Genomic DNA, 143859 nt, shown 5'->3' with positions numbered 1-143859 from the left:
ATGCCTGTGTGAAAGCGATCAATTTTATTCTATCATGTGTGGATGCTCCACATGAGGAGGCTCCACGTGACCTGATGGCCTTCAAACGTTCACATGTGGCTCAAAGATGCTTATTGCTCCTGACAGGTGATAGGGTTTTGTGGGATGAGGTGATCCGAGCAGGTTCTGCTGGCTGACGGGGGTAGTTGTAGTTGACTGATTTTAAGGCGTGTGTGTGTGTGTGTGTGTGCGCGCGCGCGCATGCATGCGTGGGAGCGGCCCGGGACTACAGAAGAGTTTTCCAAAATACTCCGTAGAGACACTTTGATGTGGGCGACCGGAGGCTTGACGGGTAATGTTACAAGTCATCAGCCCTAATTAGAAATGTTGCTGTGTGTAGTTCTTTTAAGTCCAAGGCATGGGCGGTAGCTGCCTCGTACGTCACGCTAATGACAGCATTTTCAAATTCATTCAGTCTTCAGCGCTCGTTCTCAAAATTTTTAAATCAAGTAACACCGTCTTGACTAATATTAAAATGCTGTAGCGTAGTAGTGTTCCAAAAAAAAAAAACCAAAAAACCACCACCAACAATAATGTTTGTTTACATAAATAAATGTTAAATTGATTCATAAAAAGGAGATTATGCTAACATTATTGTAACCTGCTCTAAAAGGAATCAATTGAAATATACTGGAGATGGACGTTACCAAAATAGTTAAATAGCATGATTATAGTTCAACTGTTCTTAAACTCTAAATTTAGTTTCAAATTCCAGTACAATCTAAATTCAAAGCTACTGAACATAAATTCTGAATCCAAACTACATCCATAATAAACACATTAGAACCTGTCAATGTTGTTATCATTGTAACAACGTTCACTGTTTAGATAAACATGATATCAAGAATTTTAAAAATGGAAACACACAAACATAAATAATACAATATAGTGAGGAAAAGTGGCTTGGGAAATGGAATGAATGGAATTGAATGGAATAAATACTATACTTAACAAAACTAAAGATAAGTGTTGTATGATTTTAAATTGAGTTTCTGGAAAAGCCCACAAAGGGATGACTGTCAATTTGTCAACAATCTTCAAATTGGCCACCAGACGAGTACATTTATCTTGATAAGATCATGACTGGCATTGTGAGAATAAAATCTGAACTTTTGATTTGTATAAACAGTTCACATTCAGCTACTCACTGACCTTGCTGGGCTACCATGACAGAGACATCAAAACTGGGAGGAAAATGAACCCCAGAAGCGGGATTCACCTGGCTAATTGCGGCTAATTATTTGTTCTTATTTTGACCCAAGGCGTCGACAAGATGGGCTTTTGAAGGGAGATGTGGGAGTGGTAACAGGGTGGAACCATAAGGGCCGAATAAGGTGATGCAAACGGAGGCCCGAGGGGTGTCAGTCAGAGTAAAACTGGCAGGGTCGCTAAAATCGTTATGCAAGACATAACTCACACCTTTTAAACAGCATCGTGTTTTGTAGGTAATCACATACATGAATCACCACCTACCGTCTGGGTGTCGTGCGGCGTCAGGCTGACAGTTTGCAAAAGCACGACAGAGGTCATCCCTGTGTGTGTTTGCGTGGGTGTGCATGTGTGTGTGTGAGTGAAGGCAGGATGATGAGAGGCCTACGAACAAGCTGTCCTTTTTTTTGTTGAAGACCACCTTTCAGATTCAATTTTCACTGTTTGGAACCAGAGCAAGTAGTGATGGAGAATTTTCAGTGTCCCTTCGAAAACACTCTCACACACACACACACACACACACACACACAACACACACACACACACACACACACACACACGATGTCCCTTTGAAAACACGCGCACAAACACGCACAGTAAATGAGGGTGCAATTTATAAAATGCGATTACTGCATGTACTGCAGTATTTTTGTGTTGGTTGTGGCCTGGCGAGTAATTTCACAAGCTGGAGTCAGGTTGACCTTGTTAGTTCAGTGTGAGCATGGGGGTGTGAGTAGTGGCCTTTTTGCAACTGTTGTCATTTTGTATTTGTGTCTGTAATTGTTTGTCCCATTCAATAACCGAGGGAAGCCTTCCTTGCTCCCGTGTGAGGGCATTGCACCTTAATTGTGACTCCAAAAAAAAAAATCAACTGATGGCTCACAACTCAAAGAAACGCGTAGGTTAGGGACCCTTGGTATATAGTATAGTATAGTATAGTATAGTATAGTATAGTATAGTATAGTATAGTATAGTATATAGTATAGTATAGTATAGTATACTAGTATACTATGGTATTCAAAGCCATGTGAAGCTCATCCACAGAAATACATTCTGGAACTTAAAGCACCTGTATAAATGTTCTAAAAACTAAACAGGACCTCCGAACATGTGAGTGTGTGCACGTGTGTGTGTGTGTGTGTGTGTGTGTGTGTGTGTGTGTGTGTGTGTGTGTGTGTGTGTGCATAAAGATTGAACCCATTTATCTGACCTTATCGAGCTATTAAGTGAGGTTTTATTTGAAGCCAATGTAAACCTCTGACAGCCAGAGAGCCCTAAAATAAGAGTGGAAACGGAAAAAGCTTTATTGGCAGTGTTAGATGAGTCCACTGGCAGTGTGTAAACAGTAGAGGCCATCTCTATAGAGACAACGAAATACACCGGAATATTGTTAGAGAGAGAGAGAGGGACAGTGAGAAAAATATCGTGCTGTACTAACTAGACGGAGCAGCAACTGAAGTGAAGTTTGGAATGAATTGCCAGTGGACATTTTTGGGGTTAGAATCGTCAATATGATGAAACGATTGCCGTGATCCGTTTAAATATTTCTAGTGGTGATTAAAGACCTCTGATTTCAATTGAATTCAATTCAATTCAATTCAATTCAATTCAATTTAATTCACTTCTAAACTACCAAGACTGTCAAGGTAGAAGTACTGACTGATATTTGTCTTTGCAGTTTGTCAAATCCACCTTGTGTTGGCACTGGTGGCTGCCATGGTCGCCCCTGTGGTTTGGTCCCACCGCTTGGCCAGTGAGAGGAGCTCCATAGAGAGCACGTACGAGCTTACCAAATATCTGGAGTACCAGCTCAAGGAAATCAAAGATGTCTATGTGAGTTTTACGTGCTTGGTGTCATCAATGTGGCTGTTTAATCCTGTGCTGTCTACTTCTTATCTATAGCTTCTTTTTTTTTTTTTAACCTATAAAGATTTGGTAACTCAATGATGAATAAGTCCACCCTCTTTTATATTCCTTTTAATTTCAAATATTTTGAAATGTGCAGCATTTTTGCTGTGAAATCTCTAAATCTCTAAATGATTGGAATAGCTGAACACATCAGTCCAATTTTTCAAATACTATTCATGATATCCATCCATTTTCTCAGCCGCTTATCCACATAAAGGTTTCTGGGGTACTGGAGCCTATCCCAGCCATCTGTGGGCAGGAGGCAGGGTACACCCTGAATTGGTCGCCAGCCAATTGCAGGGCACACGTTATATGTGTTATTAATACATTTTAGTGTATCTGTCAGTGTTCTGAGGAATACATTGGGATAATACATATTCAGTTTTTTTTTTCCGGCGGGGTGGGGGTGGGGTGGTTGTTTTTTAAGCCCCCGCTTTATAATGGGCACAATGTGTGGAAAATGTATATTGCTGTCAATTCTAATTTGAACAAAATTTGCAATATGTAATATTTAGAAGCGATAACATCAAACTGTGCTTCCTCTGGATTGGATCCAGATTGCACTTTTAACGTAGAATGGCCCATTTGAGTTGTTTGGAGTTAAGTCACATCTAATAAACTGGTAATTTGTTTTTATGTTGGATTCTTTTGCCGCCACGGATTCGTAAGAAATTCTGGATTTAAATGAAAAGTCCAGAATCGCATTTTAACTTTAATCATTTTACCACATGAGTGCTACAGACCAATGTTACTTCTGGGGAATTACTCGTGGGAATTATATGAGTTCAAAAGAGATTTATTGACATCAAGTACTTTTTGTGCCATTTGTGAGTCAGTTTATATTATTTCTAATAGTTTAAGCAGATATGTCAAGGTTGTGTTGGTGTTATTCAAAACATTTACTGCGCATATTTGAAACGGCGTGTGTTTCCTAGACAATGGAAGCATTTTGTTTCTGGCGACCCTCCTGTGAGTCTTGATCATAACTTGTCCGAACATCTGTTTGGTTCAGCTTAATGTGTATGACGAGAATTGAAATTCTCAACACTCTGACCGACCTGAACTTTCTTACGTGTTTGTGTATCTGCCCCACTTAGTTGACGTACCTCGGCCCGCCATTCAACGATAAAGACTTTTCACCGCCGAGGCCCAACAGCACAGCTCTCTCCCTGCCCAGCGCCGCCACCCGCCTGGAGCTATGGCACGGCCTGGAGAACCAAGCCCGTCTGGCCCAGAATCAGAGGGCCTACTCCATCCTGTTGGCGGCTGTGAGGGAGCTGGCGCGCTCCACCCTCTGCCCCTCCCTCAAGACCTCCCTGCTGCACTTCTGCACAGGCCTAGATGGCCTTTTGGGCTCCATATCAGCATTGATGCACACCCTGGGTTACGCCCTTCCTGAAAAGAAAGCAGGCGAGCTTCAGAAGCGGGTGGGGGGAGACCGCCCGGCGCTGCTGATCAGCGGCAGCTCCTACAGGTCCAGAACCAGGAAAAGGACAGATAGATGGGGCCGAGGGGAGGGGGAGGGTGGTTCCAACGTGGATGTGAAGCGAGGGAAAGCGAGGAGGCGACTCGAGGCGGCCGCAGCTGGAGGGAGGAGTGGCAGATCGAGGGAGAAGGCCAGAAGAGAGAGGAGACGAGGGAGGCGGGAAGAGCCCAACACCTGGAAGTGGGAATGGAGCCCGGAAGAGGAGGAGCTTTTGGTAAGGACCAGGAGATGGGGGAGGAGCTTGTTGAGCATTGGTGAGGGTGAAGAGAAGGAACCGAGCATCCCTGTTGTCGAGGGCTACAGCTACAACCTCAACTTCTTTCACATGGACCCCCCCGGGAAGGATGAAGATGTCACCGTGGACAGCGGGAGGAGCTTCTTTGTGGACTTCCCTTTGTCGCATCTTCAACGTCGGCCTCCCCGTTCCCTCTTTAACCCCACGGTGCACCCGCCTCCATCCACTCTCCCCATTCTCTACCAGCTTGGGCCAGGCGAGGACCGCAGCCTCCTCCCCTCACCCCCCACGCTGTCTCTGCAAGCCGGCCCCTCGCTCATCTCCTCCTCCTCTTCCTCCTCGTCTTCGTCTTCCGTGCTCCTGTCTGTGGGGCCGGCCATGAACGACTTTGCCAGGAAGGTGGAAAGCTTTTGGATATTGCGTGAGCTACAGAGCTGGCTCTGGCGGTCGGCGAAGGACTTTAACCGCCTCAAGAGGAGAGCGAGAGGCTGAGAAGATGCAACGCAACACAACAAACACACAATGTGCAGTGAGAACCTTGATGGTATTTGCACTAGGGATGGGCATTAGACAAGATTTCCTCAACTGACCACGGAGGAAATTAACAATTTATTAATTGTTATTTGAACATTTATTTTTAGGGAGGTGGCACAGTGGACGAGTGACAGACAAACTCACAGTTTTGACCTTGGGGGTTTTGAGGCATTTTCTGTTCTCTTCCTTTAACATCCCAAAATACGCATATTAGGTTCATCGAAGACTAAATTGTCTTTAGACGTGAATGTTGTTTGTCACTATGATCCATGCGATTGGCTGACAACTAGCCTGGGGTGTACCACAAAGTCAGCTGGGATTGGTTCCAGCTCACCTATGAAGCCAGTGAAGATAAACGCCATAGAAAATTAATGGATGGGAGTCACTACGCCTCTGTTTTATTGCGCAGATTAATGCTTCCTAAAGTACCTCAGTCTCAACATGGATGAAGCTGATGCTTGTGTTTCTGCTTCTTCAGACTGCAAATTAGTTGACACTTCTTCAACAGTGTTGCTCAAGACTTAAATCATTCAAATTCTTAACAATTAAGTGCCCATGAATAATCATCGAATACATATTTCCGACCATCCCTGAATTTCCACAAACCATTAAAAAAATCCTTCACACTGAACAATTATGGAAAGCCACTTGAGCTTTTATTCAATATCCAGCTTTAGTTTCATTAACTCGTAAACACTTTGGGTTGTTCCACTACTTTATACAAGATGCAAACTATCGTGCATGGACCTTAAGATGGAGATACCGGATATTGAATAAATAAATGCTCAAATGGCTTTGTATAAACGCATCAGTCCGTTTCTTACGGGAATGGGAGAATGAAGGTCATTCAGGTCACACCACAGAGACTAACACACACACTGACACACACAGACACATGCATGACGGTCAGCTGAGTGACAGTGCAGCCACTGAGCAAAAGCAGATTCAGGGACACAACTCGTGTGAATCAGTAAACATTCATCAGAAATGTTATGAATGGAGAGTAGACAAAAGCAGTGTGGCGGAAGAGAAGGGGCAGGAAACCACCAAAGGGGTGAACAAGTCGCAGACAAGGAGGCAGAAGAGGAGGGGAGAATGGGATGAGTCAGTCAATGAGTACAGGAAAGAACGGGCAGACTGGGGGCGCAATGCTGAGTAAGCACTAGTCAGCTGCTCAGTTACAGTAACCGTACAAGGGGGCTGGCTACACATAATACCCAGACAGTGGGGATACCACACACACACACACACACACACACACACACACACACACACACACAAACAGGGGAACCTCGGAGGTCCAACAGAATCCAATCTGTAATGGTTTGTGTATTAAGAATCCAATTTTGCATTAAAAAAAGAGAAAATAGAAACTGAAGCGATCCATTCCAGCACTAAACTGCCATCCTTATAGAAACTTTATGAACATGTCATTGTGAAGCTTAACCCTCTTAAGTTTATGTGTACAAGTAATTAAAAAAAAAACGTTGTGAAGTTGAGCTTTTTTGACAAGTGCTAGACAGTAAAAATAAGGCAGAGGGAGATTGATAGTTTGTACATTCCATTCTTCTTCTTTTATATCATCCTTGACTCAGCCACATTGTACTGAGCAGCCAAAAGAGAGACGTTCGTACAATTGTTGGACACTACATTTTTATCGTGCTTTTCTGATTTGCCACTCCTGTGACGGTTACAAAGAAATTACAAAAAGCAGTGTTTAACGTTGGAGATTCCACTGCACTTTTCTCTTTCTTAACATAGACAGTGCCATCCTCTGCATCTCTCAACATTTTTCACAGTGAATTTAGTGAAAAATGACATTGTTCAGTCAATTCTTTTCATTTCGCAGTGTTGAGAGGACCAATTTTGCAGAATGAAAAATAGAAGACCATCACAAATATGAAACCATCCATCAAAAGTGACCTTGTGTGAATTTAGAGAGGGATCACATAAAAGTGTTGAAATTACCTCTCCCCCTGGACCATTTTTGCCGAAACCCCTGCAGTGATGCACTTACAAAAAAAAAAAAAAAAGGTTCCTGAGTTTAAAGTTCCCAAAAAGTACAACAGGCAATTACAAGAAAAAGTATCTACTTACTTTTTTCTCTTTTTACGATTGAATCAAAGCGGCACAGGGAGGGAGGGGGTCTGGTTGGAGCATTGTCCTCACAGTTTGGAGAATCGGGGTTCAAATCTTGGCCCCACCTGTGTGTAGTTTTCATGTTCTCGCCGTGCCAGCGTGAGTTTTCTCCAGGAACTCTGGTTAACACCCACATCCCAAAAACCATGCAACATTAATTGGACACTCTAAATTGCCCCTAGGTGTGATTGTGTGTGTGACTGCCGCCTGTCTCCATGTGCCCTCCGATTGGCTAGCAACCTGTTGTTGGGATAGGCTCCATCACTTCCGTGACCCCTGTAAGGATAAGTGGCTCTGAAAATGGATGAATGGGTGGACAGTTGAATCAAATAAACGACACAGAGAGGAATATCATAAACTCTAGAAAAATGAATTTAATTGCATTTACAAACAAAATACTAGAAAAACAAATGAAAAATATGCCTGGAGAACATAAACATAAAGTTAAAATGATGTTTTTGGTCATTTTTGTTTTTTTAATCACAGTATTGCTTTTAAATTGTTTCTGCAAGACAGTTGAAAAGTTGGATAACATTGGATAACAAGGGTTGAAGTGCTTCAGTGGTCTGTTTTGCACAATTTGCACAAAACCGTCTTCTACAAGGCTTCCATCTGGCACATTTTTTGTGTGTATGTTTATTTTTTAAATAATTAAATTTGTGTCTCATCAGTCCCAAGAATGCTGTTCCATCCGATTCTTCCATTTTGGTAGCCGAGCTCTGTTGTGTGTGACAGTGTAATTAGTGTATCAGGAAATTGTGCACTGAAAAAGGTCTGTTTTTGGAGTACTAACCAAAATCAGAGAAAAATGTCATTTTGCAGGAGTGTTTGGAATTATTTTTTGAGATTATTTTGATACATTCCGTAACGTTCAAATAAGTTTTCAGATAACCAAAAAAAAAAACCATTTGTTTTTCTAACAATTTCACTGTGTAAAATCATTTCGAGAACAGGTTTTAGCAGGGAATAAAAACATAGGACTTGAGTTATTTCTTGGATCATTTTACAGTTATCAAACGAGAAGCTTTTATTGCATTATAATGTTTAGGGCTCAGAGAACACATGTGACCCAGAAGAACTAAAGCGCGATGCAGCGTGATGGAGGTTATATTTCACACATGAGGAAGAGAAACTTGATGCTCCGCTACAAATCTTTGCCACAGTTATCTTTAATGAGGATATTGTTAACCTCGTTTCTCAGCCATAAATCCACTTGTGACTTACTTCATCTCCACAACTGCGTGTTACACATATATGTGTGTTTGGGCTTCGCCAAGTGCTGTTTTGGGCCTCCTCAACGTATTATCCTTGTGTAGACGATGGTTTGCAGCAACAGCAGGACGCACTCACATCTCCTGGGGAAAAAAAAAAAGAACAGGAGTTTGGTTTTGGAGACACCAGCGTTTATTTGCCCGCAGAAGCCGGCATGTGTATATCTGCAACTCACATGTGAAAATGATTATTTTTGGCTTTTTCAAAACTCGCAAATGTCTCAAATTCTTTGTTGCTTTTTTTCCCCAGAAAGATTCTATTATTTTTTTGGAATGTGCTGTATTGATGTGGTCAAAGGTTTTGAGACAAAGGTCTGAGGAAATCATTAGAGTTGTTGTTTTAGCAACGTTATCATGACCATATACACTTATTTTTCAGTCTTGTTATTACAATATGATCAGAAAATACGGGCCAAAATTGCATGGCAGAAAGTGACAATTTATTTTTACAACTAAGATACATAAAAAATAGCAAATTGCAAATTAATGTGAGCTTAGTTTTTAAGAACCTGTTATTAATGAAGCTTTTCCATTGTAATATGTCATAATTTACTGCCAAAAACTACAAAAAAAGAGCAAAGCTAGAGGTGGCCCAAGACCTTTGCACAGTACTTTATTGTATTTATTGAAAGAGATGTTTATTTATTTTTATCCAACGCAAAAATACTGTATCAAACACTCAACGGAGAATAAAGAAAAAAAAATTATACAAAAGGCTGTTATTTGTGATTGAGGGCTAATTCATTAATTTAATTTTATGTTTGTATGTATCTAAAACCACCTTCAACAATGCTTTCATCTCAGACTCCTGCATTTGGGTCCAGCCCCGTGCCGCTGGCCCCTGACAGAATGGACCTTTCCGACTAGCGATCTTCAGCTCCGCCCCCCTTGGCAACAGTTGCCATCTCCCACAATCTTCCAAAATAGAGGCTGAACAGAACAGGTTTGAAGTGTATTCTCTATCGCTTATTCCCGGTAACATTGCGGTACGTTTTTTGCCAAATGCGCCAAACTTGTCCAGGAGGGTTCTACAGAGAGGTCTCAATTATTTCAAGCAAGGATACAGTATGTACACGGAATTAAGATTTTGGATGTAGCAGGACGCAATGTCAGAGTTACAGTGAAACGTTGGCGATCAATGCAAAAAAGTTTGACGCCTCACAAACTTCGTATTGAAATCCAACAGGATAAAATAGTGGAATCGCACTGCGGGTGTCAAGCAGGGTGAGTACTTTTTACTTGGAAAGATCACAAGTAATATCATTGTAGTCTTTATAAGTGAGTGAATGTATTCGTTTGACTTGGCTTGTAATGGAACCCAGTACTCTGTCTTAAAAGTCCGATGTGATACAAATGGGCAAATAGTGATTTCTCTTGCATGACATCGCGCATTTACGTATCCCTACCCTGACTCTTCGGCATAAATCATTACACACTTCAATCTGCAGGTCAGTGATACACTAACAAAGTGAAAGTTGTTCTCCTGCATTCTATAAATCACTGATAATAATTCAATCAAACTCAAAGAAGTTACTTCTCCCTTACATTCGAAACATACAGCCATGTGTTTGTTGATATTATCCACACTTAGTTGTACGTGTGCTCTTCCGCGAGACTTAATCCATCGTAGACAGTTCGTCAACTGTGTTTTAGGCTTTGGAGAATGAATCAATCGAGCCCCTTGTAACCTAGCAGGATATCTTTCATCAGAATTGCACGTTCTACAAGCGCATCTGAGGACCATATTCATCGTAACATAAACTTTTCAAAGTGCATGCGACAGATAACCAGCATTGCTTATGGGGCATGACGACAAGAGGGCCTAAGACAATGCGGCTATCTGATTTGCTATTATTGTATGAGTGATTGTCCCACCGGAAAGAGACCCCGAGGACGACCCAGGACATGCTGGAAAGACTGTGTCTCTCGGCTGGCTTGGGAACACCTCGGGATCCCTCCGGAAGAGCTGGAAGAAGTGGCTGGGGAAAGGGAAGTCTGGGTATCCCTGATGAAGCTACTTCCCCTGCGACCCGACCCGGAAAAGATAACGGATGGATGGATGGATAAATGAATGATTGACAGGTCGGAAAGATCGATTGTGCTCTCTGGTGCAGCTTTTTCACCACACAGTAACACTTTCCATTTGTCACTTTGAATTAGTACTGTGGGAAAACTGGGAAAAGCACATAGCATTAAACGCATCAGTATGAACAAGACACGCTTAGAAACAACGCCAAAGGAGGCTCCTAAATTTATTTGTTGTCATGATGTCGGCAATGTTAAAATTATCATACTACAAGGTCTAAACCAAGAGTCTCGAACTCAATTTGCCTACATTATAAAAGTGCCATGCAAAAAAAAAAAAAAAAAAAAACTCAAGGACACTACTCACAAAAAGCTTTCATACTATGGTGGGGACCACAAAATATTATCTCACGGGTCGTGAATGGCCCATGGGCTGGCAGTTTGCCCTGGTCTAAACTATATCAGAAGCAGTGACCTCCATTGACAAGCTAAATTCTGTTTGTCTGCTGACATTGTATTCACATATTCCCAAGAGTCAATTCTCTTCCTTTGTGATGGTTTCTCTTGGTTGCAGTGCATTTAATCACGGGTGAGATGATTGTGACGTGTTGGTGGCCGTTTTAGGAGGTGAAGTAAGTCCTGTACTTCCTCACTGAAGCTCAAGTTGCCAAATGGACAGCCTGCCCATGCTTCACCATCCGTAGCTAAAGTTAGATGCATGTTGCTTTTGCGTCGTTTTGAGCCGTATATCATCAAATGTTACAATGACATAAAGATGTGAATGACGGGCAGTGGTTTACATTGCCCACATTGCATGAAATGACCAGAAATGGGAGCTTTTAGCACCAGGCTTTACTCATGGAAAAAGATTGGAAGCAAGTAGGTAGTAGAACCGTGTGATCCAGAGTGAGTGCTGTAAAGTGGAAAAAGGGCATTAGAACCAATTTACAGTTTTCCACGCAAAACTAGAACTTTGCAAATTGTCATTTTTATTGATTCTTTTGATTACATTTCTCAGAATAATCCTTTTTAATTTTTTTTTTTTTGTGGCTCCTACAGTTTGAAATAAAATGCGGCCCAACCAACGTGCTCTGCTTCCACTTACAACATTCTGGCTGAAAATTAAGAAATTAAATTATAAAATTGTTCCAAATTTAGACATTTGGTAACTATATTTAGAGACTCGACACTGTGAGAAATCTTTTTTCAACAAAGCGGATACTGAATTCAATTCATGCTGAGCAGACATGAACGGAATGATTTTCACATTGTTTTCGGTATTATGATATTGTTATCTATTAGAAGGTTTAAATAAGAATTATTACGACATATGTTTCGAAAAGAAATTGTTATGTGAACATTGTTGGAAGTTAATTACCGAGAAAAAGAAACATTTCAAAGCTTATTTCATATTAGGAGAATTAAAGACCATCTGAAAAAGGAGGAAAACAAAAAGCAAAACCTGGAATTTGATTTTTGCAACTTTTATTCAAGGCACACAGTGCTCACAACTCAAAACAAGAAAACATTTATATTAAAGGTCATACATTTACTGTGCTAAATTCAGTTCATCCAAGTGCAAGTAGACCACGTTTGTGACACCGCTGTTGGAAGCAGTTCATTTTTCTTTTAAAAATCATACTATAAACTCCCACAATGGATACCCAGAAGACAATGCCGGGAAACTTTTCCAAATCATCAACAGCATAAAGTTGATCACTTGCTTGTCGATGGGTAAGAGCGCCCTGAAAAGTATTATCCACACAGGAAGTGACTTCCACATATAAAGTCACGGCTGACACATGATCACGCATTAGTCAAGAGTTAAAGTTGGGGGAAGTGGAGAACAGCGCAGACTGGGACATGACACATGTACATGTAAACACACTGCGGACATGTTTTTTACATTTAGTTAGCAATGACTGAGCGGCTGCCACTGGTCGACAAAGACAGCTTTGTACGCTCTTGTGTGGAAGTGTGTGAGCACGTGTGAATCACAATCTGTATGTCGAAGCTCCTGCGTACAAAGTTCACCGGCTTTCAATTGTCTCACCAAATTCCCAGTGTCGCAGCAAATCGGGTGTGAGAGGATGAGGTGCCGTCTGTGTAGGCCAACCGTGGCGTTTATGTACCGCTTACAGTAAACCTCAAAAACTCTCTCGCACCTGAAAAAAGTATACAGGTCTCACATTCACACCCCCAAAAAATGTGCATGCACACAACACACACACACCCATTAATCCTCACACATACTGAAAAAAAAAAATCCTCTCACACAATTCATAAAGAATCAAATCAAAATCAAATTTGAACAAAAACCAAGTGAGGGTTAAAAAAAATTGCAAGAAAGGAAGATCAGACTAAAATGTAAGAGGATGATTTTTTGAAGCGTGAGAGGTTTTTGGTGAGTGTTTTTGGTTGAATGTGAGTTTTTGGGGTGCAAGTCAAACATTTTTGGTGCAAATGAGTGTTTTTTTGGGTGAGTGAGAGAATATTTAAGAGACATCAAGGTTTTTTTGCTGTATGTGAGTTTTTTTTGTTTTGTTCTGGTGAGGTGAGAGTTTTAGTGACTGTTCCAGGTTATTTGAGTGAGATTTTCTGTTGTTATTTCTGTTGTTATGATTAAGCATTTTTTATTTTCATGGTTAGTTATTTTTTTGTACCATTTGTAGGGATTTTTAGGGTGACTTTAACAACATTATTTGGCTGAATTGAAAACTTTTTGTTGTACATGAGAGGTTTTTGGATTATTCTTTGGGTGGAGTGAGTTTGTGAGTTTTTTTTTCTTTTATGAGAGAGGTAAATGTTATTTTTGGCCTCCTTGAAATGTGAGACTCTGCCGTGTACCAAGACAAGCTTCTGAGTGAGGAGTCATCGCCGTACAGTAACTGCCTCATTAGGCTGACGAGTTTAGCTGCTGACAGATGAACTCCACCCGCCGTGCTGCACACGGGCTGCTGATCCGTTCAAGATCTTGCCGGGGAGCTGATGCAAGGGCCACATTGTTGAAGGAGTTTTTATTTTCTCTCCGAGCCCTGCAGGACAACACAAGATTGTTCAGTCTGTCCCGAGACAGACCAGTTTGTTAGTTGCAGTGTTTCTGTGTGGACGAGAGTTCAACCTCAGAGGTGATGAATCGAAACAAATAGCACTTTAATAAGCTGCTAATGAAGTGCAGGCTTTATGTGACCACTGAAAAATATGCACTAATTTGTCAATACTTTGGAAAGCAGGCTTGGGCATAGTAGTTGTATTATTGGATAATTTGCTGATTGATATATTGTAAGTGAGAAATGTGAACTAATCATTATTATGTCTAAATTATACATGAGTGTTAATGTATGAACTATTTTATTATCAAAATAAACTATCCAACCATCTTCGGAGTCGGTTATCCTCACAGGGGTCGCAGGAGTGCCAGAGCCAATCCCAATCATCGTGCAGGAGGCAGGGTAGACCCTGAACTGGTTGCCAGCCAATTGACCCCTCCGTACAGGGCACTTAACCACGCCTCCTGAAGTGACGTCACGCCACGTGCGCTGACGTAAGAAAAACAGTAAAAATGGCAAATACAATACAATACATTCTGAACTGAGATAGACTCCATGCTTCTGATTCCCTTCAAATCAACGATATATTATAGATTCTAAATACAATACATTCTTAACTGAGAGAGACGCCATTCTTCTGATTTCATTCAATCATTCACACGGAGCAATGTTATGCTAGCGGAGAACGTCTCAATCATTTATACGAGACGTGTATTAAAAATCAAATTTAGGGCATATCTTCGTGCAAACACAGTCTGGTTAACTTTCAGCCGCGAGCCAGCAAGAAATCAATACGTTTGTGCAATCCGATCATCGCTAAATATCGCTCAACAAAGAATTAAGTGTGGCAATCGTTCACACGGAGCAATGTTATGCTAGCGGAGAACGTCTCATTCATTTATACGAGACGTGTATTAAAAATCAATTTTAGGGCATATCTTCGTGCAAACACAGTCTGGTTAACTTTCGGCCGCGAGCCAGCAAGAAATCAATACGTTTGTGCAGTCCGATCATCGCTAAATATCGCTGAACAAAGAATTAAGTGTGGCAATCGTTCACACGGAGCAATGTTATGCTAGCGGAGAACGTCTCATTCATTTATACAAGACGTGTATTAAAAATCAAATTTAGGGCATATCTTCGTGCAAACACAGTCTGGTTAAGCTCCGGCCACGAGCCGGCAAGAAATCAAAATGTTTGTGCAGTCCGATCATCGCTCAACAAAGAATAAGTGTGTCAATCGTTCACACGCAGCAGTGTTATGCTAGGGAAGAACTTCGAATTCCTTTATACGAGACATGTATTGAAAATCAAATATAGGGCATACCTTCGTGCAAACATATCTGTTCCGGTTGATATTAGATGGATTTAGTTGATGATGCGGTCTTCCACAAAGTTCCATCGAAGGCATTTTTCGTACTGGGTCTTCGGTTTTGGAAAGGGTACGAATCGAACTCCACCAACTAGCCTTTCAGGATACCTGTCGTCACTATTACAAAGTCCGTGATTACACCTCTTAACCATATTTTTTGTTAAATAACCCAAATATGCGATGAAACGCTAACTAAACCTATACTGGACCATGCAATGTTGACTGAGAAAATGGCGGGAGCAAAAACGGGCTTTGGTTTATGCAGATCTCTGGCCTCTGATTGGTCAGTGACGCGGATTGCGCAATATCCACGGAGGGGTCAATTGTGGGGAACATAGCAAAGCAAAACAAACCAAAGCAAATGTATTTGTATAGCGCATTTTATACACGAGGTAACTCAATGTGCTTTATATGATTAAAGGAATTTGAAAGCAAAGAAATAAAACATCTAAAACAGCATAAAAATACAATACAATTGACGAACAAATTATTTTTAAAAAGACAATTAAAACCGCATACAGTACAAGTAATATGATTAAAAAGTGGATATATTCTAAAAAGCATGAGAAAAAAGAAGAGTTTGGGGCTGACCTCACCTCTGTTGGCAACTTATTCCATTTCTGTGAAGCATCATAGCTAAATGCTGTTTCACCATGTTTGCTTTGGACTGTGGGGTTCACTATTTGACCTGAGTCAGTCGATCTCAGAGCTCTACTGGGTTTGTATTCTGTAAGCATTTCTTTCATGTATTCAGGACCTAATTCATTTAGTGATTTATAGACCAGTAGCAGAACTTTTAAATCTATTCTAAAGCTGACTGGAAGCCAGTGCAAGGACTTTAGGATTGGCGTTATTTGCTCTGACCCTTTCGTTTTGATTAGAACGCAAGCTGCAGCATTCTGAATGAGCTGCAGCTGTTTAATACTCTTTTGGGGGTGTCCAGTCAGAAGACCATTACAGTAGTCAAGTCTACTTGAGATAAAAGCATGGAGGAGCTTTTCTTGGTCTGTTTGACACGTACAAGTCTTCACTCTAGATATGTTCTTCAGATGGTAGAAGACAGTTTTTGTGATTGATTTGATATGATTGCTGAAAGTTAGTTCGGAATCAATCAGAACGCCAAAGTTTCGGACTTGGCCTTTGGTTTTTAACGATAGAAAGTCCAGGTGTTTAATAACAGCAATTCTCTATTCTTTATTGCCAAAAACAATAGTCTCAGTTTTGTTGTGATTTAGTTGAAGAAAATTTTGGCTCATCCATTTATTTATCTGATTTAGACAGTGGCACAATACCTCAATTGAACAGTAGTCATCTGGAGACACTGCTAAATATAACTGTGTGTCATCTCCATAGCTATGGTAGTCAAAATTGACGTTTTGAAGAGATTGACCCAAGGGTAGCATATATAGGCTGAACAGGAGAGGTCCAAGAACTGACCCTTGAGGGACCCCATAGGTCATTGCTATTCGTTGAGACCAAGCACCTCCAAAGGTCACAATGTAACTCCTTTCCTCCAGGTAGGACCTAAACCATTTGAGAACCACTCCATTTAGTCCTACCCACGTTTCCAACCTGTTTAGCAGTATATTGTGATCTACCGTATCAAAAGCCACGCTGAGATTGAACAAGACCAAAATTGACACCTTTCCTGAGTCAGTATTCAACCTTATGTCATTTAGCACTTTGATAAGGGCAGATTCTGTACTGTGATGAGTTCGGAAACCTGATTGAATTTTGTCAAAAAGTCCATTTAAATTCAAAAAGTTGCCGAGTTGATTAAAAATAACTTTTTCAGATCAATCTTTGCTATGAACGGGAGATTTGAGATGGGTCTGAAGCTTACTAACATGGAATTGTCCAATCTTCTGTTTTTTACAAGAGGCTAAACAGTAGCTACTTTAATAGCTTTTAGAAACTCGCCAGACTTAAGTGTGCAATTGATTATTTGCTGCAAATCAGGTAGCACTGACTTCACAATAGTTTTGAAAAAGTCAGATGGTTTGAGTCGAGACAGCTCGTTGATGGTTTAAATTGCTGAACAGTTTTCGCTACAGTTTGTTGGTCAACTGTACCAAATTCTGACAAGTTAATAGAGTTTTCTCTGGGTGGCTTCAGATGTGTGATCATTCTATCTTTTTGGTGATTTGTGCTGACATTTGTCCTGTTGGATTGTATTTTTTCACTAAAATAACAGGTAAACTCATTGTCTGCTGTTACAAGTTTTGGATCTCTCTGATTCGGGGGGTTGTAAGCTTGTCAACCACAGCAAATAGAGCACGAGTATTGTTGAGGTTCTTACTGATGATTTCAGAAAAGTGTTGCTGTCTACCTCTAACTAACTCTTGGTTAAAATTACAAAGACAGTGTCTGTAGAGGTCATGGTCAATTTGGAGTTAAGTTTTTCTCCACTTGCGTTCCGCTTTCCTACACTCCGATTTAGATATATATATATATACATACATAGATAAGAGTTGCATTCTGAAGCACACCTATGGGCAATTTAGAGTGTCCAATTAATGTTGCATGTCTTTGGGATGTGGGGGGAAACCGGAGTGCCAGGAGAAAACCCACGCAGGGCACGGGGAGAACATACAAAGTCTACACAGGGGGAGCTCGGGATTTGAACCCCGGTCCTCAGAAGTGTGAGGCCAACACTTTAAAGCTGCACCCCTTTGCTTCCCAACATAAACTATTTGATTAGTATTTATTTATATCCACATTTGAACTACCCCATATATGAATGATCAGGGACATCTTTTTGATTTAAAAACAAAAGTCTGCCCACCCTTGCTGTAAAGAGTGAAATGCTATCCTTAAGATTTGAAAAATTTTACTGCTTCTTGTACTGTGCTGGTGAAAACCACCTTGTTTTGTTTTTTAGAATCATGGTTGTCATGTTTGGGTTGACTTCCACAGTTTACAGTGGATGTCAAATGTCTACAAGTCCCTGTTCAAATGTCAGGCTTTTTGTAATATAATAAATGAGACCAAAACAAATCAATTAAAATGTTTTCCAAAGTTAATGTGCACAAAAACCCCATGGAACGAAAATGTATTTTTTTTTAAATTGAAGAATTACAAATAACATAAATAATGATCACAGTAGTAACACGCTCCTATAGTTAGATGTGGTTGTATTCAGAATTAACCAATCCCATTCAAATTCATGTTAAATAGCGCATCAAAAAGGTTTCAGCTGTTCTAGGTGGCTTTTCCCAATATTGTTCAACTTCAAGCAGAAGCTTGGAGGTTTTGTGCCAGCGCTGACTCGTATTTGGGACTGCTCAAAATTTCTTTCCAATTTGACTCCAGTTCCATCTGTAGAAACACATTTTTGTATACCTGCACACAGTGCGTCATGTCATCTGTGTAATCAATGATGTCAGGCTAAAATTAGCCTACAGGTCTATCTGTTATGTTCATTAGCTCTGCATTGTCTTCACGATCACATCTGATTTTGGCTTTGATTCCTATTTGAGAATACCTGATTTTATGTCGGAAACGGAGCAACAAGTCCAAATTGTGTCATTTTTACCATGTAGTGTAAACTAATCTTTCGATTCTGGTACCATTCATGTGTATGCATGTGCCTGTGGTCCTTTGCATGACAGAACCCTCAGTACACGGTGTCTCCAAGTAATGTGAATTCTTCCTTCTCCACACTTTTGAAGATCTGCTCACACTAACTCTCAAATGGTTTTCCATGTGTGTGTCTTCCTTCCGCCGTGTCCTGTAGCATCCCAGCTAACTGAATAATCCCCCATTTAGTCTCATTTGGTGTGATTTTTTTTTCTTTCCCTCCATTTTCACCCCACGTGTCCCCGTATGGCCTGCTACCATCAAAAAGCTTTTCACGCTTGCTTTCAATTCCCTGCGCCACCCCCGTGTTCTCTCGCTCTTTTTCCATCTGTCCAACTGCTTCTCTCTTTCTTGTCCTCTCCCTCCCTATCTGTTCTGCTCACCTGCAGCACATAAAAATTCCTGTTTTCTTTCTCCAGAGGATTGTTGGGTCGCTTGGGGATTTACTGCATTCCTCTCTGCTGTCTCTGTGTGTCAGTCTCCCCCTTTTTCTGGGGCTTTGGCAGTACTACACAGCTCGTGATCCAGCCAATCTTCTTCTTTGTCTTTTTAGCACATTTATATCCCCCATCTGGGGCCCCCCCAACTCACCGCCCTCCCTCCATCCGTCTCGGTTTTTCTTCAAGCACACTAATCCTGTGAGCTGTCAGTTTCATGACCTCACCCGAGCCACCGTACCTGCCCCACCTGGCCTCTCCCTCCAGCTGCCACGAGCTGGAACATCCCGCCTACGCGCTCTTCGCTGGAGGGCGCAGGGTTGGGCTACAGCTTCTCAATGAGGTTTAGGGGGTGCACTTAGAGGGAAGGGTGTCGCTCCAGGGCTCGGTGGCCCTGGGACCGAGTTGATCTACGAGGTTATCTATTGTTTGTCGGGTATTTTAGGGAGCTAAAGGTGTCATGTCACGATCAGGGACCTCCAAGGGGTAAAACACAGACACCTGTTGTTACCTCTCGTTGCTCTTTCCGCATGTTTTCAGAAGCAATTAGGGGGGAGAATTGCTACATCTGACAGATGAATAGTGCTGTGTGTGAAACTGAAAGACAGCGGACTCTCAAGCCATGACAGGAGTAGACTTATCTGATGTCGAGAAACAACAACAATACCTTCAACTTTTAACCTACTGTACGAACAAACTACTTGATAGAGTCAGGAACCATATTTTGGTCACTTCAACTTGCATCATTTTGGGAGGTGCCTCTCTCACTTCCAGACAACAGAACCACATGATTTCCCTTAGCCGATCAGCAAAGAAAGGTAAATATACACACGTGACATTAAAAAGGTTGTAAGCACATATGACTAAAAAGACAAGTATCTTGTTTTTGTGTATTATAAATACAATGACACCCCCCCTCCTCCCCCCGCAATTCAAGGCTGCCCCCAATAGAGAAAATCCTCATGTAATTGACACCCCCTGCTCCCAAAAAAAGGTTTAGAATCGCCAATACAGGTATATCTTGCTCAACTAGAATTTTAAAACGCTTAATTTAGTTTAGTCGTTCAATTCAAAAAGTGAAACTGATAATATAAAGATGCATTACATACACTGAAAGTGAACTATATTCTTTCTTTTCCCTTCGCCTTGTCCCGTTAGAGGTCGCGACAGCGTTTCATCTTTTTCCATCTAAGCCTATCTCCTGCATTTACTTGTCTAAAACCAACTGCCCTCATGTCTTCTCTCACAACATCCGTCAACCTTCTCTTTGGTCTTTCTCTTGCTCTTTTGCCTGGCAGCTCCATCCTCAGCACCCTTCCACCGATATACTCACTCTCTCGCCTCTGGACATATATACTGTATGTAGATCAACCTTTGTTCCATATTCTAATTTATTGAGCAGTACCTGTAGCTGCTACAAGGTGGCAAAGTCCAACTTTGGTCTAAATTTAAATTAGGCTCACTTCAACGTAGTTGCTTGGCACCAAGATCCCACAAAATGATGTTAAAACATAACAGATATATTCGGAGCAATAAGCTTTGAGATATTAGTTTATTTATTGTGCAAGATGTCCCTTTTCCAGTGTAAACTTGGGCATGATCTATACCTGACAGGTAAAGTCAAAACAGCAGGCAAATACCTGTGACCAGGATGTTTCTATTGGGGTTCCTTATATGAGCTTTAAAGGAGAGTCAGTCCACAAACTGCGATGCTTTTAAGTCATGCTGTGGCAGTGGTTAATAAACTAAGTAGCTTTCTTAGAATGAGTGCTTGGAATGGGATTTACCTTTGGTTAGGGTTTGGGGTATGGCTAGGGTTAAGTGCTTGGGGTTTGGGTTATGGTTAGTTCAGGAAATTGGAATTTGACATTTTGACACGTTCCATAGCTGCAAAATGGATCTCAGGGAGACTGATGGAGCAAAATAACCTCCAGTCACTTGCAAATGTAGCGTGAGTTTTGCACTTTCCAAAGATATTTGATGTGTTTAACGCACTTTTGTGTGGCTCAGTGTCGCCTTCCTCTTGCTGAAGTGTCTCAGTGTGAGCTTATGTGGCAGACATGATGAAAAGAGACAAGCGAGAACTGTTTTGAAGACAGGAAACACCAAGCAAGCCGAGCCAGATGATACTCAGAAGATGACCATACGCGTTTGATTGAATGTGATTGCAGAAATTAATGACACGCAAACATTAAACCAGAGAAGCCATCTTGAGGAAAAGAAACATTTTGATGTGCATCCAAATTTGGGGCACGTCACTTTCAAGACGCACGAATAGGCCAAGATCATACGAGTAGTCATGTACTAAACTATTCTTCACATTTGTTTTGATCATTTTAGAGCAATTATACATATTGGTCCACCGCACTTATTTGTGTTTGATTAATGGTGTCTTCCCCCAATTGTTTAACTGTGTCTATGGCATTTATTACGCGTAAATAAAATAATTGAAAAAATTAAAAATTGTTTTGAGGCAGCTGTCGAGCCGTTCCAAGATGACATACATTGCAGTCTCTCCTGCGTGCAGCATACACAGAGGAAGGATGGTGCTGAAGGTAAATAAAAAGCTTTTAAACTGTCTATGTGACACACAAAGACTGGAGAGGATCGTCGAAGCAGACAGATATTGGTGGTGGCCACACACACTTGTTTAGTTGGCCTTTTTACACACCAAATTGAATTACATTTTGAATTTGGACTTACACTCTTTGGAATAAACTTCTTCAACCCTGAATTGAAAGACCTTACTTTTTCAGATTAAGTCAGATATTACTCCATTCTTGGAAAACTGATTTTTTTTCTTGAAATTGTTTTCATGGATCATATTGAAATAATATCGAATATTACAGTGAAGAAAATAAGTATTTGAACACCTGTCCATCAGCTAGAATTCTGACGTACAAAGACCTGTTAGTCCGCCTTCAAAACTCCACCTCCACTCCATGTATTATCCTGAATCAGATGCATCTGTGTGAGGTTATTAGCTGCATAAAGACACCTGTCCACCCCATGCAACCAATAAGACTCAAACTTGTAACATGGCCAAGACCAAAGAGCTGTCCATAGACACTAGATACAAAAATTGTACAACTCCACACGGCTGGAAATAGCTACAGAGAAATTGCCAAGCAGGTTGGTGAAAAAAGGTCCACTGTTGGAGCAATCATTAGAAAATGGAAGAAGCTAAACATGACGGTCAATCTCAATCGGAGTGGAGCCCCATGCAAGATATTACCTCATGGGGTCTCAATGATCCTTAGAAAGGTGAAGAATCAGCCCAGGACTTTACGACAAGACTCGATCAATAATCTAAAAAGAGCTGGGAGCACTGTTTCCAAGGTGATTGTTGGTAATACAGTAATACGTCATGGTTTGAAATCATGCATGGCACGGAAGGTTCCCCTGCTTAAACCAGCTCATGTCAAGGCCCGTCTTAAATTTGCCAATGACCATTTGGATGATACAGAGGAGTCATGGGAGAAGGTTTTGTGGTCAGATGAGACCAAAATGGAACTTTTTGGTCATAATTCCACTCACCGTGTTTGGAGGAAGATGAATGATGAGTTCCATCCCAAGAACAACCATCCTTACTGTGAAACCTGGGGGTGGTAGCATCATGCTTCGGGGGTGTTTATCTGCACATGGGACAGGGCGACTGTGCTGTATTAAGGAGAGTATGACAGCGGCCATGTTTTGTGAGATTTTGGTTAACAACCTCTTTCCCTCAGTCAGAGCATTGAAGGTGGGTTGTGGCTCAGACTTTCAACATGACAATGACCTGAAGCACACAGCCAGGAAACCTAAGGAGTGGCTCCGTAAGAAGCATATCAAGGTTCTGACATGGCCTCGCCAGTCTCCAGACCTAAATCCAATAGAAAAACTTTGGAGGGCACTGAATCTCTGTGTTTCTCAGTGACAGCCCAGAAAAGTTGTCTGATCTGGAGAAGATCTGTGTGGAGGAGTAGGCCAAAATCCCTCTTGCAAACCTCGTGAAACGTTTGACCGCTGTAACTGCAAACAAAGGCTACTGTACCAAATATTAGCATTGTTTTTCTGAGGTGTTGAAATACTTATTTGCAGCTATATCACACAAATAAATCGATAAAAAAATCATACATTGTGATTTCTAGATTTTTCTTTTTCGATTACATCCCTCACAGTAGACATGCCCCTTCAATGAAAATTTCAGACCCCTCCATGATTTCTAAGTGGGAGAACTTGCAATATAGTAGGGTGTTCAAATACTTGTTTTCTTCATTGTACATTGTTTGAAGCATTATAACACTGCCGTTCAGATGGTATTTGTTAGCCTGTCTATGATGTTTAGCACTGTTTGTTCGCATTTTGCCAAGTGGACTTTTTAAAGGTGTAACGCGGTTAAAAGTTGGTACAGGTAAAATTTCAGTATAATAGAGTAGCAATTAGGTTATAGGTTTTCTTTATGCAATGTGGTGGAATATCTGTTAAACTGTGTGTGCTGACATTATTTTCTTTTGGAGGGATTTGTATTTAAATGTGTTTGATTCATTTGTGAAAAAAGAAATACTTTTGTTTGTCATTTTATTGTTGTAACCATTGTTTAAGAAGGACAGGAAGTGACGTGTTGAGGAGACATGGGAAAAAGAGAGAGAAAAGGTGAGACGGAGTGCACGGGACGAGTGGTTGTTGGAGGGCAATGAAAGGACAAAGAAAGTGAATGGTGGACATTTATCAAAAGTTGATCGACATGTTCGTCAAGGACTGTTGAAAGTTCAACTGGGATAGTGTGTCATTTGAGTGGACTACTGCATGGGACTTGGCTTGGGCGCTAGCAACCAGCTAACGCTAGCTAGAAAGGCCTGTGTGTTGGACAGCGAAGGAAAGGACAAGGGGGTTAGTGTCGAGCTAACGCGGCTAGCGAGGCTCTGTTTGGACTTCAAGGAAGAAAAAGGGACGAGGACCGTGAGGACGCCGGACGGAGGAAAAACCACCTTCACCTTTCTTCGCTCCTGCCTTGGGAAGCACCGCAGTGACATTGGGGTTTGAATTTTGTTTGCTTGCCGGCTATATTCATATTTGTTTGGGCCCTTAGCATCTGTACATTGTGTACCTGTTAAATGGACTTTGTTTATTTGACTGTTGTGTATACATGTTTGATTTTTCTGTCCTTTATTTTTTTTTATTAAATGTTCACTCTTTTTGTTACATAACCAGGTATATTATTTGACTATCTGCAAGACACTTAAAATAGTGGTGATTTTATTTGGTAGCTTGATTATTTAAATTAGGATAATATTAACTCATAAGGGGAAATGTTATTTCAGAGACTTTTGACAGAGAATTAAATGCACAAGTAAAGAGTAAAATTGTAATAGACATTTAGAGTAATTAACATTGAGTTAATTTATTAGTTTCGTACTTTGGAGTAAGAAAAGAACTCGGGTGGCTACCTCGTCTAAGTATTTTATACTAGAGAGGCGCTACAAAGGCAAAGCTTGTAGTTGTTTAATATACACAACGCATGTATCTCTGTTTTATGTTCAGTGTGACATTGGACTTTTGGAAGAATTCCTTTATCTGCCAAAGTTCTTGTTGGGAAGTGAGGTGAGTTGAATTCACTGCCATATGTATCTCAGATTTTTTTGCTCACAGCTACAAAAAAAAAATCAGCTGAATGACAGCTCTTATCTCAAAAAACACATAAGTCGGGGCAATCATATTTCAAGTAAACACTAATGGTGCTTTTGTCAAAATGAAGTTCCTCAGTTCACGTCAACTGAATTCTTTGGCAACACATGGAGGCAAAGTTATATTTTTATTACTTTGGTGCGCCTACAACAACAACAAAAAATGGAATAGGCAAATTTGCAAATGTAGAACCGTCAATATTTGGGTTGATGAATGCAGAACATTCTTTAGGGAAGTGTGAGAGATTTCCATTGGATTTTGGTGGCAAAACTGTTGTTGTTGGGAGGTTAGCGCATGTCTATAGACCTCCCAAGTGCAACTCCAGGATTACTCCTTTTGCTGGAAAGGCCAATTCAAGCATTCTTGTACTGCTGGCATTTGTATACACTTTCCTATTAAGTTATCATGGGAACATGTTTCTGGAGCCTGGTTCACGCGAGCACAGAAAACAAAAATCTGTCGACAAAATTCTCTGCAGTCGACCTAATCCAAACAATAAAAGTAGCTGCCAAAAAAAAATTAAAAAAAGGTATATTCTACTTGGAGTTACAAACAAACAGAGGACGAATAAGTTACAGTATAGTTAGTGGTAGAAGAGCAAGCATTAATGTTCAAGTGGTCCCAGCACAAGTTGTTTTTAATAAATGTCACCAAGTTCCATGTAGTTTGGTTGACGGAGCAAAGATGACATTTGCAGGTCACTTTGCCGTCCTGCTTGAGTGTGCGTGACAGTCAACATGGATTTCCATCAAAGAGTCAGTTGGGTGATCTAATAAAAAGTGACGAGAATGTGATTTGCTCTTACGTGCCCCGACTTGATTGACACATTCTAGAATCAAATCAAAGCAAAGACAGCTGCGAGTGATTTCCCACAACTATTGTGGTTCAGGCACACAGACGGAAGGAATGGGGAAGTTCCAGGGAGATGGAGGCTCTTTCTTCAGTGTCACCGCAGGACCTCATTTGAAGCTTATTTGTTTCATTTGTTGATTGCTCAGGAACACTGTGAACTGGAACACATGGGCATTGCAAACAGCAAAACAGACGCTACGGGTTAGTAGCCAGATAGGTTTCAGTGAGTGCATGTAGAAAATCTTGGGAGTTCAATAACCCGAGAGCAATATCTTTAAATATACTGTGTATATATATGTATTAAGATGTACTCTATATATATATATATATATATATACACACACACATATATATATATATATATATATATATATATATATATATGTTCGTCACATCTTCTGTTTCTCAGGTCTCTGATAGCCTATTCCTGTGTTCAGAGCTTTCAATGGTTTTCTACTGTCAGTTTATATGGACAGCTTTAACATATATATATATATAATATATATATATATATATTATATATATATATATATATATGTTCGTCACATCTTCTGTTTCTCAGGTCTCTGATAGCCTATTCCTGTGTTCAGAGCTTTCAATGGTTTTCTACTGTCAGTTTATATGGACAGCTTTAACATATATATATATATATATATATATATATATATATATATATATATATATATATATATATATATATATATAATATATATATATATAAATAATCAAAAGATGTTGTTTTTAATCTGAAATGAATGACACAAACATCAAAATTATTTATTTTCAGTAAAACAGGATGGGTACATGTGATTACTGTGGAAAAGTCAACGGATCGAGCTGCCCAGGTTTTGGATCAGAAGCTACTCAAGTTGCGTTATACATATACTGGATATATTTAGTTTTTAATATATTTTTATTATCCCATAAATAGTATATCTTCTAATGCAACTTCTGCATTCTTTTGCCATGTTGTTGCATCATTTCTAGCCAGAGGACAGTCATCCAACCATTAATAATTTTTTTTCATGCAAATTTTGGCAAGGGAATTAAATGTTTTGTCATGAACCGTAACTAGTGAATCACATTTTTCTTGCATCATTCTTTGAAATGATCTGTCAGTGCACTACTAAAAGGTCAAACATTTGTATATGCTAGCTATGGCTTGTATAATTTATCCATCAGTTTTTTGTACTGTTGTACTTAGTTTCTTGGTTGTGCTGGAGTCTACTTCAGCTGACGTTCAGCAAAAGGTCTGATGCGCTGGGGACTGGTCACCATATAGATTAAAAAAAAAAAAAGATTCACTTTCCCACTTACACCTAGAGGAAATTAAGAGTGTTCAATTTCCCCAACGTGTATGTTATAGGAATATTTGGATGAAGCCATAGTACCCAGAGAGAACAAACAAGCGCCACACAGCTGAGATTTTAACTTCTCGAATGTGAGCCAGATGTGTTCACCACTACCCAACCGTGCAGCGGTTTTCACCAGACGTGAAATGCAGCTGGCAAAAGCAAAAGAAGTGCATTCATTCTGTCAAAATTGACAAGGTTGAATTGAAGTTATTTCCTAAAAAGATCAGTGATGATTCCAGCCAACCCGTCCTTTCGTGAGTACGCTGGGAGAAAATGAGCTGTTCTGAGAATTAAATTGAAATATAAGGTAATGGTTGCTCCTACCTTCTTTTCTTCTGAGCAAGGAGGGCTGCAGGCCCACTCGTGGGGATGTTGTGCTGGGATGTACTCTAGCAAACGAACCTTCAGCAATATTGAAAGAAGATGTGAAAGTGAACTTGAATGAGGCCCAAGTTCTGCTTTCAGGGTCCATTTGGACCTTCAGGGCGTCGAGTGATCAGCATCTTTACTCCGACAGACTCAGATTGAAATTGCATATTTGCATTGGGGGACAAAGAGAGCAAAGTTGCACCATGGAAGCAAGTTGATGCATAAAGATTAATCGTTACATGAATTATTCAATACTGTTGTCAAACAGAGACACCCACCACTAAGTTAGGCGTGAAATCAAAGTGATCCCACCAAGCTGATGGCCCCGCTGGCTTCAGTTATGACATTGCGGCTCAGGAGTTGCCTGAGTGTCTGTTATGAATAGAAAAAGCATATTTGGATAAATATGAGATAATTACAAGACCGGGTGACAACTGGAGGCGACAGGACATGATGGATGAGGGAGGGAAAGACAAAGGAACCAAGCTAGTGCTGTAACACAAACTGTGGATGGAGGGATGGGAGTGGAGGGGCACTCAAAAGACAAATGAAAGGAGGAGGGAGCGCTACAGAGGTCTTCATGTCATAGGCTTCCAGTGTCGGCCCTCTCCCAAAGTGTGGCCCTTTGCAAAAGTGGACTTTGTGGTGCGACATTTCTGCAAGTGTGTTGGTGAATTAATCAAATCTAGACAAAATGAAGCACCTGAAACGAGCTGATTAAAATGTTTTACAGAAAAAATAAACTTGAAAAAATTAGGTCTGGTAAAAATATGTAAAACCTTTATGTAACATAATAACTCAGACAAACAACACTTTTTCTCAATATTAATGCCCCCCCCCCACAAAAAAAAAGTAAAAATACTACTCCTGCTTCTGTTGACTGTTCTTGACAGAGGGCCCACTTAAGGCTGCGAGGCACTGAGCAGGTGCTTAGTTGGCTTTGTCTCGCCTGTGTCCTTTCCCCTCGCTCCTTCTTCGATTTCTGCCTTTTAAGGCGTCGCATCACATGGTGGAGTGAGGCGTCGAGAAAAAAGGTGAACGTGGAAGGCTGTGGGATACACTGGAAGGAAGATTAGGAGGGAAACAAAAAGAAGACAAGAGAGAGCAGTGGAGGGAGAGGGGATGCCCGATAAGATCATGCATTAAGTTAAAAGCATACTTTAATGAAACTCTGACCAAAGATGGCTTCGTGCACGTTATGAAAATAGATGATCATGGTAAATATTCCTCCCCCCCCCCCCCCCCCCCCCCCCGTTTATCCTCTGCAGCTGCTTTCTCAACATTCGCTACGTCGCCTGTTGTTGGAGTTCCTCTGTTTGTGTACTCCACGCCCAACAATGTGGTGACTCTAAGTAAACTTTAGCGGTCAGAATAAAATGTCGGATTCAAGGAGAGTGTGACCTCTTAACCGGGAGTTAAACTCTGTGGTTTTCGGTCCTTATTGGAATCATATGTGACAGAGTAAAAAGCACGTTTCAAACAAATGGCCATAACATTAGGTAAACTTGCACAATCTGGGGACATTCAGCGAGAGCGTGCTCATATTTAGTCATTGGGTGTCCAAAGCCAACAAAGTCAATCATTCGTTGACCATTTTGATTGCTTGAATCCATCTCACTGACACTGACAGTAGTGCTTCCGCAATTGGTGAGCGTGTCTGGCGCTTGCTGTTTCTATATTTTTGACTAAAACAGGTTCCTTTTTGGCTTCACCTCTCCACTGTAATCACAACGAGCCAACAAATTTGTTTTTCTACCCACTTCCTGACTCAAGTATGCACATGCACAGTTACAAGATGGAATTATCCAGTGCATGAGAATAGACCAGGGAACAGTCGAAACAATTATGACAAAGCATTTTGATGTGTTTTTAAGTGGTTGAATAAGACAGAAAGCAGAATAAATGCTTTTAATCAAAGAAAAGTGAATTAATCTGTTTTTATGAGATGTTTTGAGCCAGCTGGAAATAACAATTGCCTGTGTTTTCCTGAAGGTGAGTCTACCTCCGATCACAACTATCACTGATTCATTTAACAATGATTGTAAACACCAATGAAAACTGCAAACCCATTAATAAAAAAATTATTAAATGACCATACGCATTTTGTGTACTCCACATGAGTTGCACAGTGAGTCAGCTGGAAAACGTTGGCTTCACAGTTCTGAGGTCCCGGGTTCAATCCCGGACCCACCTGTGTTGAGTTTGCATGTTCTCCCCGTGCCTGCATGGGTTTTCTCCAGGCACTCCGGTTTCCTCCCACATTCCAAAAACATGCAACATTAATTGGACACTGTAAATTTCCCCTAGGTGTGGTTGTGAGTGCGGCTATTGCCTGTCACTATGTGCCCTGCGATTGGCTGGCAACCAGTTCAGGGTGTACCCCGCCTCCTGCCTGTTGACACCTGGGATAGGCTCCAGCACTCCCCGTGACCCTTGTGAGGATAAGCGGTTAAGAAAATAAATGGATGGACGTATTTTTTGTTGCATCCCTTTGGATTGTGCCTGCGTGCCCAATGAAAGTGTCTACTGCATCCTTATTCTCGTGTTGCTACTGAAGACATCCATAATAACATTTACACATGATGTCAAAAGTCTTCAGTTTGCAGACTGATTTATATTAGACAACTGCACGAGACATAAATGATGGATATTGTACACACATCATCTTTCGTAGCCTTTGCATGTGCGCTGCATTTGATTAAAAGTCAATATTGAAGTTGAGCTCAAAAGGAGGCCAGCTGCAAACGAGAATCCACACACAATTGCTTATGATGGATGAAGCAAACTAAGGCTGCATTTCCAGGAACGGGATGCTTCTTACAAATCTCACAAGTCTCACAGAGGCCTGGAAGGTTTGTCAACACATTGTTGCAGGACAATTAGAACAATACAGGGGGAAAAAATGGCGACCACATGTGACAGTACTCGCTGTGTAAAAGATAGATCGCATGCTTGAGAATGTGCACACATAACAGGAGTATTGACAGTTACTGCAGGAGATGGAAAAAAATATCCCTTTAAATGAGTATTGTGAAAAAAATTTGCTGTGCTCCTATTTGTTTGCGCGTGTAAATAAATGTAACCTGGTTTGCTTCTTTTGCTCCTCATTACACATTATCACCTTGCCATACAAAAACTTAAAAAACCTCCAAAACAAAAAAAAAAATTCATGTAGTCCTCCATTACATGTTTGAGTAAATAAATCTGTATATTTGCTTGTTTGTTTTTATACAATTTGTCTCAACACAGTAAGTTTTTATCTTATTAGTGTTGTTTCAGCTCTTGTAAGTATTCTTGAGTACGTAAAAAAGACGGGATGCATATTATTAGGTCACAACGCGTGTAGTTCTCAATGTATTATTGTAATTTTATGAAGTGTCCCACTTCGTTAATTGCAATTCTATTGATGAAAACATAGCTGACCTAAAGAAAAAGAATCAATTAAAAAAAATAATGACTGACATTACACGAGAGTTATTTAGTTAATAAGATTTCAGTATTTTTTTTAAATAGTATTTTGCCTATGTTGTGAACTTAATACATTACTGAGTATCTTTGAGTCATCTTTCAGTGTGATGCACTACGGGGCTACATATGCGAAAGTGTAATTTAAATTAGTACATCGTTGCTCATTAATAACTTTGTAACAGTGTCAATAAAAAGAAGTGAACATCATTACCTTTGTTAAAAAAATAGATAAAAGAAATTAAAAATTGTGGATACACATTTTCTCTTTTCCTGAAGACTTTGTTGGAGGTGATGTTCCAAGTTGGACATAAAACTTACACGATAGTAGCCGAATTTAATAACAAACTTATTTTTCATCAAGGACATGAAGTTTCTGCTACAAATCTTGAAGTCTGATTCATCCCCACGGATGCTGTTGTGGTTCGACTCACACGATGGAATCACTAGTCACGCACCTCGGCACAAAGGTTCTTAGGAACTGTGGAAGTTTTTATACGGCTCTACTGCCCTGCTGTGGTCACAGGGAGGAATTATTTTGTGTCTAACGCTGACCCACTTGATTCAAGTTCTCACAATGGAAAAAAAAATGTGCGTTTATCTTCTGTTCATGTGAATAGATGGAGCGTGTTTGTATGATTCAGGTAGCCTGACACTCGCCCACTCCCCTGCCAAGCATCTTCACATCAGTGGAAATTAAGACCACATTGACTTTGTGTGTGTGTCGGTGTGCGTGTGGGGTGGGTGTGCTCACTGATTGGATCTCATTTAAGTAGAAACAGATTCAAGAATGATAATTGCGTCTTGTTGGATGGAATTACTCGAACTGTGTCAAACAGCAGCATAACAGGGCGGCTGCTTAAGGGGCTCGAAGTCAATTGAAAGAACGCACACACTTGCGAGCGAAGCTGGAAAACTAATTAAGAGGTTTGTAGTGACTCTTTCTAATGCAGCCCTATGGGGGCACAAACCAGTGCAATCTGTAGGCCGGTCCCAAGCCCGGATAAATGCAGAGGGTTGCGTCAGGAAGGGCATCCGGCGTAAAAACTGTGCCAAACAAATATGAGCGTTCATCTAAAGAATCCCATACCGGATCGGTCGTGGCCCGGGTTAACAACGCCCGCCCCCGGCACTGCTAACCTGCAGGATGTCGGTGGAAATTCAGCTACTGTGCGTCGAAGACAAAGAAGAGGAGGAAACCGGATCCAGCGTCAGAAGAAAAAGAGGAATGCACAGAGCCTACAACTGAGTGTAGGGACTTTGAATGTTGGGACTATGACAGGAAAAGCACAGGAGTTGGTTGACATGATGATTAGGAGAAAGGTTGATATTCTGTGCATCCAAGAGAGCAGGTGGAAAGGTAGTAAGGCTAGAAGTTTGGGAGCAGGGTTTAAATTATTCTACCACGGAGTAGATGGGAAGAGAAATGGAGTAGGGGTTATTTTAAAGGAAGAGCTGGCTAAGAATGTCTTGGAGGTGAAAAGAGTATCAGATTGAGTGATGAGACTAAAATTTGAAATTGAGGATGTTATGTATAATGTGGTTAGCGGCTATGCACCACAGGTAGGATGTGACCTAGAGTTGAAAGAGAAATTCTGGAAGGAACTAGATGAAGTAGTTCTGAGCATCCCAGACAGCGAGAGAGTTGTGATTGGTGCAGATTGTAATGGACATATTGGTAAAGGAAACAGGGGTGATGAAGAAGTGATGGGTAAGTACGGCATCCAGGAAAGGAACTTTGAAGGGCAGATGGTGGTGGACTTTGCAAAAAGAATGGAGATGGCTGTAGTGAACACTTATTTCCAGAAGAGGGAGGAACATATAGTGACCTACAAGAGCGGAGGTAGAACCACGCAGGTAGATTATATTTTGGGCAGACGATGTAATCTGAAGGAGGTTACTGACTGTAAAGTAGTGGTAGGGGAGAGTGTAGCTCGACAGCATAGGATGGTAGTATGTAGGAAGATTCTGGTGGTGGGTAGGAAGGTTAAGAAGACAAAGGTAGAGCAGAGAACCATGTGGTGGAAGCTGAGAAAGGAAGAATGTTGTGCGGCCTTCCGGAAAGAGGTGAGACAGGCTCTCGATGGACAACCGAAGCTCCCGGAAGACTGGACGACGACAGCCAAGGTGATCAGAGAGACAGGCAGGAGAGTACTTGGTGTGTCATCTGGTAGGAAAGGGGAGAAGGAGACTTGGTGGTGGAACCCCAAAATACAGGGAGTCATACAAGGAAAGAGATTAGCGAAGAAGAAGTGGGATACTGAGAGGACTGAGGAGAGGCGAAAGGAGTACATCGAGATGCGACGTAGGGCAAAGGTAGAGGTGGCAAAGGCTAAACAAGAGGCATATGAAGACATGTACACCAGGTTGGACACAAAAGAAGGAGAAAAGGATCTCTACAGGTTGGCCAGACAGAGGGATAGAGATGGGAAGGATGTGCAGAAGGTTAGGGTGATTAAGGATAGAGATGGAAATGTGTTGACTGGTGCCGGTAGTGTGCTAAATAGATGGAAAGAATACTTTGAGAAGTTGATGAATGAAGTAAATGAGAGAGAAGGAAGAGTTGAAGAGGCAAGAGTGAAGGACCAGGAAGTGGAAATGATTACTAAGGGGGAAGTCAGAAAGGCACTACAAAGGATGAAAAATGGAAAGGCAGTTGGTCCTGATGACATACCGGTAGAGGTATGGAAGCAATTTGGAGAGATGGCTGTGGAGTTTTTGACCAACTTATTGAACAGAATACTAGCGGGCGAAAAGATGCCTGAAGAATGGAGGAAAAGTGTTCTAGTTCCCATTTTTAAGAACAAAGGGGATGTTCAGAGCTGTGGGAACTATAGAGGAATAAAGTTGATGAGCCACACAATGAAGTTATGGGAAAGAGTAGTGGAGGCTAGACTCAGGACAGAAGTAAGTATCTGCGAGCAACAGTATGGTTTCATGCCTAGAAAGAGTACCACAGATGCATTACTTGCCTTGAGGATGCTCGTGGAAAAGTACAGAGAAGGTCAGAAGGAGCTACATTGTGTCTTTGTGGATCTAGAGAAAGCCTATGACAGAGTACCAAGAGAGGAACTGTGGTACTGCATGCGTAAGTCTGGTGTGGCAGAGAAGTATGTTAAAATAGTACAGGACATGTATGATGGCAGCAGAACAATGGTGAGGTGTGCCTTAGGTGTGACAGAGGAATTTAAGGTGGAGGTGGGACTGCATCAGGGATCAGCTCTGAGCCCCTTCCTGTTTGCAGTGGTAATGGATAGGCTGACAGATGAGGTTAGACTGGAATCCCCTTGGACCATGATGTTCGCAGATGATATTGTCATATGCAGTGAAAGCAGGGAGCATGCAGAGGAACAATTAGAAAGATGGAGACATGCACTGGAAAGGAGAGGAATGAAGATTAGCCGAAGTAAAACAGAATATATGTGCGTGAATGAGAAAAGTGGAGGGGGAAGAGTGAGGCTACAGGGAGAAGAGATAGCGAGGGTGGACGACTTCAAATATTTAGGGTCAACAATCCAGAGCAATGGTGAGTGTTGGTAAGGAAGTGAAGAAACAGGTCCAAGCAGGTTGGAACAGCTGGCGGAAGGTGTCTGGTGGTCTATGTGACAGAAGAGTCTTCGTTAGAATAAGGGCAAAGTTTATAAAACTGTGGTGAGGCCGGCCATGATATCCAGATTAGAGACGGTGGCACTGAAGAAACAACAGGAAGCAGAACTGGAGGTAGCAGAAATGAAGATGTTGAGGTTCTCGCTTGGAATGAGCACGTTGGATAGGATTAGAAATGAGCTCATTCGAGGGATAGCCAAAGCTGGATGTTTTGGAGACAAGATTCGAGAGAGCAGACTTCGATGGTTTGGACATGTTCAGAGGCGAGAGAGTGAGTATATTGGTAGAAGGATGCTGAGGATGGCGCTGCCAGGCAAAAGAGCGAGAGGAAGACCAAAGAGAAGGTTTATGGATGTGGTGAGGGAAGACATGAGGGCAGTTGGGGTTAGAGAGGAAGATGCAGGAGATAGGCTAAGATGGCAAAAGATGACACGCTGTGGCGACCCCTAACGGGACAAGCCGAAAGGAAAAGAAGAAGAAGTAGTGACTCTTTCTACATTTTAACAAAAGACTCTGAAATTTGCTTTTTCTCGTCTGTTGTGTTTTTCCATTTGTTGATAATAATAGTAAAACATTGAACCCTAAAAGCCTCAGCAAAGTAAACAAAAAGAAGTACAGTATATTCTGAGATCCTGGGTTCAATCCCAGACCCGCCTGTGTGGAGTTTGCATGTTCTCCCGTGCCTGCGTGGGTTTTCTCTGGGCAGTCCAGTTTCCTCCCACATCCTAATAACATGCGACATTAATTCTTCTTTTCCTTTCGGCTTGTCTCGTTATGGGTCTCCACGGCGTGTCACCTTTTTCCATCTTAGCCTATTTCCTGCATCTTCTTCTCTCACACCAACTGTCCTCATGTCCTCCCTCACCACATCCATCAACCGTTTCTTTGGTCTTCCTCTCGCTCTTTTGCCTTACAGCCTCATTCCCAGCACCCTTCTATCAGTGTAGCCACTCTCTCGCCTCTGGACATGTCCAAACCATCGACGTCTACTCTCTCGAAGCTTGTCTCCAAAACATCCAAGTTTGGCTGTCCCTCTAATGAGCTCATTTCTAATCTGATCCAACCTGCTCACTCCTAGCGACATCTTCATTTCTGCCACCTCCAGCTCTGCTTCCTGTTGTCTTTTCAGTGGCACCATCTGTAACCTCATCATCCATCAAATCATGAAGTTAGCTGGGATAGACTTTGGCACTCCCATCAACCTTGTGAGGATAAGCAGCTCATAAAATGGATGGATGGAATAAACGTGAAAATCTGCAAAATATTAAGTTAGTCTCCAACTGGAAATGATTCATCCATCCATTCATTTTCTTAGCTGCTTATCCTCACAAGGGTCGTGGGAGTTCTGGAGGCCATCCCAAGCTGTCAACGGACAGGAGGGTGGGGTACACCCTGAACTGGTTGCCAGCCAATCGCAGGGCGCATTCAGGCAAACAGTCGCACTCACAATCACACCTAGGGGCAATTTCGAGTGTCTAATCAATGTTGCATGTTTTTGGGATGTGGGAGGAAACTGCAGTGCCTGGCGGTAACCCACGTCGGCACAGGGAGAACATGCAAACTCCACACAGGCGGGTCTGGAATTGAACCCGGGACCTCAGAACTGTGAGGCCAACGCTTTCCGGCTGAGTTTACATGTCGCCCCTGGAAATTATTCTTTCACTACAATCACGGTTAAAGGACCCACAAACATAAATGAAAAACATACAACACTATACATTGCAATAATTGGACACTCTAAATTGTCCCTACGTGTGATTGTGAGTGCGACTATTGTCTGTCTCAATGCTCAGCTTTGGCCAACAGTTGTGTGCAGTCCAACATTGTGGTAAAAAAGACAAGACAAGGAAAAGGTGATGGTCACATATTTTCTTCTATTGTGGGGGGTTCTGAACCCATCATCCCCAACAATTGATGGACTAGACTCAAACATAAACAGTAAAAAAATAATGAGAGAAGCTTGTGGATACAGTACACACATCTTAAACACACATTACTCTTTGTGACTTTTGGCTTGTCCCATCTGGAAGCATCATTTGTTTTTACACCGGATGCCTTACCTAACGCAACCTGGCCATGTTTTTTTTGTCTCATCAATCTGTACGAAATATGTATGAATTATCCCCCCAAAAAGCAAGTCATAATTGTTTTTTCGTCACATTTGTGGATCTCCGAGGGTGTGGGTTCAATATGCCCCAAATGCAAAATCACCCATGGATTTATAAGACAATTTGTTGAAATAATGAGCGGTGAGAACATTAGTGCTCATATGTGTCTTCCACTGAGAGTTGCTGCAGGCCATTTCGAAACACAATGTGACGTGGTGCATTAGGAAGTTGGGAGTCCTGCGGTGTGATTGGGAACAGACCTCACACATCTGACAGAGATGAACACTACGTCATGTCACGATCAATCCCCGCTTATCCTCCAGAGGGACAGCGTTGCCGCCCGGCAGTCTGGACACGCAGCCAAAGTCGGGCAGGAGGCACAGAGACTCCGCTCAAGCCTGTCCGTACACGTGAAAGAAGTGAATCGCGACCACGCTGAATCGCCCAACTCAGCTTGTCCCGTGCCAAAAAAGCTTCACAAGCAAAGTCCAGAAATCCCAACAATCATTTCATGATCCAGTGATGTGCAGGCTTCAATCAAGATCATGAAAAAAAGAAGACTGTCAGTCACAACGCCCAAAAGCAAATAAGGCCTTCAAGGTTCTGTATCTTGGATATTTTGACCTCCATAGAGTGACACTCTTACATGTACTCAATTTAAAAGTGTCAATTTCAGTAAAAAAAAAACAACAACACCTTGGTATTGTCGTATGAGAGGAGAAGATAGACGACAAGTAATTGTCATATTGGTGTCGCAGTCTCTGGAGCGAAGAGGTAGGCAGGGCTCTGCGCTAGTGACGTAAATAAACTACAGGAATTTGAATGGTCTGATTTCAGGCCTTTTGGCAGAAAATCCTCTGCCACTCGGGAATACGTGGACGATTTGTCATTGATAGATCATGTGTTTACATAGGCACCTTGGATAAAATATTACATCCCAAATACTACAAAAAGTTGTTTTGGCAAAAATGTGTACCCCTTTAATGTACAGTATGACATACATCTTTAATGGGTCCCACATTAACATCACATACTCTACAGAGACAAAATGGATTTCTGAATTCATTGTGGGGTGGGAAGTACTCACATTACCAAGGGGTTGCCGTTTCACACACTCAGACCTGATTTTTTTAATCTTATTGATTTTCTTCCACAGTAAAGACAGCAAATGCCAACCTTATCTCTCAATATATTTTATTGCCATATCAGAAATTTCATCTCATTATGTTTAAGAATTTAATTTAATTAATTTAATTCAAGAATTAAAACTTGAACTTAAAACAATTAAAACTTTTATGGAACAAATACAGATGTGCCTGGAAATATAAGTTAGTTCTGTGACCATGTGGTAACTCTTAAAGTTCATCTCAAATGAAATTAATAGAAATGTGATTAATTGTTGTCCTATCTTCAATAAATCCTGAGGATAGTATTTGCAATCTGGTTTTAACAAGTAAAATAGCTCTTAAAAAAAAAAAAAGATTTCCAAAGCTTTTTTTTGTGTGTGTGCCTGAATTCAGTTGCCATTGTGCAGCTCTGTTTGGTGCGCATTTATTACCTTGGCCACGTGGAGGCAGTACAATAGAGACTTACCATACCATACAGTACATGGAGCTGGTGTGGGCGCCTTAGTAAATTACAATAATATTTGTTGGTGGAGGTTTTTTTTCAGATGATAAAGAATATATCCCTGTGACTATTCTAATATTATCTGTCTATATGTGCTGCTCCACCATTGTCTGAAGCGTAATCACACCATGACACTGATGCTATTCAATAAGACATCTACGGGATTATCGGTTTACATCAAACTCGCAGATTTGAAGACAAATTCATGTCTTCATTTTGAATCTATAAAGTTTAATTATCTTTTTTATCTGAGCATCTCAGTAAGTTATAATATGTGTTGGTGGCATTTTTTTCAGATGATAAAGAATATATCCCTGTGACTATTCTTATATTATCTGTCTATATGTTCTGCTCCACCATTGTCTGAAGCGTAATCACACCATGACACAATTGCTATTCAATAAGCCATCTATGGGATTATCGGTTTACATCAAACTCGCAGCTTTGAAGACAAATTCATGTCTTCGCTTTGAATCTATAAAGTTTAATTATCTTTTTTTCATCATAGTATGATGCATTGCCTTTGTGTTAATGTAACATTAATACTCGTCTTGAGCATAGGTAGGAACGTGGTTGTACTGTATATTAATAAAACAACGCTCCAAATAACAAACAACAAAAATCATAATATATGATCTAGTCTACTGTATTTGCTGAAAACGTTTGTGATGAATGATAGGTACCGACCAAAAAAAGGAAACAACCCTACACAATAAAATACAACACAAGTGTTTATAATCAAGCTGTTGTTACAGGACAAGCACACCCACTGAGATCACTCAGTGCATGTTCTCTGAAAAGAGTGAACACTCACGCTGCGAGTAAATGAACACCATAAGTCGGCAAATGTTATTTGTAAATGTGATAACTGCCGTTGGGGGAAATGTTAGGGTAATGTTAGGGCATTTTTGTCTTCCAGCATGGCTGTGGCCTAATGCACAAAGGTAGGTTTGGATGAGTGTGGTGTCAAGGAGCTCGCACCCACTAAACGAACGAAGATTGTGAGGGTGGTCGATCATCGCTGACCGACAATAAATTCTTTTTACAAGTCTTCACAAAAGACTAGAAGGGTCCATATTGTTTCCCATCCTGTGTGTGTATTTGCCAGCTATCCCAATGTTGTGCCTTTGTCCATATAGTGTTCACAATTCTTTTTTTTCCATTTGTTTCCCCCAAGGGTAGACAAACGAACTGTTACGTAGGCTGGAAAAGTAATACTGTATATCATTTTGATTAACAGTTTGTAGTCGTATTTTAGCCACCCAAGTCCCTGTTGATGCACAGATGTTTTCTTTGCACTAGATGGCGCCACTGCAACGTAGTTTTCGACTTAAACTGCTACAAAACCATCCATCCATTTTCCTAGCCGCTTATCCTCATGTGAGTCGCAGGGCACATCGACACAAACAGCCATACTCACAATCACACCTAGGGGCAATTTAGAGAGTCCAATTAATGTATCATGTATTCAGTATGTGGGAGGAAAACGGAGTGCTAGGAGAAAACCCACGCAGGCATAGGGAGAACATGCAAACTCCACACAGGGAGTGCCGGGATTGCACCCTGGATCTCAGAACGGTGGAGCCAAAGCTTTACAGCACCGGCAGTTCTACATAATATAGTTCAGTAACATAGTTTGCTTATTTTGCATTGCCTTTTTTTCAAGGAAAGGAAGCGGGGAGGTTATAGTGAAATAAGTCATAATCCAGATGTCAGGGGGGTGGTTGCACCCAATGTAAGAGTGTAACAAAACGTCTTATGTCGATATTTTAATATTTCTACGAAGATATCAGCTCTAATTACCTCTAAATACGTAATTCCAGAGTACTGAAGCGTGAATAGAAAATTTACTAAAACAGGAGAGGTCGATCTGCAAGTCGCATGGGCCTCTTTAGCGCCCCCCTAGTGGCTACCCTGAGCTTTTTATTTAAAAAAAAATATGACTATGGAAATAAATTCCTTTTTGGTTGGGGGGGCAACATGGCTCTTTCGACATTTTGGGTTGCCAACCCCTGCACTAGAACCAGCTGACTGGAAGCCAGGTAGCCCCCAAGGACCAGGTGGGTAGCCGGGGATCTGTTCTAAAAATAGGTGGCCGGTCATGGCACATTGTCATTTCCTAGGAATGCTGAAAAGGCAGAGATTTATAGAACCAAAGTGTTGCATAATGATATTGATCTCTTTCCCAGCTTGTTAAATCCTTGTCGATCATTGTTATGAGAAATTGCTAACATGATCAATGTCTTCTACATATGCATGATTTAAGCAAATATGCCATTTGAGAGGTGTTGATGAAACTGCTTCCCATGAATCAGTACCCATGAAGTAGCATTGTTCTTCTTCTTTTCCTTTCGGCTTGTCCCGTTAGGGGTTGCCACAGCGTGTCATATTTTTCCACCTAAGCCTATCTCGTGCATCCTCCTCTCTAACACCCACTGTCCTCATGTCCTCCCTCACAACATCCATCAAACTTTTCTTTAGTCTTCCTCTCGCTCTTTTGCCTGGCACCCTTCTGCGAATATGCTCAATCTCTCGCCTCTTGACATGTCCAAACCATCGAAGTCTGCTTTCTCGAACCTTGTCTCCAAAACATCCAACTTTGGCTCTCCCTCCAATGAGCTCAATTCTAATCCTATCCAACCTGTTCACTCCGAGCAAGAACCTCAGCATCTTCATTTCTGCTACCTCCAGTTCTGCTTCCTGTTGTCTCTTCAGTGCCACCGTCTCTAACCCGTATATCATGGCCAGCCTCACCACTGTTTTTGCCTTTGTCCTTCATCCTAGCAGAGACTCTTCTGTCACATAGAACACCAGACACCTTCCGCCAACTGTTTCATCGCACTTGGACCCGTTTCTTCACTGACTTACCACAGTCACCATTGTTTCGTATTGTTGACCACAAGTATTTGAAGTCATCCACCCTCGCTATCTCTTCTCCCTGGAGCCTCACTGGTCCCCCGCCACCCCTCTCATTCATGCACATATATTCTGTTTTACTTCGGCTAATCTTCATTCCTCTCCTTTCCCGTGCATGTCTCCATCTTTCTAATTGTTCCTCCGCCTACTCCCTGCTTTCACTGCAGATCACAATATCATCTGCAAACATCATGGTCCAAGGGGATTCCAGTCCAACCTCATCTGTCAGCCTATCAATTAACTACTGCAAACAGGAAGGTGCTCAATGCGGAACACTGATGCAGTCCCACCTCCACCTAAAATTCTTCTGACACACCTACAGCACATCTCGCCACTGTTCTGCTGCCCTCATACATGTCCTGTACTATTCTAACATATTTCTTCGCCACACCAGACTTGCAGTACCACAGTTCCTATCTTGCTACTCTGTCATAGGCTTTCTCTAGGTCTACAAAGACACAATGTAGCTCCTTCTGACCTTCTCTTTACTTTTCCACGAGCATCCTCAAGGCAAATAATGCATCTGTGGTACTCTTTCTAGGCATGAAACCATACTGTTGCACACAGATACTTACTTCTGTCATGAGTCTAGCCTCCACTACTCTTTCCCATATCTTCATTGTGTGGCTCATCATCTTTATTCCTCTGTAGTTTCCACAGTTCTGAACATCGCCTTTGTTCTTAAAATAGGGACTAGCACAGTTTTCCTCCATTCTTCAGGCATCTTTTCACCCGCTAGTATTCTGTTGAATAAATTGGTCAAAAACTCCACAGCCATCTCTCCAAATTGCTTCCACACCTCCACCAGTATGTCATCAGGACCAATTGCCTTTCCATTTTTCATCCTTTGTAGTGCCTTTCTAACGTCCCCCTTACTAATCATTGCCACGTCCTGGTCATTCACGCTTGCCTCTCCTACTCTACCTTCTCTCCCATTTTCTTCATTCATTAATTTCTCAAAGTACTCTTCCATCTACTTAGCACACTACTGGCACCAGTCAACATCGCTATCCTTAATCACCTTTACTTGCCGCAAATCCTTCCCATCTCTATCCCTCTGTCTGGCCAACCTGTAGAGTTCCTTTTCTCCTTCTTTCGTATCTAACCTGGTGTCCATGTCCTCATATGCCACTTGTTTAGCCTTCGCCACCTCTATCTTTGCCCTACGACGCATCTCAATATATTTCTTACGTCTCTCCTCAGTCGAAGCACTCTCCTGCCTGCCTCTCTGAATTCCTTGGCAGTAGTATTCCAGTCTTCTGTGAGCTCTTCCTGACCATCTAGAGCCAGTCTCTCCTCTTTCCGCAAGGCCACACAACATTCTTCCCTTCTCAACTTCCACCACCTGATTCTCTGCTCTACCTCTGTCTTCTTAATCTTCCCATCTGCTACCAGGTTCATCCTACACACCACCATCCTATGCTGTCGAGCCACACTCTCACCCACCGCTACCTTACAGTTGGTAGCCTCCTTCAGATTACATCGTCTGCACAAAATATAATCCACCTGCGTGCTTCTACCTCCGCTCTTGCAGGTCAATCTATGTTCCTGTCTCTCCTTGAAAACAAGTGTTCACCACTGCCAATTCCATCCTTTTTGCAAGGTCCACCACCATCTGCCCCTCAAAGTTCCTTTGCTGAGTGCTATACTTACCCATCACTTCTTCGTCGCCCCTGTTTCCTTCGCCAACATGTCCACTGAAATCTGCACCAATCACAACTCTCTCTCTCTCTCTCTCTCTCTCTCTGGGATGCTCAGGACTACTTTGTCTAGTTCCTTCCAGAATTTCTCTTTCAACTCGAGGTCACATCCTTCCTGTGGGAAATAGCCGCTAACCACAGTATACATAATACCCTCAATTTCAATTGTCATCATCATCACTCGAACTGACACTCTTTTCACCTCCAATACATTCTTCCTTTTAAATAACCTCTACTCAATTTCCCTTCACATCTACTCCATGGTAAAATAATTTAAAACCTGCTCCTAAGCTTCTAGCCGTACTCCCTTTCCACTTGCTCTCTTGGATGCACAATATACGTATCAACCTTTCTCCTAATCATCATGTCAACTAACTTCTAACCGCTTTTCCTGTCATAGTCCCAACATTCAAAGTCCCTACACACAGTTGTAGGGTCTGTCCATGCCTCTTCTTCTTCTGCCGGCTCAGCCGCTTTCCTCCTCTTTTTTGTCTTTGACCTATATTATCTGAATTTCTACCTACGCCTTGCAGATTAACAGTGGTGGGAGCAGGTGTAGTTGGCCTGGGCCAAGACGTTATGGAATTCGTCTGGTGAATGCTCATATATGTTTGGCACAGTTTTACACCGGATGCCCTTCCTGCCTCAACGCTCTGCATTTATCCGGTCTTGGGACCAGCCTACAGGTCGCACAGGGATAGTTCCCATTGGGCTGCAGATAGTCAAAACAAGCAATACAAATTAACAAAGTAAGCACATAAGATACACAATTCACATACTACCTAATCTATGTTAAAGTTAAGGTCAAATGAAAGCAATCACATAAACACAATCACCACATAATGTACACAAATCACATACTACCTGTGTGAAAATATAAAGGATATGGCAATTTAAAGGATACGTGGATGGAAGGGATTCAAACCATACTGGCCCTCACTCTAGTAGTTGAAGGTTGAGTCCACGTTTGCTGTTTTTTCAACATCAATGAATTGATCAAGTATGAAGTAGCGTTGTGTTTCAAAAATGTTGGTGACCACGGAATGCCAGGATTATTCAAAATGAATAATTGTTTTACAAGTAAGCACCAAACTTTGGTATGCAGCACGTGTTTTACTGGCCCACTTCATTTTGCAGGGTAAAGAAAGGAGAGTTGAATAGCGAGCTTGAGTGTAAATGGAGCTGATTTGTCCTTGCTCAGTTGGTGGTGGCAGCATGCATCCAGGTGGGGTCAAATAGGACCTTTCCAGGTGTCCACAGCTAGAGAAGGCTCACAAAAATTCCGAGGGGATTATTCTATTAAGAATTTGGGGCCCTTGAGTTCCTCCAACTCACTTGGGCAAATTGCTATAGGTCGAAAAAACTGCAAAGTGGACACTTCCCAGCGGGCTGCAGATTTCCAAGGCAGAACTTGGTCAGAGCCTTCCATGGGAATTAGGCTTCCATCTCAGCAGTCAGTCCAGGGAAGTACAGTAATAACATGTGATTAGAGGAACGGCGAGCTGATGGTGCGCACTTTTCAAATCCGTGACCTCTGTGACACCAGGGGTGTTGTCACGTGAATCAGAAGGCTTCAAATATCAGCGGTACTGCAGAAACATGATGGATTTATGACATCACAATTCTGCATAAATGTTGGCTCGTGTTAATTTACCTCTGCTGATGATGACCATGCAATTGGACCGAAAGTCTGCAAGCATTACACATGAGCAAAATGGAAATAAAACAGGATGAGGAGTGAAAGTAGCGTCGGTTCAGTGAAAGTATTTGCGCAACAGGCCTTCTGCAGAACGGCCCACTATGGTGGGCTGCAGCCTGTCATATGTTTTCCCAACATTACTCCACCAAAAGAAAACAAAATCGAAACAATATAATGTGCTCAAATACAAAGTAAAACTTCTCACTGACAATGTGAATGCATCGTTGCTTTGTATTATTACTTGTGAGTTTAGTTTTCAGAAGGTCAAAACATTAGAGACACCCCGTCAGTTGAATTATTTCAAATACAAGCCTCATAAAAGTGGCTGGGTTATTTGTAAGAAAATAAGTTAAAGCTGGAACTATATCTACACCACAACCTAGGACAGTGTCTAATAGATGAGAATGTTTCTTTATTGAACACGGACAAAAACACATCAACACAAGAAGAAGGATAAAGACCCTCACATCTAGCCAGCTTTGTTATTTCTGGTAAGATTTACTATTTGCTTTTGCAGTGTAATGTAGCAAGTGAGCTGGAGCCTATCCCAGATGATTTTGATCCTGGACTGGTCGCCAGCCAAGCACATTTCCCTATATAAACGAACAACCAGTCACACCTATAGACAATTCAGAGTTTCCAAAGAATTTAACACAGATTTGGGGGGTAGCAGTTCAGGGTTTACCCCACCTCTTGCATAGAGTCTTCTGGGATTCCCTCAAATGGGTTGGAAGACTTGGACCTACCAGGCGAAGAAACTCGGGAGCTGGAAACACAGGCCGGTGAAACAAACTGACTGGGCTTAAAGATAGGGAGAGGAAATTCATAGTCACAACCCGAATCGTAGTCGGGCAGCCGGTCATATAAATCAAGATCCTTCTCATGGTCCGATTAGTCCAAAAGAATATGAGGTGCTGAGCGGGTCGTGGTCGGGACGTATTCATGGCACGCATCCGGTGTGTGTGACACGGAAGAAGGGGACAACATTGTGGAGCCTAACCGGATAGGACAGTCGGCAACGCCGGGTCTTTCCTCCTGGGTCCTGTGTTGGTCAGATCATTCTGTCACGAACCATCGAGATGGAGGAGGACCCAAAAGCAGGACTCCGGAGACGCAGAGGCATTTTGGAAAAAGTGTTTATTCGTTCCAAGATCAGGGATCAGGTAGACAGTCAAGTGCGGCAGCGGTAGTCAGGACGTCGGGCGTAGAGAGCAGGTCCGCGGGCAGGCAGGAGTCGGTACACGGGAGCTCAATCAAAGAAGGCAGGAATGTCAAAGGAGTCAAGCTTACGGGGTCGGTCGGAGAAGAGGCGAAGGTCGGTACACGTGGGTTCACGATCAGAGATATGGGAGTGCAGAAACGGGGCATGAGTTGTGACGATTTCTCGAAGACCAGTTGTCCCCTGGGTCCTATATATACCGGAGTCAATCAGTCAGCATGACCTGCAGGTGTGCGCTTCCTAATCAGTGCGTTTGTGCGGGAACCTGCACAGCCCGGGCTGGACAGGCAAAACCATGACAGGATGTTTTGAGGGGTGCGGGAGAAAGTGCAGGGGAAACTTTCAAACTTCATCTAGGCCTGGAAATTCCAACATGGAAACCCTCAATGCATTTGAATTGCTCTCAAAAGAAGATAATAGAGTATAAATATGAAAATACAGTTGTACATAGTAAGCCTTCCTTACACTTTAAATTGCAATCAGTTTCTGTAGTGAATCATATGATTAAGAGCTATTAGCTATTTTAAATATGACAGTACTACAGTTACTGTACAGTTTGTGCATGTTTTTGCATTCTGGCATGGATTATTTGAATTTTCATCCTCAGGGACAGAAAAATTCCTCCAATTGTGCACTGACGCTCATGTACTGTAGTACATTGCAGTAAAAGTATTGATTAAAATTGGCAGAAAGTAAATACCGAACAGAGTGCTTCATAGTCGGCCTGGCTGCTCTTCAGCTTTTTTTTTTTTTTTTTGCTGACATTCACCTGGAGGAGTGTTGGGGAAAAAAAGGAAATGCAAAAAAGTGGTAGTTGGTGGCGGGCGGCGACTTTTCTTTTCTCCACCCCTCAAACGGCGACGAGAGAGGGGAGGGCTTTCCAAGTCAAATGAGGGAAAAGAGGGGGGCGCTTCAAATGAATGCTAGGACACAAAAGAAGCGTGGACTCCCTGGAATTAAACCGGAAAGCAAGCGAGCAGAGGAGGAGCAAACTTTGCTTGGAAGTCACTTTTGGAGACACTTCTGTGACAATCTGACATCTTTTTTTTTTATATGTATATACATACATATAAATATATACATGCAGTGTATATTATTGTAAACAACTGAGCTAGAAAAGGCTTAAAACGTCCCAAGTTCACTAACATTTTCCTCAGGGACAAGCAGCACAAGTACAGTAAGTGTTTTTTTTTTCTTTCTTCTCCCCCTCCCCTCTCTTTCCCTCCCCTAGTTCGTTGTGCGTTCAGGCGCCGCATACGCAACTGGACCAACCGGCTGCATAGCACCACACGTGGCGCTTACACTACTAACTTTACTCACAGTGTGGGAATAAATCACACACTATAGTGGCGCTCGGCGAGGGATTAAATTGAGGTCACTTGGGAAGATGGATGGGGGGGATGCTTGTTTAGGACGTGACCACGGGTTGGGCAATTAGAACACTCGGCAGACTGTACATATTTTCCAATTTCACATTCGCCCCACAAGGTACGGGTTTTGAAGACAAAACGGAGCTTTTCCTTGGTAACTAAAACTAAAAATGTTGCATTCACAGACTCCGCGTAGACTGTGTAAATTTGAAAGTCGGGTAATGACTGCCGTGAAACTGTTTCAACCTAAAATGTAGATGATATTGCTTCACAAACCCTGATAATGTCAAATGTTCTGACGGTGTTCTAGGCATCCAGGTTCCCTCTAAAGGTCAAGCACCGCTATGATCAGTACTTATATTCGCAGAGTTTGACATTTCTGCTTTCTTCTTGAGGTGACCTACGACGAGGGGTTCTCCCTTGTTATATGTATTTTGGGTAAAGTAAGTGAAGGCCTCGTCTTCCTTATATAGAGTCAGTGTTGCTTCCCGTGTCCCGTACATTACGAGCCAGCACGTGAACGTGGCAGCAAACTGGTCCCGAGTCCAGAGCTTATTAGGCCGCTTCCCCGCCCCGTGGTGCCGGTAACCGGACCCGGGAAGAGGCCGGCCCGGCGGACGAACAGCTGCTCGTTTAGCATCGGGGATGCGTCCTGTCCCACACGGAGAACCCCCGTAGAGCCGCGTTTATTTGTTCAGAGAAAAGCTCGTCTCAGCCGTTTTGGGTGTCCCGCAGTGTCTACAAACATAAAAAAACAGAAAAAAAAAACCCAAAAAAACAAAAAAACCACCAACCCCAAAATCCCCATGGAGGAATGTAAATAGGAGCACCAACAAAAGGATTTAATTACAATGCGCAAAAATAATCACAAAAGTACACTATCATGACCGGTGGTCCGAAAACTTTTTACACCTTAAAAAAGTATCGTCTCTTTTCAAGTGCCACAATCATGACCAATTTTGAAAATGCGTCATTGTTTTTATTGCTAAAAAAAAGCACATTTAATACAAGACACTGTAACATTAAGCCCAGTTTGACGACGCTTACTCTACATACGGAAAATGGAAAAAAAAAAGTATGTAGAGTACTCCATGATTCCACATAAATGTTAAACCAAAATTTTTCCTAGATAATTATTAAAAAAAAACTTCTCACAAATCAAATAAGAATATATTGATCTTAAAAGTTAAATGTAACTGAACTTGGGCAATTCTTTTCTTATTTTTGTGTTCCCCTAAAGTGAGGTAGTACCATACATTGAGAATCGCTACTGTACACAGTATACACAGCAGAAAGGAAGTTGTTACATAACTTCAAGTCAGAGGTAGGCAAATACAGCCCACAGGCAGTGGGGGCTTCTATACTTAAGTTCTTTTCATCATGTCGATACTTTACTTGAATATTTATGTTTCTGATTAATTTTGATTTTTAATTCTGTACATTTGAAAACATACATACATTAATGGGTTCCTCGAGGCTATCCTTTTTTTTTTTTTTTAGTTTGGCGCTAAGCCCAAAGCGATACAAGTGTTATCCTGGGCAATCTTGGTGCCAAGAAACAATGTTGATGTGAGTTGAGGAGCTTCTTTTACACAGAAGGATTGCTTTCCCACCATATGTGGTGGGATCTTGGTGACAAGCAACAGTATTGTATTGCTCTCGTTGTCTGTCCATGTAACATTGCATCATTCTGTTGGATGTGGGATAGTGCGAGTATTTCAGAAGGCAGCTTCCTTATATGGCGTTGCCTTGCACGCACACTTCACAGTGCTTTGACAACTGACAGTCAGGCCCAAACCAAGCCGCTTTTTGCTGTTTGCTGATAAACGTGTCCCATGAGGGCCTTGTGATATACCGCCCTCCACCCCCTTACCCGCTCCCACTCCCAACCACCCCCACACACACCATTCACAGGAGGCTGCAACTAGTGTGAAAGGCTCCAATAGACTGACGTCACACACCTTCTGATTTAGAACGTGGGCGCCATCTTGGTTTGGTGAATTCGCGTAAACATGTAACTAACCAGAATAATTTCAGAAAGCCGTATGAATGGGAGCGCAGTTCTATGTTATTGGTTGCTCAAACGGGCCTTGTAAAGCGTCTTTCTTTCGACTGCCAGCTGTGATCACAAACCAGTGGGAGAAAACGGAGCAGTTATCAACCAAACGGCGACAACTATGTCTCATATTAGCGGAGCCGATTGAGCAGCCTAGCACAATAGTGGTGTGTGGATGCAATGGATGTCTCCAAAATCTGTATTTTCTGTTTTATTATAATAAGTTTGCAAAAACGTGTTACCGCACTGCTAGCTGTTTCGTGAGTTGAGTTAAAAATGTAGCCATGGAAGTGGAGGAAAAGGTGTGGGCTCCACTTGGGACTAGTCCCGGTCGGACCGCTCTCTCTCTCTCCCTCTTGGTAACAAAAACGAAAATAATAATCTACAACTCTTTTGTTGGTATAATTAATATAATTTAACACAACACTGACTATAATCACGTGGTACACTAACCTTAGCAGTATGGAGACACAGGTTGCTTACAATGGATACCGCCGCATGATGAACCCAGCCATTGATGAATTGGTCGTAGGCCTCCAGACCTTTGTAATTCTTTAATCACTCGTACAATAATAGCCAATCCGATAGTCGCATTGTCTTAACCCCTGGCTTAACCCGCCCCTCTTGTCGTCATGTTACACAAGCAATGGTGGTTATTTGTCGCGTGCGCTTGGAAAAGTTAATGTTACGAAGAAAATGGTCCTCAGATGCGCTTGGGGAATGTGCAATTCTGATGAAAGATAGGCCCGGTTGATTCATTTTCTAAAGCTTAAAACGCACAGTTAACAAAGTGTCTACGATGGATTAAGGCTTGCGGAAAACCGCATGTACAACTAAATGTGAACAATGTCAACAAACACAAGGGTGTATGTTCGAAGGTAAGTGAGGGAGAAGTAACTTCTCTTGAGTTTGATTGAATTATTATCAGTGCTTTATAGATTGCAAGAGAACAACTTTCACTTTGTTAGTGTATCACTGACCTGCTGAATGAAGAGCGTAATGTTTTATTCCAAAGAGTTGGGTTAGTGATATGTAAATGGTTATGTCATGCAAGAGAAATGTCTATTTGCCTATTTGTATCACATCAGACTTTTAAGCCAGAGCACTGGATTCCATTACGAGCCAAGTCAAATGAATACACCCACTCACTTATAAAGACTACAATGATATTACTCGTGATCTTTCCAAGTAAAAAGTATACACCCTGCTTTACATGTGAAGTACGATTCCACTATTTTATCCTGTTAGATTTCAAGATGAAGTTTGTGAGGCAAATATTTTTGCATCAATTGCCAACGTTTCGCTGTAACTCTGACATTGCGTCCTGCTCCGTCCAAAATCTTAATTCCGGCTACATATCCGTGCATGAAAAAGTTGAAACCTCTTTGTAGAACCCTCCTGGACAAGTCTGGGACATTTGGCAAAAAAACATACTGCAATGTTACCGGGAATACGTGATAAAGAATCCACTTCAAACCTGTTCTGTTCAGTCGCCATTTTAGAAGATTGTGGGGGATGGCAATTGTCGCTAAAGGAGGCGGAGCTCAAGATCGCCAGTCGCAATGGTCCATTCGCTGTCTGAAATTGAACTGGCTATAATTCGCTGTCTAAAATTCACCCTGTTCCACCAGCCAGGGTTACTTCAGGTCAGAACCGAACACCCAGCCAATCGCGGTTATGCTTTCTTAGTCACGTGATGTCGCATAGTAAGAAAGTGTAACTATGATTGGCTGGGTGTTCGGTTCTGACCTGAAGTAACCCTGGTTGGAGGTAGAGATGGTGGATTTTAGACAGCGAATTGTAGCAACTATTGAAAATGTGATCACTTTACATTTCAAATTAAAATCCTGTTTTCCTGGTGGCACTAGTTTACTTCAATAGATGAGCAAATTAAATCAATCTATCTATCTATCTATCTATCTATCTATCTATCTATCTATCTATCTATCTATCTATCTATCTATCTATCTATCTATCTATCTATATCTATCTATCTATCTATCTATCTATCTATCTATCTATCTATCTATCTATCTATCTATCTATCTATCTATCTATCTATCTATCTATCTATCTATCTATCTATCTATCTATCTATCTATCTATCTATCTACGTACTGGGAATAGTCTACTGTTTTGTCATGTCAATTCTGCACTAAATTGTTGATTTAACAGAAATACAATATCTAAGTTATTGCTTCATGTTGATGTAACTAATTTGTGTGGTGTACATATATACAAAGTAATGGGTACAACTAAGCAAATGCTTTTTTAATGGAGGGAATAAGTAAAATTCCTGCCTCTTTCTGAACAATATGTGAGACAAATGGGCCGTTTGTGTAGATATACAAAGTCTTCTATACAATGGGAGGAAAAACAAGAGTTGTGTTGCAATTTTTTGGGGGTCTAAATACACAAAACTTTGTGCAACACCTCACTGACACACACTATGCTGATGTAACTGATGATGATAACAGGACACCTCAACTCACACTTGACTGTCTACTTTTGATTTTCCTCATTCATGCCTACTAACTTGATGATTTCACTCACTTGGCTCAGAAACACATTTTCTTTTGGGTTTCCTGCCTCTAAAAAAGGAAAAAAAAATTATCAGCTGTCAGCAAGCCCAAGGACACGTTTCATCATGTTACTAAATGACACAAATGATGTGGAGAGTAATAGAAGTTAGGCTGCTCTGTTGGTGCTTTTATTCTGTTACTACGTTACATGGGCATATACAGTAACAGTCACTGTGATTTGACGGGCGCGATGGCGCCCGTGCGCCATCGCACTCGCAAATCTGCACAGTCGAGCACGAAAAATCACACGCGTAAAATTTGTTACGAGTAGAAATACATAGACATTCTCAGCTCACATGAAAATCAGACCTTTCTGACTGGCGATCTTCAGGTCCGCCAATCTGAGCTACATTTGCCATGCCCCACAATCTCCCAAAATGGCGACTGAACATAACAGGTTTGAACTAGATCCTCTATCGCATATTCCAGATAATATTGTGGTATATTTTTTGCCAAATGCGTCGGCCTTGTCCAAGAGCGGTCTCAATTATTTCACACAAGGATATGTACTTTGAATTAAGATTTTGGATGGAGCAGGATGCAATGTCACAGTTACAGCCAAACGTTGGCGAGCGGTGCAAAAAAGTTTGACGCCTCGCAAACTTCATATTGAAATCCAACAGGATAAAATTGTGGAATCGTACTGAACATGTAAAGCATGGTGAGTACTTTTTACATGGAAAGATCAAGAGTAATGTCATTGTAGTCTTTATAAGTGAGTGGGTCTATTCATTTGACTTGGCTCGTAATGGAATCCAGTGCTCTGTCTTAAAAGTCCGATGTGATACAAATAGGCAAATAGAGATTTCTCTTGCATGACATCGCGCATTTACATATCACAAACCTGACTCGTCGGAATAAAACATTGCACACTTCATTCAGCAGGTCAGTGATACACCAACAAAGTGAAAGTTATTCTCCTGCAATGTATAAAGCACTGATAATGAAATCAAACTCAAAGAATTTACTTCTCCCTCACTTACCTTCGAACATACAGCCATGTGTTTCTTAATGTCCACACTAAGTTGTACGCGTGCTCTTTCGTGAGCCTTAATCCATTGTAGACACTTTGTCAACTGTGTTTTAGGCTAGTTACATTTCAGAAATGTAATTAAATGACCATACATCATTTAAATAATGCTTTTAAAATAGGACGTGACAGCGGATTAGTTTTTCACACGACCATCAATAAAGGTGATTATTAACTATTATAACCGTCTGGAGTGACACTAGATAGATTAATCGTTCATGGTCTTGTGATTAGAGGGCGGCTTGAATAAAGAATGCGTGTGACCAAGTGAACGAGGCACAGTAATGACAAGGCGACAATTTTAAAATAAATCTGCTCTGAAACGTCACACATTTGTCTCATTGACTAAATATTCGTACATATAATACTTTTTGATTAGCTCGTAATGTCTGTAAATTCACAATTTATATGTGGCTTAAGAAACTGATGTGAGAGTGTAAGCTGCTGTGAGTGTGTACTAAGTAGTAGGAAGAGGTGTCAGTTACCAAACAACCCTCCTCTCACCCCCTTTGGAACTGTCTTTTCAGCAGTCGAAGCCAGCTGGACTGTGAATTACATTCTGGCCTCACGATCGGTTACAGTATGTTGTCTTTGGTGGCACACGCTCCCCAGTCTTTCTCATTAGTGTCTGGGCACGTAGTCTACGGCTGGCGACATCATTTGAGCAGAGCCTGCCAGTGCAATGCAATGCCAAACTGTAAAACTGACACACAAAACAAAACAGAAGTCAACATTGTGTATTGAAACACATAAAAATGTAACTAATTCATATATCTTTGTCTAATCTGATGACGTCTCATTGTCTCATCTGCATCCTCGCTATCCTCATCGGGGTCTCGAACCTGACTGCATGTCATAACCAACTTGTGAGTGGGCGAATGCTCACACTCGATGGAGTCATGCAGATTGGAGAGGTGTTCTCTTCACAGATGAATCCTGGTTTTCACTCTTCAGGTCAGATAGCAAACAGCATGTGTGGCGTTGTGTGAGTGAGTGGTTTGCTGATGTCAACATTGTGGATTGACTGGCCCGTGGTGGAAATCAGGTTATGGTACCTGCTGGCGTATGTTATGCACAATGAACACTGTCACAGGTGTATTTTATTGATGGAATTTTGAATGCATAGAGATACCGTGACGAGATCCTGAGGCCCACTATTGTGCCATTCACCCACAACCATCCTCAAATGTTGCAGCATGATCATACATGGCACTATGTTGCAAGGATCTGTATACAATTCCTGGACGCTGTAAAGACCCCAGTTCTTAGACAACCAGCATACTTCCCTGACATGTCACCTATTGAGGTTTTCGGGATGCTCTTGATCGGCGTGTATGACAGCATGTTCCAGATTCTGCCAATATCCAGCAACTTCGCACAGCCTTTGAAGAGGGGTGGACCGATATTGGACAGGCCACAATAAACAATATGATCATTTGTGAAGGAGATGTGTTGCACTGTGTGAGGCAAATGTTGGTCACACAAGATACTGACTGGCTTTCTAACCCCCCACAAGTGGCCTTTTATTGTGGTCAGCCTAATGGACAGCCTGTGCAATATTCATGCTGTCTAATCAGCCTCTTGAAATGCAACACCTGTGAGGTGGGATGGATTACTTCAACAAAATGAGAAATCCCTACCATATATATACATAATTAATTTGAAGTCAGAAGTTTAGGTCCACTGCAAAAACACACATTTCGTTTTTTGTCTCTGTTTTAAGTCAAATCATCCTAAACCTCTCCTGTTTCAGGTCCGTCAGGATCACCAAAATTATTTAATGAATATAGAAAGATAAGCGGCACGGTGGATCAGCTGGTAAAGCGTTGGCCACACAGTTCTGAGGTCCTGGGTTCATTCCCAGACCCGCCTGTGTGGAGTTTGCATGTTCTCCCCGTACCTGCGTGGGTTTCCTCCGGGCACTCAGGTTTCCTCCCACATTCCAAAAACATGCAACATTAACTGGACACTCTAAATTGCCCCGATATGTGATTGTGAGTGTGGCTGTTTGTCTCGATGTGCCCTGCGATTGGCTGGCAACCAGTTCAGGGTGTACCCCGCCTCCTGCCCGTTGACAGCTGGGATAGGCTCCAACACTCCCCGTGACCCTCCTGAGGATAAGCGGCAAAGAAAATGGAGGGATATAAAAATAGGATACTTTTTTAAAGAATTTTATATTTTCTTCTTAAAGGTCAGAAATTTACATTAAAAAAGTACTGTGTCTTTAAGGGACACAGGGAAGCTCAGATGATGAGGTCATAACATTGGAAACTATCAGGATAGGTTAACTGACAACATATGAGTTAATTGAGAGCACAAGAGGGAATGTATTTAAGGCCACAGCTCAAACACTGCTTCCTTGTTTGAAATTATGGGTAAATCAAAAGAAAACTTGCCTGGGAAATCAGAGAAAGAATCGTAGTGCGCCACAAATATGGCTCATCCTTGGGTGAAATTTCCAGAGGCTTAAAGGTGCCACGTTTATCTGGTAACAACTACAAACATCATGGGAATGTCCAGGCATCACACCGCTCAGGAAGGAGACAGGCTCTGTGTCCCAGAGATGAACAGTTTTTAGTCCGAAATGTGCAAATCAACCCTAGAACAAAAGCTAAAGATCTTTTGAAGATGTGGATGACGCTGGTAATGCTGGTAAGAATGTGTCATTATCCACAGTGAAACGAGTCCTGGACAAACATAGGCTGAAAGGCCACTCTCCAGGAATGAAGCCATTACTCCTAAAGTAACATAAAAAAGACAGATTAGAGTTTGTGGAAAGACACCAAGATCTTAACTTCTGGAGACGTCCTGTGGTCTGATGAAACTAAAGTGGAGCTGTTTGGCCATAATGACCAACGTAGCATCAGGAGGAAAAAGCTGGAAGTTTGTACACCTGTCAACACTATACCAACTGTGAAGAATGGAGGGGTCAGCACCATGTGGTGTATGTTTTTTTCTTTTTTTTGTTTTGGAACTGGAGGTCTTCATAAAATACACAGCATCATGAAAAAAATTACATGGAGATATTAAAGGGGAAATCAAGTGCTTTGCATGACCAGTGTAGGTCACGTAATATGTACGCTATTTTGACAATGTGATGTTAAATCCTCTCTCATTTAATAGTGTTTTGAGAAGATTTTTATCGACAATTACGAATTTTCAGGGGTGCTACCATTTTTGCAAGTCACATGACCTACGTGCGCAGATGTGACGTGTACCGTGCCGTTCCAAACGGTGGATTACATGGGACAGAATTTATTCCCAACGCCGATTTCTCGTATTTATTTTCATCTGATGAAGAACTAGCAGTATCGGTTGATCGGGAAGATGGAGGAACACTTCCATACAGATTTGAACCTGGGGCTGAAAATGTTGAATATTTGGATGGTTCTTCAACCGGAATGAAGCGGAGTCTGACTAATTGGAGGCTTATGCGCGACATAAGTGCGTAAACAAAAGCCCCTGGGTGCTCTGGGCCGGCAGCAGCGGATGGTTCTTCGGACAGGAATGACGCAGAATCTGATGAGCGAGCTCCGGCTGCTAAAGGCCTCCGCCGCCACCAAAGGCAGGCTGCGAGCCGAGCTTCGACATCTGGCGAAGCCGTCAGCCGAGCTCCGGCGGCGACAGATGCTTTTAGCTGAGGTTAGGTAGCAGCGGAGGCCATAAGCCGAGTTTCGGTGGCGGCGGAGGCCTTTAGCTCCAGGGGCCTTTGTTTACGCACTTATGTCCCATGTGTAGGCCTCCGAGTAGTCAGGCTCTGCGTCATTCTGCCTGAAGAACCATCCGAATATTCAACATTTGGAGCCACAGGTTCAAATCTGTACGGAAGTATTCCTCCGTCTTCCCGATCAACCAATACTGCTAGTTCTTCATCAGATGAGGATAAATGTGAGAAATCTCTCTGTCATTATTGTGGCATTTAACAAAATTAAAACAAATTTTCTGATCCTGACTGACCTGAAACAGTAGAGGTTTAGTTTGGTTTGACTTCAGACAGTGAGACAAAAAATTAAATGTGTTTTTGCTGTGTATGTAAGCTTCTGGCTATAGGTAAATTGATAGATTGAGTGCGTGTTTGTCAGGGTGGTCATGACTGTGGTGGTCATTCATGTTTGAGGTTGAAGTGACCTGTCCTGTGTGTGCAGCAATGTGCAAATGTTCTCTCAGCCGGCTGATATTATTTGCTCCGTGACATCATCTGTCACAGGGTGCATGTGTTTATATTTGTGTATGTGTATGCAACACCTCTCAATTCCGGCACATCCCGTGCTGCAGTCAGGTAATGCTGGATAGACATCAGTCCTCCTTGCGGCATCGCTTTCATGTGGAAACGTTGCCCTTATTGACCTCTCTGCATTGTGGAACAGACAGCGGGTATCGTGAATGTCAAACTGGAAGAATCACCCAACGCACGGGGCGTTAGGGAAAGGGAGAGAAAATGTACAGTATTTCGGAACTATAAAATATTACTTTCTTTCTCTTGTAGTGGAACAAGATGCTACCACATTTCATTGCAAAGACATCTGTGATATTATATAAGTAAGTTTCTTTCGGCTTGTCCCTTTCGGGTTCGCCACAGCGTGTCATCTCAGATGAACGCACATATGTTTGGCACAATTTTTTTTTTTTTTTTTTTACGCCGGATGCCCTTCCTGACGCAACCCTTCTCAGGGAGTGGAGGCCCCAGTGGGATACGAACCCACAACCCCTGGTTTATCAAACCAGTGCTCTAACCACTGAGCTACGGGGCCTCCTTCATCTGTGATATTATATAACATTTGAAAATGTTGAAATGTCAAACGAGCTGTAGAAATATTTGCATAATATACATAATATTGTGACGGAACAATTCGGTGTTTTGTTTTTTTTACCACTTTCCATTCCAACAGGTCAACTTAAAAAAGTCACAAAAAAGAAGTAGCTGAAAAAAAAAATAGACACCAACAATTTGAATAACCACTTGAGTCATGTTTTAAATATTCACATTCACATCTGGAAGGTCTCCGGTTTCAGAATAGTTGTAATTTTTTTAATCTCTTGAAAGAACAACTTCAGTGTTCTTCAGTCCACATGATCTCCTAAGAATAGGGATATCATTTAAAATTCACTAAATCAAACTCAAGGCAGCACGGTGGAGCAGCTGCAGAGCGCTGCTTTCCTCCCACATCACAAAAAGATGCAACATTAATTGGAGACTCTAAATTGCCCCTAGGTTAGATTGATTGTGAGTGTGTCTGTTGTCTGTCTCCATGTGCCCTGCAATTGGCTGGCAACCAGTTCAGAGTGTACCCCGCCTCCTTCCCATTGACCGCGACCCTCGTGAGGATAAGCGGCTCAGAGAATTCATGGATAGATGAATGAAGTTTGAACATGTCTTTTGTATAGTTACTGATGTGCCAATAACGTCTTTCTCCTTTGTGTCCCAGAGCAGCGATGGCGCCCTCGCTTCTCCTGGCCTACAGGAGGCGTTGGTGGATGGCGGTAACGGCAGTAATCGAGAATCTGCTGTGCTCGGCCGTGCTCTTGGGCTGGGGCTCCCTGCTCATCATGCTCAAACGAGAGGGCTTCTATTCGCACCTTTGCTCAGGTGAGCCCTGCACTCAGCATTAAAGCTTGGTGACTTCTACAGTTTGCATTGTCGACAAAACTGTCACAAATTTAGTCATGACAATGCCAGTAATTATGCACGAGTCAAGTATGACCGATTGAAATGGCTAACTGAGGTCCTGAATTGACATTGCTCATTATTTTGCAGCTCCGTTGAAAAGAAATACCAGTAATCCATCGTTTTTCGCGGTTAATTGGTACCAGACCCACCCGTGAAAAGTGAAAAACCATCAAGTAGGGGTAAATGGCGTTTTTTATTTATTTTTTTGCTTCATCGGTCCTTGTCGTCTTGCTGGGGATGTTGCATTATATATATCAATGCGGGCTCCCGCTACAGTACTGTATGAATGCATGCTGCTGTTTTTTTAAGTTCAATTTTTTTCAATTACAGTATTTATTTTTTTGCTTCATTGGTCCATGCTGTCGTGCCCTAGACGGTGCATCAGTATGGAGCGATCTGACTTTTTTTGGGGGGGGGAATTGTCAGAAATCCGCGATGCACTGAATTCGCGATAGGAGATCCGCCAAGTAGGGAGGGATTACTGTATGTATGTAACAACCGTAGGGAGTGGGGAATAAAGTGTACATATCGTATATATTAACATATAATGGTTATTGTGAAACGCGAAACCAATTGCCTTGGGTTAAAATTTCACATTTTTGTCTATTTCATTATTATATAACTACCAGGCCTCAGATCATTGAGTACAGGGATGCCCACACTTTTTTGCCCCAAGATCTACTTTTCAAGCAACCAGCCTCTTGCAGTCTACCGATGTGGTGCGGGAGGCGGCGGGGGGCATCGTCGTAACTGCTGTGGAGAAAGCAAGAGCAGATGGTAAATAGGAAGCCAGCTTGCTAGAATGCACCTTCATGTGCACATGCTGAGTGACACATGTTTAAAAAGGACAGGATTGATCAACGGGACTGTCAGTCAACTGACGCGCGCGATCAATGTATTGGCCACACCTAAATCAAGTGACGAGATAGATGGCAGGCAGACGTTTTTATTGGCACGCGGGCACACAATCGACCAAAACGCTCTCGGCGATCAATGCATTGGGCACCTCTGATTTAGTACCAGCCCGCACAGATAGAATGATATCTTAATTAAATTACATGTTTTTTCCATGTTTTTTTTTTGGAGCAGGTGGCATGACTTGAGAACTTTGGCACCCGCCACAAGGCTCACCTCACAGGGGAAGTGTGTGGGAAAAAAAAGCTCCCTGCAAATGGATATCCTAACACCCCCACTGCTCTTCCAATGTCAAGCTTCCAATGTCAAAAACTCCACCAGGGCCAACCGCTCACCCAGGCCCAGCACATTGCCCTTCTGTCCGTGTCAGGAACCAAGTTAGGGACCACTGCGCCGACATGGTTCATTAACAGCTTTTTGTTATGCTCATGTGACGCACAGAGAACGATTCGGTGGTGGTGCCTCTCAGCAACTCGTCCGATGGTGAGCAGGAGGAATGGCTCAGTTGTGTGAACCAGGAGGAGATGTTGAATCTGGGCTTCACTATTGGCTCCTTCCTGCTCAGCGCCACCACCTTGCCTCTTGGGATCCTGATGGACAGGTTTGGACCGCGTCCCATTCGCCTGATGGGCAGGTAATGCAATGGAAGTCATCACAAACTACTTAACCCAATTCCTCATAATCAGGTTGGGGGCATGGACCAAGGTAGAACATATACTATTTTTGATAGGGATCCAGATGTCGGGATTTTTTTTATGATGATCCAGATTTACATTAGATTCTTCAGCCTAATAATGGAAGATGCTAAAGTGCAAATTTGAGGGGAATGGTGAATGATGTGAATGTTAACTCATTTTATCTGGATGATTATTAATAAGGACGACGTTGGAGAATGGGGGTGGAGTGAAAAAGAACCCCAAAATCTCACTAGTTAGAATTTTAGGTACACCTGCACAAGCCAATGAAAAGTTGCCTTTTTTGACACAACACTTGTATTGGATTTTATTTGAATGTGCAGGTCTACCAAAAGAGGGATGGACATTGCGAAGATTAATAGTAATTGAATTATTTAATATTTATTGCTATATTTTTAAAATTAATTTGAGACAGCATACAGTATCAAGAGAAATGCTTTTTTTCCAGCAACGTTGGAGAAATTTGTAAAAATATGTTTTGCATAAAAATGCAGTATGTTTTAAATGGAGGTCAAAAGGACTTCTCAAACCTTTTGAGTCCAGGAGCCCCGAACACGGGAGTTATCTTGACAAGGATCCCTCAACGAAAACGAGAACTACCACCTGCTCCCCGAAATGAGTTGAATTGATTGTAATCATCAATCGTCATCATCTGACGTGCACCGCTTCCACTAGCAACATGACTGCGAGCAGAGAGATGCTACTTTATAAAAGCATCATTGCCAATTTAGCAATTTAGTTGCTGTATTTAATGACTTTTTGGACTGCTCTCATGACAGGTTTTCTCCCCAAAAAAGTGACTAGTGTGTTTAATTCTTGCTAATTTTCAGTCAACATAAGTAGAACAAAAGAATCTCTTGCCTTTAATTCGTTGGTAGGAGTAATGGGTTTAGTATGCTTAATTGGTTTGACAATACCTCCAAGTCGGTATGCAGTTTTTTAGAATGATATCATTTATCACAAATCATTTTGCTGACCTCACTGGTGTCGCTGGACTCCAATTTAAGAACCAGTGGTTTAAACGATCAATTAATCAGCAAAGTACAAATGTTAATAAATGTGAACATATAAATATAATGATCCTGTAATCATGATTAGAATTGTGGATTAATGGTCAAATCCCTTTTCTTTTTTTATTTAGATGTGAGTGATTCTTTATCTCTGACACCAGTAGTAAAAAGTGGACTGATGGCATTCCCAAAGTGGGAGGAGGGACTTTTTTCTTTTCTGTGAGTCAGTGTGTAAAAGGTGGGGCACGAGTGTGTTTAGACTTGAGACTGCAAATCGTGGAGTGGTAGAAAGTGTTGTCGCGCTTGTCATATTTTCAAAAAAGAAAAAAAAAGGGAACCTAGACATGTAACATTTAGGTCATGAATGAAATGAATTGCAGATATCAACCACATTCCCTTATTATTCACTTGCGCGCTGGTCATGTTGCTCAAAAGTTACATTGGTATTACTCATTCACAAATACACGGTCGTGGACGAGTAAGATGTCGTTGACACACATTTAAAAGTGCTATGAATGTGCAAGGATGAGATGACGTTGCATGTTGGAGGTTTCACAGTAGTTCCTCTGGTTACAGCTCATGCTTTGGTTTGTCCTGCATCATGATGGCCGTATCTGCCTACGACCCCCCAAGTGAGCACACGCATGGACACACACAAACACACACACACAAACAAAAACAAAGATATCAACCCATCAGCTGGGATAAATATAAGATTGGCTGCTCTCAGAAGTGTGTTGGAAATTAAAAGTGAAAGGTGATGAGTGCCAAAGTTTCACACGGAACGCCAAAAGACCGCATGCCGCTCACTAATGTGTCTGCTGGCAACAGCAAAACAAAGAAAGGCGCGCCTGCGACGTAACAATATTAAGTCATCGCGAGCTAGCCACAGTTTAAAGTGAGTGTTAGTGTATTACCAAGTATTAATGTGACACAAACTTAAGAGAACAAAAATACATCTATGAGGCATATTATGTGAGAAAACTCCAGTCCGCCATTGTGCAGGAAAAGTTGGGTAAAACATCCACGATTTTTACTCCACCCCAATGACTCAAGTAAAAGTAAAAACTATTTAATATACTTATCTGGAGGAGTACTTCAGGGGAAGTATTCAGTGAAAAAAATAGTCAAGTACAAAGCGACTGGTGAGTAATATCGGATTTATATTTTTACAGAAAGCATAAACTAGTAAAAAAAAAAAAATGGGAACAAAATTTTAGATGTTAACCAACAAAATCAGGTTAATGGAAACAATAAATTCAATCTCTATAAACTAACATAAGGCAAATAATGCCACAAGAAATTGTCTATAATTAAGTTTCTTTCTTTACACTCATGAAACAGCATAATAGGACACAAAGCAGACTAGCCAGAGAATACACAGTCGTGCTTTTCTCTATTGTTCTACCAATTTCACAAAAAAGACTCACTTTGACAGTCTCCTATTACTAGTAGCTCCTTTGGATTGGAGAAGCGGAGTCATGTGACAGTACCTAACGCGCCAGTCTCTAACAAACAAAAGCAAGTAGTTCCCACAAATAAAAATGGATTAGAGATTAGCTAGAATGTAGCTCCATGTATCCTAGAAAAAGTACCGTTTTGAAAATACTCAAGTAAAATAAAAAAGTGTGTTGCAGTTAAACTACTCTGACACGTACCATTTTTAGTAAGACTGCCCCACAGTTCTGAGAAACAGGGTTCAAATCCCAGCCCCGCCTTTATGGAGTATGCACTATTTTCCCTGTGCCTCTGTGGGTTTTCTCCCGGACTCCAGTATCCTCCCACATCCCCAAAACATGCATGCTAGGTTAAATGAAGACTAAATTGCCCATAAGTGGGACTCTGAGTGCAATTGGTTGTTTCTATATGCCCCGCGATTGGGTGGCAATTGGTTCAGGGTCTATCCCGCCTCCTGCTTGTTGACAGGTGGGATAGCCTCAGGCACTCCCACGACCCTTGTGAGGATAAGCATCTCTGATAATGGATAGATAGATTTAAGTAAATATAACTGAGAATATGTAGCGCATCACTACACCCACTGTGTGCAGGTGTACCTCATGATGTCCCATGTGTGTACTATGTTCCATGGTCGATAATTGGACACTCTAAATTGCCCCTAGGTGTGATTGTGAGTGCGGCTGTTTGTCTCGATGTCCCCTGCGATTGGCTGGCAACCAGTTCAGGGTGTACCTCGCCTCCTGCCCGATGACAGCTGGGATAGGCTCCAGCACTCCCCGCGACCCTTGTGAGGATAAGCGGCAAAAAATGGATAGATGGATGGATGGGGATGTTCCATGGTGTCAGCATTGGACTTGAGTTACACATAAACCCAGACATACTAAACGCAGTGAAATGAGACAAACACAATGACACTTTTGGTATTTAACTCTTTCCTTGCAGCGCTGTCAGCCCTCATATTTCTGGCCCTGTCCATGAACGGTTTTGGAGGCATCTGCCTGACCTTCACCTCGCTCACGGTAAGACACACAACCGACAAAAAATAACAAATAAAAAAACACCGTAATACTCACTTTACACACACAGTATACTGTATCCCTGTGGACGGCGTGCATTCTGAGGCTTTTGAGGTTGTACATTTCTGAAAAAATCATGAAAATGCAGAGTTCAAGACTACATGAAAGGCGCATTGAAAGAGAAGGGCAAATATACGTAGGAAGTCATGTGATGTAAGTGGACTTACATTTAAAAATACAATGGGTACGGTGGTATTTGACTTTTAGCGTTGTGATTTTTTCCATATAAAAATTTTGTCCATTATGAATACAGTGGTTACCTAGATACGAAAAGTCTACACACTCGTCTTCAAATGTGAGGATTTCGTAAAATAAAAAACGAGACCAAGAGAAATAATTTGAAAACAATTTCCACCATAATGTGACCCATAACCTGTTCAACTCAATGTAATATTTGCCATCTTGTTGAGAGGGGAAGTAAAAAAAAAACAATTGAACAAAAGCACACAACCTCACATGACTGGAATGTGGCCACAAACTGTCCCCTCACGGGTGATGAAGACACCTTGGATTGTAAACAGCATTCTCCAGTTATGTTTGTTATGCTCATATGACGCACAGAGAACGATTGTGGTGGTGTTATGGCGCAACATTCCTTGTTACAAAGGCATCCATCCATTTTCCACCGTTTAACCGAGGTCGGGTCGTGAGTGCAGTGACTTTACCAGAGACGCCCAGGCTTCCGTTTCCCCGGCCACTTCATCCAGATCTCCCGGAGGGATCTGGAGGCATTCCCATGCCAGTTGAGAGAAATAATTTCTCCAGCGTGTCCTGGGTCATCTGCTAGGTCTCCTCCCGGTGGGACATGCCCTGAACACCTCACCAGGTAGGTGTCCGAGAGGCATCCGATCAGATGCCCCAGCCACCTCATCTGGCTCCTCTCAATGCAGAAGAGCAGCGGCTTGACACTCACCCCCTCACAGATGACTGAGATTCTCACCCTATGTCTAAAGGAGAGCCCAGATATCCTCAGGAAGAAATTAATTTTGGCCGCTTTTATCCAGCATCTTGTTCTTTCAGTCATAACCCACAGTTCATGATCATAGGTGAGGGTAGGAACATCGATCGACCAGTAAATAGAGTTTTTACCACAACGGAGCGATACAAAGTCTGCATCACTGCAGACGTTGCACCGATCTGCCTGTCGATCCGCTGTTCTATTCTTCCCTCTCTCTTGAAAAAGACCCCAAGTTACGTGAACTCCTCCACTTGGGGCAGGATCTGATCTCCGACCTGGAGCGGGCACGCCTCCCTTTTCAGACTGAGGACCATGGTCTCAGATCTGGAGGTGCTGATTCTCAACCCAGCTACTTCACACTCGGCTGGACACTGCTCCAGCGAGAGTTGCAAATCTCAGATTGATGAAAAAGCAAAAACAGAGATGAAATACTGAGGCCACTAAACTGCCCCCCCTCTACACCTCTGCTCCCTCTAGAGATTTTTTCATGAAAGTTATGAACAAAATCAATGACAAAGGGCAGCCTTGGTGGAGTCTAACTCTCACTGAAATGAGTCTCACCTAGAGCCTGGAATGCGGACAAAACTCTAATACTGGGACCGAACAGCCCATATCAGAAGGTTTGGTACCCATACTCCCGAAGGACACCTTCTCCAAATCCACAAAACAAATATAGATTGGTTGGGTGAACTCCCATGCACTCTCGAGCACCCTGCCCAGGGTATAGTCCACTCTTTCATGACCCGGACGAAAACCACATTGCTCCTCCTGACTCTGAGATTCGACTTCCTGACAGAGTCTCCTCTCCAGCACCCATGAATTGACCTTACTAGGGAAGCTGAGGAGTGTGAGCCCCCTGTAGTTGGAAGATCTCCACTCACCCTTCTTAAAAAGCGTGACCACCACCCCAGTCTGACAATCCAGAGACACTGTGACATAAGCAAAGTTTGTTTGGGAGGAGGTGGGAGTTGAAAGTCTTTCTGACAGGGGATTCTGCCAGACGTTCCCAGCAGACCCTCACAATACATTTGGGCCTGCCACGTTGGACTGCCATCTTCCCCCCCAATAGAGCCTACTCAGCACCAGGTGGTGATCAGTTGACAGCTTCACTATTCTCTTCACCCAAGTGTCCAAGACAATGCGGCCGCAAGTCCGATGACACGACCACAGTCGATCATCGAACTGTGACCTAGTGTGCCCTGGTGCCCAGTGCACACGGACACCCGTATGCCTGAAGATGGTGTTCGTTATGGTCTCACTATCATTGTGGACATGAGGATTGAAGTCCCCCAGCAGAACAATGGACTCCCCAGAGGGAGCGCTCTCCAGCACTCTCGGTAAGTACTCCAAAAAGGGTGGGTATTCTGAACTGTTGTTTGATGCATAGGCACAAGCAACAGTCAGGATCCATCCCCCCGCCCCGACCTACAGGTGCTGAGCCGGGGGGCAATAAATATACAAACACCTACTCAGTGCCTCTCACCGTCGGCAACTCCAGTGTGGAAAAGTATTGAACCCCTCTCAAGAGGACTGGTACCAGAGCCCAAGCCGTGTGTGGAGGCGACCCCAACTATATATTGTTGGAACTTCTCGACTTCACACACCAACTCGGGCTCCTTCCCTGCCAGAGAGGGGACATTCCACGTCCCGAGAGCCAGCTTCTGTAGCCGGGGATCAGATTGCCAATGTCCCTGGCATTGACCACTGCCCAGCCCATGGGCAGGGGGACCCACATTACCCTTTCGGGCTGTGCCAGGCTGAGCCCCATAGGTAAAGGTCCGGACACCATTCGCTCGCCTTCCCGCACTAAGACCTGGCTCCAGAGTGTTGCAAGGGAAACCCAGATAAAATAATTGTATTAGTCATGGGAGTTTATGGAGCCCTGCTATGACTGATCCCTCACCTTGGACCTTTTTGCCGTAGGTGAACCTACCAGGGGTGTGATGCCCCAGACAACTTATCTCCTTGGATTATTGAGACACGTAAACCCCTCCACCATGCTAAGGTGACAGCTCAAGGAGGGGCTGTCGCGAGTGGGGTCATGCACTGCTGACATACAAGTACGCTGTTGCGGGTGTTGGCGCCATCCATTATTCCAGATCTCTGCTCTATCTGCAGTGTGTAGATTCACACAACAGAGACATGCAGGGGAAAGCTTACTGTTTATTGTATTTGCCAGCTTGTGACCTAATGAGGCAGTGAGTTAAGGAGGTAAACAATGATCAATGAACTGCAATCATCATTTAAAACATCAGTGCTTTGCTCAGAGTTGTTGTTGAGTTAGTCCCTAATTAACACAAATAGAAGAGTTAACGGTTACTTGTGTTTGCTAGCATGGAAGCAAACAAGCTAGCAAGGTAAGGAGCTAAATAATTTGCTCCACCCGGTAAAGTCGTTCAAAACATGCTTCCCTCTGAGCTGTTTTGTGTGTTAGTCCACTATTAACACAAACGCAGGAACATTAACTGCTTATTCAGTATAACTTCATTGGCACGTTCTTCACCCTGTAGTTGACGACAGTGAACATCAACATATATTTGATTAACAGGTGAAGGGCTCGTCTTCAGCAGGCCAACTACACAGTCGTGCAGCTCTTAATTCTTTATTTCAGACCCAGAGTGATCCATATCACTGTTGAAAGAAAAATTATTTAAAAGAGAAACAAGACATTATAATAATAAACACAATAATAAAAATAAAAAAACAATATAGCTTTAAAACCAAAATAAAATGAATAGATGATCAGCCTTGCAGAAGGTAATTTGTTTTCATTATTTCCTGGGGATAAAAAAATGGTTCTAATCTATATTCTAACAAATCGGAGGTGGACCGGTGCCCCAGTAAGATTGTCCAACCATTTTCCTTCTGCTCTATTGTAGAGACACTGCACCTTTTATTTAACTTTTTCCACTTTGAGGCCAAATTGGTGAATAATAAATAAACTTTATCTTGTCAACACATGTCACAGAATATAGTTGCCCTTTTTTATGGCTGTTACCGGAATGGCTGCTTGTCAGTGACCACCATGTACTGTGGTTCAAATATTTAGAGTTATGTTTAGAGGTGCTGCAGTACATGACAAGTGCCCGCAGGCAGATACAAATAAGAATCATGCTGTGTTTTCATTGGCACACGTGTTCCGAGTCTGGCACATGCCGATCTTCCTCGTGAGGCTGAAGTGGCGCTAAAATGACAGCTTTTCACAGCTGCTTTTGTTCAAGCCGCCGGAGCCTCAAGTGTCTGCGTTGCCTAAGAAAAAAACTGCCCTCGTGTTCTTTTATCAGGAACGTTTGAGTAGCTAGCGTGGCTGCAGCCTCTGTTTGCCTCAGCTGAGGCAACAATGTGTGTTTTATTTACATTTGCATCAGACACATGTTCTCGCGTGTGATGTGTCAGCTGCTAAGAACAGTCATCAGGTGGATTTGATTGTTGCTGCGCCTACCATGTCCTGGCAAGTATTTTGGTTTGCGCTCTCCCGACAGCAGCAATGCGTACATTTCCATCCCCTCTTGTCCAACCAATCGCGGCCCTCGCTCGGCCACACACCCTCCGCCCACTAGCTTTCGGCCCACTCGCCTCTATTTCAAACGGTCAAGGCCACACTTTCTCCTCTCTTAGCCTTCCCATTGCTTTCCATTTTGCACATTAGTCTGTAACTAAACAATTCAGTCTTGATACATGCGGTTGTGTAATCCATCCACGTGTTTTGGTACACGTAGAAATGAACACGAAACAGAGTCAAAGATGAATATTGGAAGATGATGTTGGACTTGCATGGATGAGCACCTTCTACAGCCAGGATCTTCATTTACATTCAGGACACATTTTACAGTGAAACTTTCGCTAGTGTCCACTCGCTTGATTGTGAACCCCCTGTGAGTCCTTAATTAGCACGTCACAAGTTTTTCATGGGATACAACGACAGCGTAGTAAAATCAAGTTTATTCTTTGTGCTTCGTACACTGTCTTTACAGAAGACAACACACGATCGTACACGATTGTACACATTTTATTTTGACTTGCAGAAACCAAAATTACTGGAATATCCATGCTAGGCAAATAGGTGTCACTAACACCCTTCTTTGGTCTACATCTACATTTTGAATTGGCTCTACAATATGGATGGGTTCTGTGCTCAATCACGTAATGTACCTGTGCATACCGACACTTAACAATTTTTAACAAGTTTTTTTTTTTTTTGCTTCTAAAACAGTGCTGTAATGTGAACAAACACTGAAAATTACGCTGTTTGTATGCATGTTCATTATAAAGAGGCCCCGCACCTCTAGTTACTGCCAGATATTGGCTACTGAACATGTACTGTAACAAGTGACCTGCATATGTTCCTGGCTTATTCAAATACACTCCATACTGAGGGTACAGCTTGTTAAAGTTTATGTCGTTCATTAATTATTCTCTGCTTGGCCAAGTTAAAAGCATGCACCTATGTTATTGTAAAATTATAATCATGTCTTCAAATAACATTTGTATGAACATTTTTGCGTGTTGCACATGCATTGCACACAACTGAAACTTGATGTTACCGCAGACGTAGAAGCTAAGATGATAGGAAAGTACTGGGTTGCCATGGTAACCGCAGACACTACGCTCTGTGGGTATCATCATCATGATTTTAAAGCCCTATTATTTTCATTTTTTATACATCCCACAGATGGATACACTTCAATGCATCACATTAATTAGAAAATCCTTTATTAATGTAAAGAATATATAATAAAACTTTCTTTGGTATTAACATTAAGATTTTCACTTTTTTTGCTTCGTGGTTGCGCTATATTGCAGACTTTTATTATAGTTGTTATTCTCTTTTATACTATTTTTTTTTTGTTGGCACAGATACATGCACACAATATTTAGGCATGTCACAACAGCAAATTTTTTAGAACGATATTTCCCAAAATCCTTCATGATAAATATCATATCATTGTTTTTTATAATAAAACTTTCTTTGGTATTAACATTAAGATCTTTATCTTTATAGATCTCTTTCTTTTTTTGCTTCGTGGCTGCACTATATTGCGGACTTTTATTAGAGTTGTTACTCTCTTTTATACCCAATTTTTTGTTGTCACAGACACACACACATAATCTGTTTAGGCGTGTCACAATAGCAATTTTTTTCAATGATATTTCCCAAAACTTTCATTTTTTTAAGGGAGTGGGGGGGAGGGGGGCTATGGTGTGGGTACATATTTGATTGCTTCTGGGTCCAGACACAGACCGCGGTCTGGCAGTGACCGACCTCTTTATGTTGTCACAATCGAGCGACCCAGTGAGTGGTTTAGCTTCTTAGCGCACGAGCTAGTTAGCTCACAGGCTAGCACATCTAAATATCCCTAAAGTGTACAAATATGTGCATTGACTGATCCAAATCTGTGCGTTGTGAGCAGGGGGCCAGGTCTTACCACAACAATGAAAATTGATTAAGTGTGGAAAAAAGTCTAATTTATTGTATTTATTGAACAATAACCCGGCCTACTCGGCCTTTGATTGGCTAGTGCAAAGACAGGACTTGTACCTTTATTGGGTAAGCTATGCTGTTCATCTGTGGATGCGGATTCGCCATGCTTTATTCGTCCCTGGTCATTTTTGTGCATCTTAGACCCACATCAAACGAGATCACTCCACAACTATAGTTCGACTTAAAGGCCTCTAAAACGTGTCGCAAGCGCCTTACTACATGCGCATGTGTGCAAACACGGAGTTGTCCCTGTTTGACCTCCGTTTGAGTTTTCCCTTCTCCACTGCAAAGTAACAAGTACCACAGTGTTGTTATTGTTGGTCCGATCGAGGAGTTTGAGGGTCACGTCACATCCTGATTGGAGACATTTGCCTCAAATACCAACCACTCACTTTCCTTCAATGAGGACTTTCAGTTACCATCAGAAGGAAAATTCCTTTTTACTACAATAAACAAACTGTTTCTTTACATAGCGTTCATCACATTATAAAACACATTATATCAGCTTGTTTTGTCGCATATGGTAGCTGCTTACCAGGATATTCTTCTCACAGCTACCGACTACCTGTGGCTAGTGTAACAGCTAACATTAGCAGTGCTGATGTTTCACAATAGCACGATAGTAGTACTGTATTGCCAACTCCTCAATAAGGAAAGTAGCAATTGGCTGTCCTAAAAGTTGCTAGAAAACACTAGATGAAGTCATAGTGTCATTTACATAACCAATTGCAATGGATGCTATATGAGAGAGGAATCACATTGTGGGAGAGATAAAAATTGACCTTAAAAAATACAAAGTATGATTAGTATGGCGGCATGGTGGCGCGATGGTTCTTTGTGAATGGTGGGCAAATACAGAGATTTGTAGCATGTGTGGTAATGCTTAGTAAGGTGATGTCTGTGGTCATTCGGGTGGTCAACTTTATTGTTGCCCGAGCTTTATCGGATCGCGAGTTTAAAACACCACTGAATGCATATGGGAATTAATTATCCCAGTCTACTTTTGCATAACATTGTGAGTTTGGGGTCAACAGCAAAAGTATTGCAACTTGCATGAGCCAAGAAGAGTCCAGTCTGGACTCTTCTTGATGCCATTAGATTTGTGCAGAAATGATGTACTCGTAACTGGAAATATTGGGCACTAAAGCGTGCTTCATGTCCACAAAAATGTCAGACCGCACAATTACATTTTGTGTATTTTATTTCCCTCCATAGTTCAGAATGTCTTTTTTACGCTTGAGCGTCCTCTCTCACTCTCACACCCGCACTGGCCTAAATGCACACTACACTTGTGAAACCTACAGCGTTAAAAATGTGCCACAATATTCAACCAATCATGGTTGGACAGCAGGGCAAATTCTGATTGGGTGTTTGCTATCCAATCACATTTTACGGCAACGATCTCGCGGAGGCCTTGAGCAGCTGATAGAACTTTTGGGATTTCAATGTATTAAAACAGACTTCACCACTGTCATAGTAATATTTCATTCTGTTTGGTTTTGTGTTGTTATGCCTCGAGGCAACAGCAGTTGATTTTTTTTTTTTGTCTTTATTGCTCGCTGTCTTTCGTGCGTGTAACCAAACGTCCTACAGGTTTCAGACAGATACTATTGTACAATTGATGTACAGTTTTTCCCACCTCTTAGTTATGAATGGACAGTAAATACCCAGTCAGAATTTGGCTTGCGGTCCGACTCCTGATTGGTAGAAAATTGTGTATTGGCAGATTTGTAAGTAACATTGTCATGTTTTAGAAGCGTATAGAACAGTGTCATGTGCGCGTGGGGCAATGCATCTTTGAGCCCTGGAGAGAGGCCACGTGCAAGCGTGAAAAAAATTTTGAGGGAGTGTGAGGAGAACTGTGGGTGAAGAAAATTAACATTTCCACTAAATATAATTGTGTTTATCCAATAAACGCGTTTTTGTACACACAAAACATGCTTCATTATTTTGGGTTACAAGTAATTTTGGCACAAATCTAATGCCATGTTTCTCAAAATGAAACACGCCAAGTATCATAAGCTACCTAACAGCGAATGGCTCCTGAACATTTATTATATATTAGACCTTATTGAACATCTGAACAAGCTCGATGTGGAAACACAAGGCATTGGAAATCTTATCCCCTCAACAAACTGTTTGCATTTGAAAACACACCGGAACTCTTTATCATGGATATTGAAATGACTCGACGTATACATGCGAGTAGTCGTTCTCACATCTTAAAAACATCAAGACCAACATAAGATCCCGATGAACGAATGGAGGCCTGAATGCCTGCATCAACCGTAACCTCGGCAGGTATCAACTAGACTACAAAGCTGTCAGTAGCCGTGCAACAGCAGAAGTTGAATTAGGGTTAAGAATTATTCTGATTTATAATTGCTTTCATGGGTCTCTTGAGCTTGGTTTGCGCTTGACATGACAATATGACCTTAAAATAGAGTTCCATTTTTTTTCCCCATGAAAATCAGATTTCCGAATTAGATCTTTGGTTTCTTCTCACAAAGGAGATGGTTTCCCGCCAAATCATTACCAGAAGCACACACCTTCCGGCATTCCTTTTAGGTGTGCCTTCCTTTAGTTAATTTATAATAACCATTGTTTGACTTTTATGCTTCAGGAATGAAGACAAGCCTCTTGTGCACAGTCTTAACAGCCGTGGAATTCCCTCCAGGGGCCTGTTTGGAAAAAAAAGTCCCGTTCTTACACTCTATTACGAGACCTGTCAACCGTTCCCTGCGCTCAGCAAATATTAAGAAACAAATCACTGCGGGGAATGATGGAGGAGCCTCTGTAAAGTCATGTGGGTTCAACTCCAAAGGAAGCTTAAAACTTTCATGTTGTTGTTATTGGAAGGAGTCTTGTGATCGAGCAACAATCATCTCAGCGTTTTTTTCTTCTTTTTGTACACGCTGCAGAGCAGCTGGCCGAGGGATCGTTCTTTAACATTATCTGACCTAATCAGCTGTCATTTGGTGTTTCCTGCTGGGAGTTTTGGGAGAAGGGCTGCAGCTGTCCAACCCAAAGAATTCCCACTGCACTACTTTGTTTTGTTATTAGTAACAAAGGTTCTGATAAAGATGTGGATTTAGTTGTGTTTTTTTCACATTGCAATAAATGTAAAGTTGTTTCTTTCCATTTTCCTTATTTTCTCAGCAGTGCTGAGGTTCATGGCAGTGACAGATTCACACATTTGTGAGGCCACCAGTGGCATATTTGCCATTATATTAGCAACCTGACAATAAAAACATTTACGACCTGACATTTGAAACAGATTCTTAAGCTCCGGCAATGGTCTTCAATTGGATCCCGTTTTAATTGGATGTCAATTTTTGAGAAAACGTTAAGGATAGATTTAATATCTTAAATGTTGAATGGGATTGAGCTTCCGCTTCGTTATCCTCATAACTGCATCAGCAAATGTGTTTTTATACAGTTTTACAGAATCAAGTCAGCATGGGCATTGAGAAGATTGAATAGGGTGTCTATTGCATGAGAAGAGAGGGAGGTAGACTCTAAATTGCCCCTAAAGTGTGATTGTGAGCGCGACTGTCGTTTGTGTCCATGTGCCCTGCAATTGGGGGGCAACCAGTTAAGGGTGTACCCTGCCTCCTGCCCATTGACAGCTGGGATGGGCTCCGGCACTCCAGCGACCCTCGTGAGGAAAAGCAGCTCAGAAAATGGATAGCATGGAATGTGAGAATGGGCAGCGTCGTGAACCAAAGTGATCTATGAGCAGTATGAATCAAAGGGAAATTGAATAGCTCTTGATCCATATTCAGAAGTGATCCAAATAAGGACTGTTTGGCTTTAATGGGAGACTCTGCTTGACTGGGTTATTTCTGTCCTTTACACTCCTTTCATCCGTGATTATAACTAATACTGTACGCGCACCCCTTTTTTCCACTAAATTGCACTTCCCTTCGAATTTAGTGTTGCATAATTGAACGTGAAATTTGGCACGGTCTCTGTGAGCGATTAGCAGTGATTAAAGTCACTGCCAGGGTTGTACAAGCCTCAGTTGAACGAGCCCACCAGGAACACAGCGTGAGATGATTAGAAGTGACAAGTGAGCAGCCTGGTCTTCATCTGGGGCCGACTTCTCTTCCCCACCTAACCCTTGTGAGCCTCCGTACGTCACTCAACGCAATCAATGCTGGACACGAATGTTCTTTAGTTTGCTGGAAACATCTGCAAGTTACTTACCTGACATGGCAAGAATAAATTTGCTTCAACTAGTAAGAGACAAACTCTGCCGTGTGTGGAGGGCCACTCAGCTACCTTTGAGAAATTTTAGAGTGCAGTACAAAACTGGATCATTCTCAGAAGCCATAAATGAGGATGGGTGTTCTCCAACATCCTCAGGAAATATTTTTTTATTCCATTTAAGCCACCATCAGCATCATCATTGTGTCAGCACTCATGCTTGTGCCCTAGTTGTCACAGGACAGCAGTCAAGAACACAAGCACACGGGAAACGTGCAAGTTTTCAAAGGTCTTTAGCACAGTGAAGTTCCTGGATGGTCTTGTGACTCTCTCTCCATGTCCATTTTGACATTTGCTTTTTCGGTATTAAGAGAAACTGCTCCTAAAGGGTGACTGCTGTACATCACCAGCCAAATGCACAAACTTATTCAATGTAACAATACAAAAGCTGTCATCCCTCCATCCATTTTCTTTGCCACTTGTCCTGGGTCATGACCGAGGGTCGCAGGGAGTGCAGGAGCCTATCCCAGCTGTCAATGGGCAGTGGCAGGGCACATAGAGACAAACAGCCACACTCACAATCACACCTTAGGGCAATTTAGACTGTCCAATTGATGCTGCATGTTTTTTGGGATGTGGTAGGAAACCGGAGTGCCTGGAGAAAACCCACGCAGGCAAAGGGAGAACATGCAGACTTCACACAGGCGGGTTTGGGATTGAACCCAGGACCTCAGAACTGTGAGGCCAACACTTTACTAGCTGAGCCACCGTGACGCCCAGCCATTATCCCATTTTTTTTTTTTTATAATGCTGGTCCTCGTCAAGGTGCTAGTTGGGTGTAAGCCAGCAGAACTAAAACTGAATAAATAGGGAGGGTTTCCATCAGGAATGGAGGACATCCATCTATAAAAGCTAAGACAAAACTTCATCTGAATCAGTTACCCCAAATAGGGGAAAAACTGAATAACTGGTATGTTGGTGTGTTTTGTTAGAAAGTGGAATAAAAGGGAAATTAGGTGAAATTTATCCAATAGGCCATGTAATATGTACTCTATTTTGACAATGTGATGTTACATCCTCTCTCATTTAATAGTGTTTTGAGAAGATTTTTATTGACAATTATGAATTTTCAGGGGCGCTGCCATTTTCGCGAGTCACATGACTTACATGTGAGGATGTGACGTGTAAGGTACCACACCAAAGGCTCGATTACATTGTGCCCAGCGCTGATTTCTTTGATTTATCCCCATCTCATGGAGAAGTAACAGTATCGGTTGATCGGGAAGACAGAGGAATACTTCCATACACATTAGAACCTGTGGCTGTAAATAATTTTGAATATTCAGATGGTTCTTTGGGCGGAATGACGCCAGAATCTGACTACTCGGAGGCCTACGCGCGGGATGTAAGTGCGTAAACAAAGACCCCCGGAGCTCCGGGGTAGCAGATGCGGATGGTTCTTAGGACAGGAATGACGCGGAGTCTGCCGAGTAAGTTCCGGCAGTGGGCCTTTAGCCGAACTTCGGCCTCCGGCCGAGAAATCAGAATCCAAGAAATCAGCGCTGGGCACAATGTAATCGAGCCTTTGTTGCAGCAAAGTACATGTCACATCCGCGCACGTAGGTCATGTGACTCACGAAAATAGCAGAGCCCCTGAAAATTCGTAATTGTTAATAAAAATCTTCTCAAAACACTATTAAATGAGAGAGGATTTAACATCACATTGTGAAAACAGGGTACATATTACATAACCTATTGGATACGCTGTTCATTCAAAGCACTGGTTTTCCCCTTTAAATTACAGTACACTGTATGAGTTGAGGCCACAGTAAAGGGCTTTGTTGTACGGATTATGCCGTATTATGCTGTAAACAGGTCAATCTGATGTGACGTCTTAGTGCCTGGCGTCAGCGTTTCTTTTCCGTCGACATTCAACAACATTTTAATCCACCGATACTGAGAAGGTGTGGAAATTGCAATATGAGTGGCGGTATGGCTCAGTCTGCCTCTGTTGTATGAGGTCAGCATCCAACCAGCCCAGAAGTCTGCTGTGTTCCGTCCTCGTGGCACTGAATGCAATCGTGTTCAAATAACTGGAGTACTCACAATGTCATTGAGTTCACACCTACAGCACTGCAACGGAATTGTGCAGTCTGGCTGACATTCACACTGACGATGGCTGATGGCTGCCCCCTCTACCGGTCAAATTTACACCCAAAGAAAGAAAACAACAAAAGGAAAACAGATGTCGCCCCCTGCTGGTCAAACTCACACAAAGAAAGAATGATGGGGGTGGGGATCAGTTTTTAGAATATCAAGATATGTAATTGAGGAAACTTTCATTATGTGAGGGGAAAAACAATGAGTAAGGCTGCAACTAACAATTATTTGAATAATTGATGAATCTGTTGATCATTTGATGAATCTGATTAAAAATTTTTCCATCCCTTTATTCAAATACAGGACAATCAACACTGCTATGCCCACTTTGGCTCAAACAATCAATCTGACACTGCCCCTACTATGCCTTGACCTTGCAATTCACATTTTATTTCTTCTGTGGTTGTCATGGGGTCTTGTGTTCCCATTCGTATATCCACCTCTTTGATTTGTCATCAATTTTCCTCCTGTGGTCACACTCAGGGAGGGCTCCCGTGGATCTCCATTTTCTGAATATGTTCAACAGTAGTCACAGAAACATCGAGCTTTCACATGCTGGTCTGTCATTGGCTTTCTAGTCTCCTGATTAGTTAGTTGGGCACAGATCGATTGGAAGATAAGAGAATAGCCATGTTGTTTGGGAATCTGTTTCTTGGTAACTAAAGATTTTCAAAGTCTTTGTTTGATGTTCCGCCAGCTGCCCAACATGTTCGGTGCTCTGAGCTCCACCATTATGTCTCTGATGATTGGCTCGTACGCCTCCTCTGCTGTCACCTTCCCTGGAGTCAAGGTACACGCAGGTCAACGTTTGTTCTACTTAATGTTTTGTTCAATGCGACAGTATTGAATATTGCAGGTATATGCCGTACAATTGCATGTATTTTGACAGAAATCCAAGATATGATTGCATTTATTTTCCAGCTCATCTACGACGCCGGTGTGTCCTTTGAGGTGATCATGTGGGGCTGGGCGGGCCTTGCCGGATTTGTCTTTGCTAACTGCTTCCTAAATTGGCCCAAGGAAGGTTTTCCGACGCCCGAAGAAGTTGATTACAGGTTGGTGTGTGACGTCCGGCATCTAATCAGGCCCCAAATTGGACAAACTTAATTCCAACATTTCTTTTTCGTTTTGTCCTGTGTGTGGCAGTAAAATCCTCACAACGCAAGAGCTGCCGTCTCCAGACCAGAAGGTTGTTGGAGACAGACTGAGAGAAAAAAATAGCGACGTCCAGCACTCCACGGAGAAACTTCCCAATGGAGGCGATGTTGCACCCAGTAGGTCAAAAACACGTCACGCAAAACAATGCACAATCGCCTTTCGTCACTGTACGTGGAAGTGAGGTCCAGCATTTGTCTGTTTTCTACATGCTTGTATGGGTATTTTTTCTCAATCTACTCACCAAAAAAAAGCATACGAAACAAAGATAAAGGACCCCTTGTCTGGTATTATTGTTTGGGCTTGGTGAGAACCGAAGTACACTTGTTTTGGATCTCGTTTGATTGTTCCTAATGAAGTGAATTGTTTATTTTGTTTAAAAAAAAAGTCTCCTCCTCTCTCAAGATGCTGTTCCCTTCCGTCGCTCCGTCTTCTCCCCCATTTTTCTGTGGAGTCTCGTCACTATGGGGATGTCGCAGCTGAGAATCATCTTCTTCATGGGTGCCATGAATAAGATGCTGGAGTTCATGGTGATGCACGGCGAAGAACACCGTGAGTGTCACCGTGCAGCCGTTACAGTCCCGGAAGACCAGTTACTTTGCTGACAGAGTGGTTCTTTTCCCTCGTTACAGCATTGGAAGATTTGGTGATTGAGAGCGCAGAGAAAGGTGAGCAATTGCGGGATGAAGACACGCCGCTCCATAAAAGCCCCGTTTTGGTTGCCGAGATGACTTTGCGCACTCTCTTTCAGTGAGTTTCTACTCTTCGATCTTCGGCACCCTGCAGCTTCTCTGCCTCGTCACGTGTCCCTTGATTGGTTACATCATGGACTGGAAAATGAAGGAGTGTGAAGACGACAAGCCTCTCACAGCAGAAAGTAAAACGAGGTAGTGGATCTCAGGGAAATGTTCCCCAAAACTAAATTTGTGGATGAACAGGGCTCTAGAGTCCAACCAATACATCCATCCATCCATTTTCTTCCCCGCTTATCCTCACAAGGGTCGTGGGGACTGCTGGAGCCGATCCCAGCTGTCAATGGGCAGGAGGCGGGGTGTACCCTGAACTGGTTGCCAGCCAATTGCAGGGCACATAGAGACAAACAGTTGCACTCAAAATCACACCTATGGGCAATTTAGAGTGTCCAATTAATCTTGCATGTTTTTGGGATGTGGGAGGAAACCAGAGTGCCCGGACAAAACCCACATAGGCATGGTGAGAACATGCAAACTCCACACAGGCAGGGCCGGGATTGAACCCGGGTCCTCAGAGATGTGAGGCCAACTCTTTACCAGCTGTATACATATATGATAGATGTATACATATATATTTTAAATTCCCCTTTTTTTGTCAAAACTAATTTGTTAAACGTTTTAAGAAAACTAGATGGCTGATCAAACTTTTTGCACCTTCAAAGCCAATTGTCACGTGCGTGCCTGTGTGTGTGTGTTGTGTTGGGATTAGTCTATTGTCTGAACTTGTAAAACTGCAGTGTGGTACGGTCAAAAACCTGGGTGAAACTGCATGCTGGTGCACCAGTGCAACTAATTAGTTTGGAGCCTCATTAATTGAAATGAGGATAGTCAGAGCAATGACAAGTGATAAGACACTGAAGATTCCAAAGGCCCACAAGTTTGACTCCCCCCTGGAGTTGTCCTCAAGCAACTCAGTTGGTAGAGGCATCGTATCCCGATCAGAAGCCCGTGGATTCGACCTGCCACCCTGCCCCCTGTGACCATGCGAAATGTCCTCCAGCAAGATCCACCCATCTATTCATTTTCCAACCCACTTATCCTCGCAAGCATCGTGGGAGCGCTGGAACCTATCCCAGCCAACAGGTGGACTACACCCTGAACCGGTACATACCGACACCATCACCGAGCGGGAATCGATCCCACGCTGCTTGCACCAAAGTGAGCCGTGTGTAACACTACACCATCAGTGACTCTTCTCGAGCACGATACTGAACACAAATTGCTCCTGATGATGCGCCATCAGTTGGTGAATGTGGAGACAGTTACAGTGAAGAAAATAAGTATTTTAACACCGAGCTATATTGCAAGTTGTCCCACTTAGAAATCATGGAGGGGTCTGAAATTTTCATTGTAGGTGCATGTCCACTGCGTGAGAGATAATCCAAAAAGAAAAATCGTGTGATTTTGGACTGGAAAATGTATGATTTTTAACGATTTATTTTTGTGATACAGCTGCAAATTAGTATTTGAACACCTGTCTATCAGCTAGAATTATGACCCACAAAGACCTGTTAGTCTGCCTTTAAAAGTCCACCTCCACTCCATGTATTATCCTGAATCAGATGCATCTGTGTGAGGTCATTAGCTGCATAAAGACACCTGTCCACCCCATGCAACCAATAAGACTCAAACTTGTAACATGGCCAAGACCAAAGAGCTGTCCATAGACACTAGATACAAAAATTGTACAACTCCACACGGCTGGAAATAGCTACAGAGAAATTGCCAAGCAGGTTGGTGACAAAAGGTCCACTATTGGAGCAATCATTAGAAAATGGAAGAAGCTAAACATGACGATCAATCTCAATCGGAGTGAAGCCCCATGCAAGATATCCCCTCGTGGGGTCTCAATGATCCTTAGAAAGGTGAGGAATCAGCCCAGGACTCCACGACAGGACTTGGTCAATGACCTGAAAAGAGCTGGGACCACTGTTTCCAATGTGACTGTTGGTAATACACTAAGACGTTATGGTTTGAAATCATGCATGGCATGGAAGGTTCCCCTGCTTAAACCAGCACATGTCAAGGCCTGTCTTAAGTTTGCCAATGACCATTTGACCAGTTTCCAGACCTAAACCCAATAGAAAATCTTTGGTGGCCAGGAAGCCAATGGAACCACATACTCAGCATAAAACAAGGATTTACTTCTGTGGCCACTGAACAGGTTTCCCCTCAATACCTCAGCTGTGCCTAGAAGTTCTGTCCATTTGGTTTTGACCAAAAACAAAGAACGAAGAGCAGTCACCTGGATTCATTTTCCCTCTCACTATAAAGGACACATGGATCTGGTATGCAACTTCAATTCAGACTCTCCTCTTTTCAGACCATATGCTTTCATGATCTTTTCTACCAAACCAGCTTTTTCCAAAACCAACCTCCCCCATGCCGTCCCTTTTTGCCAAATCAAGAACATAAGCCCAGACACTCTCACCACTCTCATCGCCCCAGCAAGGACGCGCTCTCCACCCCTGAAGAACCGATTACTCGCTACAGTAATAATGTGCATAACGTTTTACACAAGTAAAAACCAGATCTGTACCTTGCAATACCTCTGCACCAAGGCTTACCCCCAGCCTGGCGTCAATTGAAATCGATGATTATCAGCTCAAATACCTCCATAAGAAAATCAGACTTATTATTTATCTATTTTTAGGGGTGTGAACCACGGCAAAATGATAATTACACAATCTAAATATTTTTTGTTGTCCTGTAGTCTTGTCTATGGAACTTATTTGTAAATAAGCACCATAAAGTGAAGACGACGACTTTAGTGGTTTGGGTGAACAGGTGGAGGAAGAAAAAAAAAAAGACTTTTCCATTATGTTAGGGTTAGTCACTATTTGGAAACAAGGCATGTGAATAAAGATATAACAAAGTCAGGCGAGTGTACCAACCACTACACCATGAGTACTCTTTCAGACTAATGATCAGCAAAATATTTTTGTTCAATCTATGCGGCTGGTATCAATTGACCGATAGAGTCGACTGGAATGTCTGCATCGCTGGTGGTTTTAACCCCCTTGCCCGTGTCCCCTTAGCCAGACAAGCAAGCCCAAGCGGGACCGGAAGATCCAGAAGGTGACCAACGCCATGAGGGCTTTCATCCTTACCAACCTGCTGCTCATTGCTTTCGGGTTATGTTCCCTCATCGACTGCCTGCCACTACAGGTGGCGCACACGCGTCAAATACGACCACACTCTCACTTGCGTGTTGGCACTCGGCCACCCATGTTGACCTTTTTTTCTTATCTCTCTGCTAGATCCTGACTTTCATCCTTCATACTATGGTCCGAGGCTTCATCCATTCCTGCTGTGGAGGCCTCTATGCCGCTGTGTGAGTGTAGAATCTAGAGCCAGGCTGATTAAAAATTTTGGATCCAAACATGAAGCATATTTTCAAAATTCGGCCTTTTCATAGCTATTAATCCTCAGTGCAGTGAAATCTGCTTTATTAATAGTTTAAACCTTAACTAGACTATATACTCTACACAAAGCAGTTTAATATTTCAAAGTCATCTTTTAATATTAACATTAAAAGTAAATGGCTCAGACAAAAAAATTTCAGATGGACCTGCCACGGTCAAATTCAAACAAAACACTGTGGTATTGGTAGAGGCAGAAAGTTTTTTTGCTCCTTGAACATTTCCATGATAATCCAATCCACTTCACCCATTGTTCGTTCACAAGCTGCTTCATTTGATTTTCCTAATATGTCATGAGCGTACTTCCATATTTCTTGAATTTTTGGTAACCATCCAGTTTCTCTCCCATCCCAGCTACCCGTCCAACCACTTTGGCACACTGACAGGCCTCCAGTCCATGATCAGCGCCGTGGTCGCCTTGCTCCAGCAGCCGCTCTTCAGCGGCATGGTCGGCCCACTTAAAGGAAACCCCCACTGGGTCAGGACTCACACACTATGAACCTCGTTGTAAAACACTTGCCATTTACGTACTTTACATGAAAGAATATACAAAGCCTCTTGTATAGCTAGTTGTAACCATTTGCGATAAATGATACGAGATGACTCAACTTTTGTGAACCACAAAATTATTTGAACTGTCACTCTAAGCCAACAGAAGACTAAAATGTTGATTTTTGTTTTCAACCAATTTATAATTTAGTGAAGGGGTTTATACAGCTCCAATGAAGTTGAGATGCGTTAAACAAAAAGAGAATACGATTTGCAAACCACATTCAACCTACAGTATATTACACGACAAAGACGATTTTTAATGTTGAAACAGATAAAGCTATTTAAAAAAAAAAAATTAGAATTTTATGGCTGCAACATGTTGCAAAAAAGCTATGAAAGGTGGCAAAAACCCAATGAGAAAGTTGAGCAATGCTCATGAAATATCTGTGTGGGACATCCCACAGGTTAACAGGCTAAAGACAACAGGTGGGGGCTATGATTGACTATAAAAGGAGCTTCATTGATTTGCTGAGTCTTTCACAAGAAAAGATGGGGTGAGGGTCACCTTGAAAATACGCAAAAAACAGTTAAAGGAAAATTTTCCTCAGTGTACAATTGCAACGAATTTTGGAATCCCTCAGTCAGCATTCCATCCATCCATCCATTTTCTGAGCCCCTTATCCTCACAAGGGTTGTGGTTGTACTGGAGACCATCCCAGCTATAATCGGCCTGGAGACAGGGTACACCCTGAACTTGTTGCCAGTAAATCACAGGGCACATGGAGACAGACAACAGTGGCACTCACAATCACACTCAGGGGCAGTTTAGAGTCTGTAATTAATGCATGTTTTTGGGAAGTGGGAGGAAACCGGACTATTCAGAGAAAACTCATGCAGGCATGTGGGTAACATGCGAACTGCACACAGGTGGAGTCGGGATTTGAACACCAGTCCTCAGACGTGAGGCCAACACTCTAACCAGTTGATTCACTGTACCCCCCTGAGGCGGCACTGCATCAACAACACCACCAGCATCTCTGGGCCCAAGATCATCTAAGATGGACTGATGCAAAGTGGAAAAGTTTTATGTAGTCCAATGAGTCCATATTTCAAATTGTTTTTGGAAACTGTGACTGTCGTGTCCTGCGGTGCAAATAGGAAAAGAACCATCAGGATTGTTATGGACGCAAAGTTCAATAGCCAGCATCTGGGATGGTATTGGGCTGCGTGAGTGCCAATGGCATCGGTAACTTCCACATTTGTGAAGGCACCATTATTGCTGAAAGGCACATACAGGTGTGTTTGGAGAAACAGATGCTGCCATTCAAGCAACGTCTTTTCTGTAGACACCCCCTGATTAATTCAGCAAGACAATGTTAAAGCACATTCTGGGATTGTAGTAAAAGAGTGCAGGTACCAGACTGACTCGGCTGCAGTCCAAACTTGTCTCTTATTGAAAAAGTGTTCCACATTATGAAGCGTAAAATATGACAACAGAGACCCTGAACTTTGACTGTGCATCAAGCAAGAATGGGAAAGAATTCGACCTACAAAGTTTCAACAATTCATGTCCTCAGTTCCCAAACATTTACTGAATGGTGTTAAAAGAAAAGATGCTATAACACAGTGGTAAACATAATCCTGCCACTGCTATTTTGGCTTAAAACAAAGTTCATTAGTTTGAACATTAAATATCATGTCTGTTAAATGTAGATTGAAGAATTTGCAAATCATTGTATTCTGTTTTTATATTTAACACAACATCCCAACTTCATTTAAATTGGTGTCATATTTGGTTGTGGAAAGCATGCAGCGAGGCATGGCACACGTCACATGTTTTCCCAAGTGTTCGTATAATTTTTTTTCTCCCAGTGTAACTAACAAATGTTTCTATGATCCAATCAGATCAACGTGGGCCTTCTGATCCTGTCATTCTCCGGCTTCCTGTTGCCTGGTTACCTGTTCTTCCACCGCAGAGCTCTGATAAGGGAAAAAGAGGCCCGTGACAAAAGGGCTACTGGTCCAGAGATGCAAGCGCTCAACTCCACAGAGGCCAACGGTTACAAGCACCACGGCAATGGACAGGCGGCTGTCGAAGCTTAAAACTCACCAATAGAAGCAAGGAAATAAAGCTTTTATTTTTGTACGTGCCTTCATAATGAGCAGCAATATGTCCAATGTTTTTAGGGTGATTGTAACACCATTTTCATAGGTAAGATAGGACCACGCCCGCACCAGCACCCCAGCCCCGAGGCTTGCCCGTCTGTGCTTTGACTGAGAGTGTAAGTTGCGTTCACGCTGTGGTGGGATGTGGGCGCAAACTGTGTCACCGTCATTTATTTATTGAGGTTGATGTTGGCACATCCAACGAGCGCGATCCAAAGCCATACACGATGCGTTCTACTCAACAACGCACACGCCCACCCTGGTGTGGCCTCAGAGTTACACTGCGGATGTCACGGTACTTGAAACACTTGAATCAAGTTTTCAAAGAGTTATTATTATACCAATCCTCGCGAACACCAAAGAGCAACTTAGAAAATTGTAGAAACGTTGTTTCAGTATTGTTTGAAGTCTTCCTGAGTTTTAGTGCATTATTATCGTTAACCATGCCGTCTCCGCTAAGATCAGATAAGAAGAAGATAAGATAAGATAAAAAATAAATGTTCCTAATCCAGGAAACATGATCAATAATGATTATTCTGCAGATAGGCCTGGTTGTAGAGACGCCATATCTACCTCCATTTCAATATTGTGTACTGTCTCTCTGCAGCTGACTGCACCATCTGTCCACTTTTTTTTTAACAATAGAAAAAAAAATCCCACAAGGACAATTGGCTGATTATTCAATGATGAGTCAATGATGTTTAACACTTTATACTGCTTTATGCACAGAATTGAGACAGTGTGTGTATAAAATGTATTTAAAGTGTACTTTTGTATGATAGCTGCTGTAGAATTCAAAAGGGAAGCATTTGTTGGACCAACAAATGTTTTGTAGAGTGCCAAAACGATTGCCCACCTGCGCTTTGCTTTTTTTGTCGTGCGTGTCGTGTAGATTCACGCGTAAGAATCCTGCCAAAATAATTCACTCTGTAAATAGCCATGAGTGTTGTAATTTGTGACATTTTCTTATTTTACCACATACGGTGTATGTGTCTAGTTTGTTGCAGTGTATTTACCAGAAGATACTTGCTGTGCTTCTAAGTTCTATGTAGTTAGTTGTATCAGATTGGATAATTATGATCAAACCTGTAGGATTGTAAACTTTAAAAGTACAGTTTGAACTTATGCAATCACTTTGTAAATGATGATTTGATTTGTTTTGACTCATTACATTTCAGGGTCACTACGGGTTGATTTTATGACCGTTAAGATGTTTAGTTTGTTTTTTTTCTTCTCTGGATTGTGTATTTCATCTAAACTGTGCCTTTCTGTCATGTGGCTGCACGGCAAAACTGACTTCAAGTAAACTGCCTAACCAAATCCAATATTTTTGGGACTGTATAGTGCAGAGAGGTGGTCAAAGTTGCAACATTTGCATGAGAAAGAGCACGTTATATACGTGTGTAGAACTTCTAAAGTGCCAGTGGTGTTATCATTGCTGTAGTCTGAAGTAAATTTGGAATGCTAAATTGGATATCTACATCATCCAAATTGATGTAATGCCTGTTGTTTGGTCTAAGCCAGGAGGAAAGCTTTTGCACGATATTCAATCAACACCGCTGGCATTGTCCTTTGCGTTACTCTATAAATTATCATTCATGCACAGTTGCTAATGTAATCCTGCTTGACATAATTAATTCTTGGTATTCATTTTAACCAGCTTGTGGATTGCATAAATAAATACATCAATGAGACAAAACTGTATAAAATGTTTTATTTACAATTGCTTCAAACACTTTAGCCTATAAATTCACAGCAAAGTGGCTCAATGTCACTTTTTGCACATTTAAGCCCAAAACTATTCCAACCTAGGGACAATTTGAGTTCAAGTGTATTTTTACTCAGCCTGGATATGAATTGTTTTGGGCTTGATTGTAAGTGCCTGGTCATATTGCTGAGAAATTAAGCTATCAGGCTAATGTTGAAATGAGCATGAAAGAGCGTAACAAAAGGTCACCTGTGTTGGAAACAGGGTGAAACATTATTAAAACAAAGTCATTGAGGGACGCAGATCACAATAGCTTGTCATCAGCATACTTTCAATAATACGCGAATCTGTGCAACACTGTTGAAGGCATACGTGTGGGCTTGGGCCTATCTGAGGCTGTTGCTGTTGGGCTGTGAGCCGGCCAGGCCGGTGTGATCAGGGCTGTGGCGGTTCTGGATGAGGGGGAAAGAAACAACAAGATCAGTATCAACAAAATCATTGAAGACTCCCAAGATAGAGATTTGTGTGGGTGACACAGGGGGGTACTTATTTGCATTTTGAAAAGGTGAACTCAAGGTTTAATGTCATCAACTAATCTAAGACTGGTGCAGGAAGGTTTTTGTTTGACTTGACATCTTTGGTTGGATTGGAAATTACTCTTTTTTTCTTTAAGCAACATGATTCAAACTTTTTTCTTGGACATTGTCATTAGAACTTCGAAAACAAATAACTTGCTACATGCCATAAATTACAAGTGGACCAATTGGAAGAAGATGCACGATGGAAAAACTTTAGAGGAAAAATACAACACTTAAAAATGAACACTGATGTGACATTTGTAATCATTTGTCTACTACAAAAGGGATAACGTAAGTTACTAAAGTTGCACCAAAGACTCGTAAAATTTTTTTTATTCCAATGTACACCACTGTACATAAATAATGAAAGGTGTTTGCCCCTTCCAGAGTTCTTCATTTTTACGCATGTTTGTCACACCTGTTTTTCATTATCAGACAAATAAAAATATTCATCAAAGACAAAAGTTAACTGAAAAAGTTTTTTAAATTAAGCTGTTTATGATGGGAGGGAGGGAAAAAAAACATCTATAGAGTCACCAGTATGCCTGCAAACCTAATGAGGAGAAACAATGCAGAAAATGGATGGATTGATAGATGATACCAGTTTATTTTCTCAGGTGCTTATCCTTGCAAGGGTCGTGAGAGTGCTGGCAGTTATCCCAGCTATCATTGGGCAGGAGGCAGGGTACACCCTGGACTGGTTGCCAACAAATCGCAGGACACATGGAGACAGGCAACAGTCACACTCACAGTCAGTCCCAAGGGCAATTGACCCCTCCGTAGAAATTGCGTCATCCACGTCGCTGACCAATCAGAGGCCAGAGATCAGCATAAACCACGCCCCTTGTTGGCATCCGCTATTACCTCAGACAAAGTCGCATGGTCCAGTATAGCTTTTGTTAGCGTTTTATCACATATTTGGGTTCCTTAACAATAGATATGGTTAAGAGGTGTAGTCACGGACTTTGTAATACTGACGACAGGTATCCTGATAGGCCAGTTGGTGGAGTTAAATTCGTACCCTTTCCAAAACCGAAAACCCAGTACGAAAAATGTCTTTGATGGATCAAACTTTGTGGAAGACCGCATCATCAACTGAATCCATCTAAAATCAACCGGAACAGAAGACCGAGTACGAAAAATGTCTTCGATGGATCAAACTTTGTGGAAGATCGTATGATCAACTGAATCCATCTAAAATCAACCGGAACAGATATGTTTGCACAAAGGTAAGCCCTATATTTGATTTTCAATACATGTCTCATATAAATGAATTAGCAGTTCTTCGCTTGCATAACATAGCTACATGTGAATGATTGACACACTTGATCTGTGTTGAGCGATATTTTGCGATGATCTGACTGGACAAACGTGTCTCTGTTCGGCGGCTAACGAGCTAAGCTAAACCGGACCTTGTTTGCACGAAGGTATGCCCTATACTTCATTTTCAATACATGTCTCATATAAATGAATTAGCAGTTCTTCGCTTGCATAACATAGCTACGTGTGAATGATTGACACACTTGATCGGTGTTGAGCGATACTCTGCGAGGACCTGACTGCACAAACGTGTCTCTTTGTTGGCGGCTAGCGAGCTAAGCTAAACCGGACTAGCGAGTGCTAAAAGCCTTCGACGTGCACCGAGACACCAAGACTGAAGGAAGGATGTTTGAGGACACTATAAAGTAGTGATTGTCGTACTCGGTCGGGACTTGCGTAGGTTCGGCATTAATTCAAGAATAATTATTGAGGGGAGCGCGTGACGTTACACAAACAAAACGAGAGAAACAACTCGTAAACCAAGCCTCGCCTTCTTCTTTTCCTTCATACAGCGGTTCACAAACGACAAACAGATACACATACAGATTCTGCACACAAGTGTGATAGGTAACACGAAAATAGGAAACTAACGAATTTGTCTTTGGGTTATATTATGTAGCTTCTCGGTCTTCCTCTGACACCGGAAAGATCTCGCGCTAATATCGATGGTTTCTCCGTCGATATGCATGCAAATACCATAAAAATACCCCTCGCTGAAATACTTGAAGCCCTGCTGTCTGCTCTTCAACGATTTTTCACTATTCGGTAAGAATGAGAGTGAAAAATCAGCTGGTAAATCGGACAATTTCGCTCTCGTCTTTTCTTCCTGCGACGCCATTTTTGCTAATTGTTTGTCTGAGGTTAGCAAGCGTGGGGTGATGTAACTTCAGGAGGCGTGGTTAAGTGCCCTGTACGGAGGGGTCAATTTAGACTGTCCAATTAAAGTTGCATGTTTATGAGATGTGGGAGGAAACCGGAGTGCCCAGAGAAAACCAATGCAGGCATGAGGAGAACATGCAAACTCTACACAAGCTTGGCAGGGATTCAAACCTGAAAACTGTGAGCCAAACACTTTACAGCTGCTCCACCATGCCACCTCAGTTTTTAAATATTTATTTTTTAATTATTAAGGGACAAATATAATCCAAACCTACATGGTATTCTGTGAAAAAGTGATTGCCCCAAAAAGCTAATAAGTGGGCCACCTTGAGCTTCAATTGCTGAAATCAGTTTAACTAACTTCCAAAGACTTCCAGCCATTAAAGCTGAATGGTACAGAGAGGTTTTGGAGAAACATGTGCTGCCAACCAAGCAACTTCTTTTTCATAGACACCCCTGCTTATTTCATCAAGACAATTCCAGACCTCATTCTGCATGTGTTACAACAGTGTGGCTTTGTAGTAAGAGTGTACGTACTAACCTGACCTGCCTACAGTCCAGACCTGTCTACCATTGAAAATATGTGGCGCATAAGGGTAACCCTATATGACGACAGAGACCCCGGACTGTTGAAGAGCTAAAGCGATACATCAAGCAAGAATGGGAAAGACTTCCACCTACAATAATTTGTTGTTGAAAGAAAAGGTGATGCAACACAATAGTAAACATGATCGTGTCCTAGCTTTTTTTTGGAATGTGTTGCAGTCATAAAATTCCAAGTTAATGATTTTTTTGCTTAAAGGGCCACTGTCATGAAATGCATGTCTTTTAGTATGTTATTAAAGAAAAAACAACAGCCTACATGAACTCATGGGTTTTATTTCCCCACCACAAAACATGATTTTGACGTATACAGCTTGTTGTAACTCCCCCCATGAAAATCCTCTCGGGGGATTTGTTTTCGAGAAGGAGGAGGAAGTGACCAACATGGCAGGACCGCCCTCAAGTGGACTCATTTGTTTCTATTAGTTTTACCTCCGGAAAGGTAGCTCGCTGTTCCTTTGTGTTAACCAAAATGCCGGCTCATTGCATTGCTGGACATTGCCTGAACACTCGGGAGAATGGATTTACTCTTCATAAGTTTGAAAGAGACCCTGTTCGTTCTGAAAAATGGATTGCACGGGTGCAGAGAACGAGAGCTTCGTGGGTTCCAAATGACAGTTAGGTGTGCATACAGCTACTTAAAAAAAATAAAAGTTTGGGGCGGACCAGGTAATCGGTCTCTCATAGCGTAACAAAAGATACGCGTACGTATGACAGGCGTGCTAAATGTGTCGATGTGTGAGTCGAACAGCTTTGGGCTTGCCGGCGAAGGCTGCTGCGTCACCTTGCCAGCGAAGGAAGAACGCTGCCGACAATGGTGCACTCAGGCGTGTGTGACGACAACGTCATAAAGCGCCCCGTCTCGACGGTGTTGTTCATCGCGGATGGCGGCAGCTATGAACAACATCTTAAAGCAGCTCGGCTAGGATCAGTGATAAGCCACCTCAGCGCCAAAAATGAGCCACACCGACCGGCTGCGATGGCTCATCTCTGCCGCGGAATTGGATCAGACGGGGAGGCGGTTTGGCCGTGATCGCATATAATCTGAATATGGCTCAAAACAATAGGGTAATATTGCCCCGGTAACTTCACTCGGTTGTGTGATGTTCTCTTCTTTGAAAAGAGCTTCCGTGTCCAAAGGGGCGTGTTCATCTCCCATAGTAGTGTTCACCGCGTGTTTTCAATGGCAAATGTCTGGGGTTACGTCATGGATAGGCGATGCAGCCAATATGGCGACCACTTGGATGTTGTGGCATGACACTTCTACAACTTTTGCGCATGGATGACGTGCTCTCTCATATTTATTTTTTTGGATAGACATTGAAGTGTATAATATGTATTTTTCATTACAATATCTATTTTACAATGTTTATAGGGATGACACTTGACCTTTAAAAAAAAAAAAGTGTATCCATTTCAACATTAAATATCTTGTCTTTGTAGGAGGGTGTGTTCCAACTATAGGGGAATCACACTCGTCAGCCTCCCTGGTAAAGGCCTATTCAAGAGTGCTGGAGAGAAGGGTCCGTCAGGAAGTCGAATCTCAGTTTCCCCAGGAGCAATGTGGTTTTCGTCCTGGCTGTGGAACAGTGGACCAGCTCTATACCCTCGGCAGAATCCTCGAGGATGCATGGGAGTTCGCCCAACCAGTCTACATGTGTTTTGTGACTTGGAGAAGGCATTCAACCATGTCCCTCGGGGAGTCCTGTGGGGGTTCTTCAGGAGTATGGGGTACTAAACCCCCTGGCTGTTCGGTCCCTGTACGACTGGTGTCAGAGTTTGGTCCGCATTGCCCGCAATAAGACAGGCTCGTTTCCGGAGAGAGCTGGACTCCACTAAGGCTGCCCTTTGTCACCAATTTGGTTCATAACTTTGATGGACAGAATCCCTAGGCACAGCTGAGGCGTTGTGTGTGTCCGGTTTGGTGGACTCAGCATTGTATTGCCCCTCTTTCCAGATTATGTGGTTCTGTTAGCTTCGTCAAGGAGTGATCTCCAACTTTCACTGGAGTGGTTCGCACCTGAGTGTGAAGCGGCTGAGTGTGAAGTGGCTGAGATGAGAATCAGCACTTTCAAATCTGAGACCATGGTCCTCAGTCGGAAAAGGGTGGCGTGCCCTCTTCGAGTCGTGATGAGATCCCGTGGAGGAGTTCAAGTATCTCGGGGTCTTGTTCAAGAGTGGCGGAAGAATGGAGCGGAGATCGACAGACGGAATGGTACACCGTCTGCAGTGATGCAGACTTTGTATCGGTCCGTTGTGGCAAAGAGCAAGCAAAGTCAAAAGGTGAAGAGCTCAATTTACCAGTCGATCTACGTTCCTACCCTCACCTGTGGGCACAAACTGTGGGCCATGACCGAACGAGCAAGATCCTGGATACAAGCGTCCGAAATGAGTTTCCTCCGCAGGGTATCCGGGCTCTCTCTTAGAGATAAGGTGAGAAGCTCGGTCATCCGGGAGGGGCTAAGTGTTAAGCCGCTGCTCCTCCGCATTAAGAGGAGCCAGATGAGTTGGCTGCGGCATCTGATCCAGATGCCTCCTGGACGCCTCCCTAGTGAAGTGTTCCGGGCATGTCCCACTGGAAAGAGATCCCGGGGACGACCCAGGACACGCTGGAGAGACTATTAGAATGAGCTTTATTTGCCAAAGTGTGTTAAAAAACACCCAAGGAATTTTTCTCCGGTAAACGGTGCTGCCCTGGTACGACATACAGAACAAAGAACAACAAAGCAATAAGAACAAAGAACAAGAGACATTTCTATTTATAGGAACTATTCCTTATAAAAGTCGTGCAAGATGTAAAATCTTTTTTGTTTAGAACAGGTATGAGATAAGTATGTCAACGTCCCACATTGTGTAAAACTTGTACAGAGTCCCTTTACCCATTTGCGATTCCCGTAATAGACCAGTGCAATGACAGTTGTGCAAAGGGAGCAGGTTAAAATAAAGTGCCAAAGACAAACTGACTGCAACGAACAATCAGAACAACTGAACAAATTATCGGCACCACTCTACCCATGACTGATACGCAACGCGAACTAGGTCTAGAGCAGGCAGGATTCTTTCAGATCCTCCACATCCTGGCCACCAGCTCTTCGAGCTCCTTACATCGGGACAGCGCTACAGACCGATGTAAATCAAAACCAGCAGGCATTCGAACAGTTTTTTCCCCTCTGACAATTCAATCATTACATTCTTAATCAGCAAATTTACTATTTTCTGCCTTGTGCCATTGTTGAGACACTCCCATTCTGCTCGTCCAGTCAACAACAGTATTAGTAATTTATTTTGTAGACTATCGCACGATTCGTCACTTTATCCTGCTCCTGCTATGTCACTCGGCTGGCCTGCGAAGTCTGGGTATCCCTGCTGAAGCTACTTCCCCCGCTACCCAACCCGGAGAAGTTGTAGAAAATGGATGGATGGATATTAGTTGAACATGATTTGCAAATCATTGTATTCTGTTTTTATTTATTTCAAACAATGTCCTAAATTCATTGGAATAGGGTTTGTATTTTTTTTTTTAACTTTGAAATAAAGAAACCTTCAGCTCCAACAATGATGGATAAATCTTGTAAGTCACTTCCATTATCATTAGTAATATTTGGACTTAAAAGCCCAAACTCGTGGCAATAAAACTGTATAAAAGTTAAAAACATTTTTCTTACAATTTATCAAACCATGTAATAAATCATAATGCATTTTAAAATGTCCAAAGTCATGGCAGTAAAACAGTGTGAATCTCATAAAACAAATATTTTAACATTTATAAAACTGTTCTTGAAATTCATGTATAAATACTCAAAGCAATGTATTTAAAGAATAATTAATTTAAATATAGTTGATATTGTAAAGCCTATAAAACCCTATTTCTCCACCACAATCCGTTTAACAAGGCCGGTTAAAAAGTGAAACGTTCAAATACCGAACCGCATTTTCCCATTACAATGAAAGGAAAATGAAATAATGCGTTCCAAGCCTAAAAAAATAATCGTTAAGTGTTTTTTTTAGCTTTTCCTGATAATAAACTGCATTGTAGGAATACATGTATAGTTTAAATACTTTATATAATTAAATCATTTAAGAAATATATTTATATTTTGCTTAAAATGTATGCTTTAGCAGTAGTGTATGCTAGGCTGCGAGTGCATTGTCGTATCTGTAGCGACTCGGCTCCCAGACTTGCAAACCTTTTCCTATTAACAAAAGTGCAGAAATACTTTAAACAATAAATAATGAGGGGGGGGAAGATAAGTTGTTTTTTTATTTGCACAGAAAGTACGTAATGTACAAAAAATGTAACTTGCAACTAGAGTTAGGGTTAATAGAAAAGAAAAAAGCAATGCAAAACTGTTTCAAATGACTTCAGTGGGGGTGACTCGCCCCTTTTTAACAAAGAAAGAATCTAATGTAGAAGGTTTCTGCCGTCTTTTGAGCACCTTCCTGAAGTGGCTCATAACAACATCATTGAAATTTTGCAGTGCTCTGGAACATTCTGCTTTGTTAGGGTGATGGAGTTCTACAAAATTATGGATGTTGTTCCATTTAGCGCAGATAGCTTTTATATCGGCACTTGAGACATCCTTCTTGCCTTCAGTCTCATCAGACAACATCTCCTCCTTTCCACGCCAACACTATCCCCAGCCAACTGCTGCTCGTTTACGAAAATAAGAAGCAACTTTTTGACTTCCTCCAAGATCTGTTGCTTCTGCTTGGCCAACACAGTTGCTCCTTGAGCAACATCACTTGCTTTGAGGGCATCCTTGTGTTTCAGAATGGTGCTGATCGTCGATTTCGCCATGCCCTACTTCTTCGATAGCTCAGAAACACGCACACCAGATTCGTGCCTGGCTATCAAATCCTTCTTGAAGTTGACAGTTTTACGCACCACTGTCCTTTTTTCAGCGCCAGCAGTTCCACTTGCCTTCTTTAGCGCCATGATCGGGGGTTAATGGTGCTCAATTGGAAAAAAAAAAAGTCACTACAGTACTAGGAAATGTCCGAGAGCAGAGGAATATGAGAGTCAACTGGTTGCGCCGCACGCAGTGTGTGTTACATCTTTTCTGTTTTTTTTCAGGGGTGCGCTCGAAAGCACAATAACAAATCGTCGTGGGTCAGCTGGTCGGGGTGTTCGAATACCGATTTTCGTTTGAAAACCAAAGCAAAAAAAATTTCAAAATTTTCATTCGAAAACCGATTTGTATTTGTTCGAAAACTGTATTGGAATTGTCTCTTGTGAATGTGAGAGATGTTTCTTACCTTCTTCTTTTTCTTGTCTTTCTTCTTCTTCTTACGATCAGGGTCGTCATCTCTCTTTTTCTTTTTCTTCTTGGGGTCAGTGTCTGACGGCGTTTCCGCTGTGTCGCAAAGGTTCCAGATGAGACGGCATCTTAAAAATCTTAATGTGCGTGAATGTGTACATTAGCAGGCCATCCTACCTTGTGGTAATGGATCCTGCGGTCGGTGGTGTTTGTGCTTGTGTTTGCTTTTCTTCTTTGGCGGTTGTATGTGCATTAGTCGGTACTGTTCTGGGAGCTGGAGAAGAGACAACCACAAAAATCCATAGGTTTTTTTTGGGTATGCGCAAGCATAGTATTGATCTAGTGATGACACACATACACCAAAAACTAAATATATCCTGTGAGAACCTCCAACCCTAAGTTTCCCTTGGCCACTTAAGGGCAGTACGGTGTGATGCGTGCATGGAGCTACAGCTTTTTGTAAGATTAAAGAGAAGTAGATCATCAAAATAGAACTTTATTAAACGTGTTCTTCAGACAGACTATGAACTACTTTATTTTTAAACCGGTGAACTTTTTTCAAAATTTCTAGTTATGAACTATGAACTGACTTAGTTACAATAATTTCTGGAACATTGAATTAAACTTTGAACTAGTGTTTTATTTTTTAGTGAAAGGTGGCCCCAAGATTATTGTTATAATGTATAGACCTCCAAGATATAATGGAAAATTTATGGAAGATTTTTCATAACTGCGGTTAAACAATTATTCATACTACTGCAACAATTTTTTCAAAACAGGAGACTTTAACATTCATGTTGACAACAACACGGATATAAAATCCAAAGAACTCTTTGCCATACTAGACACAATTCACCTCTCTCAACATATTAAGACTCCAACTCACATTCAAAGTCACATCTTAGATGTGGTCATCTCTAAGAATGTTGAGATTCTATCAATTGACATTAGGGATATAAAATTTCTGACCATTTTTGTGTATTTTTTCAACAGCAGATTCTTCACAAGGTTCAGACAACTTCAATGTGTACTAAGAAAAAGGTACATAAATGTGACTGCCGGTTTTTGTGACAAATGATGAACTTTTATACAATTTCATCTTGAGTGTCTCAAGTGCCATGAATGCTGTCGCTCCTGTTAAAACCAAGACCTTCTTGAGGCGACCAAGAACATCATAGATGAGCACAATGATGGTCAAGAGCGCTAAATCAAATTGTAGGAAAGCAAAACGCAGATGGAGAAAAACTAAACTCAGAATTGACTACAGACAGTGTAATTTTAACAAAGAGTTACTCAGAGCGAGACAGCGACACTTTTCTGAAATCATCAGTAAGAATCTCAGCAATACTCGCACTGAGAAACTGTAGGAAATCGATAAATAAATGCATTTCTCTTTGGATGGATCTCTTTTAAAAGATTCAAATGGGAATGATGGAGACAACTCTAACCACTTACTAATCAATTGTTTGACTAAAATCTGTCTCCCAAAAATATCATTCATGGGTGCCTGAAGACAGCATTGTACTTGATCGTTACCGGCCCAGTATGTAGTCTGAAGCCTGTTAGCAAAGCGCCGGTGAGTGGACTGAAGGAATTTCCAGACACTGGTGGCTTATCAATGAGGGATCGCAGTGAGCTGCCATCTTGATTCCCAGGACAGTCGATCATACCTGTGGCAAATTAGAAAAGGGTCGGGGAGCACACAGATTTCGTCGTCTGGTCACAATGGGTCCATATATGTTCACAGAATCCAGGAGTTCACATACACCGTGCAAAAACACCCATTTCATTTTCTGTCCTACTATCTGAAGTTAAATCAGACTAAACCTCTGTTTCAGGTCAGTCAGGATCACCCAAATTATTTAAATTTTGTTGAACGCCACAATAATGAGAGAATTTCTCAACACAATTTCACATTATTTTCTTCACAGTAAAAAGTTTCCATACATAAAAAGTCTTACGTCTTTAAAAATATGGGAAAGCCAGACGATGACGTCATGGATTTGGAAGCTCCTAATAGATCAACTTTGACAGCACACCTTAAACACTGTTTCCGTGTTTGAAATCATGGGGAAAATCAAAAGAAATTGCCCAAGAAATCAGAGAAAGAATTGTGAAGCTCCACAAGTCTGGCTCATCCTTGGGTGCAAATGCCAGATGCTTGAAGGTGTCATGTTCATCTGTTCAACAAATTATATGAAAGTATAACCATCATAGGAATGTCAAGCCATCACAGCGTTCAGGAAGGAGACGGGAATTGTGTCGCAGAGATGAACATGTTTTGGTCTGAAATGTGTATAACCCCAGAACAAAATCTCAAGACCTTGTGAAGATGCTGGATGAAGCTAGTAAGAAAGTGCCATTATGCATATTGGACCGAGTCCTGCATTGGCACGGAGAATGAAGCCATTACTACAAAGGAAAAATCAAAAAGCTAGATTGGAAAAAGAAACCAATATGAAGAGCTTAACTTGTTGAAACATGGTGTGTTATCTTATACTACTAAAGTGGAGCTGTTTGGCCAAAATGACCAACGTTACACCTTGTAAACCCGAGAACACCAAACCAACTGTGAAGCATGGAGGTGGCAGTTTCATGTTGTGTGGCTATTTTGTTGCAGCAGGAACTGAAGCTCTTCATAAAATTGATGGCATCACGGAGAAAGAACATTACATGGAGATATTATGGCAACATCTGACTTTGACGTGAGAAGCAGGGGTTCAATTCCTGCTCAGTGATGCTGTCAATATGTGCTCTATGACTGACTGGCGACCAGTACAGGGTGCAGTCTGCCTTTCACCCAAAGTTGGCTGGGATGGCCTCCAGCTTTCCTGCGACTCTTGTGAGGATAAACAGCTTAAAAATATGATGGATCTCAAGACATCAACCAGGAAGCCAAAACATGGGCGCAAATAGATCTTCCAAATGGACAATGACCCGAAGCATACTGCCAAAATGGTTGAAAAGTGGCTTGATGATAAAGTCAATTTCTTGGAGTGGCCATCACAAAGCCCTGATCTGAATCCCATTGAAAATATGTGACCAAGGCAACTGATAAACCTGACTCAGTTACACCAGTTCTGTCAGGAGGAATGAGCCAGGATTCCAACAGAGTACTCTCAGAAGCTTGCGTAAAACCTTTGACCCAAGTCATGCACTTCAAAAGAAATGCTCCTCGATACCAAGGAAATGTATGTAAATGTTTGGCATTGAAAAAAAATTAAACTTTCCTCTTTCATTATTGTAGCATTAAACAAAAATAATTTTGGTGATCCTGACCGACCTGAAACAGGAAAGGAAACAGGAGTCTGATTTGACTTCAGACAGACAAAAAATTTTTTTTTATGCACAATGTATGAAAACCTCTGGCTTCAACTGTACTTTATTCAGCCTTTCAGCACTAAGTGCAGCAGCCACAGAGGTACAACACTTGAAGCAGTTACGGGAGACCAAAGTTAAATCCACAAAATCAAACAAACTCCCAGACAAGTGTACTGTATGAATCGGATAGCTAAAAGACAGAACTTAACATTGTGCAGTATATATTTAGGCACACACATGTAAATAATTTAATCAAACAAATACCCAGAAGCTGCATGCTAAGATCTAAGGTGAAATGCCATAGGATGAGATAACCATTAACCTTCCCAAAAAAAAGTTTGTATGAGGTCTTTCTGTAATATGAAAGTCATAAACTGTACTCTGTGCACTTTGTGTTAACGTTGCATCAAGACAGTCAACTTCTAGGTTTATTTTTCACCCATTTTAAAACAGTTGCTGTGGCTCTGTTTTGCAGTAAAATAGCGATTTTGTCTGAATAGACAGGATAAACCCTAACCGGACAGATGAGAAGACGGCAATGTGACATACTGTACTGTGTTTAGCGGTGTATGGTAAAAAATGGGGTGTGGGTGGGGGCAGTAAACCCACCTGTGCATTATCACTACTCTTTGCTCCTTTTTGAAGAACATAAAATTATGCAAATAGTATTTTAACATTTCACAATGGGACATTAAATTTCATTGTAGGTTCAACCACTAATTCACCCAAAAGCTTAATATACCGAACTTTTTGCGAATAAAGTGATAATGAAGCGTCCCATTGACGCACCTGGTAACTCTGGTAGAAAGTTGCTGAGCTTCTCCTTCACCTTCTTCCCACAGAACTTGTTGTAAGCATGTTCCAGGTTGTAATGCGTGATGAGGTTGGTATTACCAGTCAACTCGTTCCCAACTAAACACAAGTAGTTCACATTACAACGCATAAATTAACGTTCACTACAAGCGGCTGGTGCCAAAAAGGTGCTATATTATATAGTGAGTACACATGACGACTTCATAGTACACGATATTTGCACCCCAGAAACGATCTGCTTGCATATTAGCTGCGACCGACAACTTAGCAATGTTTACTAAACACTTTTGCTAACCACTCGGTTATTTCCACATGAACAAAACCATTGCACACTTAAAATAAAAAAAAATAAAAATAAAAAAAAAAAAGAGTAGTTAGTCCAAGCACCCAGTACCAGGTAGTTCTCGCAGTAAGTAAAACGGTTCATTCATGGCTCCGGACTTTCGCAGAAGAGGCCCCTCATCCCCGAGCTGTGCTGGGATCTGCCCGGCCACGGAGACTTGATTTGGGGGTAGAGGCGGCGGAGGCTTCCCGGCTCCGAACCCCAAAGACGACGAAGCGGGCGGTCCCTGAGTTTCATTTTGACCAAATAAAGTTGAGAATATTTCCGCCATACCTCTCGCTATTATAATTACCGAGACCTAAATGACACTATGATTTCTCCATTGAATCCTTCTCGCTTTGTGACGTTTCCGCGTGATGTCAGGAGCAAACAGGCAAAATACCGTAATGTCGGGCCATTCTGCGCAAGACATTATGTCACATCACAAGAACGCCTATGCTTTTCAAATATCTCATTTTATTGTCAATGGGGGGGAGAACCAAGAAAAAAATATATGTTGTATCCGTTAAATCAGGTAATTATTTTAAAGCTCACACATACAAAAAAAATATCTGCAGATGTGATTATGTCACATCACAAGAATTCATATGCTTTTCAACAATCTCATTTTATTGTCAATGGGGGGGGGGGGATGAGAAAAATATATACAGTTGAATCCGTTAAATCAGCCATTGATTTAAAGATCAAAAAGATCTGCAGTGCATAATGATGATGACAGTCTTTCAAATTCCGTGGCTGATGCCTGTAATTAGAGAAATAAATGCACACAAACACCCAAGGTCAATAAAAACAGACAACATAGTACAACCAAGTTCAGAAGAAAAAAAATTTTTTTCCAGAAAGGTTGACGACTTGCTGAAGTGCACAACTGGCAGTTAATGAGAAATTAGAAATCAGATTTGATGGCCAAGTACAAATATTATCGCAGCACCAATCCATCTATTTTGTACAATTTGCAAGCTGTTAGTGGAATGTAGGACAAAGCTCCACCTGGGGATAAAAAAAACAAAAACATGAAGGCAAAAGGCCCAAGAAGCCCGAGATTTGAACACAAAACATCGGACCTGTAATTGCTAACCACTTTGTCACATGCTGTCCAGTTTTTATGTGAACAATAACGTGAAGTAAAAAACAATTACCTGGTAATCATGTTTAAGGCAAATTGGACATTTATTTATTGAACTCTAATTTGGACCTTTTTCTTTCTCACCTGCCACTCGGTAACAGCTGTTGAAATCCGATCTTCGGTCTGAGCAATCCTTTCCCTACCAGCCTGAACTTTTTGTGCAAGGGCAGCATTCTCACCCTGGATCTTTTTGATCTCACGCTGCAAATAAGCCTCCTGCTTTGCATACAAGGGCTTTATAAAGCTGCTAAAGTCTTGTTCTGGAACCCCAGAGGGACGCCTAAGAAAACAGGTAGAGTGACAGTACGGGAGATGATTAAAATTACTTGAATATTAACAACATTGTTGCAGTAGCTGTTGTCGTCATCAATAGTTTATGCAAAGTGTACTATATTGCACAATACAATATGACAATAGAGTGGACAACACAATAATGCTGAGGTCAGCATTCAATCTGCCTTAAACCAGCGTAGACTGTATTGCAAGGAGGGGGAAAAAAGTGTTTGAGTCTCTTGTATACAAACCACGCAGGGTCTGGATTGATTTTAGCAGCACTTTCCAGTGTGTCCAGCTCATTTAGTTTGGACTCTAGTCCCGCTTCTTCATTCAGTTTTCTGATATCATCCTTAATATAGAGAGAAAACACTCAGCTAACTTTGTGTCCAAACATGAATACACCACAATAAATAAAATGTAAAACATAATGAATACCACAAGTCCTAGAATCACTGAGTTCTCTTATATACTATAAACCCTCACCGATGCACAAATCACTAAATCACAAACCTACCTATTGAAAATTTTTCTCAAACTTTTATATAAGTCAAAAAATTACAGAGCTCTCCAAGTACTACTATTATGACTAAGACTAATCTACAGTATGTAGTAGGCTTAAGTGTTGAGCAAAAAGAAATAACTTTTATTCCTAAAAAGTACATTTATCATAGTATGCCACTGGTAATGCTGTGGATAAATAAAGGAACAGTTTAAAAAAAAAAAAATGAGTATTTTAATGGGCGGCACGGTGGGGCGACTGGTTAGAGCGTCTGCCTCACAGTTTTGAGGACCAGGATTCAAATTCCGGCCCCACTTATATGGAGTTTGCATGTTCTCCCCGTGCCTGCGTTGGCTTTCTCCCGGCACTTCGACTTCCTCTCACATCCCAAAAACATGCACGGTAGGTTGATTCAAGACACTAAATTGCCCATAGGTGTGAATGTGAGAGCAGATGGTTATTTATTTGTATGACTGACTGGCAACCAGTTCAGGGTGTACCCCGCCTTCTGCCCAATGATGGCTGTGATAGGCTCCAGCACTGCCGCAATCCTCGTGAGGATAAGCAGCTGAGATAATGGATGTTTGAGGATTATTTTTTTTTTTAATAATTTTGTTGAACCACAACTCTGATTATCATTGGTTGAGTTTCATTAAAATTTGATTTAGTATTATCTTTGTAAAATTCAAGTTATTTCTGTGACCAGAGTGGGTTTTTCTTTTATTAACAGAGGAGAAGGAACACTTTTGTCCATGTGTGTATGTGCCATACCTTGATAGCTTTCCGTAACTCGTCTACAAACTGCTTGTGCACATTTTCCATTCTCTGAGGGTTGATCTTGTAGACCTTATGGAACATGCTGGAAAACCTGTCAGAACTGTTTTAAAAGATATACAAATGTTACAAGATGAACTAGACTGAGCATTAGAATGTGCACTATTGTGTTAGTTCCACAACTGAAAAAAAGATACAAAAATACCAAATAATTAATCAACCTCATAATACTAGACTTTACACCAGTTTGATCGGCACAAACCGATCAGCCGATGAATTGGCAGTTTGCTGATCAGCGATCGTTTTGATGTCATAATTAACAGATTCGATCAATGACGTAATTGATGGGCTCCGAGAACAATTTACTTAGTGTCGGAGTTGATCACAGTATATCTGAGTCCAAAACTTTTATTTTTACAGTAGTATTCGTAGTTTTTCGTGTCTTTTTGATTAGTACTGTAAATACAATGTATGTAAAAATATCGGACAGTCATTCAGGCTTTTTTTTTTTTTTTTTTTATAAAGGTGGGGCAGTGGGTTGAGACAACACCTCATCGATAGATCAGGCTACAAGACAAATTTGCTCTTTCACGATTGAACCACGTCAGACTACTGCAATACAATCTTGTATTCCGATACCACCGCATCCCATTCTTTTTTTTCACAACTTAAATGCGCCTTGATACACTCATTACCGTGGCGACGACGAAAAGAGTGTATAGCGCCGACTGTATGAGGGAAAAACGTGTGTTGGGAGTCACCGATGCTCGGGAGAGGATTTCGTGTAAGGATTACTTGAGGTATGTTCACATACTTTTCATAGCCTATATCGGGAGCCAATCCCAGCTGTCATTGGACAGAAGGCAGGATACACCCTGAACTGGTTTCCAGACAATCGCAGGACACATCAAGACAAACAGCCGCACTCACAATCACACTTTAGGGCAATTTAGAGTATCTCATTAATGTTGCATGTTTTTGGGATGTGGGAGGAAACCGGATTGCCCGAAGAACGTGCAAAGTCCACACAGGGAGAGCTGGGATTGAACCCGTGTCCTCAGAACTGTGAGGCCAACGCTTCTAACAGCTGCTCCCCCGCAAAAAACGGCGTTTTTTTTTAACACATCCAAATACAGGGAGCTGTACTCATTCCAAAATTACTGGAAAAACCTTAATATTAGCTCACCTGGACATGTCCATGAAGGATTCCAGGCTTTTCTCAATGACTTTTTCATACAGCTTCAGCCTGCTGCTTCGAGGGTCGTCCTTTTTGGAGCCTTTACAAGCTGCTTCTGATTTCCCACTCTGCGATGACATTCCCATTGAGCCATCACTGCTGTGTGCAGTTGTAGCGTTTTCATTCGACGACGTTTCGGTTACTGCTTTGTTTTCCTCCATTTTCCCTCTTCGTCTTCTTCTGTTTACATTTTGTGCGTACGCGCCCAAACTACGGTTCGCTGTTAGGCTCAGCGCGCTTTTATTTGGCGCATGCGTCGATCAATAACGTCATGCTCGTACGTCACTTCTTTTTCCGGTTCCTTCCGACGGTGTCAGCTGGCAAGCCCCTTTTGGCCAAAATGGGCTTAATCACTGGAGTATGTGCTTTCCTATACCACCTTCCCCAAATTTACAAATGGCTGCTGAAACCGTATTACATTACCTCCTTCTTTATGACCATCGCCTTCTTAGTGGTCCGAAAGACCCCCGGTTTGTGCGAGCACCTGGCGACCCAGCGTGAGGATGGCAACTCTTGCGACTTTGACTGGGTGAGCACACCCCGAAGCGACAGACATTTGCAAGCGTGCTTGTCGGACATTCTCGTTTATTCCCCCCACCCCCCGTTTACGTAACAGAGAGAAGTGGAGATTCTCATGTTCCTCAGTGCCATCGTGATGATGAAAAACAGAAGAGCGAGTAAGTCTTATCCCTCCCCGACACACAGTTTTGTCCACCATAAGAGATGGACAATTTATTAGATACAGTGTGAGTGTATATGGCATTTCATGCAATAGCTGTAGATAACACATTTGAAGAGGCATGAACAGTTATTCATGTTCCAACTGGCCCACAAAAGGGTTTAAAACCCTTTGGCAATATGACAGAAATCTGGACTCATTGTTAGAATGCAAAGAGGCCATTTTCAGATTTTTTTTTTTTCTTTTTTCCTCAGTGCCAGCGCCCATAGGAGCCGTCTCATTCTTGGCTACAATGATCACCAGTTAATCATCAGATTTACTTCAAATTTGACAGAAAACTGGGTAGTAATACAGTAGTTAATCACGTCCAGATTGTCATCAATACTCTCTGAATCCTATAAACGTGTGATTTTGGACGCTGAACTCGAACATTTTCATCTTTGTCAGAACCACAGATAAAGTAGCGAGGGAACGCTGTATTTTTAAAAAATATATATCATGGAAAAGTGCTCCCCCCATAATTCTATTATAAAGTTAAACTTTCATAGAGGAAACAATGCTTGAATCTCCTATAGTACCACATAAATTGGTTTTAATAGAAGAGCACTTTGTTCTCATGCAACTGCATTCTTTTGTTTGTAACTGTTTAACCAATGCAATACCAAACGTGACATTTCTCTGTCAACCCCTGCCCCCACAAGCAGGAAGTACTCCACTATAAACAAACCAGCCCATTGCTGTGTCAACATTACCCTTGAAGATCCTCTAGTGACCTTGTTTTCCTCTCTAATCTGTCTCTCCCCCAACTTGCAGTCACCTTGGAGCAGCACATCGGCAACTTGTTCCTGTTCAGCAAAGTGGCCAATGTCATCCTCTTTTTTAGGCTGGACATTCGCCTCGGCATCCTCTACCTCGCGCTCTGTGTTGGTCGGTGGCTTTGTCAGAACCATTGTTTAAAAACTAAAATGGGATAATAACGTGACAATGAAAAATATATTTCAACCCTGAAACGTCATAAAGTCAATGTATCTGTCTCTCCTCAGCATTTGTCATGACATGCAAGCCTCCGCTATACATGGGCCCTGAATACATCAAGTATTTCAGTGACAAGACCATTGATGTGAGTTGATTTGGACAAAGCACATTCAGAGTTCTAGAAATGGCCCAAATTACAGTGTCCTGAAAATTGCAGTTTTTCAAAACGTCTATGTATATGTACCGTATTTTGACAACCATTAGGCATGCTTAATTAAGTCTTAGATTTTCTCCAGAATGGATGGGGTGCCCTATATTATGACACACTTTGTGTGCTCCAAGTTGCAAAAGCTGTAAATGTTTTTTTTGGTGACTATTGCAATTATCCATCCATCCAGTTTCTTAAAGCCTTATCCTCAAGAGGGTCGCGGGAGTGCTGGAGGCTATGCTAGCTGTCAATGGGCAGGAGACAGGGTACACTCTGAGCTGGTTGCCAACCAATCGCAGGGCACATCGAGACAAACAGCCACACTCACAATCACACCTAGAGGCAATTTGGAGTGTCCAATTAATGTTGCATGTTTTTGCGATGTGGGAGGAAACCGTAGTGCCCGGAGAAAACCCATGCAGGCATGGGGAGAACATGCAAACTCCACACAGGGGGGTACGGGATCAAATCCAGGATCTCAGAACTATGAGGCCAACACTTTTCAGCTGCGCCACCATGCCGCCCCTATTGCAATTAACAACACCCAAATATGCTGCTTACCTAGATGGCATACATCCATGCTAACACATGGTGGCGCTCACGAGGGAGTGACAAACAATTGCAATGATTGTACAGAAGTTTACATTGCCCCACACACTGACAGTGTAGGCAAGTCATTACTGACAATGTTGTACACACGCAGTGTCGCATCAAAACTAATATTACACTACAGCAAACAGAATAGCATAACTATGAAATAATAAAACAATGACTGAAGGAATAATCTACAAGCACTTTAAACGCTGCAGTATAAGGATGAAAATAGCGTTTGAAGTGCATGGTTTGTCTCAATTGTTTCTTCAGTTTTATTACGCTATTCTGTTTGTTACTACATGTTGACTAATTGGTGTGAACACAAGCTGCACATTATAAGGTGCCTTCTCTATTTTGGAGGAAATTTAAGACTTAAGAGGACCTTATGGTCATGAAAATATGGGGCGGGGGGGATTGGCGAGCATGCGGGGAAGGGCATACTGTATTTTTGTTCAATTTGTTGGGAATATATACATATACACTCCCCCCCTCACCAGGAGGAGCTGCAGAAAGACAGTCGCGTCACCTGGATTGTTGAATTTTATGCTAACTGGTCGTCTGACTGCCAGTCTTTTGCACCTGTCTATGCTGACCTTTCGCTCAAGTAAGAGATGACTTTGCACTGACTTCATCTGAATTTGAAAAATAGTACTCTTGATGGGTCGCCCACGCAACCCAATACATCAATGGCATAAATGGTGTGTGGCATGTGTATGGCTTTGGTAGGGGTGTGCAATAATGTGCATCTGTATCTGCAGGTACAACTGTGCTGGGCTGCGGTTTGGGAAGGTGGATATTGGACGTTATGGAGAAGTTTCACAGAGGTAAGATTTCTGTACACATCGTGGCCCTGATGGACAAAACTGTTAAACATCTCTTAAATCATTCATCGTTATGTTAGCCCAGTTATTTTCAAACCCCTCCTCTGCTAAAACCCCATAGACCTCAGCCTCATGTGCACAAAGTAATGTCCAAAAAAGGCACACCTAGATTAGTTTGGCATGGAAGAAATCTATGTAAACATCTGCCTTCAACTAAGAACTGCCAACACTACCTTTTTAATGGTTAATTTCAGGTTCAAGAAATTGTTCTATTAGACACCTGTTTTATTTGATTTTTTTTTACAAAGTATATTCAATTTCAGTTGTATGAAAAAGTACTTGATTTTGAAGAATATTTTCTTCAACTTGTCTGCTTTTGAAATTGCCATCAAATACGTGACTCAAAATACTTCAATGTTTTGTTTTTTTAAAGTTACCCTCTTAATTACTCAATTTATAGTAACTTAGAATATCCTAAATATTAGTTTTAACCTGAAACCACAAAAAAACTGTGTACTTTTAAGTTCGAACTATTGAGCTATAGCAATCACATTTTCACTTACTTTCATCAGGTATAGTGCCATTTTTGTCCATGTTCATTTATTTCAAACATAAAGCACATTTTCACCATTTCATTGCTGGATCTCCCACTGAAATTTCTCCCAGGATTAATATGGGAATTATCTCTTGACTAGGTACAATGTGAGCATGTCACCCCTGTCCAAGCAGCTTCCCTCACTGGTGTTATTCCAAGGTGGGAAAGAAATTATGAGGCGTCCAGCAGTGGACAGTAAAGGCAGAGCTGTTTCATGGACTTTCAATGAGGTTTGTCTCTAAAGACGTCCATAGTAGTAACACTGGTTAAATATGTTCCCGCACTAATATGATTTTGTTTTGTTTAGGAGAACATCATCAGAGAGTTTGATCTCAATGAACGCTTCCACAAGTCCAAGAAGCTGAACAAGAGTTACGGTTTGAAGGAAGAGCAGCAGCACAACTGCCGGCAAGAGGAGACAGAGCCTCATGTGGATGCTCGGGAGCAAAACTCAGAGAGCAAGAAAGACAAGTAAAGATGGGGAAGCGTGGTTCACAGATTTTTTTTTTTTAATGCTGACCTGCCTTGCAGTATTTTTAATTTAAATCCCTAATAATGTAGAATGTAACATTTAGAATTGTGTAGGAAAAAGTGGGTGAGTGCATTGTGACTGTGCAAAAATATTTAGCAAGGATCAAAGGAGGGAGGTTTTATCAACTTATTTAAATGTTTTGTATGTTTCCTGTGTAACATCTGACTACTGTGTAAATCATGCAACGTTACAAATGTCCCATCATTCAAAAGCAAATTAAAAATGCATAAATAATTCAGCACATGTTGCAGTCAGTTTGACCTTTTTATTGAGAGAAGACATCTTCAAAAAAATCATTAAGGCCATTTTGGGGAAAAAAAAAAAAAAGTCTTAACTGTGTTGCAGATATTTGTGAAACTCATTCCAATCCCACATGAGCAATATTTATTTTCACAACAACGTATTTTCAACATACTCACAGGTTGGAATTGTGCAGCAGGTGTCATCCTTAGGCAAGAGCAGGAATTTGTTAATCTCAACTGTTTGTGCCATTAGTGATGACTTCTCATTTGTGATCCCAGGGATTGGGGGACTAGTCTGTTTGCGCACCAGGGAAACAATCAGCATGAACAAGAATCACGTGCATTATGAAGACACTTCCTGGCAATATTGAAAATGTCTTAACAGTCCCCCTTGGGTTAAAAAAAAAAAAAAAAAAGTACACTTCCCACAGGTTGAATTCACTCAGGTTGGGGTGAGGGGGAACGATTTAATTTAATTGTAACACCCGACTGGAACAAACAAACTCAACATGGCTGAGGGTTTTCAAAAGTCACTTGTACCTTTACAGAAATTTGACTGTAAATCAAAAATCAGACCCGCTATACACAATGTCAACAAAGTGGACGGGGGATAAAGCTTAACAGTTAATGGTCTAAAGGGAGGAAAATCCTTTTATGCAAACCACTCACCAAAAAAATAGGGCTGTGCACTAATTGGTGGTTACTCAAATTGAGATTCTAGAGGGTATTGAAAAGCGTTCAGCAAATAAGAATCTTTACACTGGAATCATAAATCTTACTAAATTCATTTTGACGATCAGTGCAAATGCTGCCGTGCTCCTTTCGCTCCAAAATTGGGGGCCTGTGTTGACGACCAACACCATTTTGACAACCCTGCACATAGTTTTTGTGCATGGGTGCAGTTGTAGTTTGTTCTTGCTGTCATGGATAGCTATAACCCTCCACCAAGCTCTCTCTTTGAGGAGGCATCTGATATTCAAGCCCGAGGAGCGGCATGGGTGTTCATGGCAGGGCCATAAACGAGCAATCTCTGGAACTGCTGACTGCAGCAGAAATAAAGGAGTTAATCCATTGATTCATTTGTTGGACAATGACACGGGGTAACAGCAGGTTTCTTTCTTTCTTTCTTTTTTTTTTTTTTTTTTTTTTTTTAAATCATAAAGCTTTCAAAACACCAGAAACGGGTTCAAAATGTTTTAGCTGAACTACGAGTTCTCTTTTGTTGTCCGGTGAAGTAATCGAGGCCATGCCTCACTGCCCCTAACTGGCTGAACATCCATGAAAAGGATCGCTTCTGCTAGCATCAGACACAAGACAGACAATGATTTTAAAGCTACAAAACTAATTTTGCATATTGCCTCAAACACACAGATTACAAGGACAGGCACAGTGCCGTGCAAAAATATTTCCCCCCACCCCTGATTTCTTCTTTTTTTTTTTTTTGCATATCTATCACACACAAAGATTTCATCATCAAACCAATTTTAATAAAACTCAGACAACCCAAGGAAATACAAAATGTAGTTCATGCTTTAATTTATGACAAAACCTATCTGGCTCTATGTGAAAAAAGTAAAGTTGAATCACAAAGTCACTGTAACTAACCACAAATTTTGGAAAGGTGTGTTCAGGCCACACCCAAACCTGATTACCACCATACTTGTGGAATCAAGAAATAAAAAAAAAAACAAAAACTGTCAGTTAAGGTGAATTAGGCTACAAGGTCTCAGGAACCAATGCATCATACCACGATCCAAAGATGTTCAACAAGAGAAAAAAGTGACTGAAATGCATCAGTCTGAAAAGGTTACAAAACCATTTCCAAGACTTTGGGACTCCAGCAAACCACTGTCAGAGCCATTATTCACAAAATGGAGAAAACTGGCAAACCTTTCCAGAAGTGGACGATCAACTGAAATTACTCCAGGAGTGCAACGATTAAGGTCAGTGTTTGTGACTCTACCATAAGAAAGACACTGGCCAAAAATGGCATCCATGGGAGGGTTCCCTGGGGAAAACCCCTGATGTCGGCAAAGAATACAAAGGCTCGTCTCACATACACCCAAAAACATCTTGATGATCAAGACTTTTGGAGAAACATTCTGTGGACTGACAAGTCAAAATTTAACTTTTTGGATGGGATGCCTGCAAGTCCACCTCTGAATGGCTCCCAAAAAAAAGGAGTGGCCAAGTGAAAGTCCAGATTTAAATCAAATTGAGATTCTGTGGTGGGACCTTAAACAAGCATCTTATGCAAGAAAACCCTACAATATGGCGGAGGTGAAACAATTCTGCAAAGAAGACTGGGAAAAAATTCCTCCAGAGTGATGTGAAAGACTCATCACTAACTATTGCAAACGCTTGATTTCAGTTATTGCTGCCAAGGGTGGCACAACACGTTATCAGGTTAAGGGGTCAATTGCTTTTTCAGAGAGGGTCAGAAAGGATTTGAATTTTTTTTTTTTTTTAGTGCCTTCATAAATTCAAGTGTCATTTGAGAACTGCATTTTGTATTTTCTTGAGTGATCTGAGTGATATCAAAATTGGTTTGATGATTCTGTGGTATAAATATGAAAAAAAAAATCAGGAAGGGGGTGAGTACTTTTTCATGGCACTGAACATTCAACAAAGATATGTTCCACTCCAAATGTTTCTGTGGCTTTTAAAAATAAAGCTCAATTGTTTGCCACGTCCGAGGTCGACTCTTTGGATTGCAACATTTTCGGCAAGAGCTCACGAGTGGCTGATGCAGCCTTCAATTAAACACAGGCAACACATTTGTCATGAAAAATAAACAATTTTACACATTATACATTTGCCACCCTCATCGATAAGTCATCTTCAATAACTGACAACAGGACCCAATAATCATCTGTATGATCTTACACATTTATATAAAAGAATATTTAAAAACAAGGATTTAGAAAACTAAAATGATAGTGTTTTATAGGTTGGATGCGCTCGACGCTTTTCCCTCGCCAGGCTGTGTGGTCCATACAACGAGACAGTCCTCATTGGTCAGCACACCTAAAAGCCTTCAAATTGAATCGGCTACCCACCCTCAAGTGTCAAAAAATATTGTGTCCTAAGGTACCCACGTCAAACTGCACCTGCACATGTTCTGTCCTTGAAGAAACAGCCCCCAAGCGGTCTGTGCATCACAAAGTGGCTCGTGAAACAAGTACTGTGTGCAGTCTTTGGCCAGATTGAAAAGGCCAGTCGGTACCAGACAGGCTGGTGCGCATGCAGCATTGCTTTCAGCTCTGCAGTCATGAATAACATCCAGCTCTGAGAAGACCACATGTTTGTTATCCGGTGACTTTTCTTTCCTCCTCCTCAGTGGAATACCGTAGACATCATGTCACTCAAACTGATATCTCGTAAGTGGTCCCTCCGACGCCGGTCACCTTCTTCACTCCGCCCCCTGGTTTAGAGGTCGTGTGATTGGCCAAGATTGTGCGAGAGGACGATCTGATTGGAGACCCATCAGGAGGACAGAGGAGAGGAAATGGAGATGAGGCGGGGCCATTTTGAAAATAACAAGCATAAAATACTAAGGCTGCATTCGGAATCATTCACTCACTTCTTACATATTCTAAAGGGATTTTTATATAGTGCACTCCATAGTTCAATATTCAGCCAAGTAAAATCTGTTTTTGAAAACTAAAGTACACTCCATGCTGTCACAATTACAGCTGATGACTTTTCTGTGCTGAGTACCGATGAGTGAAGTAATGAATTATTACATTATATCATACCCCTGAGTCTTGATCCATCCTTTCTATGGACAACTTAAGCCTTATTTGAATCACGAGTGTACTGGAGCTAGCTCACTTTGGCGCAGTACTCCTGGAACTGGCGTTTCTGACTGTATTTCACAACATTCATACAAACAAAATACTTAATATTTGTGTCGTAGCTCCTGCGCCTACCCATGACCATACCTTTTTCTGCACTGGGATACAGTATATTGCTTTTCTACGAACCATTGGTACTACTTTTCAAGATACATTGAGGTTTCTAGGACGTATAGAGAATAAGCTATAGTCAACATTCAAACAGCACTACAAAATGGTGACCCACTGCAGTAACCAGGAGTCATGTCAAGTGAGAGACAATCACTGAAATGCTCAAACTGCATGACATTTGTGACAGTAGCTTTTTTTTTTTTTTTTTAAATTCACTACAGTGCATTTATGTACAGTTCAGTTGTATCGTTTTAGGCATATTTGCATTTAACCTTTTAAAACTGTTTTCAACCATGTGTTTTTTTTAAACTTAAGTGCAATATATTTTTATTTATTTTTACTCCCTATATTTATGCAATGTTACAATGGGTTGCAATAATGTTCAATGCATTTTTATGAACAAAACAAACAGCTGCACAATGACCACAATGATAATCATGGTTTCGATCCCTATTGTAATCCTATTGACTACTAATCACAATTATTCATCATGTTCAAGAAAACATCAATTTTGCCTGCCCTACCTTAACAAAATAAAACCAAGCTAACCACCTGTTTCAATGCAAAATAAAAGTAAAATGGATGGATCATCACTTCACAGAAAGATTCAATGACAAAAGAAATAACTAAGAAAATAACTAGCTATGAATTTATAATTTGCCATTCGCTAGCTGAGTAAAAATGCTATTATCTTAACATCACTTGCCCTAAATTTGAATGAAGTCCAGACAACATCTCCTTCAAGGCACTAGCTGCCCATCACCATGTTTTGCTGTAATTTCTCCTCTGCCCTGACTCAGCAGGGTGTGATTACTGAAGCTCTAAAAAGTTACGCTGGTTGAAAAAGTGGTTGGTGATTAGATATAAAGTTGAAGCCAGACGAGAGATTTTCTTAAAACATTTCAGATCTTTGCTTGATTTTTTTTTTGCAATCAGTTGTAAAAAAAAAAAAAAGATTATTTATTTAATTTTAGGAATAATGGGTTCATTCTCGGTGAGTAGCCTTTCAGCCAGCTGAAGGCACTTTCTTACTAGCTTCATCCAGCCTCTTCAGAAGGTCTTTAAGGTTTTGTTCTGGGGTTGTTTCCCACATTTTGGACCAAAACACATTCACCCCTTATCTGAGACAAAGAGCTTGTCTCCTTAGCGAGCAGTGTGATGGCTGGACATTCCAATTATATTAATACTTGCGTAGAATTGTTTGAACAGAAGGAACACGGCACCTTTAAGCCTCTGGGAATTGCACTCAAGGATGACTTGTGGAGCTCCACAATTCTCTCTCTAATTTCCTAGCCGATTCCTTCTGGTCTTCCCACGATTATAAATAAGTATGAAGAGTGTTTGAGGTGTGGGGTTAAGCCCATCCCCAGGTGTGTTGTCAATCAACTCACATCTCCTCAGTTACAGTGACGAAAACAAGTTTTTGAACACCCTGCTATATTGGAAGTTCTCCCACTTAAGAATCATGGAGGGGTCTGAAATTTTCAGGGTAGGCGCATGTCCACTATATGAGAGAGAATCTAAAAAGAAAAATCCAGAAATCAATATGTATGATTTTTTTAACGATTTATTTGTGTGATACAGCTGCAAATAAGTATTTGAACACCTGTCTATCCGCTAGAATTCTGACCCTCAAAGACCTGTTACTCTGCTTTTAAAAGTCCACCTCCACTCCATGTATTATGTTGAATTAGATGCCCCCGGTGAGGTTGTTCGCTGCATAAAGGCACCTGTCCACCCCATACGATCAGTAAGACTCAAACTTGTAACATGGCCAAAACCAAAGAGCTGTCCAAAGACACCAGAGACAAAATTTTACAACTCCATACGGCTGGAAAGGGCTACGGAGAAATTGCCAAGTAGCTTGGTGCAAAAAGGTCCACTGTTGGAGCAATCATTAGAAAATAAAAGAAGCTAAACATGACGGTCAATCTCAATCGGAGTGGAGTCCCATGCAAGATATCACCTCGTGGAGTCTCAATGATGCTTAGAAAGATGAGTAATCATCCCAGGACTACACAACAGGACTTGGCCAATGACCTGAAAAGAGCTAGGACCACCGTTTCCAAGGTGACTGATGGTAATACACTAAGATATCATGGTGTGAAATCATGCATGGCACGGAAGGTTCCCCTGCTTAAACCAGAACATGTCAAGGCCCGTCTTAAATTTGCCAATGACCATTTGGATGATACAGAGGAGTCATGGGAGAACGTTTTGTGGTCAGATGAGACTAAAATGGAACTTTTTGGACATAATTCCACTAACCGTGTTCGGAGGAAGACAAATGATGGGTTCCATCCCAAGAACACTCTCCCTATTGTGAAGCATGGAAGTGGTAACATCATACTTTGGGGGTGTTTTTCTGCACATGGGACAGGACGACTGCCCTGTATTAAGGAGAGGATGGGGAACAACCTCTTTCGCTCAGTCAGAGCATTGAAGATGGGTTGTGGCTGGGTCTTTCAACATGACAATGACCCAAAGCACACAGCCAGGAAAACCAAGAAGTGGCTCCGTAAGAAGCATATCAAGGTTATGCTGTGGCCTAGCCAGAGTCCAGACCTAAACCCAATGGAAAATCTTTGGAGGGGGCTGAAACTCCGTGTTTGTCAGCGACTACCCAGAAACCTGTCTGATCTAGAGAAGATCTGTGTGGAGAAGTGGACCAGAATTCCTCCTGCAGTGTGTGCAACCTGGTGGACAACTACAGGAAACATTTGACCTCTGTAATTGCAAACAAAGGCTACTAAACGAAACATTTTTATTAATATTTTAAAATGGTTTTCTCAGGTATTCAAATACTTATACGGAGCTGTCTCACACAAATCATTCAAAAAAAAATCATACATTGTGATTTCTGGATTTTTCTTTTTAGATTATCTCTCTCACAGTGGACATGCACCTACGATGAAAATTTCAGACCCCTCCATGAATGAGTGGGAGAACTTGCAATATAGCAGGGTGTTCAAATACTTATTTTCTTCACTGTCACCTATCAGTAACTTCTAAAGCCATGACCTCATCATGCAGGCTTCCCCATGTTATTTAGAGACAAAGTACTTTTTTGTATTTTGATCTCAAAGAAAATAATATAAAATTTTCCGAGATATTCTCTTATTATTGTGGCATTTAACAAAGTTAAATGTTGTGATAATGACTGGCCTGAAATAGGAGAGGTTTAATCTGATTTAACTTCAGACAGTGAGACGAAAAAAATGTTTCTGCACAGTGTATGTAAACTTATGGCTTCAACTGTACAATTGAGCGTGTATTTTGAATTCGCCGGTAAACTCAAAAGTCCATGACAGCCAAAATTGTGAATGCAATTCAAGTAATTGTGCAGGCCTAATAAAACGTCTGTTGTTTTTATGAAGACTTTGGCCTGCTTATTTTTATGTTGTCATGATGGCACTACTTGGAGAGCTACGAAATATTTTTTTAACTTGTATTTTGTACACAAAGTTTGAGAACCATTAAGTTGCCAGGGAGTGATTCCGAACACATCTTAAAATCAATCTTCAAAAACTACATGGTTTACGTGATGACAAAAGAAAAAGACTACTGGATTAAAAACGCATGCTGGCATGCTTATTACACTAATTGTGTGTCAGGAAACTATAGGAGGAAAAGGAAGACTCACACAGATCAGGGAGGAAGAGGATGGCTGACACAAAGTACAGAGGAAGAGAGGAAGGTTAGAAAGAAAGGGAAAAGGAAGAGGAGCAGGCTAAGCAGGATGATGACGACGTATTCGTTACTCACTGTGGAGCCTGATGCCCTCCTCCAGCTCCTCCCCCGCCCAGTGCTACTGCGGGCCGAAGCTTGTGCTGGGACCCCACCTCCCCAATGTAAGACTGGGGCTTACCCAGGGAGAAGCTGCGAGGCGGCGGAGAGATCGGAGGCTCCGGCAAGCGAGCCACCGGGGAGGAGGACGATGACACAGAGTTACGGGGGACTCTGGAGGAGGAGTCGTGGTTATACTGTAGCAGGTGTAGCGTCTCAGAGGGAGGGGGTGGGCTGACGGCACGAAGGTAGGCTCTGTGGGGGGACGAAAAAGTGGCGGAACCTTGGAGCAGATGCCCCTCCCTCTGTTGGCTGAGCTGGGCCGAGAGGAAGGGGGACGTATACCCCTGCAGCAGAGAACTGGGGGACACAGTCTCAGGCTGGTCCCTAACCGAAGCCCCTGTCACAGAGGGGTATGTTGCACGGGACTTCTGTGGTGACAACTCGTGGGCGGCAGACTCAAACTCGGGACTATCGGATGGCGTGAGCAGGCTGTCGTAGGACAGACTGCCATTCCGAGGGGTCTGATTAGCCAGACTCTTGTAGCTGGTGTCTGTAGTTCCTTCTGACTGGAGGGTGGCTATAGGATTGTGTGCCAGGTGCGCCGAGCGCAGGCTGGAGGAGTGGGAGCCCCCAGTGGACAGAACCAGAGAGGATGGGTACGAAGTGTGGGAGCGCCCAGTCAGGGAGTAACCCGACATGCCCCCTGAGACCCCACAGATAGTCTTGCCTAAGCCTCCGGGGCCCTCACTTCTCTCCCCTCCCCCTCTGAACGCCCCCGCACCACTTCCCACCATCGTGGCCCCATCCAGGCTGCTCGGTTCCGAACGGTAACTGGGATGGTGGCTGGAGTGAAGAATAGAAGGAGACGGAGAGTCGAGACTCTCCCCGCGGATCACCTGAGGAGAGTAGAGGACAAGAGAGAGAGAGAGAGAAAGAGAGAGAGAGAGAGAGAGAGAGAGAGAGAGAGAGAGAGAGAGAGAGTACACAAGAGAGAGGGGGAGGGAATGTAATGAGGATGACGAGTGAGGAGAGGATGAAGAAAGACCAAGAAGTCCCCATATTACCACAGGAAAATTTGCAGAGGCAACACAGAAACACAGTTCATCTGACAGATTCTGACAAGAATAAAAGAGTGGTGGTGGACAAAGAGGGGGGTGGATGCTTGATCTGTGCTCTATTCCATCATCACACTACTCAACTGGAAACATTGACTGGTTTGAACAGGCACTGACGCTGCATGTCAAAGACAGAAATGGAAATACACAATACGCTGACTACACATTCCAGTCAATGCACTTTAGGGGGAAGGGCAAGATCCACTCCAACACACAAACTGGCAAAGGGAAACACACATGACACTTGCTGAGGACTTACTTATCAACCGATGGCCACTGAACGATCAATTTCAAGTAAAAACAAAGAAAAAAAAGGGGGGCTTGGTGTTAACCACAAAGGACGTCAGAGAGAGAAGGGAGTCATAGTTTCTCAAGCATTTGGGAAAACATCAATGCAAAGTAAGTTCAGGGGAGCTCGGTTCTCGAAATATGAGATTATTTTCAAAGATTTGATTTAACGTCTTGTTTAAATTACATTACTGGCTGCATTGTAAGACGTAGCATATTTCGGTATTTAAATTAAAACTTAATGGTCCCCTTAAAGTACAGTATTGACTTCTATTAAACAATTACCTTGCCAGCGTGTGTGTGGGCACTGTGGTTCTTTCCTGGGCTGTTGTACGCAGGTCGATACTTGTACATGGACTGTAGGGGCATACCTTCTGTCAACAAGCTGCTTTCTACATTTCAAAAACAAGGTGAGCATGGATGTAATTAGCAAAGAAAATCTCAACTTGAATATGACATAAGTGTGTGTGTGTGTGTGTGTTACCCTCAGCGTCACCACGTGGCAGCCCTGGGTAACGAAGCTCTGGCTTCGGGGGAGGTGGAGGCTCTGTGTCTGCCGACTGGCTCTCCATTTGATCCAAACTGCTCTTTGACTGAAATGTCAACCACAATGTGGAAAAATAAACTGAAAGTACTAATTCAAATGTTCCAGAGTCCGTGAAATAGTGAACCCCCGCTATTTGGAATTAAATAGGAAGACCCCACTTAATGTAGAAAATTTGCGAACAGAAACCCACCACCAAAAAATGGATTCGTAATAGCTTATAGATGGCAGCAAAGCGCTTAAAATGGAGAGGATCATAAAAGATCAATACATCTAAACATGTCCACGATCATGAGACCAGGTAAAAATAACCAGATTCCATAGTTAAGACATTTAACAGAAACTAAATACCTTCACGTGAGACGCATCAATAGTATTACTTTTAAATAAAACACAGGCACAAACTGGGCGCCACGGTGGACGGCTGGTTAGAGCAGGGGTCAGGAACCTTTTCGACTGAGGGATCGATAAAAAACAAATATTTTAAAACATACTTTCAAAAGACCCATGCAATATTTTAAAAACTAAATACAGGTGTATTTGCGCATTTATGTAGAACCAAGACTTTTAGAGTAGAGAAAGTCTCTTAAATAACATTGTTATAATGTTGCTAACAAATGATGACATAAGTACTGATCCTGTCTGGTTTGCTGACAGTTTGATAGTCTGTTTCATACATCATCAGATTAAGCTTCATGCAGGCATTGAGACTTCCATCCGTTAATCGTGAACAAAATTCAATTCGATTTGCCATCATGATGGTACGATGGTGAACAGTTCTTGCCGACAAAGGTATGTCTTTTATTCGTTTGAATATCTTGTCTTTGTGCGAAGTTGTCAAAATGTTTATTGGCAATGTTGACTACCAATGCTTTGGCATACTCCCCATCTTTAAATTTAAACAGAGCAGAATCCTCTCTCCACAAAGGCTGTCCATTCTTGTTGAAAACTTTGTCACTCCTCATATTTTTTTCTTTGAGTGACCTTTGACAAAACCATTTCCATAATTACATGTTATGACCGGATCGCCGTTCGAGCCTTCTGCGTCTGCGCACATCAACTTCCTCCACCAATCTACGCCAACCCCACAAGGACAAACTGTCTGTGTAATTTCCGTTGCCTGCACGACAGAATCACATTTACACTATGTCGTTATGAGGGCTCTGCGAGCCATATGAATCTATCAAAAGAGCTAGGTATGGCTCGCGAGCCATAGGTTCCCGACCCCTGAGTTAAAGCGTCTGGCTCACAGTTCTGAGGACCCGGGTTCGAATATGGGCCCAGTCTTTGTGGAGTTTGCATGTTCTCTGTGTGCCTGGGTGGGTTTTCTCCGGGCACTCGGGTTTCCTCCCACATGGGCCAAAACAGTATTTAGTCGGCCAGCAATTGTACAAATTCTCCCACTTAAAAGGATGAGAAAACCCTGTAGCTTCCTTCCAAGGTAAACCTCACCTAAACAAAAAAAAAAAAATACAGAAAATCTGATTTTTTTTTTAAAGAATTTATTAGTATATTATGATGCAAAATAAGTATTATTTCATTAAAAGTTATTTCAATACTTTGTTAAATAACTTTTGTCGGCTATCACAGAGATTAAACGTTTTCTGTAACTCTTTACAAGGTTTTCACATACTGTTGTAGGTATTTTGGTCCATTCTTCCACACAGCTCTCCTCAATAGAAGTGATATCTTGGGGCAGTCGCTGGGTAAGACAAACTTTAAACTCCCTCCAAAGATTTTCAATGGGATTGAGATCTGGAGACTGGCCACTCCAGGACCTTGAAATGCTTCTTTTGAAGCCTTTCCTTTGTTGCCTGGGTGATGTGCTTGGGATCAATGTCATACTGAAAGACTGCCCTTGGTGATGGAAGGAAGTTTTCGGTCAAACTTTCACAATACATGGATCCATTCATTCTTTCCTTGACACGGCTCAGTTGTCCTGGTCTCTCTGCAGACAAACAGCCCCAAACTATGATGTTTCCACCACATGCTTCTAGTAGGTATGGTGTTCTTTGGATGCGACTCAGCATTCTTTCTCCTCCAAACACGACAAATTGAGTTTTTACCAAAAAGTTCTATTTTGGTTTCATTGGGCTACATGACATTCTCCCAATTCTCTTCTGGATCATCTAAATGCTCTCCAGCAAACTTCAGACACGCCTAGACATGAACTTAATAAGCAGGGGGACATGTTAGGCATTGCAGGATTTCCCTGGTGGCATTGTGTGTTAACGATGGTAGCCTTTTGTTACTTTGGTCCCAGCGCTCTGTAGGCCATTCAATAGGTCCCCCCGTGTGGGTCCCAGATTTTTGCTCACAGTTCTCGTGACCATTTTGACCCCAAAGGGAGAGATCTTGCGTGGCGGCCCAGATTGAGGGAGATCAGTGGTCTTTATGTCTTCCATTATGTAATTGCTCACAGTTGATTTCTTCACACTCAGCTGCTTACTTATTGCAGATTCAGTCTTCTCAGCCTAGTACAGGTCTAACAAATTCGTTTCTGGCGTTATTTGACAGTTATTTGGTCTTGGCCACTGTGGAGTTTGACTGTTTGAGGTTGTGGACAGATGTCTTTTATACTGATAAATTCAGATAGGTGCCATTAATACAGCTAACGAGTACAGGACAGAGGATCTCATTAAAGAAGTTGCAGGTCTATTAGAGCCAGAAATGTTGGTTGTTATTTAATGTGGCCAAATACTTTCCGCCATCATTTCCCAAGAAGTTGTTTAAAAATCAGATTGATTTTCTGTATTTCTCTGACCCGATTTTGTCTCTCATAGGTGAGGCATACTGCCGATGAAAATTACAAGTCTCTTATCTTTTTAAGAACTTGCAAAATTAAAATACTTTTTTTGCCCAATAGTATACTTTTTTTTTTTTTTTTTTTTAAACGAATATGGTGTTCACCGTACTTACTCTTGTGCTGTGTCGATCATTCTGGACACCATTGTCCAGGACCTTGGCTTCTAACTGCGCCTCTGACAGAGGTGGCCTGAGGAAGGGGGGCTGTAGTTCGACTGTCTGAGGCTTCCGTGAACGACCCGTATATCTAAATGGAGTATATGTGGATGCCAGATGTCACTCATGTATACCAATTTAGACTCATGAGAAAAATGAAAGAGGAGGAATAGAAAATGAGAGGAGCAGTGGAAAAAACAAATTTATAGAAGAGGCTTTTAAAAAGATAAGTGATGAAGGTCGACCTGGGTGCCAGTGAGCTGCAAAGTACATGTGAAATATTCCTCACGCAGCCATTGGTGAAGGGGTTAACACCTCCACGAAACTTTCCTGTCACCTAAAAAATCCGTAACAAAAGAGGAGGGAAAATACAACATTCATTAGATGTTTTATATGCAGTATTAAAAACACCAACATGCCTGTACCTGCTCATTTGTGGTTCGACCTCGAGCCACTAGAACAATATGGAACCCAGTCAGTCCAGCGACTGGGACAAAAAACAGACCAGCAACACACATCACAGTCATACTATTGGGGGTAGAAGATAAGGAAGCACACAAAACCAAGAGTGATGTAATTTGCATCTTGGACACAGAGTAAAGGATACGTCACAGCTGCATGTGGTGTGTCGAGTTGCTGGCGGTGGTGGAGCACATAAACGAGGCCAAAGCCAAAAACATCCACGATGTGGGTGGTGAGTGACAACAGGAAGAGGAAAAAGTAGCGATAATTGCGTCGACCAATACAGTTGTTCACCCAAGGACAGTGGTGGTCAAAGTCCTGACAGAGCACAGAGAAGAATTTATCAGAACCAGCAATTAATTCATGACATGATGTGCACATGGCAACCTTATCTAATTGTACACTGAACACTGAATATTAGATGAAACTATGAAAATTTCACAACACGTTTACCATAAACACCATTTTTGGCATCATCATAATATTACCAAAAGATATGTAAACAAACATTCCTGGTACATGCAAAATACAAAAAATATAAAATCAATAACAATATGGTGTTGCCGTTTTGATTTTTGGCTAGCTCTATCATGGGTCAGAGCGAGTTTAGTTTAGTTTTTATTTTTTTGTACTGGATTCCCTCCTTGACAGGAGCCACCCTGACACACGCACGCACACACACACACACACACACACACACGCACGCACACGCAAACACACTCACGAACACACACGCACACACACACAAACACCAGGCGAAGACACCAGTCCAGCCTCACAGGCCCAAATAAAATGTATTGTGAAGGTCTGCTGGGACTGAGAATCAGAATCCACTGTGAGAACAACTTTCATTTACACCTCTGGCAGAACTCCACCGGCATCCCAATTTCAAGGCCAACCTGGGCTGTACAGGGCTCCCAGTTTGGTGACTTCTGTATTGCATATTTCATTTGCAGATGATGTCGTCGTGTTGGTTTCATCAGCCCCTCCAAATCTGACACCATGTTCTTCACTTGGTAAAAAGACTTTGTATTGGTGTGTTGTGATCAAGGATCTTAACCAAAGAGCGACAATCAATTTACCAGTCGATGGAGAAGCAATGTCCCCCAGCTGGCCTGGGAATGCCTCGGGATCTCCCTGTCTGGCATTTATGAGTGAATGCATCCAAACTAATTGGGAGAAGCTTCATTGTGCAACAAAACGACGACCCAAAAGACACTGCCAACACACCATCGGGGGAAAGGGAGAGGTCAATCACTGGATCTTAAGCCAATACACTGCAAAGTCTAACTCCTGAAGAGGAGACTTAAGTGAGAGAAACAAGAACTGAAAGATGCTGTAGTAAATGACTGGGAAAACATTTCAAATGAAGAATCCAACTGTCCAATGAAGTCAATGGGTCGCAGGCTTGATGCAGTTATTGCAAGTAAAGGTTATGCCACCAAACATTAAATATTCACTTTAAGTTAATTTGATAATGTCGCAATGTAATTTCCCCCTAGTGTCCCAATATCATGCACTCCTAGTCTGGACCATATCCCTGCTATTAACAGAGGTTCACCACATATATCATAAAGTCGTAAACCCTTTTATCCCTTGTCAATATACCCACGCTCTTATCTCAAAACACGAATATGGGAAGCATATTTCCCAGTAAAATTAATAGAAATAGATTTGAGCTGCTCTAGTCCCCCTAAAACACCACACTTTTTACTGTTTTGAAATAGTAGCAGAATATTGTAAAATGTAGCCACTAAAACACGATAAGTGAAGAATGTAAAGCTATTAACTGCTTTTATGAAGTGTAATAAAGCCAGAAATCTTACACACGCATACACACTAGCACATTTGTGTGCTATGGCTTTCAAAACTTTACACTCAACAGCACGATATTTTATACAAACACAAAGTAACAACTAGACTTTACACTGATCTGATGAGTCCGAGTGGTATCGTCAATAATTAGCATTTTATACTGATCGGCTTTAATGTCATAATTTGCCGATCATTGGCTTCCCAAAAGGCATGTCCTCTGCGTCGCCATTATGTACACTATATTTGAATCAAAAAGCTAGTTTATTTTTAGCCTTGTTGCATGTCTTATGACCTATTAATGGAGAGACAACAATGCTTACTACTGCAATAAAATCCTGTATTCAGATATCACAGCATCCCATCTTTTACAATTACTGGGTCTTATTTTGTCAACACAGACACGACCAGGTACACTTGTTACCATGGTGATGATAACAATGGATCACGCTGTATCATGTACTAAGAGTATGTCTTTTGTATTAAGAACAAAATGGAGGAAAACGTGTGCTGGTGGTCACTGGTCCTTGGGAGATTATATTCATTTAAATCTTGCTTGAGGTATGCTCGCATAGTTTTAATACAATAGGGCTCACAAACGGGCAATAATAAATTATGTAGCCTAGCAAGCTAGTGTTAGAACTAACTGTTGCGTTATGTTGAATCGTGCTCCGAAGTTTCGGTCTGAAGTAATGCAACTACCGTATATCCATTATTTCTGTCATGTTGTGATGTTCCTTTGACCTGACTGAATAGAATAAATGACCAGACAAGAGCAGTGATTTCCAACCTTTATGGCGCAAAGGCACATTTTAAAATTGGAAAATCTCCCAGCGCACTAACAAAAATATCACAAAAAGTAGACAGTCATTACTATATGTATTTCCTGCCATCTAATAGAAGACCATTTACTTGTTCTGTCTGTCACTATTCCTCTCTGGGATAAATAGAAGAGCAAAGACATTATTTCTTGTAAATAATCATTTGAGCGCCTCAGTAAAATTTTACACTTTCCCACAGCAAACCTGAAGTTGCTCATAGCAAACTAATGCGCCACGGCACACTGCTTGGGAATCAGTGGACTAGAGAAAGACTAGTTGGGAAAATACTCAAAACAGTAAAAGAGTATATCCACTAAATAAGTAATTTAAATAGACATTTCTCCATCTTGTGATCCAGTCGGTTATCATTTCTTTAAACTCCATTATCGGCCCCACATGTGTAAAGCCAAGTAATCAAGTCAACCACACTGCTACTTGACTTCAGTTCTTCTTCTGTAAGTTATTGTGACAGAAGGCGATCTTTTGTGTGAATCTTCCACATCCCATTGGTGTGAAACCATCTTCAGCAGATGTATCTCTAACTTCTCTGGAGTAATGGACATCTTAAAACACTTGGCCGGTGTTTTTTTGTGTGTGAACATGAGGTTAATTGTTAGCCTGTGTGAGTCGCTGTAGTGTTTTTCACTGTATACTTAATGGGGTCTTACACAGTTGTTTCCAATACACTGTGTAATTCTGTTATTGCTCGTTTGACAAACTAACTGGTAGTGGCAATCAGAAGGTGGAAGTCTAATTTTTTTCATATTTACTAGTTACGTCATCTTAACTACTGCTTGTTGTGAAGTGAGCAGAGCCACCAGGAACCATACAACACCCTTATCTCAACCTTGGCCTCACAAAAGAAAATAAAAAACTCAGCCGATCGACGGCTCAAATCTTGAAAAACACAGGGTCACTGTGTAGCTCTAGGGACCACTGTCCGACACTGTGTGCGTTGTGTACATACCTCCACACAGTTGTCGCAAACCGAGCAATGTGAGCAGCGTGGGGGTCGGTAGAAGCGGCAGGTGGAACACCACTTCATGCGCACCTGGATGCCTTTTATCTCCACAGTCTTGTAAAGCGGAGCACGGAAATCATCTTCTTTGTCTTCGTCCTCCTCCGCTATGGGTGGACAAAACAATGAAGACGTTACAAACTGTTACAGTAAACATAATCATTGGCTTTGCATACGATACTAATACCTTATGAAAACTGAACTCTAACCAAACTGAAACCAACAAAAAAAAAGAAAAAAATACAACTGTGAAGTGTTATCTATCCATTCTCTGAATCCATTGGAAATTTGCATAATATATGCAGAAATGCATTTGTGTGTGCATGTACTGTACAAAGCTAATAGAACCAGAATAAAAAAAAAAAAGTCGTCCACTTAAATATCCTGGTGAACTTACAGGTATAGAATTCATAAGTATCATAATGTCATAGTATGACAGTTTTGATTGTAGACAAATGTTTTCATTGTGACAGTGGCACGTCAGTTACAATTTTGCTAGGATGAACGGGTAACAGTTTTAAGTTATTGCAACTTCATGCAAATGTACAGCTGAAAAAAAAAACAAAAAAAACTTGTGTTCACCTCGGGGGAAAACTCCAGGATCCATGAACGTAGCCATACAGAAGTTGGCCAGCGTGAAGAGGAAAATCACGGCAATATAAATGGGAATGACCGGGGAGAAATACTCGTACAACCATGGACAGCTATGAGGTATGAGAAAAGTGCAAGAACAATACATTTTCACTTTGTTAATAAAACAAGTTTGTTTGCATACATTTATCAAAGTCACTCTTCCATCACTGGAGGGTTCCTTTCGGATTTGGACAAAGGATTATACTGCTTGTCTAGTATATATTACTACTATTTATGAATCCGGCCTTCCTACAATTATATAGGGAAATAACAGAGACAATGGCCGCAGGAAATAAATTACTATTAAGATTGTGTGGTTACTACATCTTGACAAAATGGTTTCTCATTATTTGCCACTCAACTCTTTAACGAGAAGAAACTAGATATTCTGACATTCTTTTAACCTTCTTTAATATCTTTGTACATCTATTTGCACTCTTCCTTCTCCTCATTAAGGCCATGAGTGATCTGGGGCCTAACCCAGCTGGCTTCAAGTGATTACCGGGAGAAACCCAGAGTGGTTGCCAACACATGTAGACAAACCACCATTCACACTCATATTTACACCTAAGGACAATTTAGATTTTAGGGTTCAATTTATCGGACATGCACATTCTTGGAATGTAGTAGTTATCCATAGTACACACACAAGCACAGGGGAAAAACATGCAGTCTCCACAGACGAGGGCCTGATGTGAGATTCAAACCCCGCAACCTCACAACTGTGAGGCACAGGTACTAATAAGTTTTCCACCAAGCTGGTACCCAACATTGATTATGTAAATAGGTCTTCTACATGTGATAAGAAAACATTTTCCAAAACCTGTTTTTGCTCTCTTGTGCCACATAACTCACAGGGAAAATTATATGATAAATCCATTAGGTGTCAGCAGATTAAAAAGCAAAAACAACTCTGTCAACATTTTGTGGGCCCAAAATAAATGTGAAAAAGCTGTGCACCACACACTATAAACAGAGAATGCAAACATAATGCAGAGGTATGCAGTATCAATGCACTTCCAATGTTTTGAGGACAGTGAATTTAAATCTATAGTTTAGCAAGAGACTCACGTGAAGCAGAAGAAAAGGGTGGTGGATCCGACGAGGAAGGTTGTGGCTGCAGACACTGGGACATATCGGCTGGGTCTGAAAGGGCGGGGAGGAGCAGAAACCTGGCCACCCACTCCTCCCCCAACACCCCCACTGCTGAAGCCCGGCATCAGACACAGAGCAATGGGAGGAAGACCAAGGGAGAGGTAGGTATCTACTGTCTACCTACTTTAAAGGCTGTTCTACAAATTAAAATGACACATTCGTTGTATGTTTGGGAAAAGCCATGGGTTGACCCATAGCAAAGCAGCATATGAATGGAAATAGCAAAACTTTCCAATACAACTCTCACTCAAATATAAACTCTTTAAAATCATGTAGCAATATACAGTTCCACTTCCATGTTTATAGTGTGCAAATATAAAAATGTTTATGCTGAATTATAATTTAAGCATACAAAATCAGGAGCAATTTGATACAAAAGTACGTATAAGAAAGTTATAAATATTTTTGTATGGCTTCAATGATACTGTGTTTGGTGCAAGAGGGTAATTGAGTCTGAACTAACAGCCCTGCTTGTCCATATAAAAGAGCCTAAGATATTTTTAACTCAATTACAATCACTGCACATGAATTCTGATTATCTGGCTTTGGGAGGAGAAGATATGAAATGTATTTTGCTTTTATGTTTGCACTGAAGCAGGAGAGGCTCTCCAATTTTGTTGTACAGTTTGCATGATGACAAATGCCATTCATTCATTCAAGTAAGGGAGCAGAAAATACAAGATTTAGCAGATGAAGGGCCGGCAAGCAGAGAACAACGGCAAAGGATTGAGCACAGCAGCTGCTGATGACTTGTGTGATTGTCCCAGGGAGGCGTATTTAGGCACACGACTGGTGGAAGAAACTGAGGATGCGTGACGGCTGCGAGCGGGATTGTTCCACACTTTTGAATTGTCAGCAGCAATACAGAACTAAACAAAGTCCGATTTTGCCTGGAATCAAATCAAACTCCAAAGACGTCTTTTGAAAGATGCTTTAAACTAAAATGGTACAGCTGTATCTGTAACCTTATAAAACCAAGCCAAGTCCATGCAGTTGCTGTGGGGAGCCCTGTTGACAGTTTGAATGTCAATGTGGCAACAGGAGGGGATGGGGTGTGTGGGGAATGAAAAAGAAATCAACTCGTTCCAAAAAAAAGCCTTGTGCATATCATTGCAGTGTCACTGCGCTTGTCCAGGCCTGGATATAGAAATCTCTCCCACCTCCACATTTTCTGCATATCGACCTCCTCTCCCATTGTAGAGCTTTGAAACACAGCCATCTACAACATGGCAATCACAGTCTGAAGCATGTTAGTCCATATAGCTTATCCCGGTGATGTTTTCCTCCACACCTTGTGATGGCAGAGTGAATGAAGGAAGGCCCTGTTAAAAAAAAATGTGAGTCTGTGTATGAGTGGTTATCTATCTTCGAGTGCTACCCATATTTAATTTGTACAGTAACTTGATGTTGGTCTCACAAAATAGGCCTTTAAAGAGTAAGGTTTTTGCTAGAGTAAGATTTTTGCTAGAAAACAATAGCGCTGCACAATTTCCTGGACAAAAAAAAAAATACCTCATACATCAAGACAAATGTTTCAGTTCAAACCATCATTACTCATGGTGTTTGAAAATATCGTGACACTTCAGCTCCAAAGGATCGAAAGGATTACGTGTATTTTGCTTTCTATTTGTTTTTTTTGGGTGTTTTTATGATAGTGCAAAAAAAATTTCCCAGTGATAGCTAACTAAGGCTATGTGTGATAACAGACCAAGACATTTACAAGGTAAAAACTTTGGCTGGTAGGTCCAAAACTAGCAATACAATAAATGAAGTATCAATTATAGCAACAAATGTATCGACGAAGCTGTTGCTAACATAAGTGCACTTACTACACTCTACATAATCAAATAACTCCAATGATAATTTATTCTAGCAGAATCTATAAAAGGTGAATTGTTTTTATTTACACTATTATGAAGGCACTAAAGTAATGTTTTAATAGTCTTATTGTTAAATAATTCCTTGACATTCTGAAGCATTGTCTATATAGTTAATAAAAATGTTTTATGGTGGTCTGAGCCTGGAATAAATGAATTCCATTTGCATTATCTACTATGGGTAATGTTTTAAAAAAAAACAGCCTAATACAGCAGTGATTTCCACATTGGGTGCTCTAATGTATTCTATGCAAGATATGCAGTAGACAACTTATTTGAATATTTGTGTATGGTACAAACTAAATCAACAAACTGAATATTCATTTACTTTAGGATGCGTTGAGAGAAGCAGAACTTTTGACATTTCACAGGAAGATTGACTAACTCCTGAAAGACAAATCTGAGTCGTTATTGGTTTCACCATTATTACATTACCACATTGTGGGCCTATTAAAACGTCACACTCAATGAAAATACATAGCCCAAATTTTCTGGATACATACATTATGCTGTTATAGCTGTAACTGTTTGGGACAGACAGGCCTGGTGATTAGAGATGTCAGTAAAAATGAAACCGCAAAGGGACATGTCATCTTGAATATAGGCTCATGTTAGTATGTGTGTAGTGACTGGGCACAAGTCGTACCCGATCGCAGTTCTTGAATGTGCATTGTCTTACAACTGCAACTGACGTGCATCAGCAACTGTCATCCTTCGCCATATACGAGGGCATTACAATACATTATAACAAAAACGCATATATTTTAAGTAATACTACAGCTGCATTGTGATGTTTGTATTATTCACCCAATATAAAAAAAAAAATGCTCAATTGGTTTCTTCGATGTACAGTTCAAGTTAGCGTTGGAGAATGGAGTTGCTCCCATATTACTTTGTGGCATCGTTAAGTGTATAAGTACCACAACTTTACATCGATTTCTCCCCAAACAAGGAGTATAACGAGCCTTACCCATATTTTTGCAGACATTTAGTATAACGTGAGCAGTTGGGATGCTCAACACCACGAAGAAGCTACACCGAGGGAACTGCCAGCAAGGAGGATCTCATCCCGCCGTATGAATGTCGCAAATAACTGCAAAAGCACACTATAACGTAAGGACCCTTTAGGTGTGCCGTACACAGGTACAGTGCTACAGCTTCAAAAATGCGACAACATTAGGCTCATTTTACGTATTTTTGTTTCATTGTACATAATAACTTCTGTGTGGATCTAGGAAGCGTTCCGCCCACGGGGCAAGATGAAAAACTAGTTGGTGCGGTGTGAAAGCCAGTGGAAACGGATCGGGACGCGCAAGCGTAATGTGATCGTTTGGACACGCCCCTCTTCCAAACAAGCCAGTTGGGACAAACACGGATCTGTCGTACTGGCAACTGTGACACTGTCTGTTGTTCATCATCTCGTCGGCCCCCCACCTCCCTGCACTATAATGGATGTTAATCCGAAAATCTCCCCGTCGCCCGTCATGTTCCAACAACAATTCACAGTTGAATCTTACAGTCGCTTCACTAAGCATCCAATCGAGCAACACCCAATCGATTTAATGCTTAACAATGGCCAAACAACAGTGTGGGGTCTTCAGCCGGATACTAAAAGACACTTATTGATAGATCATAGCGCAAGGTTTCAATCATTTGCCCTTTGGGAGAGCAGGCGCTGAACAGGCCGAGGCAGGCAGTATTCGCCATCAGCAGCAAGCAACGCAATCAAATCAGTGTCATCGTCGACGTCGCAACCAGTCACCACGAATGACTATAACGGCGAGTTTTCCCACGCAGCCCCTGCCGAACGGTTTGTTGTGCTTTCACCTTGTTCGGAACGTTGTTTTCCAAGGCAAACGCTAAACAGAGTTAGCCGACCAGCAATGAAATCTTCTCACTCTCCACTACACATCTGTAGCGACTATCGTTCATCCAATATTCACCGGCAGTCGCCGCGATTGTTGAGCAGAGAATGCCACACATACCAAAATAGCCAAATCGTGAGTGGTTTGCTCCAAGATGTGAAGAATTTCGCTACAGCCTCAGTTAGCCGATAGCAGAGCACATAGCTCCCTCGCCTAGGCCGACATCGGAATCCCGGAAAAGGAGGATCGTATGGGTGTTCTGCAATGGGCCGAATGGCCAATCAGAAGTCGAAAGGCGTGGCCTCACCAAATCTTTCACAAATAAAGTCTTGACGTGCTGATCCCTTTTTCGCACATATATATACTGGATTATATACTTGTCAATTACAAGAAAAGCAACACAGTTATTTACTTTTAATTTCATTAGTTTTTAACACAACAAAACCAGAGATAGTCACCCTCCATAGCATAAACAGCAGTAACTGAAAATGCACTGGAAAAAAACATTAACAAAAGAAAAATAACCTTAAAACCCAGGGCAACCTTTTTGCCACCGCTGACCTTGGATCTCGTCACACTGTACGCAGGATACAAAAGTTTATGTAGAATCAAAAGAACTTTATACATTAAAAATAGAGCAGCGTGGTAATGTTAGGGAACACAAATATGACTTTTTAACCCGAGTTTACTACTCTTTCAGCTTGTTTGGTGCTAATATGTAGTCTGTATTTTAATGATTTTTTTTCCCCCCAAAAGCTTTTGCTTCTTTTACAGAAGTTTTTAATAAAATTCAGTTCCTGTCATCAGCATAAAATATTAGATGTTTTTGTTATCCTCTACATTTCAGTTTATTTGCACAATATGGAGGTTGTAAAACCTCATAATATTGTATATCATGTTACTGCATACAGTTTTTTTATTATTGCAACAAATGCATTTTTATTTGTATAATTCATTTTTTATGCTGCCAACCAATTCAGGGTGTACCCGAAGATAGCTGAGGTAGGCTCGAGCAACCCCCGTGACCCTTGTGAGGATAAGCATCTTAGATAATGAATGGATGGATGTACATTTTGTGTTTTGCATGAACCTGTTTTCCATGTTTTTGTTGGGTATATGAGACTAAAATATTTACTGGTGTACATTTTCTCCGGCCCTATAAAAAAAAAAAAAGAACCAAGAAAAATTTAGGTGCAAACTCAAGAATTATTTATTTAGGGAAGCCAAGTTGCTATTAACAGCCAAATGAGGATAAGCTCTATAGAAAATGGGTGGATAGATGAATAAATCAGGAATGTACAAACATAAGAGATGGGAGGTTTTATTTCATAACACAGTATAGAATTATTGAACATCCAGAATCCGAAGTGGCATGATATCAAATAATGTATTTCTGAAGAAATGAGGGGTGGGGGGGGGTGGCGAGTTCCCTCTCTCAAGATTATGTCATATATAAAAATAGCATTTATAAAAATGGCATGATACAATCCTAATAAAATGAAAATATGACAGCAGATGCAATTATTGAAACATTTCATCACTTGGTGCCATCGGGATTCAGAAGCAGCTCGGTCAACAACTACAAGTTAACAAGGCTGCTTCTCCTTATTTGGTGTCCATGAAACGTATGTCCATGATGAGCAGTGTGTGTCTCGGCAGTGGTCTTGGTGCTGGGGACAACACTTTCATCACCTGTGCTTGTGTGTCCACATTGGTCACAACAATAAAACCACACACAGGACTTTCCACGATTCCCTTTCTAGCCCCTTCGTCTCCATCCTCTACAGTGCTAACACTCAGCACGTGATAGGTGAGGTCTCTTCCTGGTGTCACAGGAACCAGCTTGAGTTGGGTGTCCTCCTGAGACATTCCCAATGGCAGGCATGAATCTGGGATCGAAGGTGCCCCGATTTTATAGATGCGAACGTCAGAGAACCGTACTTCAAAGGAAAAAGGGTAAAAGGACACTCCTCGAAAGCCGTAGAAGTATTCCCGGATTTTCTCATCCCGCACCTCTCGTCGGCACTCCTTGGAGCGCTCGACCACTCCCCCAGACTTGGGCAGCAAGACGACGCGGACAAAGTGAGGGAGATCTCGTTTTAGTTCATTGTACAACCTCTCGTGGTCCAGTACCAGCACTACGTCCACCTCAAAGGCAGAGGCACAGTTTACCAGAGCCTGGTAACCGGAGCCTTTCACCCAGCCACACGTATTGATGATACAGCCACCAACGCTGGCCTTCCTGTTCACCTCACAGCGCTGGGAAAAGACCTCAGCAAGGCATGATGTCAGCTTGTGGGTTCAAAAAATATTTCAAGTCATCAGAGGGAACAGACAGTAGATATAATTCTACTGTCCACAACCTTGTTCAATTGCCAGGATTTTGTGATGTATAAAAATGAGACCACGATAAATCATTTAAAAATGTTTTGCACCATTATTTTGACAGGTTATTTTTGTGACTTTTTGAGAGGGGGAACACAAATAAAAAACAGATAAAGTGGTTGCAAAAATGCACATCTCTTAAATGGGATGTGTCTGTTTAGAATCAACCATTCAGATTCAAAATAATTTTAAAATGGGAGCCAGTATACACCTGCCACCATTTAAAGTCCCTCTGATCAACCACACAGATATATTGTAGCTGTTCAATTAGGTTCTCAGGGCATTGAATTGATCACAACAGGACTGTTCCGGTTCTCAGAGATGTTTAACCTCTCATTTGAGCAAGCTTCAGTTCATGCAATATCAGTTAGGACAGTCTAGAGTCACATAAGTCTGTGGGAGGTGTCGGAAAAGTGACAACAGGGATAACTGGGTGTGGCAGACAAGCAATCATGGCAACATTTGCTTTCTGAGCCTTCGATATTGACTCAGCATATCATTGTGAAACAGAATTCACCAAACATTTGTTTACTCACTAACAGGGAACACGTGCTGGGTTTAGATCGGGGGTGGCAAACTCATTTTTGTCACTGGCCACATTGTAAATACGGTTTCCCTTCGAGGGCCGTTATGACTGAAACCATTAAAAAAAAAGTAATCACCTCATCATATTTACACATCAAATTTATGAACTAGTATTAGAATCAGAAATCAAGGATTATTTTTATGATTATTAGGTTATTCAACTATTGTTGGTGTTTGGTAACACAAAAATGCTTGCAATATTGCAATGTTTTCATTTATGATATGACAATTTGAAATGTTTTTAATGATTATAACAATAATCATGGAAGTTGACACACATGATTCGACTTTGCAAAATCTTCTGGCGGGCCAGATCTGGCCCCTGGGCCTTGAGGTTGACACCCATGGTTGAGCTCATTGTGAGACAGGTTAGTTTTACCCTACAGGCTTCTTCTGCAATTGAAAAAGTGATTTGCTTGCACTGTTTTTTTGAGGAGGTACACCATAACTACGGCATACCGTTGTTTGGTAGGAAGTAAAAATTGAGAGTCACACAAGATATGATTTGTAAAATATTTTACTATGTACATGAAATTTGTCCACAACAAGGAATGCAGACAAATAGGTCAATTAAATAAAAAAAGATATGACTATAAGTAAAGACTTTTAAATGTAATTGATCATTTGTTTGAAACAGAGGGGCCAGTCCTAGTGAAGCCTCCTAACCCTCTTAATTTGGGCAGGTTGGGCATTTTCACAACCATATGACTGACATACATTAGAAAATGATTGCATCACTGTGCCAACATAAAAAAAAGTACTGATCACAATAGTTTGCAAATTTACTGGCAAACCAAACTAATTTCCATTTTTCAAGCCACCAATTTATCCATTTACAATTACAATTCCAAAATAACCTGATAAATCACTGCTACTGTATTTATTGCACTTTATTATAATAATAGTTTGTTTACAATTACAATCCTATTCTTCTTTCAGTTGTTGTTAATTCATTTTCTGAAATGTAAAAGTGTTTTGGCTTTTGTTCATTTATCTGAAAAGTAGAAAAGTGCTTTATCCACATTAAAAAAAAAAAAAAAAATCTTATTCAAAGGTGAGATCTTTGTATTCCAAGAAACTAATGTACAATAAAACCTAACTGGGACAGGAAAAAAGACTGTACCTCATTTGAATTTATCTCTTGAATTAATCACTTAAGAAGAAAAAACAAAAATGATAAACTGTTCTTTATAAATAAGCACTTTCAAAGTCTTCCACCTCCTTAAGCCTGTGCCATGTTACGGAAGTGACCGAAAAACATTATAAAACCTGTGATATAATTGGTGATGCAAAGTTAAAGCACACAGTGTAAATAAAAAAAGAAAAAATATATATAAACACTTTATGTAGGGAAAGTACATGGTTTTGTAATACATGGTCATTCATAAGAGACAAAAAGACAAAAATTCAACACAACATACAGTCCCCTCCAAACATATTGGAACAGCAAGGTCAATTCCTACAAATCCTTTGTTTTTGTTGCATAGTGTGCCCCTGCCTATTCGCGGTACACCGTTGGCATCCTTGCATATTCGCGGACTTTGCTCTTCAGGTTTTTTTTTTAATTTTAAGTACTGTATTTTGGTGAACGTAGGGGTCTAAAGTTTGCTTCTAAATAGACGAGGTACCATATTACACATGGCGTCTTACAATGTGGTGCAACTTATGTGCACACTGAGTTCCGACATTTGCAAATGTTGTTTTATGACTTGTCAGTTAACGTACACTTAAAGTGGGACTGTCATCCCTATAAACATTATAAAATAGACATAGTAATGAAAAATACATATAACAGTATTCACTTCAATGTCTATACGGGAAAAAAAAAAGTGAGCGGAGAGCACATCATCCATGCACAAAGTTACGCAATTGAGTGTCCCTCGACATCCAAGTGGTTGCCATATTGGTCGGGTCCTCTGTCCTTGACGTCATTGTCACTTCCGCCATTGAAAACACGCAGTGCCTGCTACTATGGAAGCCGAACAATAGAGATATTCAGATTTTTCTGACGCCCCTTCTGACACCGAAGTTCTTTTTAAAAAGGACAATACCACACAACTGAGTGAAGTTGCCGGTGCAATATTACACTATTGTTTCGAGCCCTCAGAGCAATATTACATAATTGTTTCGAGCCATATTCAGATGATACGCGATCACAGACAAACCGCATCCCTGTCCGATCCATTTCCACGGCGGAGATGAGCCATCGCGGCTCATCGCAGCCAGCCGGTGTGGCTTATGACAGAGCCGAGCGGTGCTGCTTTAGGGGGGTGCTCACAGTCGAGCCGGGGCGCTTTATGCATAACGCATTCTCGGCTAGGATCTTCAGAGCCACCCCCGTCGCAAAGCCCGACGCACAGCCTTCGCAGAAGCTGTGACCGCCGAACGCGGCGCCGAAAATCAGCCACACCGGCCGTGGTATATAAGGAGGAGGGGGAGCCGGGCCACGCTGCTTTTATGGTTATGTTCAAAGCCGCCGCGGTACACGATGAACACTATCGAGGCTGAGTGAGATATAGTTGGCTTTGCGATGCGCACATCGACACATTTCATATGCGGATCTTTTGTGACGTTATGAGAGAGACCGATTACGTGGTCCGCTCCAAACTATTATTTTTTTTTTTTTTAGGAGCTGTATACACACCTACCTGTTATTTGGAACCCACGAAGCTCTCATCCTCTGGACCCGTGAAATCCATTTTTCACAACGAACAGGGTCTCTTTCAAACTTATGAAGGGTAATTCCATTCTCCCGAGTGTTCAAGCAATGTCCAGCAATGCAATGAGCCGACATTTTGGCTAACACGAAGGAGCAACCAGCTACCTTCCTGGAGGTAAAACTAATGGAAAGAAGCGAGTCCACGAGGGGGCGCCACTGTCCTTTACATCATTTCCTGCTTCTTCTCGAAAACAAATCCGAGAGGATTTTCATGGCGGGAGTTACAAAAAGCTGTATACGTCAAAATCATCGTTTTGTGGTGAAAAAACACATGGGACCTTATTGGCTGTGGGTTTTTCAATAATAATATACCAAAAATCATCAATTTCATGACAGGCCCACTTTAAGCACTGATGTTGGTGGCATAACCCTTACATGCAATCACTACGTCAAACCTGTGCTCAATGGACTTCAGGAGGCTGTTGCATTCTTCATTCAAAATGCTTTTCCAGACTTTTACTGCAGCCTCTTTGTTTTTGTTAATGGGATTTTCTCCCTTCACTCTCCTCTTCTCAACATCCCAAATCTAAATTATTTCAGCTGCTGAATATATATATATATATATATATATATATTTTTTTTTTTTTTTTTTTTTTTTAATCTAGTTGTACAGGTTCTACATCCCATTATGGTGAAAGAAAAAATGAAATGATTAACCTTGGGCTATTTATATCGCAAAAACCTGGCATTTGAACAGTGGTGTTTAGGCTTTTTATTTGAACATTGTCATGTTTGTTCTAGTTCTTACCTTGTTGTAAAGTTTGATGTTGGTCCCTGGAGAGGTTGAACCAAAGTGGTAGACCAAAGGAGCCTGGACTGAGAAGCCCTCCTCCACATCTGCTGGACGCTCAATACACAGTGCTGACACCGTCCCTGGCACTGACACCTTGAGAAGGTGAAAAGTACTTAAAATGCATGTTCATACTTAACTCATCAAAAGATGTCTCTTTAAACTTTCTATACTGTATATCTTCCAGGTGGCACGGTGTAGCAACTGGTTAGAGCATTGGCCTCACAGTTCTGAGGGCCAGTGTTCAAATCCCGTGTGGAGTTTGCATGTTCTCCCCGTGCCTGCGTGCGTTTTCTCCGGGCATTCTGGTTTCCTCCCACATCCCAAAAACATGCATTAGTTGGAGACTCTAAATTGCCCTTAGGTTTGATTGTGAGTGGGATTGTTGCCTGTCACGATGTGCCCTGGGATTGGCTGGCAACCAGTTCAGGGTGTACCCTGCCTCCTGCCCGTTGACAGCTGAGATAGGCTCCAGCACTCCCCATGAGGATAAGCGGCTAAGAAAATGGATAGATGTATATCGATGGAAAAACAACCTCTCAAAATATTTGAGGATGTGAACAAAGCAGGACAGAGCAAATCTTTATACTAGGGAAAGAAATTAAGTTTAGCCTAGCTTAAGTTTCCATTTTCATCAGGCAAACCCTGCTTTGCCTGTCTGCTTCACAGTTCTGAGAACCAGTTTTCAAATCGCGGACCTGCCTGTGTGGAGTTTGCATGTTCTCGCCCATGCCTGCATCCGTTTTTTCACGCCCTCCGGTTTCCTCCCACATGCCAAAAACATGCATTAATTGGAGACTCTGCGTGTAACTGTCTCCGTGTGCCTTGTGTTGGGCTGGCTCAGGGTGTACCCCGACTCCTGGCTAAAGATAGCTGGGATAGGCTCCAACGCTTCCGTGACCCTTGTGAGGATAAGTGGCTCAGATAAGGGATGGATGGATAATTTGTCACAAGGCGGCCGATTGGTTAGGGCAGCTATCTTACCATTCTGAGAACTTGAGTTCAAATGCTGGCCCCATCTGTGTGGAGTTTGCATGTTCTCCCTGTGCTCATGTGGGTTTTCTCTGGGCACTCCAGTTTCCTCCCACATCCCAAAAAAATGCATTGTAGGGTAATTGAAGACTTTAAACTGCCAATAGGTATGAATGTGAGTGTGAATAGGTATTTATATGTGCCCTGTGATTTGGTGGTAAGCAGTTCAGGGTGTACCCCACCTCCTACCTTAAGATAAGGTAGCTGGGGTAGGCTCCCTCAGACAACGTTGCATGGTCCAGTATAGCTTTTGTTAGCGTTTTATCGCGTATTTGGGTTCTTTAACAATAGATATGGTTAAGAGGTGTAGTCACCGACTTAGTAATACTGACGACAGGTATCCTGAAAGGCTGGTGGAGTTCCCTTTCCAAAACCGAAGACCCAGTACGAAAAATGTCTTCGATGGATCAAACTTTGTGGAAGACCGCATCATCAACTGAATCCATCTAAAATCAACCGGAACAGATATGTTTGCAAGAAGGTAAGCCCTCTATTTGATTTTCAATACATCTCTCATATAAATGAATTAGCAGTTCTTCGTTTGCATAACATAGCTACATGTGAATGATTGACACACTTGATCTGTGTTGAGCGATATTTTGCGATGATCTGACTGCACAAACGTGTCTCTGTTCGGCGGCTCCCGAGCTAAGCTAAACCGGACTTTGTTTGCACGAAGGTATGCCCTATACTTCATTTTCAATACATGTCTCATATAAATGAATTAGCAGTTCTTCGCTTGCATAACATAGCTACGTGTGAATGATTGACACACTTGATCTGTGTTGAGCGATACTTTGCGAGGACCTGACTGCACAAACATGTCTCTTTGTTCGCGGCTAGTGAGCTAAGCTAAACCGGAGTAGCGAGTCCTAAAAGCCTTCGACGTGCACCGAGACACCAAGACTGAAGCAAGGATGTTTGAGGACACTATAAAGTAGTGATTGTTGTACTCGGTCGGGACTTACGTAGGTTCGGCACTAATTTAAGAATAATTATTGAGGGGAGCGCGTGACGTTACACAAAGAAAATGAGAGAAACAACTCGTAAATCAAGCCTCACCTTCTTTTCCTTCATACGGCGGTTCACAAACGGCTATACAGATAACCATACAGATTCTGCACACAAGTGTGATATGTAACACGAAAATAGGAAACTATCAATGACTAATTCGTCTTTGGGTTATTATATATTATATTATGTGGCTTCTCGGTCTTCCTCCGACTCCAGAAAGATCTTGCGCTAATATCAATGGTTTCTCCGTCAATATGCATGTAAATACCATTGAAATACCCCCTCGCTGAAATACTTGAAGCCCGGCTGTCTGCTTTTCAACGATATTTCACTATTCGCTAAGAATGCGAGTGAGAAATCAGCTGGTAAATCGGACAATTTCGCTCTAGTCTTTCCTTCCTGCGCCGCCATTTTTGCTAATTGTTTGTCTGAGGTTAGAACACGTGGGGTGACATAACTTCAGGAGGCGTGGTTAAGTGCCCTGTACGGAGGGGTCAATTGTACAGTGACAGTCATCCAGGCAAGATGCATTAAAAGTAATAATAATGTCCTGAAATCTCAATTAGTTGTGTTTTTTATTTTTAATTATTGTGTGGGGGATTAAAGTACACCCTTGATAAGCAGGTTCAGCTGGCGCAGCTGCCATTTTGTAGAGATTTGTGTCGTGGGCAAGCCTCACAGTTCTGAGAACCTGCATTCAAATCTGCCCTCGCCTGTGTGGAGTTAGCGTGTTCTCCCCATGGCTGTGAGGGTTTTCTCCAGGTACTCCAGTGTTCTCCCGCATTCCAAAAACATCCATTGTAGGTTAACTGAAAACTCTAAATTGCAGGTGTGAATGTGAGTCAGAATGGTTGTTTGTTTATATGTGACCAGCAATTGGCTGGCAATCAATTCAGGTTCTACCCTGCCTCTCGCCCAAAGTCAGCTCGGAGAGGCTCCAGCACACCCGCGACCCCAGTGAGGATAAGCAGTACAGAAAATGAATGACCAGAATCAATACTAAAAAATAAATACTGCTTTCCCTTCAAGCAGGATGGGTGTGTCCAGATGTAAAATATCGTACATTTTAACTGATTACACTTCGTTATTGCATATCTATTCATCATACCCCACTTTGGCCAACATCCAGTTCCACCAGCGTGGGTCTCCTGCCCACTCTGACAGCGTAGCTCAGTAACAGTCGACACACAGTCGACTTGCCCACGTCTGTCGGTCCCACCACCATAACCTGAGAAAAAAAATGTAACAATTACATAAGCCAAAACTGTTTTCTGAATTTAAATGAACATTTGTTTATCCGGTGGTGCCTTGAGATACAAGTTTAATTCATTTCATGACCAGCACTCATCATTACAAAACATTTGTATCGCAAATCAATTTCCTCCTTAGAATTGAAATGCCATTACATTTTTCCATCCACACCCCCAAACATTTTTTTTTGTAATATTATTTAAAAAGGAAATGAGCACCCTATCATATTGTAGTTTATAAAAGCATAGTATTAACATAAATTCATAGAATGTAAAGAAGAGTTTGTGCATCATCATTAATCCAAAGCGACTCCTTCAGTGCGCACGCCTTGGCAGCACAATACATTAACGCAGGCAAATGAGGAAGAGTTTCACAACTACTGTAACTTAATAAGCTGAAGTAATGTATTTTTTGAAAACTATAAAGAATAGCGTTCCCCGGTTCACTTTATATGGCATGTTATTTTTACAGTGTAGTAATCTTTAATTTTTTACACTGTATTCATGCGCATTGTGTTCTGTATCCCGATTTGATAAGGGAAAATCCGCTGTGTTCTGTGTCTGGACTAAGGGACTGTAGACCAATGCCAATCAATATCCTCCATGCCAAGTGTCCTGTACAGTACTACAGAATATGTTCATTTTACCTAATTTACATAATTTTTCGATGCTTGCAGTGTGGCTCTTTTGTGCTGAAGCACACCTCGCAGACACACCAAACGTGTGTAAGAAGGTGCTCTGGTCAGATGAAACCAAAGTCAAACTTTTTAGCTACAATGGAAAACAATGTTTGGCGTAAAAGCAACACAGCTCATCACCGTGAACACACCATCCCCACTGTGAAACATGGTGATGGCATCCTCAAGGTTTGGGGCTGCTTTTCTTCAGCAGGGACAGGGAAGATGGTTCAAATTGATGGGAAGATGGAGCCAAATACAGGACCATTCTAGAAGAAAACCTGTTGGAGTCTGCAAAAGACCTGAGACTGGAATGGAGATTTATCTTCCAACAGGACAATGATCCAAAACATAAAGCCAACTCTACAATGGAATGATTCACAAATAAACGTATCAAGGTGTTAGATTGCCCAAGCCAAAGTCCAGACCTGAATCCAATCTAGAATCTGTGGACAGAGCTGAAGACTGCTGTTCACAAACACTCTCCATCCAACCTCACTGAGCTCGAGCTGTTTTGCGAGGAAGAATGGGCAAGAATTTCAGTCTGTCGATGTGCAAAACTGATAAGAGACATACCCCAAGCGACCTGGAGCTGTAATTGCAGAAAAAGGTGATGCTACAAAGTATTAATGCAAGGGGGGTGAATAATATTGCATGCCCCACAATCAGATTTTTATTTGTTAAAAAAGTTTAAAATATCTAATAGATATCATTCCACATCACGATTGTGTCCCACTTGTTGATTCTTGACAAAAAAAATGAAATTTTACATCTTTATGTTTGAAGCCTGAAATGTGGCGAAAGGTTGAAAAGTTCAAAAGGGCTGAATACTTTCACAAGGCACTGTTTAATGCACGAAAAAAAAAAAAAAATGAAAAAAAAAAATCTTCTTCTACCAGAAGGATTTTACCTACGGGTAGTCATTGGAACGTAACACCCCGCGTTACACGAAGGAACACTTTATACTTCTCTGGTTATTTTAAGTTTTTCTAACTACATATGTTAGTGCAGCGTTTACAGTGAAGAAAATGAGTATTTGAACACCGTGCTATATTGCAAGTTCTCCCACTTAGAAATCATGGAGGGGTCTGAAATTTGGAGGTGCATGTCCACTGTCCACAGTGAGAGAGATAATATAAAAAGAAAATTCCAGAAATCACAATGTATGATTTTTTTAACAATTTATATGTGATACAGTGACAAATAAGTATTTGAACTCCTGTCTATCAGCTAGAATTCTGACCCTCAAAGACCAGTTAGTCTGCCTTTAAAAGTCCACCTCCACTCCATGTATTATCCTGAATCAGATGAGAGGTCGTGAGCTGCTAAAGACACCTGTCCACCCTCAGTAAGACTCAAACTTATAACATGGCTAAGATCAAAGAGCTATCCAAAGACACCAGAGAAAAATTTGTACAACTCCACATGGCTGCAAAGGGCTACGGTGAAAAAAAAGTTCCACTGGTGGAGCAATCATTAGAAAATGGAAGAAGCTAAACATGATGGTTAATCTCAATCGGAGTGGAGCCCCATCCAAGATATCACCTTGTGGGGTCTCAATGTTCCTTAGAAAGATGAGGAATAAGCCCAGAACTACACGATAAGATTTGGTCAATGACCTGAAAAGAGTTGGGACCACCATTTCCAAGGTGACTGTTGGTAATACACTAAGACATCATGGTTGAAATCATGCATGTCACACAGAAGTTTCAACAGAGCCTCGCTTTGAAACAGGCATGGGAGGCATGGGATCACAAAGAAAATGTGCACTTTGCCGCTAATTTATTTCATTTCTGTTGTGTTGAGAATTTAAAAAAAAACTGAAATTTTAGCTACATTTGCATGATAGACAAATAAAATACATTTCCTCTGGATTAGACCTTTAAGGGCCGTTTTATGATATTTAAACCTACCCTTGGGCCTCTCTCATTGTCGCGTTCTGCCTGTTTTCTCATCTGCTCCAGTGCGGCGTGTGTGTTCAAATAAAGAAGCATGGGAGTATCTTTGGACACGTAAGCCACCTGAAGTTGTGAGGTAAATAAGTATTACTGCACATGATTAAAAAAAAAAATACTCAAGCATAACATCATGCAGTGCGAGTGCCATTGCTGACCTCTGGCTTCCCGTAAAGGGTTACACTGCAGCCTTGCCAAGTGAATACAGCAATCTTTGCACCTGCTCCAAAAGTGTACTTTTTGTTGCGATTCAATTCTGAGCCAAAGACTTCTGCCATTCCTGTGAGAAGTTCCAACTCAACTTGCTCTGCAGCCTCCCCTGCCTCCACCTCAAAACGAAGTTCAGTCTCCTTCTCCAAGTCATATCTTGTACCGACCTTACCTGCTTGTGAAGGATCCTCACTCGTTTTCTCTACAGTCTCTGTTGCCATGACAATGCTAAAAAAAAAACCCAACAAAATATCCTGTAACTAGTATATATTGGTTGGCTACATAGCGCCACATCTTAAATAGTGGTGGATATGCTCAATTTTAAAGACTTTAGAATATAAAATGGAGCAATTGACCAAACGTCTGCTTTTTAACTGAAAGATATACTAATAGTAACCATAGTATTACTAAGTTCTGTTACATGTTAATATAGTGGAAGAAACCTATCTCTGGCGTTCAGTGTTTCATCCAAGTCGCAGCGATAGTTGTCAAAGGTTAAATTAGCCAAAATTAAGCGACACATCCATATTACCAATTTTCAACTCTAATTCTACATTAGCATATATTTAACCCCACATTAAAACGATACTTACGTAATACAATATGTGTATTTACGAAGTAACCTTGAGTTTCTGATCAAATAAATTCGTGAGGATAGTGTGGTCGTGATGGTCGCGTGTTGATGACGCCGCCCCTGTCAACCAATGTAAAGCGCGAGTTCCCCACGCACACACACGTTTTTAAACCCTTTCACTTCAACACTAATTAAAAAAAAACATTGGAAAAAGTGTTTTTTTAATTCCTTTTACTCTTGGGTGAGTAATAAGCATAGTACGATATTTTGTTTCCAATGTGGTGTTTACATAATTCACCCGCGGGACCACGAGTTGGGGTGCGGGGTTCCGCACAGACTGTTTTTGTTGTTGCGCTTCCGGAGTGAAAGGTTAACAGAGTTCCCGCCGTTATGCGATTAGTTTGGTGATGTCGAACAATAAAGCAAGTTCTTTTCCTGTGTCCGACACTCCGAC

The 143859-nt window shown here is 41.7% G+C and overlaps 6 protein-coding genes, 1 long non-coding RNA gene and 1 other non-coding gene across 16 annotated transcripts; 2 read left to right on the top strand and 6 right to left on the bottom strand.

Moving 5' to 3' along the window:
• Positions 1–12359: 12359 nt before the first annotated feature.
• On the bottom strand, positions 12360–15476 carry LOC133508707 (uncharacterized). The gene is made up of 3 exons (XR_009797122.1): positions 15224–15476; positions 14223–14385; positions 12360–13881 (listed from the first exon to the last, which is right to left on the bottom strand). It is a non-coding gene; the product is annotated as an uncharacterized LOC133508707 (long non-coding RNA).
• A 30751-nt stretch (positions 15477–46227) lies between these two features.
• slc43a1a (solute carrier family 43 member 1a) lies at positions 46228–86199 on the top strand. 4 transcript variants are annotated; one of them, XM_061835518.1, is made up of 16 exons: positions 46228–47046; positions 58334–58494; positions 59932–60124; positions 61772–61827; positions 63596–63672; positions 77236–77328; positions 77460–77593; positions 77685–77812; positions 78099–78245; positions 78326–78361; positions 78445–78580; positions 81484–81613; positions 81706–81779; positions 82222–82345; positions 84265–84502; positions 84572–86199. In XM_061835518.1, the coding sequence occupies exons 2-15, from the start codon at positions 58341–58343 to the stop codon at positions 84460–84462; spliced, it is 1680 nt and encodes a 559-aa protein (XP_061691502.1). In that variant the 5' UTR covers positions 46228–47046; positions 58334–58340; the 3' UTR covers positions 84463–84502; positions 84572–86199. The 4 variants fall into 4 exon arrangements, with proteins under 4 accessions (XP_061691502.1, XP_061691499.1, XP_061691500.1 ...); XM_061835515.1 differs by having other exon boundaries at positions 46229–47046; positions 84265–86198; XM_061835516.1 differs by lacking the exon at positions 46228–47046 and adding an exon at positions 53743–53861 and having other exon boundaries at positions 84265–86199.
• Positions 57586–57658, bottom strand: trnai-gau (transfer RNA isoleucine (anticodon GAU)). Its single transcript has one exon. It is a non-coding gene; the product is annotated as a tRNA-Ile (tRNA).
• A 25-nt stretch (positions 86200–86224) lies between the features above and the next one.
• med19a (mediator complex subunit 19a) lies at positions 86225–99746 on the bottom strand. The gene is made up of 6 exons (XM_061835522.1): positions 99400–99746; positions 98982–99104; positions 96408–96541; positions 95049–95145; positions 94870–94967; positions 86225–86685 (listed from the first exon to the last, which is right to left on the bottom strand). The coding sequence occupies exons 1-6, from the start codon at positions 99617–99619 to the stop codon at positions 86620–86622; spliced, it is 738 nt and encodes a 245-aa protein (XP_061691506.1). The 5' UTR covers positions 99620–99746; the 3' UTR covers positions 86225–86619.
• An 85-nt stretch (positions 99747–99831) lies between these two features.
• On the bottom strand, positions 99832–103469 carry si:dkey-6i22.5 (polyamine-modulated factor 1). Its single transcript, XM_061835523.1, has 5 exons — positions 103210–103469; positions 102021–102126; positions 100999–101099; positions 100559–100754; positions 99832–100090 (listed from the first exon to the last, which is right to left on the bottom strand). Exons 1-5 carry the CDS (start codon positions 103419–103421, stop codon positions 100025–100027), a joined length of 681 nt encoding a protein of 226 aa, XP_061691507.1. The 5' UTR covers positions 103422–103469; the 3' UTR covers positions 99832–100024.
• Positions 103470–103531: 62 nt separating this feature from the next.
• Positions 103532–107918, top strand: tmx2a (thioredoxin-related transmembrane protein 2a). 2 transcript variants are annotated; one of them, XM_061835521.1, is made up of 9 exons: positions 103534–103618; positions 103713–103789; positions 103877–103937; positions 104753–104866; positions 104983–105059; positions 106214–106320; positions 106475–106540; positions 107233–107362; positions 107440–107918. In XM_061835521.1, coding segments are annotated over exons 1-9 (801 nt in total). In that variant the 5' UTR covers positions 103534–103617; the 3' UTR covers positions 107608–107918. The 2 variants fall into 2 exon arrangements, with proteins under 2 accessions (XP_061691504.1, XP_061691505.1); XM_061835520.1 differs by having other exon boundaries at positions 103532–103789.
• A 36-nt stretch (positions 107919–107954) lies between these two features.
• LOC133508934 (palmitoyltransferase ZDHHC5-B-like) lies at positions 107955–130491 on the bottom strand. Of its 4 annotated transcripts, none has more exons than XM_061835513.1 (13): positions 130177–130491; positions 128678–128736; positions 126389–127794; positions 125267–125388; positions 124634–124791; positions 121179–121351; positions 120997–121099; positions 120817–120908; positions 120530–120662; positions 117551–117659; positions 117352–117458; positions 115640–116559; positions 107955–111377 (listed from the first exon to the last, which is right to left on the bottom strand). In XM_061835513.1, the coding sequence occupies exons 3-13, from the start codon at positions 126535–126537 to the stop codon at positions 111272–111274; spliced, it is 2172 nt and encodes a 723-aa protein (XP_061691497.1). In that variant the 5' UTR covers positions 126538–127794; positions 128678–128736; positions 130177–130491; the 3' UTR covers positions 107955–111271. The 4 variants fall into 4 exon arrangements, with proteins under 4 accessions (XP_061691497.1, XP_061691498.1, XP_061691496.1 ...); XM_061835514.1 differs by having other exon boundaries at positions 130335–130490; XM_061835512.1 differs by lacking the exon at positions 128678–128736.
• Positions 130492–131597: 1106 nt separating this feature from the next.
• Positions 131598–143572, bottom strand: clp1 (cleavage factor polyribonucleotide kinase subunit 1). 2 transcript variants are annotated; one of them, XM_061835473.1, is made up of 7 exons: positions 143425–143543; positions 143004–143059; positions 142780–142950; positions 142580–142687; positions 139848–139967; positions 136652–136789; positions 131598–132506 (listed from the first exon to the last, which is right to left on the bottom strand). In XM_061835473.1, exons 3-7 carry the CDS (start codon positions 142897–142899, stop codon positions 131820–131822), a joined length of 1173 nt encoding a protein of 390 aa, XP_061691457.1. In that variant the 5' UTR covers positions 142900–142950; positions 143004–143059; positions 143425–143543; the 3' UTR covers positions 131598–131819. The 2 variants fall into 2 exon arrangements, with proteins under 2 accessions (XP_061691457.1, XP_061691456.1); XM_061835472.1 differs by having other exon boundaries at positions 142780–143059; positions 143425–143572.
• Positions 143573–143859: the final 287 nt, after the last annotated feature.

Source organism: Syngnathoides biaculeatus, chromosome 11 (assembly GCF_019802595.1).
Source record: "Syngnathoides biaculeatus isolate LvHL_M chromosome 11, ASM1980259v1, whole genome shotgun sequence".
NCBI lineage: Eukaryota > Metazoa > Chordata > Actinopteri > Syngnathiformes > Syngnathidae > Syngnathoides > Syngnathoides biaculeatus.
This window is presented reverse-complemented; position numbering and strand designations above follow the sequence as displayed.

What these genes read in the sequence shown, in the direction of transcription:
- slc43a1a (XM_061835518.1), top strand. Translation starts at nt 58,341, where the DNA reads ATGGCGCCCTCGCTTCTCCTGGCCTACAGGAGGCGTTGGTGGATGGCG. An exon ending in ACAGCAGAAAGTAAAACGAG is followed by an intron (nt 78,581 to 81,483) that starts GTAGTGGATCTC and finishes GTGTCCCCTTAG; the next exon opens with CCAGACAAGCAAGCCCAAGC. An exon ending in TTAAAGGAAACCCCCACTGG is followed by an intron (nt 82,346 to 84,264) that starts GTCAGGACTCAC and finishes TGATCCAATCAG; the next exon opens with ATCAACGTGGGCCTTCTGAT.
- med19a (XM_061835522.1), bottom strand. Translation starts at nt 99,619, where the DNA reads ATGGCGGAAATATTCTCAACTTTATTTGGTCAAAATGAAACTCAGGGA. An exon ending in TCAGACTACATACTGGGCCG is followed by an intron (nt 95,146 to 96,407) that starts GTAACGATCAAG and finishes TCTCTTCTCCAG; the next exon opens with CTCCCAGAACAGTACCGACT. An exon ending in GCAGGATCCATTACCACAAG is followed by an intron (nt 94,968 to 95,048) that starts GTAGGATGGCCT and finishes TTTGCGACACAG; the next exon opens with CGGAAACGCCGTCAGACACT.
- si:dkey-6i22.5 (XM_061835523.1), bottom strand. Translation starts at nt 103,421, where the DNA reads ATGGAGGAAAACAAAGCAGTAACCGAAACGTCGTCGAATGAAAACGCT. An exon ending in AGTTACGGAAAGCTATCAAG is followed by an intron (nt 101,100 to 102,020) that starts GTATGGCACATA and finishes CTCTATATTAAG; the next exon opens with GATGATATCAGAAAACTGAA. An exon ending in ATCAATCCAGACCCTGCGTG is followed by an intron (nt 100,755 to 100,998) that starts GTTTGTATACAA and finishes CTGTTTTCTTAG; the next exon opens with GCGTCCCTCTGGGGTTCCAG.
- tmx2a (XM_061835520.1), top strand. Translation starts at nt 103,532, where the DNA reads ATGCTCGTACGTCACTTCTTTTTCCGGTTCCTTCCGACGGTGTCAGCT. An exon ending in ACTCTTGCGACTTTGACTGG is followed by an intron (nt 103,790 to 103,876) that starts GTGAGCACACCC and finishes TTTACGTAACAG; the next exon opens with AGAGAAGTGGAGATTCTCAT. An exon ending in TTTCATGGACTTTCAATGAG is followed by an intron (nt 107,363 to 107,439) that starts GTTTGTCTCTAA and finishes TGTTTTGTTTAG; the next exon opens with GAGAACATCATCAGAGAGTT.
- LOC133508934 (XM_061835513.1), bottom strand. Translation starts at nt 126,537, where the DNA reads ATGCCGGGCTTCAGCAGTGGGGGTGTTGGGGGAGGAGTGGGTGGCCAG. An exon ending in ATGATCGACACAGCACAAGA is followed by an intron (nt 117,660 to 120,529) that starts GTAAGTACGGTG and finishes TTGACATTTCAG; the next exon opens with TCAAAGAGCAGTTTGGATCA. An exon ending in GGAGGGCATCAGGCTCCACA is followed by an intron (nt 111,378 to 115,639) that starts GTGAGTAACGAA and finishes GTCTCCAATCAG; the next exon opens with ATCGTCCTCTCGCACAATCT.
- clp1 (XM_061835472.1), bottom strand. Translation starts at nt 143,052, where the DNA reads ATGGCAACAGAGACTGTAGAGAAAACGAGTGAGGATCCTTCACAAGCA. An exon ending in CCCTTTACGGGAAGCCAGAG is followed by an intron (nt 142,688 to 142,779) that starts GTCAGCAATGGC and finishes TCACAACTTCAG; the next exon opens with GTGGCTTACGTGTCCAAAGA. An exon ending in TGGATGTTGGCCAAAGTGGG is followed by an intron (nt 136,790 to 139,847) that starts GTATGATGAATA and finishes CACCTTCTCAAG; the next exon opens with GTGTCAGTGCCAGGGACGGT.